The sequence below is a fragment of the Schistocerca piceifrons genome, unplaced genomic scaffold (assembly GCF_021461385.2).
Source record: "Schistocerca piceifrons isolate TAMUIC-IGC-003096 unplaced genomic scaffold, iqSchPice1.1 HiC_scaffold_2445, whole genome shotgun sequence".
NCBI lineage: Eukaryota > Metazoa > Arthropoda > Insecta > Orthoptera > Acrididae > Schistocerca > Schistocerca piceifrons.
Window position 1 is genome coordinate 762742 of NW_025728388.1, and position 144179 is coordinate 906920.

Genomic DNA, 144179 nt, shown 5'->3' on the forward strand with positions numbered 1-144179 from the left:
GCAAACCTGAAGTGAAGCATCCGAATCTATAACTAGTATCACAGGAATGATTCAAAACATAGTCAGTAAAAAGAGTCAGTCTTCTTGTACTTAAGTCGGCATTGTGCCTTTTGTATTTAATTCCGATGCAATTGCTGTGTTTCATCGTGAATAAGAAGGTCAGAGGGATACAGTAAACCTGAAGTGAAGCATTCGAATCCATAACTAGTGTCCCAGGAATGGTTCAAAACGTCGTCAGTAAAAAGAGTCAGTCTTCTTGTACTTAAGTCGGCGTTGTCCCTTTTTCATTTAATTCCGATGCAATTTCTGTGTTTCATCGTCACTAAGAAGGTCAGAGGGATATAGTAAACCTGAAGTGAAGCATCGGAATCTATAACTAGTGACACAGGAATGGTTCTAATCATAGTCAGTATGAAGAGTCAGTCTTTTTGTACTTAAGTCGGCATTGTGCCTTTTGTGTTTAATTCCGATGCAATTTCTGTGTTTCATCGTCAATAAGAAGGTCCAAGAGATACAGTAACCCTGAAGTGAAACATCGGAATCTATCACTAGTGACACCAGAATGGTTCAAAACATAGACAGTAAGATGAGTCAGTCTTCTTGTACTTAAGTCGGCATTGTGCTTTTTGTATTAAATTCCGATGCAATTTCTGTGCTTCATCGTCAATAAGAAGATCAAAGGGATACAGTAAACCTGAAGTGAAGCATCGGAATCTATAACTAGTGTCACAGGAATGGTTCAAAACATAGACAGTAGGAAGAGTCAGTCTTATTGTACTTAAGTCGGCATTGTGCCTTTTGTATTTAATACCGATGCAATATCTGTGTTTCATCGTCAATTAGAAGGTCCAAGGGATACAGTAAACCTGAAGTGAAGCATCGGAATCTATAACTAGTGTCACAGGAATGGTTCAAAACATAGACAGTAAGATGAGTCAGTCATCTTGTACTTAAGTCGGCATTGTGCCTTTTCTATTTAATTCCGATTCAATATCTGTGTTTCATCGTCAATAAGAAGGTCCAAGGGATACAGTAAACCTGAAGTGAAGCATCGGAATCTATAACTAGTGTCACAGGAATGGTTCAATGCATAGACATTAAGAAGAGTCAGTTTTCTTGTACTTAAGTCGGCTTTGTGCCTTTTGTATTTAATTCCGATGCATTTTCTGTGTTTCTTCGTCAATAAGAAGGTCCAAGGGATACAGTAAACCTGAAGTGAAGCATCGGAATTATAAACTGGTCTCAGAGGAAAGGATCAAAACATAGACAGTAAGATGTCTCAGTAGTTTTGTATTAAGGTCTTCATTGTGACTTACGTATTTAATTCCGATGCAATTTCTGTGTTTCCTCGTCAATAAGAAGGTCCAAGGGAAACAGTAAACCTGAAGTGAAGGATCGGAATCTAAAAGTCGTCGCACAGGAAAGGTTCAAAACATAGACAGTAAGAAGTGTCGCCTGATTGTACTTATGTCGGCATTGTGCCTTTTGTGTTTGATTCCGGTGCAGTCTCTGTGTTTCATCGTGAATACGCAGGTCCAAGGGGTACAGTAAACCTGAGGTGAAGTATCGGAATCTAAAATTGGTCTCACAGGAAGGATTCAAAACATAGACTGTAAGAAGAGTCAGTCTTCTTGTACTTCAGTCGGCATTGTGCATTTTGTAATTAATTCCGATGCAATTTTGTGTTTCTTCGTCAATAAGAAGGTCAGAGGGATACAGTAAACCTGAAGTGAAGCATCGGAATCAATAACTAGTGTCACAGGAATGGTTCAAACCATAGACAGTAAGATGAGTCAGTCTTCTTGTACTTAAGTCGGCATTGTGCCTTTTGTATTTAATTCGGATGCAATTTTGTGTTTCTTCGTCAATAAGAAGGTCAGAGGGATACAGTAAACCTGAAGTGAAGCATCGGAATCTATAACTAGTGTCACAGGAATGGTTCTAATCATAGTCAGTAAGAAGAGTCATCCTTTTTGTACTTAAGTCGGCATTGTCCCTTTTGTGTTTAATTCCGATGCAATTTCTGTGTTTCTGCGTCAATAAGAAGGTCCAAGAGATACAGTAAACCTGAAGCGAAGCATCGGAATATATAACTAGTGTCACAGGAATGGTTCAAAACATAGCCAGTAAGAAGAGTCAGCCTTCTCGTTCTTAAGTAGGCATTGTGGCGTTTCTATTTAATTCCGTTGAAATTCGTGTGTTTCATCGTCAATAAGAAGGTCAGAGGGATACAGTAAACCTGAAGGTAAGTATCGGGATCTATAACTAGAGTCACGGGAATGGTTCAAACATAGTCAGTAAGAAGAGTCAGTCTTCTTGTACTTAAGTCGGCATTGTGCCTTTTGTGTTTGATTCCGATGCAATTTCTGTGTTTCTTCGTGAATAAGAAGGTCCAAGAGATACAGTAAACCTGAAGTGAAGCATCGGAATATATAACTAGTGTCACAGGAATGGGTCAAAACATAGACAGTAGGAAGAGTCAGTCTTTTTGTACTTAAGTCGGCATTGTGCCTTTTGTATTTAATTCCGATGTAATTTCTGTGTTTCATCGTCAATAAGAAGGTCCAAGGGATACAGTAAACCTGAAGTGAAGCATCGGAATCTATAACTAGTGTCACAGGAATGGTTCAAAACATAGACAGTAAGAAGAGTCAGTCTACTTGTACTTAAGTCGGCATTGTGCCTTTTGTATTTAATTCCTATGCAATATCTGTGTTTCATCGTGAATAAGAAGGTCAGAGGGATACAGTAAACCTGAAGTGAAGCATCCGAATCCATAACTAGTGTCACAGGAATGGTTCAAAACGTAGTCAGTAAAAAGAGTCAGTCTTCTTGTACTTAAGTCGGCTTTGTGCCTTTTTCATTTAATTCCGATGCAATTTCTGTGTTTCATCGTCAATAAGAAAGTCAGAGGGATACAGTAAACCTGAAGTGAAGCATCGGAATCAATGGCTAGTGTCACAGGAATGGTTCAAAACATAGACAGTAAGATGAGTCAGTCTTCTTGTACTTAAGTCGGCATTGTGCCTTTTTTATTTAATTCCGATGCAATTTCTGTGTTTCGTCGTCAATAAGAAGATCAAAGGGATACAGTAAACCTGAAGTGAAGCATCCGAATCTATAACTAGTGTCACAGGAATGGTTCAAAACATAGGCAGTAGGAAGAGTCAGTCTTCTTGTACTTAAGTCGGCATTGTGCCTTTTGTATTTAATACCGATGCAATATCTGTGTTTCATCGTCAATAAGAAGGTCCAAGGGATACAGTAAACCTGAAGTGAAGCATCGGAATCTATAACTAGTGTCACAGGTATGGTTCAAAACATAGACAGTAAGAAGAGTCAGTCTACTTGTACTTAAGTCGGCATTGTGCCTTTTGTATTTAATTCCGATGCAATTTCTGTGTTTCATCGTCAATAAGAAGGTCCAAGGGATACAGTAAACCTGAAGTGAAGCATCGGAATTATGAACTGGTCTCACAGGAATGGATCAAACCATAGACAGTATGAAGAGTCAGTCTTCTTGTATTTAGGTCTTCATTGAGACTTATGTCTTTAATTCCGATGCAATTTCTGTGTTTCATCGTCAACAAGAAGGTCCAAGGGAAACAGTAAACCTGAAGTGAAGCATCGGAATCTAAAAGTCGTCTCACAGGAAAGGTTCAAAACACAGACAGTAAGAAGTGTCAGCCTTATTGTACTTAAGTCGGCATTGTGCCTTTTGTGTTTGATTCCGATGCAATCTCTGTGTTTCATCGTGATTACGAAGGTCGAAAGGGTACAGTAAACCCGAGGTGAAGTATCGGAATCTAAAACTGGTCTCACAGGAGAGATTCAAAACATAGACGGTAAGAAGAGTCAGTCTTCTTTTACTTAAGTTGGCATTGTGCCTTTTGTATTTAATTCCGAAGCAATTTTGTGTTTCATCGTCAATAAGAAGGTCAGAGGGATACAGTAAACCTGAAGTGAAGCATCGGAATCTATAACTAGTGTCACAGGATTGGTTCTAATCATAGTCAGTAATAAGTGTCAGTCTTTTTGTACTTAAGTCGACATTGTGCCTTTTGTGTTTAATTCCGATGCAATTTCTGTGTTTCTTCGTCAATAAGAAGGTCCAAGAGATACAGTAAACCTGAAGTGAAGCATCGGAATATATAACTAGTGTCACAGGAATGGTTCACAGCATTGACAGTAAGAAAAGTCAGTCGTCTTCTACTTAAGTCGGCATTGTGCCTTTTCTATTTAATTCCGATGCAATTTCTGTGTTTCATCGAGAATAAGAAGGTCAGAGGGATACAGAAAACCTGAAGGAAAGCATCCGAATCTATAACCAGTATCACAGGAATGATTCAAAACATAGTCAGTAAAAAGAGTCAGTCTTCTTGTACTTAAGTCGGCATTGTGCCTTTTCTATTTAATTCCGACGCAATTTCTGTGTTTCATCGTGAATAAGAAGGTCAGAGGGATACAGTAAACCTGAAGTGAAGCATCCGTATCCATAACTAGTGTCACAGGAATGGTTCAAAACGTAGTCAGTAAAAAGAGTCAGTCCTCTTGTACTTAAGTCGGCGTTGTGCCTTTTTCATTTAATTCCGTTGCAATATCTGTGTTTCATCGTCAATAAGAAGTTCCATGAGATACAGTAAACCTGAAGTGAAGCATCGGAATCAATAACTAGTGTCACAGGAATGGTTCAAAACATAGACAGTAAGATGAGTCAGTCTTCTTGTACTTAAGTCGGCATTGTGCCTCTTGTACTAATTCCGATGCAATTTCTGTGTTTCATCGTCAATAAGAAGGTCCAAGGGATGCAATAAACCTGAAGTGAAGCATCGGAAACTATAACTAGTGTCACAGGAATGGTTCAAAGCATAGACAGTAAGAAAAGTCAGTCGTCTTGTACTTAAGTCGGCATTGTGAATTTTCTATTTAATTCCGATGCAATTTCTGTGTTTCATCGAGAATATAAGGTCAGAGGGATACAGTAAACCTGAAGTGAAGCATCCGAATCTATTACTAGTGTCACAGGAATGATTCAAAACATAGTTAGTAAAAATAGTCAGTCTTCTTGTACTTAAGTCGCCATTGTGCATTTTGTATTTAATTCCGATGCAATTTCTGTGTTTCATCGTGAATAAGAAGGTCAGAGGGATAGAGTAAACCTAAAGTGAAGTGTCCGAATCTATAATAGTGTCACAGGAATGGTTCAAAACGTAGTCAGTAAAAAGAGTCAGTCTTCTTGTACTTAAGTCGGCATTGTGCCTTTTTCATTTAATTCCGATGCAATTTCTGTGTTTCATCGTCAATAGGAAGGTCAGAGGGATACAGTAAACCTGAAGTGAAGCATCGGAATCTATAACTAGTGTCACAGGAATGGTATTAATCATAGTCAGTAGTAAGAGTCAGTCTTTTTGTACTTAAGTCGGCATTGTGCCTTTTCTATTTAATTCCGATGCAATTACTGTGTTTCATCGAGAATAAGAAGGTCAGAGGGATACAGTAAACCTGATGTGAAGCATCCGAATCTATAACTAGTGTCACAGGAATGATTCAAAACATAGTCAGTAAAAAGAGTCAGTCTTCTTGTACTTAAGTCGGCATTGTGCCTTTTGTATTTAATACCGATGCAATATCTGTGTTTCATCGTCAATAAGAAGGTCCAAGGGATACAGTAAACCTGAAGTGAAGCATCGGAATCTATTACTAGTGTCACAGGAATGGTTCAAAACATAGACAGTAAGAAGAGTCAGTCTACTTGTACTTAAGTCGGCATTGTGCCTTTTGTATTTAATTCCGATGCAATATCTGTGTTTCATCGTCAATAAGAAGGTCCAAGGGATACAGTAAACCTGAAGTGAAGCATCGGAATCTATTACTAGTGTCACAGGAATGGTTCAAAACACAGACAGTAAGAAGTGTCAGCCTTATTGTACTTAAGTCGGCATTGTGCCTTTTGTGTTTTATTCCGATGCAATCTCTGTGTTTCATCGTGATTACGAAGGTCCAAAGGGTACAGTAAACCCGAGGTGAAGTATCGGAATCTAAAACTGGTCTCACAGGAGAGATTCAAAACATAGACGGTAAGAAGAGTCAGTCTCCTTTTACTTAAGTCGGCATTGTGCCTTTTGTATTTAATTCCGAAGCAATTTTGTGTTTCATCGTCAATAAGAAGGTCAGAGGGATACAGTAAACCTGAAGTGAAGCATCGGAATCTATAACTAGTGTCACAGGATTGGTTCTAATCATAGTCAGTAAGAAGTGTCAGTCTTTTTGTACTTAAGTCGGCATTGTGCCTTTTGTGTCTAATTCCGATGCAATTTCTGTGTTTCTTCGTCAATAAGAAGGTCCAAGAGATACAGTAAACCTGAAGTGAAGCATCGGAATATATAACTAGTGTCACAGGAATGGTTCAGAGCATAGACAGTAAGAAAAGTCAGTCGTCTTCTACTTAAGTCGGCATTGTGCCTTTTCTATTTAATTCCGATGCAATTTCTGTGTTTCATCGAGAATAAGAAGGTCAGAGGGATAGAGTAAACCTGAAGTGAAGCATCGGAATCTATAACTAGTGTCACAGGAATGGTTCTAATCATAGTCAGTAAGAAGAGTCAGTCTTTTTGTACTTAAGTCGGCATTGTGCCTTTTGTGTTTAATTCCGATGCAATTTCTGTGTTTCATCGACAATAAGAAGGTCCAAGAGATACAGTAAACCTGAAGTGAAGCATCGGAATCTATAACTAGTGTCACAGGAATGGTTCAAAACATAGACAGTAAGATGAGTCAGTCTTCTTGTACTTAAGTCGGCATTGTGCCTTTTGTGTTTAATTCCGATGCAATTTCTGTGTTTCATCGTCAATAAGAGGAGCAGAGGGATACAGTAAATCTGAAGTGAAGCATCGGAATCTATAACTAGTGTCAGAGGAATGGTTCTAATCATAGTCAGTAAGCAGAGTCAGTCTTTTTGTACTTAAGTCGGCATTGTGCCTTTTGTGTTTAATTCCGATGCAATTTCTGTGTTTCTTCGTCAATAAGAAGGTCCAAGAGATACAGTAAACCTGAAGTAAAGCATCGGAATATATAACTAGTGTCGTAGGAATGGTTCAAAACATAGCCAGTAAGAAGAGTCAGCAATCTTGTTCGTAAGTAGGCATTGTGGCGTTTCCATTTATTTCCGTTGCAACTCTTGTGTTTCATCGTCAATAAGAAGGTCCGAGGGATACAGTAAACCTGAAGTGAAGCATCGGGATCTATAACTAGAGTCACGGGAATGGTTCAAACATAGTCAGTAAGAAGAGTCAGTGTTCTTGTACTTAAGTCGGCATTGTGCCTTTTGTGTTTAATTCCGATGCAATTTCTGTGTTTCTTCGTCAATAAGAAGGTCCAAGAGATACAGTAAACCTGAAGTGAAGCATCGGATTATATAACTAGTGTCTCGGGAATGCTTCAAAACATAGCCAGTAAGAAGAGTCAGTCATCTTGTACTTAAGTAGGCATTGTGGCGTTTCTATTTAATTCCGTTGCAATTTCTGTGTTTAATCGTCAATAAGAAGGTCCAAGGGATACAGTAAACCTGAAGTGAAGCATCGGAATCTATAACTAGTGTCACAGGAATGGTTTAAAGCATAGACCGTAAGAAAAGTCAGTCCTCTTGCACTTAAGCCGGGATTGTGCCTTTTCTATTTAATTCCGATGCAATTACTGTGTTTCATCGAGAATAAGAAGGTCAGAGGGATACAGTAAACCTGAAGTGAAGCATCCGAATCCATAACTAGTGTCACAGGAATGGTTCAAAACGTAGTCAGTAAAAAGAGTCAGTCTTCTTGTACTTAAGACGGCGTTGTGCCTTTTTCATTTAATTCCGATGCAATTTCTGTGTTTCATCGTCAATAAGAAGGTCAGAGGGATACAGTAAAATTGAAGTGAAGCATCGGAATCTATAACTAGTGTCACAGGAATGGTTCTAATCATAGTCAGTAAGAAGAGTCAGTCTTTTTGTACTTAAGTCGGCATTGTGACTTTTGTGTTTCATTCCGATGCAATTTCTGTGTTTCATCGTCAATAAGAAGGTCCAAGATATACAGAAAACCTGAAGTGAAGCATCGGAATCAATAACTGGTGTCACAGGAATGGTTCAAAGCATAGACAGTAAGAAAAGTCAGTCGTCTTGTACTTAAGTCGGCATTGTGCCTTTTCTATTTAATTCCGATGCAATTTCTGTGTTTCTTCAAGAATAAGAAGGTCAGAGGGATACAGTAAACCTGAAGTGAAGCATCCGAATCTATAAGTAGTGTCACAGGAATGATTCAAAACATAGTCAGTAAAAAGAGTCAGTCTTCTTGTACTTATGTCGGCATTGTGCCTTTTGTGTTTAATTCCGATGCAATTTCTGTGTTTCTTCGTCAATAAGAAGGTCCAAGAGATACAGTAAACCTGAAGTGAAGCATCGGAATGTATAACTAGTGTCACAGGAATGGTTCAAAACATAGCCAGTAAGAAGAGTCAGTCATCTTGTACTTAAGTAGGCATTGTGGCGTTTCTATTTAATTCCGTTGCAATTTCTGTGTTTCATCGTCAATATGAAGGTCGGAGGGATATAGTAATCCTGAAGTGAAGCATCGGGATCTATACCTAGAGTCACGGGAATGGTTCAAACATAGTCAGTAAGAAGAGTCAGTCATCTTGTACTTAAGTAGGCATTGTGGCGTTTCTATTTAATTCCGTTGCAATTTCTGTGTTTCTTCGTCAATAAGAAGGTCCAAGAGATACAGTAAACCTGAAGTGAAGCATCGGAATCTATAACTAGTGTCACAGGAATGGTTCAAAACATAGACAGTAAGATGAGTCAGTCTTCTTGTACTTAAGTCGGCATTGTGCCTTTTGTATTTAATTCCGATGCAATGTCTGTATTTCATCGTGAATAAGAAGGTCAGAGGGATACAGTAAACCTGAAGTGAAGCATCCGAATCTATTACTAGTGTCACAGGAATGATTCAAAACATAGTCAGTAAAAAGAGTCAGTCTTCTTGTACTTAAGTCGGCATTGTGCATTTTGTATTTAATTCCGATGCAATTTCTGTGTTTCATCGTGAATAAGAAGGTCAGAGGGATACAGTAAACCTGAAGTGAAGTGTCCGAATCTATAATAGTGTCACAGGAATGGTTCAAAACGTAGTCAGTAAAAAGAGTCAGTCTTCTTGTACTTAAGTCGGCATTGTGCCTTTTTCATTTAATTCCGATGCAATATCTGTGTTTCATCGTCAATAAGATGGTCAGAGGGATACAGTAAACTTGAAGTGAAGCATCGGAATCTATAACTAGTGTCACAGGAATGGTTCTAATCATATGCAGTAAGAAGAGTCAGTCTTTTTGTACTTAAGTCGGCATTGTGCCTTTTGTGTTTAATTCCGATGCAATTTCTGTGTTTCATCGACAATAAGAAGGTCCAAGAGATACAGTAAACCTGAAGTGAAGCATCGGAATCTATAACTAGTGTCACAGGAATGGTTCAAAACATAGACAGTAAGATGAGTCAGTCTTCTTGTACTTAAGTCGGCATTGTGCCTTTTGTATTTAATTCCGATGCAATTTCTGTGTTTCATCGTCAATAAGAGGAGCAGAGGGATACAGTAAACCTGAAGTGAAGCATCGGAATCTATAACTAGTGTCAGAGGAATGGTTCTAATCATAGTCAGTAAGAAGAGTCAGTCTTTTTGTACTTAAGTCGGCATTGTGCCTTTTGTTTTAATTTCCGATGCAATTTCTGTGTTTCTTCGTCAATAAGAAGGTCCAAGAGATACAGTAAACCTGAAGTGAAGCATCGGAATCTATAACTAGTGTCACAGGAATGGTTCAAAGCATAGACCGTAAGAAAAGTCAGTCGTCTTGTACTTAAGTCGGCATTGTGCCTTTTCTATTTAATTCCGATGCAATTACTGTGTTTCATCGAGAATAAGAAGGTCAGAGGGATACAGTAAACCTGAAGTGAAGCATCCTAATCTATAACTAGTGTCACAGGAATGATTCAAAACATTGTCAGTAAAAAGAGTCAGTCTTCTTGTACTTAAGTCGGCATTGTGCCTTTTGTATTTAATTCCGATGCAATTTCTGTATTTCATTGTGAATAAGAAGGTCAGAGGGATACAGTAAACCTGAAGTGAAGCATCCGAATCCATAACTAGTGTCAGAGGAATGGTTCAAAACGTAGTCAGTAAAAAGAGTCAGTCTCCTTGTACTTAAGATGGCGTTGTGCCTTTTTCATTTAATTCCGATGCAATTTTGTGTTTCATCGTCAATAAGAAGTTCAGAGGGTACAGTAAACCTGAAGTGAAACATCGGAATCTATAACTAGTGTCACAGGAATGGTTCTAATCATAGTCAGTAAGAAGAGTCAGTCTTTTTGTACTTAAGTCGGCATTGTGCCTTTTGTGTTTAATTCCGATGCAATTTCTGTGTTTCATCGTCAATAAGAAGGTCCAAGAGATACAGTTAACCTGAAGTGAAGCATCCGAATCCATAACTAGTGTCACAGGAATGGTTCAAAACGTAGTCAGTAAAAAGAGTCAGTCTTCTTGTACTTAAGACGGCGTTGTGCCTTTTTCATTTTTTCCGATGCAATTTCTGTGTTTCATCGTCAATAAGAAGTTCTGAGGGATACAGTAAACCTGAAGTGAAGCATCGGAATCTATAACTAGTGTCACAGAAATGGTTCTAATCATAGTCAGTAAGAAGAGTCAGTCTTTTTGTACTTAAGTCGGCATTGTGCCTTTTGTGTTTAATTCCGATGCATTTTCTGTGTTTCATCGTCAATAAGAAGGTCCAAGAGATACAGTAAACCTGAAGTGAAGCATCGGAATAAATCACTGGTGTCACAGGATTGGTTCAAAACATAGACAGTAAGATGAGTCTGTCTTCTTGTACTTAAGTCGGCATTGTGCCTTTTGTATTTAATTCCGATCCAATTTCTGTGTTTCATCGTCAATAAGAAGATGAAAGGGATATGAAAACCTGAAGTGAGGCATCGGGATCTATAACTAGAGTCACGGGAATGGTTCAAACATAGTCAGTAAGAAGAGTCAGTCTTCTTGTACATAAGTCGGCATTGTGCCTTTTGTACTAATTCCGATGCGATTTCTGTGTTTCATCGTCAATAAGAAGGTCCAAGGGATGCAGTAAACCTGAAGTGAAGCATCGGAATCTATAACTAGTGTTACAGGAATGGTTCAAAGCATAGACAGTAAGAAAAGTCAGTCGTCTTGTACTTAAGTCGGCATTGTGCCTTTTCTATTTAATTCCGATGGAATTTCTGTGTTTAATCGAGAATACGAATGTCAGAGGGATACAGTAAACCTGAAGTGAAGCATCCGAATCTATAAGTAGTGTCACAGGAATGATTCAAAACATAGTCAGTAAAAAGAGTCAGTCCTGTTGTACTTAAGTCGGCATTGTGCCTTTTGTGTTTAATTCCGATGCAATTTCTGTGTTTCTTCGTCAATAAGAAGGTCCAAGAGATACAGTAAATCTGAAGTGAAGCATCGGAATATATAACTAGTGTCACAGGAATGGTTCAAAACATAGCCAGTAAGAAGAGTCAGTCATCTTGTACTTAAGTAGGCATTGTGGCGTTTCTATTTAATTCCGTTGCAATTTCTGTGTTTAATCGTCAATATGAAGGTCGGAGGGATACAGTAAACCTGAAGTGAAGCATCGGAATCTATAACTAGTGTCACAGGAATGGTTCTAATCATAGTCAGTAAGAAGAGTCAGTCTTTTTGTACTTAAGTCGGCATTGTGCCTTTTGTGTTTTATTCCGATGCAATTTCTGTGTTTCATCGTCAATAAGAAGGTCCAAGAGATACAGTAAACCTGAAGTGAAGCATCCGAATCTATAACTAGTGTCACAGGAATGATTCAAAACATAGTCAGTAAAAAGAGTCAGTCTTCTTGTACTTAAGTCGGCATTGTGCCTTTTGTATTTAATTCCGATGCAATTTCAGTATTTCATCGTGAATAAGAAGGTCAGAGGGATACAGTTAACCTGAAGTGAAGCATCCGAATCCATAACTAGTGTCACAGGAATGGTTCAAAACGTAGTCAGCAAAAAGAGTCAGTCTTCTTGTACTTAAGACGGCGTTGTGCCTTTTTCATTTAATTCCGATGCAATTTCTGTGTTTCATCGTCAATAAGAAGTTCAGAGGGATACAGTAAACCTGAAGTGAAGCATCGGAGTATATAACTAGTGTCACAGGAATGGTTCTAATCATAGTCAGTAAGAAGAGTCAGTCTTTTTGTACTTAAGTCGGCATTGTGCCTTTTGTGTTTAATTCCGATGCAATTTCTGTGTTGCATCGCCAATAAGAAGGTCCAAGGGATGCAGTAAACCTGAAGTGAAGCATCGGAATCTATAACTAGTGTCACAGGAATGGTTCAAAGCATAGACTGTAAGAAAAATCAGTCGTCTTGCACTTTAGTCGGCATTGTGCCTTTTCTATTTAATTCCGATGCAATTTCTGTGTTTCATCAAGAATAAGAAGGTCAGAGGGATACAGTAAACCTGAAGTGAAGCATCCGAATCTATAAGTAGTGTCACAGGAATGATTCAAATCATAGTCAGTAAAAAGAGTCAGTCTTCTTGTACTTAAGTCGGCATTGTGCCTTTTGTGTTTAATTCCGATGCAATTTCTGTGTTTCTTCGTCAATAAGAAGGTCCAAGAGATACAGTAAACCTGAAGTCAAGCATCGGATTCTATAACTAGTGTCACAGGAATATTTCAAAACATAGCCAGTAAGAAGAGTCAGTCTTCTTGAACTTAAGTAGGCATTGTGGCGTTTGTATTTAATTCCGATGCAATTTTTGTGTTTCATCGTCAATAAGAAAGTCAGTGGGATACAGTAAACCTGAAGTGAAGCATCGGGATCTATAACCAGAGTCACGGGAATGGTTCAAACATAGTCAGAAAGAATAGTCAGTCTTCTTGTACTTATGTCGTCATTGTGCCTTTTGTATTTAATTCCGATGCAATTTCTGTGTTTCATCGTCAATACGAAGGTCCAAGGGATACAGTAACCCTGAAGTGAAGCATCGGAATCTATAACTAGAGTCACAGGAATGGTTCAGAACATAGACAGTAAGAAAAGTCAGTCTTCTTGTACTTAAGTCGGCATTTTGTCATTTGTATTTAATTCCAATGCAATTTCTGTGTTTCATCGTCAATAAGAAGGTCCAAGGGATACAGTAAACCTGAAGTGAAGCATTGGAAACTATAACTAGTGTCTCAGGAATGGTTCAAAACATGGACAGTAAGAAGAGTCAGTCTTCTTGTACTTAAGTCGGCATTGTGCCTTTTGTATTTAATTCCGATGCAATTTCTGTGTTTCATCGTCAATAAGAAGGTCCAAGAGATACAGTAAACCTGAAGTGAAACATCGGAATCTATCACTAGTGACACCGGAATGGTTCAAAACACAGACAGTAAGATGAGTCAGTGTTCTTGTACTTAAGTCGGCATTGTGCCTTTTGTATTAAATTCCGATGCAATTTCTGTGTTTCATCGTCAATGAGAAGATCAGAGGGATACAGTAAACCTGAAGTAAAGCATCGGAATCTAGAACTAGTGTCACAGGAATGGTTCGAAACATAGACAGTAGTAAGAGTCAGTCTTCTTGTACTTATGTCGGCATTGTGCCTTTTGTATTTAATTCCGATGCAATTTCTGTATTTCATCGTCAATAAGAAGGTCCAAGGGAAACAGTAAACCTGAAGTGAAGCATCGGAATCTAAAAGTCGAACAGGAAAGGTTCAAAACATAGACTGTAAGAAATGTCAGCCTTATTGTACTTAAGTCGGCATTGTGAATTTTGTGTTTGATTCCAGTGCAGTCTATGTGTTTCATCGTGAATACGAAGGTGCAAGGGGTACAGTAAACCTGAGGTGAAGTATCGGAATCTAAAATTGGTCTCACAAGAAGGATTCAAAACATAGACAGTAAGAAGAGTCAGTCTTCTTGTACTTAAGTCGGCATTGGGCATTTTGTAATTAATTCCGATGCCATTTTGTGTTTCATGGTCAATAAGAAGGTCAGAGGGATACAGTAAACCTGAAGTGAAGCATCGGAATCTATAACTAGTGTCACAGGAATGGTTCTAATCATAGTCAGTAAGAAGAGTCAGTCTTTTTGTACTTAAGTCGGCATTGTGCCTTTTGTGTTTAATTCCGATGCAATTTCTGTGTTTCTTCGTCAATAAGAAGGTCCAAGAGATACAGTAAACCTGAAGTGAAGCATCGGAATATATAACTAGTGTCACAGGAATGGTTCAAAACATAGCCAGTAAGAAGAGTCAGTCATCTTGTACTTAAGTAGGCATTGTGGCGTTTCTATGTAATTACGTTGCAATTTCTGTGTTTCATCGTCAATAAGAAGGTCAGAGGGATACAGTAAACCTGAAGTGAAGCATCGGGATCTATAACTAGAGTCACGGGAATGATTCAAACATAGTCAGTAAGAAGAGTCAGTCTTCTTATATTTAAGTCGGCATTGTGCCTTTTGTACTAATTCCGATGCAATATCTGTGTTTCATCGTCAATAAGAAGGTCCAAGGGAAACAGTAAACCTGAAGTGAAGCATCGGAATCTATAACTAGTGTCACAGGAATGGTTCAAAGCATAGACAGTAAGAAAAGTCAGTCGTCTTGAACTTAAGTCGGCATTGTGCCTTTTCTATTTAATTCCGATGCAATTTCTGTGTTTCATCGAGAATAAGAAGGTCAGAGGGATACAGCAAACCTGAAGTGAAGCATCCGAATCTATAACTAGTATCACAGGAATGATTCAAAACATAGTCAGTAAAAAGAGTCAGTCTTCTTGTACTTAAATCGGCATTGTGCCTTTTGTATTTAATTCCGATGCAATTGCTGTGTTTCATTTTGAATAAGAAGGTCAGAGGGATACAGTAAACCTGAAGTGAAGCATCCGAATCCATAACTAGTGTCACAGGAATGGTTCAAAACGTAGTCAGTAAAAAGAGTCAGTCTTCTTGTACTTAAGTCGGCGTTGTGCCTTTTTCATTTAATTCCGATGCAATTTCTGTGTTTCATCGTCACTAAGAACGTCAGAGGGATATAGTAAACCTGAAGTGAAGCATCGGAATCTATAACTAGTGTCACAGGAATGTTTCAAATCATAGCCAGTAAGAAGAGTCAGTCTTCTTGTACTTAAGTCGGCATTGTGCCTTTTGTATTTAATTCCGATGCAATTGCTGTGTTTCATTGTGAATAAGAAGGTCAGAGGGATACAGTAAACCTGAAGTGAAGCATCCGAATTTATAACTAGTGTCACAGGAATGGTTCAAAACGTAGTCAGTAAAAAGAGTCAGTCTTTTTGTACTTAAGTCGGCATTGTGCCTTTTGTGTTTAATTCCGATGCAATTTCTGTGTTTCATCGTCAATAAGAAGGTCCAAGAGATACAGTAAACCTGAAGTCAAGCATCGGAATCTATAACTAGTGTCACAGGAATGTTTCAAAACATAGCCAGTAATTAGAGTCAGTCTTCTTGAACTTAAGTAGGCATTGTGGCGTTTGTATTTAATTCCGATGCAATTTTTGTGTTTCATCGTCAATATGAAAGTCAGTGGGATACAGTAAACCTGAAGTGAAGCATCGGGATCTATAACCAGAGTCACGGGAATGGTTCAAACATAGTCAGTAAGAATAGTCAGTCTTCTTGTACTTATGTCGGCATTGTGACTTTTGTATTTAATTCCGATGGAATTTCTGTGTTTCATCGTCTATACGACGGTCCAAGGGATACAGTAAACCTGAAGTGAAGCATCGGAATCTATAACTAGAGTCACAGGAATGGTTCAGAACATAGACAGTAAGAAAAGTCAGTCGTCTTGTACTTAAGTCGGCATTGTGCCTTTTCTATTTAATTCGGATGCAATTTCTGTGTTTCATCGTCAATAAGAAGGTCAGAGGGATACAGTAAACCTGAAGTGAAGCATCCGAATCTGTAACTAGTGTCACAGGAATGGTTCAAACATAGTCAGTAAAAAGAGTCAGTCTTCTTGTACTTAAGTCGGCGTTGTGCTTTTTTATTAAATTCCGATGAAATTTCTGTGTTTCATCGTCAATAAGAAGGTCAAGGGAGACAGTATACCTGAAGTGAAGCATCGGAATCTATAACTAGTGACACCGGAATGGTTCAAAACATAGACAGTAAGATGAGTCAGTCTTCTTGTACTTAAGTCGGCATTGTGCCTTTTGCATTATATTCCGATGCAATTTCTGTGTTTCATCGTCAATGAGAAGATCAGAGGGATACAGTAAACCTGAAGTAAAGCATCGGAAACTAGAACTAGTGTCACAGGAATGGTTCAAAACATAGACAGTAGGAAGAGTCAGTCTTCTTCTACTTAAGTCGGCATTGTGCGTTTTGTATTTAATTACGATGCAATTTCTGTGTTTCATCGTCAATAAGAAGGTCAGAGGGGTACAGTAAACCTGAAGTGAAGCATCGGAATCTATAACTAGTGTCACAGGAATGGTTCAAAATATAGACAGTAAGAAGTGTCAGCTTCTTGTACTTAAGTCGGCATTGTGCCTTTTGTATTAAATTCCGATGCAATTTCTGTGATTCATCGTCAATAAGAAGGCCCAAGGGATACAGGAAACCTGAAGTGAAGCATCGCACTCTATAACTAGTGTCACAGAAATGGTTCACAACATAGACAGTAGAAGAGTCAGTCATCTTGTACTTAAGTCGGCATTGTGCCTTTTGTATTTAATTCCGATGCAATTTCTGTGTTTCATCGTCAATACGAAGGTCCAAGGGAAACAGTAAACCTGAAGTGAAGCATCGGAATCTATAACTAGTGTCACAGGAATGGTTCAAAACATAGTCAGCAACAAGAGTCAGTCTTCTTGTCCTTAAGTCGGCATTGTGCCTTTTGTATTTAATTCCGATGCAATTTCTGTGTTTCATCGGCAATAAGGTCAGAGGGATGCAGTAAACCTGAAGTGAAGCATCGGAATCTATAACTAGTGTCACAGGAATAGTTCTAATCATAGTCAGTAAGAAGAGTCAGTCTTTTTGTACTTAAGTCGGCATTGTGCCTTTTGTGTTTAATTCCGATGCAATTTCTGTGTTTCTTCGTCAATAAGAAGGTCCAAGAGATACAGTAAACCTGAAGTGAAGCATCGGAATATATAACTAATGTCACAGGAATGGTTCAAAACATAGCCAGTAAGAAGAGTCAGTCATCTTGTACTTAAGTAGGCATTGTGGCGTTTCTATTTCATTACGTTGCAATTTCTGTGTTTAATCGTCAATAAGAAGGTCAGAGGGATACAGTAAACCTGAAGTGAAGCATCGGGATCTATAACTAGAGTCACGGGAATGGTTCAAACATAGTCAGTAAGAAGAGTCAGTCTTCTTGTATTTAAGTCGGCATTGTGCCTTTTGTACTAATTCCGATGCAATATCTGTGTTTCATCGTCAATAATAAGGTCCAAGGGAAACAGTAAACCTGAAGTGAAGCATCGGAATCTATAACTAGTGTCACAGGAATGGTTCAAAGCATAGACAGTAAGAAAAGTCAGTCGTCTTGTACTTAAGTCGGCATTGTGCCTTTTCTATTTAATTCCGATGCAATTTCTGTGTTTCATCGAGAATAAGAAGGTCAGAGGGATACAGCAAACCTGAAGTGAAGCATCCGAATCTATAACTAGTATCACAGGAATGATTCAAAACATAGTCAGTAAAAAGAGTCAGTCTTCTTGTACTTAAGTCGGCATTGTGCCTTTTGTATTTAATTCCGATGCAATTGCTGTGTTTCATCGTGAATAAGAAGGTCAGAGGGATACAGTAAACCTGAAGTGAAGCATCCGAATGCATAACTAGTGTCACAGGAATGGTTCAAAACGTAGTCAGTAAAAAGAGTCAGTCTTCTTGTACTTAAGTCGGCGTTGTGCCTTTTTCATTTAATTCCGATGCAATTTCTGTGTTTCATCGTCACTAAGAAGGCCAGAGGGATATAGTAAACCTGAAGTGAAGCATCGGAATCTATAACTAGTGTCACAGGAATGTTTCAAAACATAGCCAGTAAGAAGAGTCAGTCTTCTTGTACTTAAGTCGGCATTGTGCCTTTTGTATTTAATTCCGATGCAATTGCTGTGTTTCATCGTGAATAAGAAGGTCAGAGGGATACAGTAAACCTGAAGTGAAGCATCCGAATCCATAACTAGTGTCACAGGAATGGTTCAAAACGTAGTCAGTAAAAAGAGTCAATCTTTTTGTACTTAAGTCGGCATTGTGCCTTTTGAGTTTAATTCCGATGCAATTTCTGTGTTTCATCGTCAATAAGAAGGTCCAAGAGATACAGTAAACCTGAAGTCAAGCATCGGAATCTATAACTAGTATCACAGGAATGTTTCAAAACATAGCCAGTAAGAAGAGTCAGTCTTCTTGAACTTAAGTAGGCATTGTGGCGTTTGTATTTAATTCCGATGCAATTTCTGTGTTTCATCGTCAATAAGAATGTCCAAGGGATCCAGTAAACCTGAAGTGAAGAATCGAAAACTATAACTAGTGTCACAGGAGTGGTTCAAAACATAGACAGTAACAAGATTCAGTCTTCTTGTACTTTAGTCTGCATTGTGACATTTGTATTTAAATCCGATGGGATTTCTGTGTTTCATCGTCAATAAGAATGTCCAAGGGATCCAGTAAACCTGAAGTGAAGAATCGAAAACTATAACTAGTGTCACAGGAGTGGTTCAAAACATAGACAGTAACAAGAGTCAGTCTTCTTGTACTTAAGTCGGCATTGTGCCTTTTGTATTTAATTCCGATGCAATTGCTGTGTTTCATCGTGAATAAGAAGGTCAGAGGGATACAGTAAACCTGAAGTGAAGCATCCGAATCCATAACTAGTGTCACAGGAATGGTTCAAAACGTAGTCAGTAAAAAGAGTCAATCTTTTTGTACTTAAGTCGGCATTGTGCCTTTTGAGTTTAATTCCGATGCAATTTTTGTGTTTCATCGTCAATAAGAAAGTCAGTGGGATACAGTAAACCTGAAGTGAAGCATCGGGATCTATAACCAGAGTCACGGGAATGGTTCAAACATAGTCAGTAAGAATAGTCAGTCTTCTTGTACTTATGTCGGCATTGTGCCTTTTGTATTTAATTCCGATGCAATTTCTGTGTTTCATCGTCAATACGAAGGTCCAAGGGATACAGTAAACCTGAAGTGAAGCATCGGAATCTATAACTAGAGTCACAGGAATGGTTCAGAACATAGACAGTAAGAAAAGTCAGTCTTCTTGTACTTAAGTCGGCATTGTGCCTTTTGTATTTAATTCCAATGCAATTTCTGTGTTTCATCGTCAATAAGAAGGTCCAAGGGATACAGTAAACCTGAAGTGAAGCATTGGAAACTATAACTAGTGTCTCAGGAATGGTTCAAAACATGGACAGTAAGAAGAGTCAGTCTTCTTGTACTTAAGTCGGCATTGTGCCTTTTGTATTTAATTCCGATGCAATTTCTGTGTTTCATCGTCAATAAGAATGTCCAAGGGATCCAGTAAACCTGAAGTGAAGAATCGAAAACTATAACTAGTGTCACAGGAGTGGTTCAAAACATAGACAGTAACAAGATTCAGTCTTCTTGTACTTTAGTCTGCATTGTGACATTTGTATTTAAATCCGATGGGATTTCTGTGTTTCATCGTCAATAAGAAGGTCCAAGGGACACAGTAAACCTGAAGTGAAGCATCGGAATCTATAACTAGTGTCACAGGAATGGTTCAAAACATAGACAGTAAGAAGAAACAGTCTTCTTGTACTTAAGTCGGCATTGTGCCTTTTGTATTTAATTCTGATGCAATTTCTGTGTTTCATCGTCAATAAGAAGGTCCAAGGGGTACAGTAAACCTGAGGTGAAGCATCGGAATCTATAACTAGTGTCACAGGAATGGTTCAGAACATAGACAGTAAAAAAAGTCAGTCGTCTTGTACTTAAGTCGGCATTGTGCCTTTTCTATTTAATTCGGATGCAATTTCTGTGTTTCATCGTGAATAAGGTCAGAGGGATACAGTAAACCTGAGTGAGCATCCGAACCTATAACTAGTGTCACAGGAATGGTTCAAAACATAGTCAGTAAAAAGATATAGTCTTCTTGTACTTAAGTCGGCATTGTGCCTTTTTTATTTAATTCCGATGCAATTTCTGTGTTTCATCGTCAATAAGAAGGTCAGAGGGATACAGTAACCCTGAAGTGAAGCATCGGAATCTATAACTAGTGTCACAGGAATGGTTCTAATCATAGTCAGTATGAAGAGTCAGTCTTTTTGTACTTAAGTCGGCATTGTGCCTTTTGTGTTTAATTCCGATGCAATTTCTGTGTTTCATCGTCAATAAGAAGGTCCAAGAGATACAGTAAACCTGAAGTGAAACATCGGAATCTATCACTAGTGACACCGGAATGGTTCAAAACATAGACAGTAAGATGAGTCAGTCTTTTTGTACTTAAGTCGTCATTGTGCCTTTTGTGTTTAATTCCGATGCAATTTCTGTGTTGCATCGCCAATAAGAAGGTCCAAGGGATGCAGTAAACCTGAAGTGAAGCATCGGAATCTATAACTAGTGTCACAGGAATGGTTCAAAATATAGACAGTAAGAAGTGTCAGCTTCTTGTACTTAAGTCGGCATTGTGCCTTTTTTATTTAATTCCGATGCAATTTCTGTGATTCATCGTCAATAAGAAGGCCCAAGGGATACAGGAAACCTGAAGTGAAGCATCGCACTCTATAACTAGTGTCACAGAAATGGTTCACAACATAGACAGTAGAAGAGTCAGTCATCTTGTACTTAAGTCGGCATTGTGCCTTTTGTATTTAATTCCGATGCAATTTCTGTGTTTCATCGTCAATAAGAAGGTCCAAGGGAAACAGTAAACCTGAAGTGAAGCATCGGAATCTATAACTAGTGTCACAGTAATGGTTCAAAACATAGTCAGCAACAAGAGTCAGTCTTCTTGTCCTTAAGTCGGCATTGTGCCTTTTGTATTTAATTCCGATGCAATTTCTGTGTTTCATCGGCAATAAGGTCAGAGGGATACAGTAAACCTGAAGTGAAGCATCGGAATCTATAACTAGTGTCACAGGAATGGTTCTAATCATAGTCAGTAAGAAGAGTCAGTCTTTTTGTACTTAAGTCGGCATTGTGCCTTTTGTGTTTAATTCCGATGCAATTTCTGTGTTTCTTCGTCAATAAGAAGGTCCAAGAGATACAGTAAACCTGAAGTGAAGCATCGGAATATAGAACTAGTGTCACAGGAATGGTTCAAAACATAGCCAGTAAGAAGAGTCAGTCATCTTGTACTTAAGTAGGCATTGTGGCGTTTCTATTTAATTCCGTTGCAATTTCTGAGTTTCATCGTCAATAAGAAGGTCAGAGGGATACAGTAAACCTGAAGTGAAGCATCGGGATCTATAACTAGAGTCACGTAAATGGTTCAAACATAGTCAGTTAGAAGAGTCAGTCTTCTTGTATTTAAGTCGGCATTGTGCCTTTTGTACTAATTCCAATGCAATATCTGTGTTTCATCGTCAATAAGAAGGTCCAAGGGAAACAGTAAACCTGAAGTGAAGCATCGGAATCTATAACTAGTGTCACAGGAATGGTTCAAAGCATAGACAGTAAGAAAAGTCAGTCGTCTTGTACTTAAGTCGGCATTGTGCCTTTTCTATTTAATTCCGATGCAATTTCTGTGTTTCATCGAGAATAAGAAGGTCAGAGGGATACAGCAACCCTGAAGCGAAGCATCCGAATCTATAACTAGTATCACAGGAATGATTCAAAACATAGTCAGTAAAAAGAGTCAGTCTTCTTGTACTTAAGTCGGCATTGTGCCTTTTGTATTTAATTCCGATGCAATTGCTGTGTTTCATCGTGAATAAGAAGGTCAGAGGGATACAGTAAACCTGAAGTGAAGCATCCGAATCCATAACTAGTGTCACAGGAATGGTTCAAAATGTAGTCAGTAAAAAGAGTCAGTCTTCTTGTACTTAAGTCGGCGTTGTGCCTTTTTCATTTAATTCCGATGCAATTTCTGTGTTTCATCGTCACTAAGAAGGTCAGAGGGATATAGTAAACCTGAAGTGAAGCATCGGAATCTATAACTAGTGTCACAGGAATGTTTCAAAACGTAGCCAGTAAGAAGAGTCAGTCTTCTTGTACTTAAGTCGGCATTGTGCCTTTTGTATTTAATTCCGATGCAATTTTTGTGTTTCATCGTCAATAAGAAAGTCAGTGGGATACAGTAAACCTGAAGTGAAGCATCGGGATCTATAACCAGAGTCACGGGAATGGTTCAAACATAGTCAGTAAGAATAGTCAGTCTTCTTGTACTTATGTCGGCATTGTGCCTTTTGTATTTAATTCCGATGCAATTTCTGTGTTTCATCGTCAATACGAAGGTCCAAGGGATACAGTAAACCTGAAGTGAAGCATCGGAATCTATAACTAGAGTCACAGGAATGGTTCAGAACATAGACAGTAAGAAAAGTCAGTCTTCTTGTACTTAAGTCGGCATTGTGCCTTTTGTATTTAATTCCAATGCAATTTCTGTGTTTCATCGTCAATAAGAAGGTCCAAGGGATACAGTAAACCTGAAGTGAAGCATTGGAAACTATAACTAGTGTCTCAGGAATGGTTCAAAACATGGACAGTAAGAAGAGTCAGTCTTCTTGAACTTAAGTCGGCATTGTGCCTTTTGTATTTAATTCAGATGCAATTTCTGTGTTTCATCGTCAATAAGAATGTCCAAGGGATCCAGTAAACCCGAAGTGAAGAATCGAAAACTATAACTAGTGTCACAGGAGTGGTTCAAAACATAGACAGTAACAAGATTCAGTCTTCTTGTACTTAAGTCTGCATTGTGACATTTGTATTTAAATCCGATGGGATTTCTGTGTTTCATCGTCAATAAGAAGGTCCAAGGGACACAGTAAACCTGAAGTGAAGCATCGGAATCTATAACTAGTGTCACAGGAATGGTTCAAAACATAGACAGTAAGAAGAAACAGTCTTCTTGTACTTAAGTCGGCATTGTGCCTTTTGTATTTAATTCCGATGCAATTTCTGTGTTTCATCGTCAATAAGAAGGTCCAAGGGGCACAGTAAACCTGAGGTGAAGCATCGGAATCTATAACTAGTGTCACAGGAATGGTTCAGAACATAGACAGTAAAAAAAGTCAGTCGTCTTGTACTTAAGTCGGCATTGTGCCTTTTCTATTTAATTCGGATGCAATTTCTGTGTTTCATCGTGAATAAGGTCAGAGGGATACAGTAAACCTGAGTGAGCATCTGAACCTATAACTAGTGTCACAGGAATGGTTCAAAACATAGTCAGTAAAAAGATATAGTCTTCTTGTACTTAAGTCGGCATTGTGCCTTTTTTATTTAATTCCGATGCAATTTCTGTGTTTCATCGTCAATAAGAATGTCCAAGGGATCCAGTAAACCTGAAGTGAAGAATCGAAAACTATAACTAGTGTCACAGGAATGGTTCAAAGCATAGACCGTAAGAAAAGTCAGTCGTCCTGTACTTAAGTCGGCATTGTGCCTTTTCTATTTAATTCCGATGCAATTTCTGTGTTTCATCGAGAATAAGAAGGTCAGAGGGATACAGTAAACCTGAAGTGAAGCATCCGAATCTATAACTAGTGTGACAGGAATCATTAAAAACATAGTCAGTAAAAAGAGTCAGTCTTCTTGTACTTAAGTCGGCATTGTGCCTTTTGTATTTAATTCCGATGCAATTTCTTTATTTCATCGTGAATAAGAAGGTCAGAGGGATACAGTAAACCTGAAGTGAAGCATCCGAATCCATGACTAGTGTCACAGGAATGGTTCAAAACGTAGTCAGTAAAAAGAGTCAGTCTTCTTGTACTTAAGACGGCGTTGTGCCTTTTTCATATAATTCCGATGCAATTTCTGTGTTTCATCGTCAATAAGAAGGTCAGAGGGATACAGTAAACCTGAAGTGAAGCATCGGAGTCTATAACTAGTGTCATAGGAATGGTTCTAATCATAGTCAGTAAGAAGAGTCAGTCTTTTTGTACTTAAGTCGGCATTGTGCTTTTTGTGTTTAATTCCGATGCAATTTCTGTGTTTCATCGTCAATAAGAAGATCAAAGGGATACAGTAAACCTGAAGTGAGGCATCGGGATCTATAACTAGAGTCACGTGAATGGTTCAAACATAGTCAGTAAGAAGAGTCAGTCTTCTTGTACTTAAGTCGGCATTGCGCCTTTTGTACTAATTCCGATGCAATTTCTGTGTTTCATCGTCAAAACGAAGGTCCAAGGGATGCAGTAAACCCGAAGAGAAGCATCGGAATCTATAACTAGTGTCACAGGAATGGTTGAAAGCATAGACAGTAAGAAAAGTCAGTCGTCTTGTACTTAAGTCGGCATTGTGCCTTTTCTATTTAATTCCGATGCAATTTCTGTGTTTCATCGAGAATAAGAAGGTCAGAGGGATACAGTAAACCTGAAGTGAAGCATCCGAATCTATAAGTAGTGTCACAGGAATGATTCAAATCATAGTCAGTAAAAAGAGTCAGTCTTCTTGTACTTAAGTCGGCATTGTGCATTTTGTATTTAATTCCGATGCAATTTCTGTGTTTCATCGTGAATAAGAAGTTCAGAGGGATACAGTAAACCTGAAGTGAAGCGTCCGAATCTGTAATAGTGTCACAGGAATGGTTCAAAACGTAGTCAGTAAAAAGAGTCAGTCTTCTTGTACTGAAGTCGGCATTGTGCATTTTTCATTTAATTCCGATGCAATTTCTGTGTTTCATCGTCAATAAGAAGGTCAGAGGGATACAGTAAACCTGAAGTGAAGCATCGGAATCTATAACTAGTGTCACAGGAATGGTTCTAATCATAGTCAGTAAGAAGAGTCAGTCTTTTTGTACTTAAGTCGGCATTGTGAATTTTGTGTTTAATTCTGATGCAATTTCTGTGTTTCATCGTCAATAAGAAGGTCCAAGAGATACTGTAAACCTGAAGTGAAGCATCGGAATCTATAACTAGTGTCACAGGAATGGTTCAAAACATAGACAGTAGAAAGAGTCAGTCTTCTTGTACTTAAGTCGGCATTGTGCCTTTTGTATTTAATTCCGATGCAATATCTGCGTTTTATCGTCAATGAGAAGGTCCAAAAGATACAGTAAACCTGAAGTGAAGCATCGGAATCTATAACTAGTGTCACAGGATTGGTTTAAAACATAGACAGTAAGAAGAGTCAGTCTTCTTGTACTTAAGTCGGCATTGTGCCTTTTGTATTTAATTCTGATGCAATTTCTGTGTTTCATCGTCAATAAGAAGGTCCAAGGGATACAGTAAACCTGAAGTGAAACATCGGAATTATGAACTGGTCTCACAGAAATGGATCAAAACATAGACAGTAAGATGAGTCAGTCTTCTTGTATTTAGGTCTTCATTGAGACTTATGTATTTAATTCCGATGCAATTTCTGTGTTTCATCGTCAATTAGAAGGTCCAAAGGAAACAGTAAACCTGAAGTGAAGCATCGGAATCTAAAAGTCGTCTCACAGGAAAGGTTCAAAACATAGACAGTAAGAAGTGTCAGCCTTATTGTACTTACGTCGGCATTGTGCCTTTTGTGTTTGATTCCGATGCAATCTCTGTGTTCCATCGTGAATACGAAGGTCCAAGGGGTACAGTAAACCTGAGGTGAAGTATCGGAATCTAAAACTGGTCTCACAGGAGAGATTCAAAACATAGACAGTAAGAAGAGTCAGTCTTCTTTTACTTAAGTCGGCATTGTGCCTTTTGTATTTAATTCCGATGCAATTTTGTGTTTCATCGTCAATAAGAAGGTCAGAGGGATACAGTAAACCTTAAGTGAAGCATCGGAATCTATAACTAGTGTCACAGGAATGGTTCTAATCATAGTCAGTAAGAAGAGTCAGTCTTTTTGTACTTAAGTCGCCATTGTGCCTTTTGTGTTTAATTCCGATGCAATTTCTGTGTTTCTTCGTCAATAAGAAGGTCCAAGAGATACAGTAAACCTGAAGTGAAGCATCGGAATATATAACTAGTGTCGTAGGAATGGTTCAAATCATAGCCAATAAGAAGTGTCAGCCATCTTGTTCTTAAGCAGGCATTGTGGCGTTTCTATTTAATTCCGTTGCAACTCGTGTGTTTCATCGTCAGTAAGAAGGTCAGAGGGATAGAGTAAACCTGAAGTGAAGCATCGGGATCTATAACTAGAGTCACGGGAATGGTTCCAACATAGTCAGTAGGAAGAGTCAGTCTTCTTGTACTTAAGTCGGCATTGTGCCTTTTGTGTTTAATTCCGATGCAATTTTTGTGGTTCTTCGTCAATAAGAAGGTCCAAGAGATACAGTAAACCTGAAGTGAAGCATCGGGATCTATAACTAGAATCACGGGAATGGTTCAAACATAGTCAGTAAGAAGAGTCAGTCTTCTTGTATTTAAGTCGGCATTGTGCCTTTTGTATTTAATTCCAATGCAATTTCTGTGTTTCATCGTCAATACGAAGGTCCAAGGGATACAGTAAACCTGAAGTGAAGCATCGGAATCTATAACTAGAGTCACAGGAATGGTTCAGAACATAGACAGTAAGAAAAGTCAGTCTTCTTGTACTTAAGTCAGCATTGTGCCTTTTGTATTTAATTCCAATGCAATTTCTGTGTTTCATCGTCAATAAGAAGGTCCAAGGGATACAGTAAACCTGAAGTGAAGCATTGGAAACTATAACTAGTGTCTCAGGAATGGTTCAAAACATGGACAGTAAGAAGAGTCAGTCTTCTTGTACTTAAGACGGCATTGTGCCTTTTGTATTTAATTCCGATGCAATTTCTGTGTTTCATCGTCAATAAGAATGTCCAAGGGATCCAGTAAACCTGAAGTGAAGAATCGAAAACTATAACTAGTGTCACAGGAGTGGTTCAAAATATAGACAGTAGGAAGAGTCTGTCTTCTTGTACTTATGTCGGCATTGTGCCTTTTGTATTTAATTCGGATGCAATTTCTGTGTTTCATCGTGAATAAGGTCAGAGGGATACAGTAAACCTGAGTGAGCATCCGAACCTATAACTAGTGTCACAGGAATGGTTCAAAACATAGTCAGTAAAAAGATATAGTCTTCTTGTACTTAAGTCGGCATTGTGCCTTTTTTATTTTATTCCGATGCAATTTCTGTGTTTCATCGTCAATAAGAAGATCAGAGGGATACAGTAAACCTGAAGTGAAGCATCGGAATCTATAACTAGTGTCACAGGAATGGTTCTAATCATAGTCAGTATGAAGAGTCAGTCTTTTTGTACTTAAGTCGGCATTGTGCCTTTTGTGTTTAATTCCGATGCAATTTCTGTGTTTCATCGTCAATGAGAGGGTCCAAGAGATACAGTAAACCTGAAGTGAAACATCGGAATCTATCACTAGTGACACCGGAATGGTTCAAAACACAGACAGTAAGATGAGTCAGTCTTCTTGTACTTAAGTCGGCATTGTGCCTTTTGTATTAAATTCCGATGCAATTTCTGTGTTTCATCGTCAATGAGAAGATCAGAGGGATACAGTAAACCTGAAGAAAAGCATCGGAATCTAGAACTAGTGTCACAGGAATGGTTCGAAACATAGACAGTAGGAAGAGTCAGTCTTCTTGTACTTATGTCGGCATTGTGCCTTTTGTATTTAATTCCGATGCAATTTCTATGTTTCATCGTCAATAAGAAGGTCCAAGGGAAACAGTAAACCTGAAGTGAAGCATCGGAATCTAAAAGTCGTCGAACAGGAAAGGTTCAAAACATAGACTGTAAGAAGTGTCAGCCTTATTGTACTTAAGTCGGCATTGTGAATTTTGTGTTTGATTCCAGTGCAGTCTATGTGTTTCATCGTGAATACGAAGGTGCAAGGGGTACAGTAAACCTGAGGTGAAGTATCGGAATCTAAAATTGGTCTCACAAGAAGGATTCAAAACATAGACAGTAAGAAGAGTCAGTCTTCTTGTACTTAAGTCGGCATTGGGCATTTTGTAATTAATTCCGATGCCATTTTGTGTTTCATGGTCAATAAGAAGGTCAGAGGGATACAGTAAACCTGAAGTGAAGCATCGGAATCTATAACTAGTGTCACAGGAATGGTTCTAATCATTGTCAGTAAGAAGAGTCAGTCTTTTTGTACTTAAGTCGGCATTGTGCCTTTTGTGTTTAATTCCGATGCAATTTCTGTGTTTCTTCGTCAATAAGAAGGTCCAAGAGATACAGTAAACCTGAAGTGAAGCATCGGAATATATAACTAGTGTCACAGGAATGGTTCAAAACATAGCCAGTAAGAAGAGTCAGTCATCTTGTACTTAAGTAGGCATTGTGGCGTTTCTATGTAATTCCGTTGCAATTTCTGTGTTTCATCGTCAATAAGAAGGTCAGAGGGATACAGTAAACCTGAAGTGAAGCATCGGGATCTATAACTAGAGTCACGGGAATGATTCAAACATAGTCAGTAAGAAGAGTCAGTCTTCTTGTATTTAAGTCGGCATTGTGCCTTTTGTACTAATTCCGATGCAATATCTGTGTTTCATCGTCAATAAGAAGGTCCAAGGGATACAGTAAACCTGAAGTGAAGCATCGGAATCTATAACTAGAGTCACAGGAATGGTTCAGAACATAGACAGTAAGAAAAGTCAGTCGTCTTGTACTTAAATCGGCATTGTGCCTTTTCTATTTAATTCGGATGCAATTTCTGTGTTTCATCGTCAATAAGAAGGTCAGAGGGATACAATAAACCTGAAGTGAAGCATCCGAATCTGTAACTAGTGTCACAGGAATGGTTCAAACATAGTCAGTAAAAAGAGTCAGTCTTCTTGTACTTAAGTCGGCGTTGTGCTTTTTTATTAAATTCCGATGAAATTTCTGTGTTTCATCGTCAATAAGAAGGTCAAGGGGGACAGTATACCTGAAGTGAAGCATCGGAATCTATAACTAGTGACACCGGAATGGTTCAAAACATAGACAGTAAGATGAGTCAGTCTTCTTGTACTTAAGTCGGCATTGTGCCTTTTGCATTATATTCCGATGCAATTTCTGTGTTTCATCGTCAATGAGAAGATCAGAGGGATACAGTAAACCTGAAGTAAAGCATCGGAAACTAGAACTAGTGTCACAGGAATGGTTCAAAACATAGACAGTAGGAAGAGTCAGTCTTCTTGTACTTAAGTCGGCATTGTGCGTTTTGTAATTAATTACGATGCAATTTCTGTGTTTCATCGTCAATAAGAAAGTCAGAGGGGTACAGTAAACCTGAAGTGAAGCATCGGAATCTATAACTAGTGTCACAGGAATGGTTCAAAATATAGACAGTAAGAAGTGTCAGCTTCTTGTACTTAAGTCGGCATTGTGCCTTTTGTATTTAATTCCGATGCAATTTCTGTGATTCATCGTCAATAAGAAGGCCCAAGGGATGCAGGAAACCTGAAGTGAAGCATCGCACTCTATAACTAGTGTCACAGAAATGGTTCACAACATAGACAGTAGAAGAGTCAGTCATCTTGTACTTAAGTCGGCATTGTGCCTTTTGTATTTAATTCCGATGCAATTTCTGTGTTTCATCGTCAATAAGAAGGTCCAAGGGAAACAGTAAACCTGAAGTGAAGCATCGGAATCTATAACTAGTGTCACAGGAATGGTTCAAAACATAGTCAGCAACAAGAGTCAGTCTTTTTGTCCTTAAGTCGGCATTGTGCCTTTTGTATTTAATTCCGATGCAATTTCTGTGTTTCATCGGCAATAAGGTCAGAGGGATGCAGTAAACCTGAAGTGAAGCATCGGAATCTATAACTAGTGTCACAGGAATGGTTCTAATCATAGTCAGTAAGAAGAGTCAGTCTTTTTGTACTTAAGTCGGCATTGTGCCTTTTGTGTTTAATTCCGATGCAATTTCTGTGTTTCTTCGTCAATAAGAAGGTCCAAGAGATACAGTAAACCTGAAGTGAAGCATCGGAATATATAACTAGTGTCACAGGAATGGTTCAAAACATAGCCAGTAAGAAGAGTCAGTCATCTTGTACTTAAGTAGGCATTGTGGCGTTTCTATTTAATTCCGTTGCAATTTCTGTGTTTCATCGTCAATAAGAAGGTCAGAGGGATACAGTAAACCTAAAGTGAAGCATCGGGATCTATAACTAGAGTCACGGGAATGGTTCAAACATAGTCAGTAAGAAGAGTCAGTCTTCTTGTATTTAAGTCGGCATTGTGCCTTTTGTACTAATTCCGATGCAATATCTGTGTTTCATCGTCAATAAGAAGGTCCAAGGGAAACAGTAAACCTGAAGTGAAGCATCGGAATCTATAACTAGTGTCACAGGAATGGTTCAAAGCATAGACAGTAAGAAAAGTCAGTCGTCTTGTACTTAAGTCGGCATTGTGCCTTTTCTATTTAATTCCGATGCAATTTCTGTGTTTCATCGAGAATAAGAAGGTCAGAGGGATACAGCAAACCTGAAGTGAAGCATCCGAATCTATAACTAGTATCACAGGAATGATTCAAAACATAGTCAGTAAAAAGAGTCAGTCTTCTTGTACTTAAGTCGGCATTGTGCCTTTTGTATTTAATTCCGATGCAATTGCTGTGTTTCATCGTGAATAAGAAGGTCAGAGGGATACAGTAAACCTGAAGTGAAGCATCCGAATGCATAACTAGTGTCACAGGAATGGTTCAAAACGTAGTCAGTAAAAAGAGTCAGTCTTCTTGTACTTAAGTCGGCGTTGTGCCTTTTTCATTTAATTCTGATGCAATTTCTGTGTTTCATCGTCACTAAGAAGGTCAGAGGGATATAGTAAACCTGAAGTGAAGCATCGGAATCTATAACTAGTGTCACAGGAATGTTTCAAAACAAGCCAGTAAGAAGAGTCAGTCTTCTTGTACTTAAGTCGGCATTGTGCCTTTTGTATTTAATTCCGATGCAATTGCTGTGTTTCATCGTGAATAAGAAGGTCAGAGGGATACAGTAAACCTGAAGTGAAGCATCCGAATCCATAACTAGTGTCACAGGAATGGTTCAAAACGTAGTCAGTAAAAAGAGTCAATCTTTTTGTACTTAAGTCGGCATTGTGCCTTTTGAGTTTAATTCCGATGCAATTTCTGTGTTTCATCGTCAATAAGAAGGTCCAAGAGATACAGTAAACCTGAAGTCAAGCATCGGAATCTATAACTAGTATCACAGGAATGTTTCAAAACATAGCCAGTAAGAAGAGTCAGTCTTCTTGAACTTAAGTAGGCATTGTGGCGTTTGTATTTAATTCCGATGCAATTTTTGTGTTTCATCGTCAATAAGAAAGTCAGTGGGATACAGTAAACCTGAAGTGAAGCATCGGGATCTATAACCAGAGTCACGGGAATGGTTCAAACATAGTCAGTAAGAATAGTCAGTCTTCTTGTACTTATGTCGGCATTGTGCCTTTTGTATTTAATTCCGATGCAATTTCTGTGTTTCATCGTCAATACGAAGGTCCAAGGGATACAGTAAACCTGAAGTGAAGCATCGGAATCTATAACTAGAGTCACAGGAATGGTTCAGAACATAGACAGTAAGAAAAGTCAGTCTTCTTGTACTTAAGTCGGCATTGTGCCTTTTGTATTTAATTCCAATGCAATTTCTGTGTTTCATCGTCAATAAGAAGGTCCAAGGGATACAGTAAACCTGAAGTGAAGCATTGGAAACTATAACTAGTGTCTCAGGAATGGTTCAAAACATGGACAGTAAGAAGAGTCAGTCTTCTTGTACTTAAGTCGGCATTGTGCCTTTTGTATTTAATTCCGATGCAATTTCTGTGTTTCATCGTCAATAAGAATGTCCAAGGGATCCAGTAAACCTGAAGTGAAGAATCGAAAACTATAACTAGTGTCACAGGAGTGGTTCAAAACATAGACAGTAGGAAGAGTCTGTCTTCTTGTACTTATGTCGGCATTGTGCCTTTTGTATTTAATTCGGATGCAATTTCTGTGTTTCATCGTGAATAAGGTCAGAGGGATACAGTAAACCTGAGTGAGCATCCGAACCTATAACTAGTGTCACAGGAATGGTTCAAAACATAGTCAGTAAAAAGATATAGTCTTCTTGTACTTAAGTCGGCATTGTGCCTTTTTTATTTTATTCCGATGCAATTTCTGTGTTTCATCGTCAATAAGAAGATCAGAGGGATACAGTAAACCTGAAGTGAAGCATCGGAATCTATAACTAGTGTCACAGGAATGGTTCTAATCATAGTCAGTATGAAGAGTCAGTCTTTTTGTACTTAAGTCGGCATTGTGCCTTTTGTGTTTAATTCCGATGCAATTTCTGTGTTTCATCGTCAATGAGAGGGTCCAAGAGATACAGTAAACCTGAAGTGAAACATCGGAATCTATCACTAGTGACACCGGAATGGTTCAAAACACAGACAGTAAGATGAGTCAGTCTTCTTGTACTTAAGTCGGCATTGTGCCTTTTGTATTAAATTCCGATGCAATTTCTGTGTTTCATCGTCAATGAGAAGATCAGAGGGATACAGTAAACCTGAAGAAAAGCATCGGAATCTAGAACTAGTGTCACAGGAATGGTTCGAAACATAGACAGTAGGAAGAGTCAGTCTTCTTGTACTTATGTCGGCATTGTGCCTTTTGTATTTAATTCCGATGCAATTTCTATGTTTCATCGTCAATAAGAAGGTCCAAGGGAAACAGTAAACCTGAAGTGAAGCATCGGAATCTAAAAGTCGTCGAACAGGAAAGGTTCAAAACATAGACTGTAAGAAGTGTCAGCCTTATTGTACTTAAGTCGGCATTGTGAATTTTGTGTTTGATTCCAGTGCAGTCTATGTGTTTCATCGTGAATACGAAGGTGCAAGGGGTACAGTAAACCTGAGGTGAAGTATCGGAATCTAAAATTGGTCTCACAAGAAGGATTCAAAACATAGACAGTAAGAAGAGTCAGTCTTCTTGTACTTAAGTCGGCATTGGGCATTTTGTAATTAATTCCGATGCCATTTTGTGTTTCATGGTCAATAAGAAGGTCAGAGGGATACAGTAAACCTGAAGTGAAGCATCGGAATCTATAACTAGTGTCACAGGAATGGTTCTAATCATAGTCAGTAAGAAGAGTCAGTCTTTTTGTACTTAAGTCGGCATTGTGCCTTTTGTGTTTAATTCCGATGCAATTTCTGTGTTTCTTCGTCAATAAGAAGGTCCAAGAGATACAGTAAACCTGAAGTGAAGCATCGGAATATATAACTAGTGTCACAGGAATGGTTCAAAACATAGCCAGTAAGAAGAGTCAGTCATCTTGTACTTAAGTAGGCATTGTGGCGTTTCTATGTAATTCCGTTGCAATTTCTGTGTTTCATCGTCAATAAGAAGGTCAGAGGGATACAGTAAACCTGAAGTGAAGCATCGGGATCTATAACTAGAGTCACGGGAATGATTCAAACATAGTCAGTAAGAAGAGTCAGTCTTCTTGTATTTAAGTCGGCATTGTGCCTTTTGGTCTAATTCCGATGCAATATCTGTGTTTCATCGTCAATAAGAAGGTCCAAGGGAAACAGTAAACCTGAAGTGAAGCATCGGAATCTATAACTAGTGTCACAGGAATGGTTCAAAGCATAGACAGTAAGAAAAGTCAGTCGTCTTGTACTTAAGTCGGCATTGTGCCTTTTCTATTTATTTCCGATGCAATTTCTGTGTTTCATCGAGAATAAGAAGGTCAGAGGGATACAGCAAACCTGAAGTGAAGCATCCGAATCTATAACTAGTATCACAGGAATGATTCAAAACATAGTCAGTAAAAAGAGTCAGTCTTCTTGTACTTAAATCGGCATTGTGCCTTTTGTATTTAATTCCGATGCAATTGCTGTGTTTCATTTTGAATAAGAAGGTCAGAGGGATACAGTAAACCTGAAGTGAAGCATCCGAATCCATAACTAGTGTCACAGGAATGGTTCAAATCGTAGTCAGTAAAAAGAGTCAGTCTTCTTGTACTTAAGTCGGCGTTGTGCCTTTTTCATTTAATTCCGATGCAATTTCTGTGTTTCATCGTCACTAAGAAGGTCAGAGGGATATAGTAAACCTGAAGTGAAGCATCGGAATCTGTAACTAGTGTCACAGGAATGTTTCAAATCATAGCCAGTAAGAAGAGTCAGTCTTCTTGTACTTAAGTCGGCATTGTGCCTTTTGTATTTAATTCCGATGCAATTGCTGTGTTTCATCGTGAATAAGAAGGTCAGAGGGATACAGTAAACCTGAAGTGAAGCATCCGAATCCATAACTAGTGTCACAGGAATGGTTCAAAACGTAGTCAGTAAAAAGAGTCAGTCTTTTTGTACTTAAGTCGGCATTGTGCCTTTTGTGTTTAATTCCGATGCAATTTCTGTGTTTCATCGTCAATAAGAAGGTCCAAGATATACAGTAAACCTGAAGTCAAGCATCGGAATCTATAACTAGTGTCACAGGAATGTTTCAAAACATAGCCAGTAAGAAGAGTCAGTCTTCTTGAACTTAAGTAGGCATTGTGGCGTTTGTATTTAATTCCGATGCAATTTTTGTGTTTCATCGTCAATATGAAAGTCAGTGGGATGCAGTAAACCTGAAGTGAAGCATCGGGATCTATAACCAGAGTCACGGGAATGGTTCAAACATAGTCAGTAAGAATAGTCAGTCTTCTTGTACTTATGTCGGCATTGTGCCTTTTGTATTTAATTCCGATGCAATTTCTGTGTTTCATCGTCTATACGAAGGTCCAAGGGATACAGTAAACCTGAAGTGAAGCATCGGAATCTATAACTAGAGTCACAGGAATGGTTCAGAACATAGACAGTAAGAAAAGTCAGTCGTCTTGTACTTAAATCGGCATTGTGCCTTTTCTATTTAATTCGGATGCAATTTCTGTGTTTCATCGTCAATAAGAAGGTCAGAGGGATACAATAAACCTGAAGTGAAGCATCCGAATCTGTAACTAGTGTCACAGGAATGGTTCAAACATAGTCAGTAAAAAGAGTCAGTCTTCTTGTACTTAAGTCGGCGTTGTGCTTTTTTATTAAATTCCGATGAAATTTCTGTGTTTCATCGTCAATAAGAAGGTCAAGGGGGACAGTATACCTGAAGTGAAGCATCGGAATCTATAACTAGTGACACCGGAATGGTTCAAAACATAGACAGTAAGATGAGTCAGTCTTCTTGTACTTAAGTCGGCATTGTGCCTTTTGCATTATATTCCGATGCAATTTCTGTGTTTCATCGTCAATGAGAAGATCAGAGGGATACAGTAAACCTGAAGTAAAGCATCGGAAACTAGAACTAGTGTCACAGGAATGGTTCAAAACATAGACAGTAGGAAGAGTCAGTCTTCTTGTACTTAAGTCGGCATTGTGCGTTTTGTAATTAATTACGATGCAATTTCTGTGTTTCATCGTCAATAAGAAAGTCAGAGGGGTACAGTAAACCTGAAGTGAAGCATCGGAATCTATAACTAGTGTCACAGGAATGGTTCAAAATATAGACAGTAAGAAGTGTCAGCTTCTTGTACTTAAGTCGGCATTGTGCCTTTTGTATTTAATTCCGATGCAATTTCTGTGATTCATCGTCAATAAGAAGGCCCAAGGGATGCAGGAAACCTGAAGTGAAGCATCGCACTCTATAACTAGTGTCACAGAAATGGTTCACAACATAGACAGTAGAAGAGTCAGTCATCTTGTACTTAAGTCGGCATTGTGCCTTTTGTATTTAATTCCGATGCAATTTCTGTGTTTCATCGTCAATAAGAAGGTCCAAGGGAAACAGTAAACCTGAAGTGAAGCATCGGAATCTATAACTAGTGTCACAGGAATGGTTCAAAACATAGTCAGCAACAAGAGTCAGTCTTTTTGTCCTTAAGTCGGCATTGTGCCTTTTGTATTTAATTCCGATGCAATTTCTGTGTTTCATCGGCAATAAGGTCAGAGGGATGCAGTAAACCTGAAGTGAAGCATCGGAATCTATAACTAGTGTCACAGGAATGGTTCTAATCATAGTCAGTAAGAAGAGTCAGTCTTTTTGTACTTAAGTCGGCATTGTGCCTTTTGTGTTTAATTCCGATGCAATTTCTGTGTTTCTTCGTCAATAAGAAGGTCCAAGAGATACAGTAAACCTGAAGTGAAGCATCGGAATATATAACTAGTGTCACAGGAATGGTTCAAAACATAGCCAGTAAGAAGAGTCAGTCATCTTGTACTTAAGTAGGCATTGTGGCGTTTCTATTTAATTCCGTTGCAATTTCTGTGTTTCATCGTCAATAAGAAGGTCAGAGGGATACAGTAAACCTAAAGTGAAGCATCGGGATCTATAACTAGAGTCACGGGAATGGTTCAAACATAGTCAGTAAGAAGAGTCAGTCTTCTTGTATTTAAGTCGGCATTGTGCCTTTTGTACTAATTCCGATGCAATATCTGTGTTTCATCGTCAATAAGAAGGTCCAAGGGAAACAGTAAACCTGAAGTGAAGCATCGGAATCTATAACTAGTGTCACAGGAATGGTTCAAAGCATAGACAGTAAGAAAAGTCAGTCGTCTTGTACTTAAGTCGGCATTGTGCCTTTTCTATTTAATTCCGATGCAATTTCTGTGTTTCATCGAGAATAAGAAGGTCAGAGGGATACAGCAAACCTGAAGTGAAGCATCCGAATCTATAACTAGTATCACAGGAATGATTCAAAACATAGTCAGTAAAAAGAGTCAGTCTTCTTGTACTTAAGTCGGCATTGTGCCTTTTGTATTTAATTCCGATGCAATTGCTGTGTTTCATCGTGAATAAGAAGGTCAGAGGGATACAGTAAACCTGAAGTGAAGCATCCGAATGCATAACTAGTGTCACAGGAATGGTTCAAAACGTAGTCAGTAAAAAGAGTCAGTCTTCTTGTACTTAAGTCGGCGTTGTGCCTTTTTCATTTAATTCCGATGCAATTTCTGTGTTTCATCGTCACTAAGAAGGTCAGAGGGATATAGTAAACCTGAAGTGAAGCATCGGAATCTATAACTAGTGTCACAGGAATGTTTCAAAACAAGCCAGTAAGAAGAGTCAGTCTTCTTGTACTTAAGTCGGCATTGTGCCTTTTGTATTTAATTCCGATGCAATTGCTGTGTTTCATCGTGAATAAGAAGGTCAGAGGGATACAGTAAACCTGAAGTGAAGCATCCGAATCCATAACTAGTGTCACAGGAATGGTTCAAAACGTAGTCAGTAAAAAGAGTCAATCTTTTTGTACTTAAGTCGGCATTGTGCCTTTTGTATTTAAATCCGATGCAATTGCTGTGTTTCATCGAGAATAAGAAGGTCAGAGGGATACAGCAAACCTGAAGTGAAGCATCCGAATCTATAACTAGTATCACAGGAATGATTCAAAACATAGTCAGTAAAAAGAGTCAGTCTTCTTGTACTTAAGTCGGCATTGTGCCTTTTGTATTTAATTCCGATGCAATTGCTGTGTTTCATCGTCAATAAGAAGGTCCAAGAGATACAGTAAACCTGAAGTCAAGCATCGGAATCTATAACTAGTATCACAGGAATGTTTCAAAACATAGCCAGTAAGAAGAGTCAGTCTTCTTGAACTTAAGTAGGCATTGTGGCGTTTGTATTTAATTCCGATGCAATTTTTGTGTTTCATCGTCAATAAGAAAGTCAGTGGGATACAGTAAACCTGAAGTGAAGCATCGGGATCTATAACCAGAGTCACGGGAATGGTTCAAACATAGTCAGTAAGAATAGTCAGTCTTCTTGTACTTATGTCGGCATTGTGCCTTTTGTATTTAATTCCGATGCAATTTCTGTGTTTCATCGTCAATACGAAGGTCCAAGGGATACAGTAAACCTGAAGTGAAGCATCGGAATCTATAACTAGAGTCACAGGAATGGTTCAGAACATAGACAGTAAGAAAAGTCAGTCTTCTTGTACTTAAGTCGGCATTGTGCCTTTTGTATTTAATTCCAATGCAATTTCTGTGTTTCATCGTCAATAAGAAGGTCCAAGGGATACAGTAAACCTGAAGTGAAGCATTGGAAACTATAACTAGTGTCTCAGGAATGGTTCAAAACATGGACAGTAAGAAGAGTCAGTCTTCTTGTACTTAAGTCGGCATTGTGCCTTTTGTATTTAATTCCGATGCAATTTCTGTGTTTCATCGTCAATAAGAATGTCCAAGGGATCCAGTAAACCTGAAGTGAAGAATCGAAAACTATAACTAGTGTCACAGGAGTGGTTCAAAACATAGACAGTAACAAGATTCAGTCCTCTTGTACTTAAGTCTGCATTGTGACATTTGTATTTAAATCCGATGGGATTTCTGTGTTTCATCGTCAATAAGAAGGTCCAAGGGACACAGTAAACCTGAAGTGAAGCATCGGAATCTATAACTAGTGTCACAGGAATGGTTCAAAACATAGACAGTAAGAAGAAACAGTCTTCTTGTACTTAAGTCGGCATTGTGCCTTTTGTATTTAATTCCGATGCAATTTCTGTGTTTCATCGTCAATAAGAAGGTCCAAGGGGTACAGTAAACCTGAGGTGAAGCATCGGAATCTATAACTAGTGTCACAGGAATGGTTCAGAACATAGACAGTAAAAAAAGTCAGTCGTCTTGTACTTAAGTCGGCATTGTGCCTTTTCTATTTAATTCGGATGCAATTTCTGTGTTTCATCGTGAATAAGGTCAGAGGGATACAGTAAACCTGAGTGAGCATCTGAACCTATAACTAGTGTCACAGGAATGGTTCAAAACATAGTCAGTAAAAAGATATAGTCTTCTTGTACTTAAGTCGGCATTGTGCCTTTTTTATTTAATTCCGATGCAATTTCTGTGTTTCATCGTCAATAAGAAGATCAGAAGGATACAGTAAACCTGAAGTGAAGCATCGGAATCTATAACTAGTGTCACAGGAATGGTTCTAATCATAGTCAGTATGAAGAGTCGGTCTTTTTGTACTTAAGTCGGCATTGTGCCTTTTGTGTTTAATTCCGATGCAATTTCTGTGTTTCATCGTCAATAAGAAGGTCCAAGAGATACAGTCAACCTGAAGTGAAACATCGGAATCTATCACTAGTGACACCGGAATGGTTCAAAACATGGACAGTAAGAAGAGTCAGTCTTCTTGTACTTAAGTCGGCATTGAGCCTTTTGTATTTAATTCCGATGCAATTTCTGTGTTTCATCGTCAATAAGAATGTCCAAGGGATCCAGTAAACCTGAAGTGAAGAATCGAAAACTATAACTAGTGTCACAGGAATGGTTCAAAGCATAGACCGTAAGAAAAGTCAGTCGTCCTGTACTTAAGTCAGCATTGTGCCTTTTCTATTTAATTCCGATGCAATTTCTGTGTTTCATCGAGAATAAGAAGGTCAGAGGGATACAGTAAACCTGAAGTGAAGCATCCGAATCTATAACTAGTGTGACAGGAATCATTCAAAACATAGTCAGTAAAAAGAGTCAGTCTTCTTGTACTTAAGTCGGCATTGTGCCTTTTGTATTTAATTCCGATGCAATTTCTTTATTTCATCGTGAATAAGAAGGTCAGAGGGATACAGTAAACCTGAAGTGAAGCATCCGAATCCATAACTAGTGTCACAGGAATGGTTAAAAACGTAGTCAGTAAAAAGAGTCAGTCTTCTTGTACTTAAGACGGCGTTGTGCCTTTTTCATATAATTCCGATGCAATTTCTGTGTTTCATCGTCAATAAGAAGGTCAGAGGGATACAGTAAACCTGAAGTGAAGCATCGGAGTCTATAACTAGTGTCATAGGAATGGTTCTAATCATAGTCAGTAAGAAGAGTCAGTCTTTTTGTACTTAAGTCGGCATTGTGCTTTTTGTGTTTAATTCCGATGCAATTTCTGTGTTTCATCGTCAATAAGAAGATCAAAGGGATACAGTAAACCTGAAGTGAGGCATCGGGATCTATAACTAGAGTCACGTGAATGGTTCAAACATAGTCAGTAAGAAGAGTCAGTCTTCTTGTACTTAAGTCGGCATTGCGCCTTTTGTACTAATTCCGATGCAATTTCTGTGTTTCATCGTCAAAACGAAGGTCCAAGGGATGCAGTAAACCCGAAGTGAAGCATCGGAATCTATAACTAGTGTCACAGGAATGGTTGAAAGCATAGACAGTAAGAAAAGTCAGTCGTCTTGTACTTAAGTCGGCATTGTGCCTTTTCTATTTAATCCCGATGCAATTTCTGTGTTTCATCGAGAATAAGAAGGTCAGAGGGATACAGTAAACCTGAAGTGAAGCATCCGAATCTATAAGTAGTGTCACAGGAATGATTCAAATCATAGTCAGTAAAAAGAGTCAGTCTTCTTGTACTTAAGTCGGCATTGTGCATTTTGTATTTAATTCCGATGCAATTTCTGTGTTTCATCGTGAATAAGAAGTTCAGAGCGATACAGTAAACCTGAAGTGAAGCGTCCGAATCTGTAATAGTGTCACAGGAATGGTTCAAAACGTAGTCAGTAAAAAGAGTCAGTCTTCTTGTACTGAAGTCGGCATTGTGCATTTTTCATTTAATTCCGATGCAATTTCTGTGTTTCATCGTCAATAAGAAGGTCAGAGGGATACAGTAAACCTGAAGTGAAGCATCGGAATCTATAACTAGTGTCACAGGAATGGTTCAAAACATAGACAGTAGGAAGAGTCAGTCTTCTTGTACTTAAGTCGGCATTGTGCCTTTAGTATTTAATTCCGATGCAATATCTGCGTTTTATCGTCAATGAGAAGGTCCAAGGGATACAGTAAACCTGAAGTGAAGCATCGGAATCTATAACTAGTGTCACAGGATTGGTTTAAAACATAGACAGTAAGAAGAGTCAGTCTTCTTGTACTTAAGTCGGCATTGTGCCTTTTGTATTTAATTCTGATGCAATTTCTGTGTTTCTTCGTCAATAAGAAGGTCCAAAGGAAACAGTAAACCTGAAGTGAAGCATCGGAATCTAAAAGTCGTCTCACAGGAAAGGTTCAAAACATAGACAGTAAGAAGTGTCAGCCTTATTGTACTTAAGTCGGCATTGTGCCTTTTGTGATTGATTCCGATGCAATCTCTGTGTTCCATCGTGAATACGAAGGTCCAAGGGGTACAGTAAACCTGAGGTGAAGTATCGGAATCTAAAACTGGTCTCACAGGAGAGATTCAAAACATAGACAGTAAGAAGAGTCAGTCTTCTTTTACTTAAGTCGGCATTGTGCCTTTTGTATTTAATTCCGATGCAATTTTGTGTTTCATCGTCAATGAGAAGGTCAGAGGGATACAGTAAACCTGACGTGAAGCATCGGAATCTATAACAAGTGTCACAGGAATGGTTCTAATCATAGTCAGTAAGAAGAGTCAGTCTTTTTGTACTTAAGTCGGCATTGTGCCTTTTGTGTTTAATTCCGATACAATATCTGTGTTTCATCGTCAATAAGAAGGTCCAAGAGATACAGTAAACCTGAAGTGAAGCATCGGAATCAATAACTGGTGTCACAGGAATGGTTCAAAACATAGACAGTAAGATGAGTCAGTCTTCTTGTACTTAAGTCGGCATTGTGCCTTTTGTATTTAATTCCGATGCCATTTCTGTGTTTCATCGTCAATAAGAAGATCAAAGGGATACAGTAAACCTGAAGTGAGGCACCGGAATCTATAACTAGTATCACAGGAATGGTTCAAAACATAGACAGTAGGAAGAGTCAGTCTTCTTGTACTTAAGTCGGCATTGTGCCTTTTGTATTTAATGCCGATGCAATATCTGTGTTTCATCGTCAATAAGAAGGTCCAAGGGATACAGTAAACCTGAAGTGAAGCATCGGAATCTATTTCTAGTGTCACAGGAATGGTTCAAAACATAGACAGTAAGAAGAGCTAGTGTTCTTGTACTTAAGTCGGCATTGTGCCTTTTGTATTTAATTCCGATGCAATTTCTGTGTTTCATCGTCAATAAGAAGGTCCAAGGGATACAGTAAACCTGAAGTGAAGCACCGGAATTATGAACTGGTCTCACAGGAATGGATCAAAACATAGACAGTAAGATGAGTCAGTCTTCTTGTATTTTGGTCTTCATTGTGACTTATGTATTTAATTCCGATGCAATTTCTGTGTTTCATCGTCAATAAGAAGGTCCAAGGGAAACAGTAAACCTCAAGTGAAGCATCGGAATCTAAAAGTCGTCTCACAGGAAAGGTTCAAAACATAGACAGTAAGAAGTGTCAGCCTTATTGTACTTAAGTCGGCATTGTGCCTTTTGTGTTTGATTCCGATGCAATCTCTGTGTTTCATCCTGAATACGAAGGTCCAAGGGGTACAGTAAACCTGAGGTGAAGTATCGGAATCTAAAACTGGTCTCACAGGAGAGATTCAAAACATACACTGTAAGAAGAGTCAGTCTTCTTTTACTTAAGTCGGCATTGTGCCTTTTGTATTTAATTCCGATGCAATTTTGTGTTTCATCGTCAATAAGAAGGTCAGAGGGATACAGTAAACCTGAAGTGAAGCATCGGAATCTATAACTAGTGTCACAGGAATGGTTCTAATCATAGTCAGTAAGAAGAGTCAGTCTTTTTGTACTTAAGCCGGCATTGTGCCTTTTGTGTTTAATTCCGATGCAATTTCTGTGTTTCTTCGTCAATAAGAAGGTCCAAGAGATACAGTAAACCTGAAGTGAAGTATCGGAATATATAACTAGTGTCACTGGAATGGTTCAAAACATAGCCAGTAAGAAGAGTCAGCCATCTTGTTCTTAAGTAGGCATTGTGGCGTTTCTATTTAATTCCGTTGCAATTCGTGTGTTTCATCGTCAATAAGAAGGTCAGAGGGCTACAGTAAACATGAAGTGAAGCATCGCTATCTATAACTAGAGTCACGGGAATGGTTCCAACATAGTCAGTAAGAAGAGTCAGTCTTCTTGTACTTAAGTCGGCATTGTGCCTTTTGTACTAATTCCGATTCAATTTCTGTGTTTCATCGTCAATAAGAAGGTCCAAGGGATGCAGTAAACCTGAAGTGAAGCATCGGAATCTATAACTAGTGTCACAGGAATGGTTCAAAGCATAGACTGTAAGAAAAGTCAGTCGTCTTGTACTTAAGTCGGCATTGTGCCTTTTCTATTTAATTCCGATGCAATTTCTGTGTTTCATCGAGAATAAGAAGGTCAGAGGGATACAGTAAACCTGAAGTGAAGCATCCGAATCTATTACTAGTGTCACAGGAATGATTCAAAACATAGTCAGTAAAAAGAGTCAGTCTTCTTGTACTTAAGACGGCATTGTGCATTTTGTATTTAATTCCGATGCAATTTCTGTGTTTCATCGTGAATAAGAAGGTCAGAGGGAAACAGTAAACCTGAAGTGAAGCATCCGAATCTATAACTAGTGTCACAGGAATGGTTCAAAACGTAGTCAGTAAAAAGAGTCAGTCTTCTTGTACTTAAGTCGGCATTGTGCCTTTTTCATTTAATTCCGATGCAATTTCTGTGTTTCATCGTCAATAAGAAGGTCAGAGGGATACAGTAAACCTGAAGTGAAGCATCGGAATCTATAACTAGTGTCACAGGAATGGTTCTAATCATAGTCAGTAAGAAGAGTCAGTCTTTTTGAACTTAAGTCGGCATTGTGCCTTTTGTGTTTAATTCCGATGCAATTTCTATATTTTTCGTCAATAAGAAGGTCCAAGAGATACAGTAAACCTGAAGTGAAGCATCGGAATATATAACTAGTGTCGTAGGAATGGTTCAAATCATAGCCAGTAAGAAGAGTCAGCCATCTTTTTCTTAAGTAGGCATTGTGGCGTTTCTATTTAATTCCGTTGCAACTCGTGTGTTTCATCGTCAATAAGAAGGTCAGAGGGATACAGTAAACCTGAAGTGAAGCATCGGGATCTATAACTAGAGTCACGGGAATGGTTCAAACATAGTCAGTAGGAAGGGTCAGTCTTCTTGTACTTAAGTCGGCATTGTGCGTTTTGTGTTTAATTCCGATGCAATTTCTGTGGTTCTTCGTCAATAAGAAGGTCCAAGAGATATAGTAAACCTGAAGTGAAGCATCGGAATATATAACTAGTGTCATAGGAATGGTTCAAAACATAGCCAGTAAGAAGAGTCAGTCATCTTGTACTTACGTCGGCATTGTGCCTTTTGTATTTAATTCCGATGCAATTTCTGTATTTCATCGTTAATAAGAAGGTCAGAGGGATACAGTAATCCTGAAGTAAAGCATCCGAATCCATAACTAGTGTCACAGGAATGATTTAAAACATAGTCAGTAAAAAGAGTCAGTCTTCTTGTACTTAAGTCGGCATTGTGCCTTTTGTATTTAATTCCGATGCAATTTCTGTATTTCATCGTTAATAAGAAGGTCAGAGGGATACAGTAATCCTGAAGTGAAGCATCCGAATCCATAACTAGTATCACAGGAATGGTTCAAAACGTAGTCAGTAAAAAGAGTCAGTCTTCTTGTACTTAAGACGGCGTTGTGCCTTTTTCATTTAATTCCGATGCAATTTCTGTGTTACATCGTCAACAAGAAGGTCAGAGGGATACAGTAAACCTGAAGTGAAGCATCGGAATCTATAACTAGTGTCACAGGAATGGTTCTAATCATAGTCAGTAAGAAGAGTCAGCCTTTTTGTACTTAAATCGGCATTGTGCCTTTGGTGTTTAATTCCGATGCAATTTTTGTGTTTCATCGTCAATAAGAAGGTCCAAGAGATACAGTAAACCTGAAGTGAAGCATCGGAATCAATAACTGGTGTCACAAGAATGGTTCAAAACATAGACAGTAAGATGAGTCAGTCTTCTTGTACTTAAGTCGGCATTGTGCCTTTTGTATTTAATGCCGATGCAATATCTGTGTTTCATCGTCAATAAGAAGGTCCAAGGGATACAGTAAACTTGAAGTGAAGCATCGGAATCTATTTCTAGTGTCACAGGAATGGTTCAAAACATAGACAGTAAGAAGAGCCAGTGTTCTTGTACTTAAGTCGGCATTGTGCCTTTTGTATTTAATTCCGATGCAATTTCTGTGTTTCATCGTCAATAAGAAGGTCCAAGGGATACAGTAAACCTGAAGTGAAGCACCGGAATTATGAACTGGTCTCACAGGAATGGATCAAAACATAGACAGTAAGATGAGTCAGTCTTCTTGTAATTCGGTCTTCATTGAGACTTATGTATTTAATTCCGATGCAATTTCTGTGTTTCATCGTCAATAAGAAGGTCCAAGGGAAACAGTAAACCTCAAGTGAAGCATCGGAATCTAAAAGTCGTCTCACAGGAAAGGTTCAAAACATAGACAGTAAGAAGTGTCAGCCTTATTGTACTTAAGTCGGCATTGTGCCTTTTGTGTTTGATTCCGATGCAATCTCTGTGTTTCATCGTGAATACGAAGGTCCAAGGGGTACAGTAAACCTGAGGTGAAGTATCGGAATCTAAAACTGGTCTCACAGGAGAGATTCAAAACATAGACTGTAAGAAGAGTCAGTCTTCTTTTACTTAAGTCGGCATTGTGCCTTTTGTATTTAATTCCGATGCAATTTTGTGTTTCATCGTCAATAAGAAGGTCAGAGGGATACAGTAAACCTGAAGTGAAGCATCGGAAACTATAACTTGTGTCACAGGAATTGTTCTAATCATAGTCAGTAAGAAGAGTCAGTCTTGTTGTACTTAAGCCTGCATTGTGCCTTTTGTGTTTAATTCCGATGCAATTTCTGTGTTTCTTCGTCAATAAGAAGGTCCAAGAGATACAGTAAACCTGAAGTGAAGCATCGGAATATATAACTAGTGTCACTGGAATGGTTCAAAACATAGCCAGTAAGAAGAGTCAGCCATCTTGTTCTTAAGTAGGCATTGTGGCGTTTCTATTTAATTCCGTTGCAATTCGTGTGTTTCATCGTCAATAAGAAGGTCAGAGGGCTACAGTAAACATGAAGTGGAGCATCGCTATCTATAACTAGAGTCACGGGAATGGTTCCAACATAGTCAGTAAGAAGAGTCAGTCTTCTTGTACTTAAGTCGGCATTGTGCCTTTTGTACTAATTCCGATGCAATTTCTGTGTTTCATCGTCAATAAGAAGGTCCAAGGGATGCAGTAAACCTGAAGTAAAGCATCGGAATCTGTAACTAGTGTCACAGGAATGGTTCAAAGCATAGACTGTAAGAAAAGTCAGTCGTCTTGTACTTAAGTCGGTATTGTGCCTTTTCTATTTAATTAAGATGCAATTTCTGTGTTTCATCGAGAATAAGAAGGTCAGAGGGATACAGTAAACCTGAAGTGAAGCATTCGAATCTATTACTAGTGTCACAGGAATGATTCAAAACATAGTCAGTAAAAAGAGTCAGTCTTCTTGTACTTAAGTCGGCATTGTGCATTTTGTATTTAATTCCGATGCAATTTCTGTGTTTCATCGTGAATAAGACGGTCAGAGGGAGACAGTAAACCTGAAGTGAAGCATCCGAATCTATAACTAGTGTCACAGGAATGGTTCAAAACGTAGTCAGTAAAAAGAGTCAGTCTTCTTGTACTTAAGTCGGCATTGTGCCTTTTGTATTTAATTCCGATGGAATTTCTGTGTTTCATCGTCAATAAGAAGGTCAGAGGGATACAGTAAACCTGAAGTGAAGCATCGGATTCTATAACTAGTGTCACAGGAATGGTTCTAATCATAGTCAGTAAGAAGAGTCAGTCTTTTTGAACTTAAGTCGGCATTGTGCCTTTTGTGTTTAATTCCGATGCAATTTCTGTGTTTCATCGTCAATAAGAATGTTCAAGAGATACAGTAAACCTGAAGTGAAGCATCGGAATCTATAACTAGTGTCACAGGAATGGTTCAAAGCATAGACAGTAAGATGAGTCAGTCTTCTTGTACTTAAGTCGGCATTGTGCTTTTGTATTTAATTCCGATGCAATTTCTGTGTTTCATCGACAATAAGAGGATCAGAGGGATACAGTAAACCTGAAGTGAAGCATCGGAATCTATAACTAGTGTCACAGGAATGGTTCAAAGCATAGACAGTAGGAAGAGTCAGTCTTCTTGTACTTAACTCGGCATTGTGCCTTTTGTATTTAATTCCGATGCAATATCTTTGTTTCATCGTCAATGAGAAGGTCCCAGGGATACAATAAACCTGAAGTGAAGCATCGGAATCTATAACTAGTGTGACAAAAATGGTTTAAAACATAGACAGTAAGAAGAGTCAGTCTTCTTGTACTTAAGTCGGCATTGTGCCTTTTGTATTTAATTCCGATGCAATTTCTGGGTTTCATCGTCAATAAGAAGGTCCAAGGGATACAGTAAACCTGAAGTGAAGCATCGGAATTATAAACTGGTCTCACAGGAATGGTTCAAAACATAGACAGTAAGATGAGTCAGTCTTCTTGTATTTTGGTCTTCATTGTGACTTAAGTATTTAATTCCGATGCAGTTTCTGTGTTTCATCGTCAATAGGAAGGTCCAAGGGAAACAGTAAACCGGAAGTGAAGCATCGGAATCTAAAAGTCGTCTCACAGGAAGGGTTCAAAACATAGACAGTAAGAAGTGTCAGCCTTATTGTACTTAAGTCAGCATTGTGCCTTTTGTGTTTGATTCGGATGCAATCTCTGTGTTTCATCGTGAATACGAAGGTCCAAGGGGTGAAGTATCGGAATCTAAAACTGGTCTCACAGGAGAGATTCAAAACATAGACAGTAGGAAGAGTCAGTCTTCTTGTACTTAAGTCGGCATTGTGCCTTTTGTATTTAATTCCGATGCTATTTATGTGTTTCATCGTCAATAAGAAGGTCAGAGGGATACAGTAAACCTAAAGTGAAGCATCGGAATCTATAACTAGTGTCACAGGAATGGTTCTAATCATAGTCAGTAAGGAGAGTCAGTCTCTTTGTACTTAAGACGGCATTGTGCCTTTTGTGTTTAATTCCGATGCAATTTCTGTGTTTCTTCGTCAATATGAAGGTCCAAGAGATACAGTAAACCTGAAGTGAAGCATCGGAATCTATAACTAGTGTCACAGGAATGGTTCAATACATAGCCATTAAGGAGAGTCAATCATCTTGTACTTAAGTAGGCATTGTGGCGTTTCTATTTAATTCCGTTGGAGTATCTGAGTTTCATCGTCAATAAGAAGGTCAGAGGGATACAGTAAACCTGAAGTGAAGCATCGGGATCTATAACTGGAGTCAGGGGAATGGTTCAAACATAGTCAGTAAGAAAAGTCAGCCATCTTGTACTTCAGTCGGCATTGTGCCTTTCGTATTTAATTCCGATGCAATTTCTGTGTTTCATCATCAATAAGAAGGTCCAAGGGATACAGTAAACCTGAAGTAAAGCATCGGAATCTATAACTAGTGTCACAGGAATGGTTCAAAGCATAGACAGTAAGAAAAGCCAGTCGTCTTGTACTTAAGTCGGCATTGTGACTTTTCTATTTAATTCGGATGCAATTTCTGTGTTACATCGTGAATAAGAAGGTCAGAGGGATACATTAAACCTGAAGTGAAGCAGCCGAATCTATAACTGTTGTCACAGGAATGGTTCAAAACATAGTCAGTAAAAAGAATCAGTCTTCTTGTACTTAAGTCGGCATAGTGCTTTTGTATTTAATTCCGATGCAATTTCTGTGTTACATCGTCAATAAGGAGGTCCAAGGGATACAGTTAACCTGAGGTGAGGTATCGGAATCTAAAACTGGTCTCACAGGAGAGATTCAAAACATAGACAGTAAGAAGAGTCAGTCTTCTTGTACTTAAGTCGGCATTGTGCCTTTTGTATTAAATTCCGATGCTATTTATGTGTTTCATCGTCAATAAGAAGGTCCAAGGGATACAATAAACCTGAAGTGAAGCATCGGAATCTATAACTAGGGTCACAGGAATGGTTCAAAGCATAGTCAGTAAGAAAAGCCAGTCGTCTTGTACTTAAGTCGGCATTGTGACTTTTCTATTTAATTCCGATGCAATTTCTGTGTTTCATCAACAATAACATGGTCAGAGGGATACAGTAAACCTGAAGTGAAGCATCGGAATCCGAAACTAGTGTCACAGGAATGGTTCAAAACATAGACAGTAGGAATAGTCAGTCTTCTTGTGTTTAATCGATATTGTGCCTTTTGTATTTAATTCCGATGCAATTTCTGTGTTTCATCGTCAATAAGACGGTCCAAGGTATACAGTAAACCTGAAGTGAAGCATCGCAATCTATAGCTAGTGTCACAGGAATGGTTCAAAACATAGTCAGTAAGAAGAGCCAGTCTTTTTGTCCTTAAGTCGTCATTGTGCCTTTTGTATTTAATTCCGATGCAATTTCTGTGTTTCATCGTCAATAAGAAGGTTCAAGGGATACAGTAAACCTGGAATGATGCATCGGAATCTATAACTAGTGTCACAGGAATGGTTCAAAACATAGACAGTAAGGAGAGTCAGTCTTCTTGTACTTATGTCGTCATTGTGCCTTTTGTATTTAATTCCGATGCAATTTCTGTGTTTCATCGTCAATAAGAAGGTTCAAGGGATACAGTAAACCTGGAGTGATGCATCGGAATCTATAACTAGTGTCACAGGAATGGTTCAAAACCTAGACAGTAAGGAGAGCCAGTCTTCTTGTACTTATGTCGGCATTGTGCTTTTTGTATTTAATTCCGATGTAATTTCTGTGTTTCATCGTCAATAAGAGGATCAGAGGGATACAGTAAACCTGAAGTGAAGCATCGGAATCTGTAACTAGTGTCATAGGATTGGTTCAAAACATAGACAGTAGGAAGAGTCAGTCTTCATGTACTTAACTCGGCATTGTGCCTTTTGTATTTAATTCCGATGCAATATCTGTGTTTCATCGTCAATGAGAAGGTCCAAGGGATACAGTAAACCTGAAGTGAAGCATCGGAATCTATAACTAGTGTGACAGGAATGGTTTAAAACATAGACAGTAAGAAGAGTCAGTCTTCTTGTACTTAAGTCGGCATTGTGCCTTTTGTATTTAATTCCGATGCAATTTCTGGGTTTCATCGTCAATAAGAAGGTCAGAGGGATACAGTAAACCTGAAGTCAAGCATCGGAATCTATAACTAGTGTCACAGGAATGGTTCTAATCATAGTCAGTAAGATGAGTCAGTCTTTTTGAACTTAAGTCGGCATTGTGCCTTTTGTGTTTAATTCCGATGCAATTTCTGTGTTTCATCGTCAATAAGAAGGTTCAAGAGATACAGTAAACCTGAAGTGAAGCATCGGAATCTATAACTAGTGTCACAGGAATGGTTCAAAGCATAGACAGTAAGATGAGTCAGTCTTCTTGTACTTAAGTCGGCATTGTGCCTTTTGTATTTAATTCCGATGCAATTTCTGTGTTTCATCGTCAATAAGAGGATCAGAGGGATACAGTAAACCTGAAGTGAAGCATCGGAATCTATAACTAGTGTCACAGGAATGGTTCAAAACATAGACAGTAGGAAGAGTCAGTCTTCTTGTACTTAACTCGGCATTGTGCCTTTTGAATTTAATTCCGATGCAATATCTGTGTTTCATCGTCAATGAGAAGGTCCAAGGGATACAGTAAACCTGAAGTGAAGCATCGGAATCTATAACTAGTGTCACAGGAATGGTTTAAAACATAGACAGTAAGAAGAGTTAGTCTTCTTGTACTTAAGTCGGCATTGTGCTTTTTGTATTTAATTCCGATGCAATTTCTGGGTTTCATCGTCAATAAGAAGGTCCAAGGGATACAGTAAACCTGAAGTGAAGCATCGGAATTATAAACTAGTCTCACAGGAATGGTTCAAAACATAGACAGTAAGATGAGTCAGTCTTCTTGTATTTTGGTCTTCATTGTGACTTATGTATTTAATTCCGATGCAGTTTCTGTGTTTCATCGTCAATAAGAAGGTCCAAGGGAAACAGTAAACCGGAAGTGAAGCATCGGAATCTAAAAGTCATCTCACAGGAAGGGTTCAAAACATAGACAGTAAGAAGTGTCAGCCTTATTGTACTTAAGTCGGCATTGTGCCTTTTGTGTTTGATTCGGATGCAATCTCTGTGTTTCATCGTGAATACGAAGGTCCAAGGGGTACAGTTAACCTGAGGTGAAGTATCGGAATCTAAAACTGGTCTCACAGGAGAGATTCAAAACATAGACAGCAGGAAGAGTCAGTCTTCTTGTACTTAAGTCGGCATTGTGCCTTTTGTATTTAATTCCGATGCTATTTATGTGTGTCATCGTCAATAAGAATGTCAGAGGGATACAGTAAACCTGAAGTGAAGCATCGGAATCTATAACTAGTGTCACAGGAATGGTTCTAATCATAGTCAGTAAGGAGAGTCAGTCTCTTTGTACTTAAGACGGCATTGTGCCTTTTGTGTTTAATTCCGATGCAATTTCTGTGTTTCTTCGTCAATAAGAAGGTCCAAGAGATACAGTAAACCTGAAGTGAAGCATCGGAATCTATAACTAGTGTCACAGGAATGGTTCAATACATAGCCATTAAGGAGAGTCAATCATCTTGTACTTAAGTAGGCATTGTGGCGTTTCTATTTAATTCCGTTGGAGTATCTGAGTTTCATCGTCATTAAGAAGGACAGAGGGATACAGTAAACCTGAAGTGAAGCATCGGGATCTATAACTAGAGTCAGGGGAATGGTTCAAACATAGTCAGTAAGAAGAGTCAGTCTTCTTGTACTTAAGTCGGCATTGTGCCTTTCGTATTTAATTCCGATGCAATTTCTGTGTTTCATCATCAATAAGAAGGTCCAAGGGATACAGTAAACCTGAAGTGAAGCATCGGAATCTATAACTAGTGTCACAGGAATGGTTCAAAGCATAGACAGTAAGAAAAGCCAGTCGTCTTGTACCTAAGTCGGCATTGTGACTTTTCTATTTAATTCCGATGCAATTTCTGAGTTACATCGTGAATAAGAAGGTCACAGGGATACATTAAACCTGAAGTGAAGCATCCGAATCTATAACTGTTGTCACAGGAAAGGTTCAAAACATAGTCAGTAAAAAGAATCAGTCTTCTTGTACTTAAGTCGGCATTGTGCTTTTGTATTTAATTCCGATGCAATTTCTGTGTTTCATCGTCAATAAGACGGTCCAAGGGATACAGTAAACCTGAAGTGAAGCATCGGAATTATAAACTGGTCTCACAGGAATGGTTCAAAACATAGACAGTAAGATGGGTCAGTCTTCTTGTATTTTGGTCTTCATTGTGACTTATGTATTTAATTCCGATGCAGTTTCTGTGTTTCGTCGTCAATAAGAAGGTCCAAGGGAAACAGTAAACCTGAAGTGAAGCATCGGAATCCAAAAGTCGTCTCACAGGAAGGGTTCAAAACATAGACAGTAAGAAGTGTCAGCCTTATTGTAGTTAAGTCGGCATTGTGCCTTTTGTGTTTGATTCGGATGCAATCTCTGTGTTTCATCGTGAATACGAAGGTCCAAGGGGTACAGTTAACCTGAGGTGAAGTATCGGAATCTAAAACTGGTCTCACAGGAGAGATTCAAAACATAGACAGTAAGAAGAGTCAGTCTTCTTGTACTTAAGTCGGCATTGTGCCTTTTGTATTACATTCCGATGCTATTTATGTGTTTCATCGTCAATAAGAAGGTCAGAGGGATACAGTAAACCTGAAGTGAAGCATCGGAATCTATAACTAGTGTCACAGGAATGGTTCTAATCATAGTCAGTAAGGAGAGTCAGTCTCTTTGTACTTAAGACGGCATTGTTCCTTTTGTGTTTAATTCCGATGCAATTTCTGTGTTTCTTCGTCAATAAGAAGGTCCAAGAGATACAGTAAACCTGAAGTGAAGCATCGGAATCTATAACTAGTGTCACAGGAATGGTTCAATACATAGCCATTAAGGAGAGTCAATCATCTTGTACTTAAGTAGGCATTGTGGCGTTTCTATTTAATTCCGTTGGAGTATCTGAGTTTCATCGTCAATACGAAGGTCAGAGGGATACAGTTAACCTGAAGTGAAGCATCGGGATCTATAACTAGAGTCAAGGGAATGGTTCAAACATAGTCAGTAAGAAGAGTCAGTCTTCTTGTACTTAAGTCGGCATTGTGCCTTTCGTATTTAATTCCGATGCAATATCTGTGTTTCATCGTCAATAAGAAGGTCCAAGGGATACAGTAAACCTGAAGTGAAGCATCGGAATCTATAACTAGGGTCACAGGAATGGTTCAAAGCATAGACAGTAAGAAAAGCCAGTCGTCTTGTACTTAAGTCGGCATTGTGACTTTTCTATTTAATTCCGATGCAATTTCTGTGTTACATCGTGAATAAGAAGGTCAGAGGGATACAGTAAACCTGAAGTGAAGCATCCGAATCTATAACTCTTGTCACAGGAATGGTTCAAAACATAGTCAGTAAAAAGAATCAGTCTTCTTGTACTTAAGTCGGCATTGTGCCTTTTGTATTTAATTCCGATGCAATTTCTGTGTTTCATCGTCAATAAGGAGGTCCAAGGGATACAGTAAACCTGAAGTGACGCATCGGAATCTATAACTAGTGTCACAGGAATGGTTCAAAACATAGTCAGTAAGAACAGTCAGTCTTCTTACCCTTAAGTCGGCATTGTGCCTTTTTTATTTAATTCCGATGCAATATCTGTGTTTCATCGTCAATAAGAAGGTCCAAGGGATACAGTAAACCTGGAGTGTAGCATCGGAATCTATAACAAGTGTCACAGGAATGGTTCAAAACATAGATAGTAGGAAGAGTCAGTCTTCTTGTACTGAAGTCGGCATTGTGCCTTTTGTATTTAAATCCGATGCAATTTCTGTGTTTCATCAACAATAACATGGTCAGAGGGATACAGTAAACCTGAAGTGAAGCATCGGAATCCACAACTAGTGTCACAGGAATGGTTCAAAACATAGACAGTAGGAATAGTCAGTCTTCTTGTGTTTAATCGATATTGTGCCTTTTGTATTTAATTCCGATGCAATTTCTGTGTTTCATCGTCAATAAGAAGGTCCAAGGTATACAGTAAACCTGAAGTGAAGCATCGCAATCTATAGCTAGTGTCACAGGAATGGTTCAAAACATAGTCAGTAAGAAGAGCCAGTCTTTTTGTCCTTAAGTCGTCATTGTGCCTTTTGTATTTAATTCCGATGCAATTTCTGTGTTTCATCGTCAATAAGAAGGTTCAAGGGATACAGTAAACCTGGAGTGATGCATCGGAATCTATAACTAGTGTCACAGGAATGGTTCAAAACATAGACAGTAAGGAGAGTCAGTCTTCTTGTACTTATGTCGTCATTGTGCCTTTTGTATTTAATTCCGATGCAATTTCTGTGTTTCATCGTCAATAAGAAGGTTCAAGGGATACAGTAAACCTGGAGTGATGCATCGGAATCTATAACTAGTGTCACAGGAATGGTTCAAAGCATAGAAAGTAAGGAGAGTCAGTCTTCTTGTACTTATGTCGGCATTGTGCCTTTTGTATTTAATTCCGATGTAATTTCAGTGTTTCATCGTCAATAAGAGGATCAGAGGGATACAGTAAACCTGAAGTGAAGCATCGGAATCTATAACTAGTGTCACAGGAATGGTTCTAATCATAGTCAGTAAGAAGAGTCAGTCTTTTTGTACTTAAGTCGGCATTGTGCCTTTTCTATTTAATTCCGATGCAATATCTGTGTTTCATCGTCAATGAGAAGGTCCAAGGGATACAGTAAACCTGAAGTGAAGCATCGGAATCTATAACTAGTGTCACAGGAATGGTTTAAAACATAGACAGTAAGAAGAGTCAGTCTTCTTGTACTTAAGTCGGCATTGTGTCTTTTGTATTAAATTCCGATGCAATTTCTGGGTTTCATCGTCAATAAGAAGGTCAGAGGGATACAGTAAACCTGAAGTGAAGCATCGGAATCTATAACTAGTGTCACAGGAATGGTTCAAAACATAGACAGTAGGAAGAGTCAGTCTTCTTGTACTTAACTCGGCATTGTGCCTTTTGTATTTAATTCCAATGCAATTTCTGGGTTTCATCGTCAATAAGAAGGTCCAAGGGATACAGTAAACCTGAAGTGAAGCATCAGAATTATAAACTGGTCTCACAGGAATGGTTCAAAACATAGACAGTAAGATGAGTCAGTCTTCTTGTATTTTGGTCTTCATTGTGACTTATGTATTTAATTCCGATGCAGTTTCTGTGTTTCATCGTCAATAAGAAGGTCCAAGGGAAACAGTAAACCGGAAGTGAAGCATCGGAATCTAAAAGTCGTCTCACAGGAAGGGTTCGAAACATAGACAGTAAGAAGTGTCAGCCTTATTGTACTTAAGTCGGCATTGTGCCTTTTGTGTTTGAATCGGATGCAATCTCTGTGTTTCATCGTGAATACGAAGGTCCAAGGGGTACAGTTAACCTGAGGTGAAGTATCGGAATCTAAAACTGGTCTCACAGGAGAGATTCAAATCATAGACAGTAGGAAGAGTCAGTCTTCTTGTACTTAAGTCGCATTGTGCCTTTTGTATTTAATTCCGATGCTATTTATGTGTTTCATCGTCAATAAGAAGGTCAGAGGGATACAGTAGACCTGAAGTGAAGCATCGGAATCTATAACTAGTGTCACAGGAATGGTTCTAATCATAGTCAGTAAGGAGAGTCAGTCTCTTTGTACTTAAGACGGCATTGTGCCTTTTGTGTTTAATTCCGATGCAATTTCTGTGTTTCTTCGTCAATAAGAAGGTCCAAGAGATACAGTAAACCTGAAGTGAAGCATCGGAATCTATAACTAGTGTCACAGGAATGGTTCAATACATAGCCATTAAGGAGAGCCAATCATCTTGTACTTAAGTAGGCATTGTGGCGTTTCTATTTAATTCCGTTGGAGTATCTGAGTTTCGTCGTCAATAAGAAGGTCAGAGGGATACAGTAAACCTGAAGTGAAGCATCGGGATCTATAACTAGAGTCAGGGGAATGGTTCAAACATAGTCAGTAAGAAGAGTCAGTCTTCTTGTACTTAAGTCGGCATTGTGCTTTTGTATTTAATTCCGATGCAATTTCTGTGTTTCATCGTCAATAAGGAGGTCCAAGGGATACAGTAAACCCGAAGTGAAGCATCGGAATCTATAACTAGTGTCACAGGAATGGTTCAAAACATAGTCAGTAAGAACAGTCAGTCTTCTTACCCTTAAGTCGGCATTGTGCCTTTTTTATTTAATTCCGATGCAATTTCTGTGTTTCATCGTCAATAAGACGGTCCAAGGGATACAGTAAACCTGCAGTGTAGCATCGGAATCTATAACAAGTGTCACAGGAATGGTTCAAAACATAGATAGTAGGAAGTGTCAGTCTTCTTGTACTGAAGTCGGCATTGTGCCTTTTGTATTTAATTTCGATGCAATTTCTGTGTTTCATTGTCAATAAGAAGGTCAAAGGGATCCATTAAACCTGGAGTGAAGCATCGGAATCTATAATTAGGGTCACAGGATTGGTTCAAAACATAGTAAGTAAGAAGAGACAGTCTTGTTGTACTTAAGTCATCACTGTGCATTTTCTATTTAATTCTGATCCTATTTCTGTGTTTCATCGTCAATAAGAAGGTCCAAGGGATACAGTAAACCTGGAGTGAAGCATCGGAATCTATAACTAGTGTCACAGGAATGGTTCAAAGCATTGACAGTAAGAAGAGTCAGACTTCTTTTACTTTAGTCGGCATTGTGCCTTTTGTAATTAATTCCGATGCAATTTCTGTGTTTCAACGTCAATAAGAAGGTCAGAGGGATACAGTAAACCTGAAGTGAAGCATCGGAATCTATAACTAGTGTCACAGGAATGGTTCAAAGCATAGACAGAAGGAAGAGTCAGTCTTCTTGTACTTAACTCGGCATTGTGCCTTTTGTATTTAATTCCGTTGCAATATCTGTGTTTCATCGTCAATGAGAAGGTCCAAGGGATACAGTAAACCTGAAGTGAAGCATCGGAATCTATAACTAGTGTCACAGGAATGGTTTAAAACATAGACAGTAAGAAGAGTCAGTCTTCTTGTACTTAAGTCGGCATTGTGCCTTTTGTATTTAATTCCGATGCAATTTCTGTGTTTCATCGTCAATAAGACGGTCCAAGGGATACAGTAAACCTGAAGTGAAGCATCGGAATTATAAACTGGTCTCACAGGAATGGTTCAAAACATAGACAGTAAGATGGGTCAGTCTTCTTGTATTTTGGTCTTCATTGTGACTTATGTATTTAATTCCGATGCAGTTTCTGTGTTTCGTCGTCAATAAGAAGGTCCAAGGGAAACAGTAAACTTGAAGTGAAGCATCGGAATCCAAAAGTCGTCTCACAGGAAGGGTTCAAAACATAGACAGTAAGAAGTGTCAGCCTTATTGTACTTAAGTCGGCATTGTGCCTTTTGTGTTTGATTCGGATGCAATCTCTGTGTTTCATCGTGAATACGAAGGTCCAAGGGGTACAGTTAACCTGAGGTGAGGTATCGGAATGTAAAACTGGTCTCACAGGAGAGATTCAAAACATAGACAGTAAGAAGAGTCAGTCTTCTTGTACTTAAGTCGGCATTGTGCCTTTTGTATTAAATTCCGATGCTATTTATGTGTTTCATCGTCAATAAGAAGGTCAGAGGGATACAGTAAACCTGAAGTGAAGCATCGGAATCTATAACTAGTGTCACAGGAATGGTTCTAATCATAGTCAGTAAGGAGAGTCAGTCTCTTTGTACTTAAGACGGCATTGTGCCTTTTGTGTTTAATTCCGATGCAATTTCTGTGTTTCTTCGTCAATAAGAAGGTCCAAGGGATACATTAAACCTGAAGTGAAGCATCGGAATCTATAACTAGTGTCACAGGAATGGTTCAATACATAGCCATTAAGGAGAGTCAATCATCTTGTACTTAAGTAGGCATTGTGGCGTTTCTATTTAATTCCGTTGGAGTATCTGAGTTTCATCGTCAATACGAAGGTCAGAGGGATACAGTAAACCTGAAGTGAAGCATCGGGATCTATAACTAGAGTCAAGGGAATGGTTCAAACATAGTCAGTAAGAAGAGTCAGTCTTCTTGTACTTAAGTCGGCATTGTGCCTTTCGTATTTAATTCCGATGCAATATCTGTGTTTCATCGTCAATAAGAAGGTCCAAGGGATACAGTAAACCTGAAGTGAAGCATCGGAATCTATAACTAGGGTCACAGGAATGGTTCAAAGCATAGACAGTAAGAAAAGCCAGTCGTCTTGTACTTAAGTCGGCATTGTGACTTTTCTATTTAATTCCGATGCAATTTCTGTGTTACATCGTGAATAAGAAGGTCAGAGGGATACAGTAAACCTGATGTGAAGCATCCGAATCTATAACTCTTGTCACAGGAATGGTTCAAAACATAGTCAGTAAAAAGAAACAGTCTTCTTGTACTTAAGTCGGCATTGTGCCTTTTGTATTTAATTCCGATGCAATTTCTGTGTTTCATCGTCAATAAGGAGGTCCAAGGGATACAGTAAACCTGAAGTGAAGCATCGGAATCTATAACTAGTGTCACAGGAATGGTTCAAAACATAGTCAGTAAGAACAGTCAGTCTTCTTACCCTTAAGTCGGCATTGTGCCTTTTTTATTTAATTCCGATGCTATATCTGTGTTTCATCGTCAATAAGAAGGTCCAAGGGATACAGTAAACCTGGAGTGTAGCATCGGAATCTATAACAAGTATCACAGGAATGGTTCAAAACATAGATAGTAGGAAGAGTCAGTCTTCTTGTACTGAAGTCGGCATTGTGTCTTTTGTATTTAATTCCGATGCAATTTCTGTGTTTCATCAACAATAACATGGTCAGAGGGATACAGTAAACCTGAAGTGAAGCATCGGAATCCAAAACTAGTGTCACAGGAATGGTTCAAAACATAGACAGTAGGAATAGTCAGTCTTCTTGTGTTTAATCGATATTGTGCCTTTTGTATTTAAGTCCGAAGCAATTTCTGTGTTTCATCGTCAATAAGAAGGTCCAAGGTATACAGTAAACCTGAAGTGAAGCATCGCAATCTATAGCTAGTGTCACAGGAATGGTTCAAAACATAGTCAGTAAGAAGAGCCAGTCTTTTTGTCCTTAAGTCGTCATTGTGCCTTTTGTATTTAATTCCGATGCAATTTCTGTGTTTCATCGTCAATAAGAAGGTTCAAGGGATACAGTAAACCTGGAGTGATGCATCGGAATCTATAACTAGTGTCACAGGAATGGTTCAAAACATAGACAGTAAGGAGAGTCAGTCTTCTTGTACTTATGTCGGCATTGTGCCTTTTGTATTTAATTCCGATGTAATTTCTGTGTTTCATCGTCAATAAGAGGATCAGAGGGATACAGTAAACCTGAAGTGAAGCATCGGAATCTATAACTAGTGTCACAGGAATGGTTCAAAACATAGACAGTAGGAAGAGTCAGTCTTCTTGTACTTAACGCGGCATTGTGCCTTTTGCATTTAATTCCAATGCAATACCTGTGTTTCATCGTCACTGAGAAGGTCCAAGGGATACAGTAAACCTAAAGTGAAGCATCGGAATCTATAACTAGTGTCACAGGAATGGTTTAAAACATAGACAGTAAGAAGAGTCAGTCTTCTTGTACTTAAGTCGGCATTGTGCCTTTTGTATTTAATTCCGATGCAATTTGTGGGTTTCATCGTCAATAAGAAGGTCCAAGGGATACGGTAAACCTGAACTGAAGCATCGGAATTATAAACTGGTCTCACAGGAATGGTTCAAAACATAGACAGTAAGATGAGTCAGTCTTCTTGTATTTTGGTCTTCTTTGTGACTTATGTATTTAATTCGGATGCAGTTTCTGTGTTTCATCGTCAATAAGAAGGTCCAAGGGAAACAGTAAACCTGAAGTGAAGCATCGGAATCTAAAAGTCGTCTCACAGGAAGGGTTCAAAACATAGACAGTAAGAAGTGTCAGCCTTATTGTACTTAAGTCGGCATTGTGCCTTTTGTGTTTGATTCGGATGCAATCTCTGTGTTTCATCGTGAATACGAAGGTCCAAGGGGTACAGTTAACCTGAGGTGAAGTATCGGAATCTAAAACTGGTCTCACAGGAGAGATTCAAAACATAGACAGTAAGAAGAGTCAGTCTTCTTGTACTTAAGTCGGCATTGTGCCTTTTGTATTTAATTCCGATGCTATTTATGTGTTTCATCGTCAATAAGAAGGTCAGAGGGATACAGTAAACCTGAAGTGAAGCATCGGAATCTATAAATAGTGTCAAAGGAAAGGTTCCAATCATAGTCAGTAATTAGAGTCAGTCTCTTTGTACTTAAGACGGCATTGTGCCTTTTGTGTTTAATTCCGATGCAATTTCTGTGTTTCTTCGTCAATAAGAAGGTCCAAGAGATACAGTAAACCTGAAGTGAAGAATCGGAATCTATAACTAGTGTCACAGGATTGGTTCAATACATAGCCATTAAGGAGAGTCAATCATCTTGTACTTAAGTGGGCATTGTGGCATTTCTATTTAATTCCGTTGGAGTATCTGAGTTTCATCGTCAATAAGAAGGTCAGAGGGATACAGTAAACCTGAAGTGAAGCATCGGGATCTATAACTAGAGTCAGGGGAATGGTTCAAACATAGTCAGTAAGAAGAGTCAGTCTTCTTGTACTTAAGTCGGCATTGTGCCTTTCGTATTTAATTCCGATGCAATTTCTGTGTTTCAGCGTGAGTAAGAAGGTCCAAGGGATACAGTAAACCTGCAGTGAAGCATCGGAATCTATAACTAGTGTCACAGGAATGGTTCAAAACATAGATAGTAGGAAGAGTCAGTCTTCTTGTACTGAAGTCGGCATTGTGCATTTTGTATTTAATTTCGATGCAATTTCTGTGTTTCATCGTCAATAAGAAGGTCCAAGGGATACAGTAAACCTGAAGTGAAGCATCGGTCTCTATAACTAGAGTCACAGGAATGGTTCAAAACATAGTCAGTAAAAAGAAACAGTCTTCTTGTACTTAAGTCGGCATTGTGCCTTTTGTATTTAATTCCGATGCAATTTCTGTGTTTCATCGTCAATAAGGAGGTCCAAGGGATACAGTAAACCTGAAGTGAAGCATCGGAATCTATAACTAGTGTCACAGGAATGGTTCAAAACATAGTCAGTAAGAACAGTCAGTCTTCTTACCCTTAAGTCGGCATTGTGCCTTTTTTATTTAATTCCGATGCTATATCTGTGTTTCATCGTCAATAAGAAGGTCCAAGGGATACAGTAAACCTGGAGTGTAGCATCGGAATCTATAACAAGTATCACAGGAATGGTTCAAAACATAGATAGTAGGAAGAGTCAGTCTTCTTGTACTGAAGTCGGCATTGTGTCTTTTGTATTTAATTCCGATGCAATTTCTGTGTTTCATCAACAATAACATGGTCAGAGGGATACAGTAAACCTGAAGTGAAGCATCGGAATCCAAAACTAGTGTCACAGGAATGGTTCAAAACATAGACAGTAGGAATAGTCAGTCTTCTTGTGTTTAATCGATATTGTGCCTTTTGTATTTAAGTCCGAAGCAATTTCTGTGTTTCATCGTCAATAAGAAGGTCCAAGGTATACAGTAAACCTGAAGTGAAGCATCGCAATCTATAGCTAGTGTCACAGGAATGGTTCAAAACTTAGTCAGTAAGAAGAGCCAGTCCTTTTGTCCTTAAGTCGTCATTGTGCCTTTTGTATTTAATACCGATGCAATTTCTGTGTTTGATCGTCAATAAGAAGGTTCAAGGGATACAGTAAACCTGGAGTGATGCATCGGAATCTATAACTAGTGTCACAGGAATGGTTCAAAACATAGACAGTAAGGAGAGTCAGTCTTCTTGTACTTATGTCGTCATTGTGCCTTTTGTATTTAATTCCGATGCAATTTCTGTGTTTCATCGTCAATAAGAAGGGTCAAGGGATACAGTAAACCTGGAGTGATGCATCGGAATCTATAACTAGTGTCACAGGAATGGTTCAAAACTTAGACAGTAAGGAGAGTCAGTCTTCTTGTACTTATGTCGGCATTGTGCCTTTTGTATTTAATTCCGATGTAATTTCTGTGTTTCATCGTCAATAAGAGGATCAGAGGGATACAGTAAACCTGAAGTGAAGCATCGGAATCTATAACTAGTGTCACAGGAATGGTTCAAAACATAGACAGTAGGAAGAGTCAGTCTTCTAGTACTTAACGCGGCATTGTGCCTTTTGCATTTAATTCCAATGCAATACCTGTGTTTCATCGTCACTGAGAAGGTCCAAGGGATACAGTAAACCTAAAGTGAAGCATCGGAATCTATAACTAGTGTCACAGGAATGGTTTAAAACATAGACAGTAAGAAGAGTCAGTCTTCTTGTACTTAAGTCGGCATTGTGCCTTTTGTATTTAATTCCGATGCAATTTGTGGGTTTCATCGTCAATAAGAAGGTCCAAGGGATACGGTAAACCTGAAGTGAAGCATCGGAATTATAAACTGGTCTCACAGGAATGGTTCAAAACATAGACAGTAAGATGAGTCAGTCTTCTTGTATTTTGGTCTTCTTTGTGACTTATGTATTTAATTCGGATGCAGTTTCTGTGTTTCATCGTCAATAAGAAGGTCCAAGGGAAACAGTAAACCTGAAGTGAAGCATCGGAATCTAAAAGTCGTCTCACAGGAAGGGTTCAAAACATAGACAGTAAGAAGTGTCAGCCTTATTGTACTTAAGTCGGCATTGTGCCTTTTGTGTTTGATTCGGATGCAATCTCTGTGTTTCATCGTGAATACGAAGGTCCAAGGGGTACAGTTAACCTGAGGTGAAGTATCGGAATCTAAAACTGGTCTCACAGCAGAGATTCAAAACATAGACAGTAAGAAGAGTCAGTCTTCTTGTACTTAAGTCGGCATTGTGCCTTTTGTATTTAATTCCGATGCTATTTATGTGTTTCATCGTCAATAAGAAGGTCAGAGGGATACAGTAAACCTGAAGTGAAGCATCGGAATCTATAAATAGTGTCACAGGAAAGGTTCCAATCATAGTCAGTAATTAGAGTCAGTCTCTTTGTACTTAAGACGGCATTGTGCCTTTTGTGTTTAATTCCGATGCAATTTCTGTGTTTCTTCGTCAATAAGAAGGTCCAAGAGATACAGTAAACCTGAAGTGAAGAATCGGAATCTATAACTAGTGTCACAGGATTGGTTCAATACATAGCCATTAAGGAGAGTCAATCATCTTGTACTTAAGTGGGCATTGTGGCATTTCTATTTAATTCCGTTGGAGTATCTGAGTTTCATCGTCAATAAGAAGGTCAGAGGGATACAGTAAACCTGAAGTGAAGCATCGGGATCTATAACTAGAGTCAGGGGAATGGTTCAAACATAGTCAGTAAGAAGAGTCAGTCTTCTTGTACTTAAGTCGGCATTGTGCCTTTCGTATTTAATTCCGATGCAATTTCTGTGTTTCATCGTGAGTAAGAAGGTCCAAGGGATACAGTAAACCTGAAGTGAAGCATCGGAATCTATAACTAGTGTCACAGGAATGGTTTAAAACATAGATAGTAGGAAGAGTCAGTCTTCTTGTACTGAAGTCGGCATTGTGCATTTTGTATTTAATTTCGATGCAATTTCTGTGTTTCATCGTCAATAAGAAGGTCCAAGGGATACAGTAAACCTGGAGTGAAGCATCGGAATCTATAACTAGTGTCACAGCAATGGTTCAAAGCATTGACAGTAAGAAGAGTCAGACTTCTTTTACTTTAGTCGGCATTGTGCCTTTTGTAATTAATTCCGATGCTATTTCTGTGTTTCAACGTCAAAAAGAAGGTCAGAGGGATACAGTAAACCTGAAGTGAAGCATCGGAATCTATAACTAGTGTCACAGGAATGGTTCAAAGCATTGACAGTAGGAAGAGTCAGTCTTCTTGTACATAACTCGGCATTGTGCCCATTGTATTTAATTCCGATGCAATATCTGTATTTCATCGTCAATGAGAAGGTCCAATGGATACAGTAAACCTGAAGTGAAGCATCGGAATCTATAACTAGTGTCACAGGAATGGTTTAAAACATAGACAGTAAGAAGAGTCAGTCTTCTTGTACTTAAGTCGGCATTGTGCCTTTTGTATTTAATTCCGATGCAATTTCTGTGTTTCATCGTCAATAAGACGGTCCAAGGGATAAAGTAAACCTGAAGTGAAGCATCGGAATCTATAACTAGGGTCACAGGAATGGTTCAAAGCATAGACAGTGGGAAAAGCCAGTCGTCTTGTACTAAAGTCGGCATTGTGACTTTTCTATTTAATTCCGATGCAATTTCTGTGTTACATCGTGAATAAGAAAGTCAGAGGGATACAGTAAACCTGAAGTGAAGCATCCGAATCTATAACTCTTGTCGCAGGAATGGCTCAAAACATAGTCAGTAAAAAGAATCAGTCTTCTTGTACTTAAGTGGGCATTGTGCCTTTTGTATTGAACTCCGATGCAATTTCTGTGTTTCATCGTCAATAAGAAGGACCAAGGGATACAGTAAACCTGGAGTGTAGCATCGGAATCTATAACAAGTGTCACAGGAATGGTTCAAAACATAGATAGTAGGAAGAGTGAGTCTTCTTGTACTGAAGTCGGCATTGTGCCTTTTGTATTTAATTCCGATGCAATTTCTGTGTTTCATCAACAATAACATGGTCAGAGGGATACAGTAAACCTGAAGTGAAGCATCGGAATCCAAAACTAGTGTCACAGGAATGGTTCAAAACATAGACAGTAGGAATAGTCAGTCTTCTTGTGGTTAAGTCGATATTGTGCCTTTTGTATTTAATTCCGATGCAATTTCTGTGTTTCATCGTCAATAAGAAGGTCCAAGGTATACAGTAAACCTGAAGTGAAGCATCCCAATCTATAGCTAGTGTCACAGGAATGGTTCAAAGCATAGTCAGTAAGAAGAGCCAGTCTTTTTGTCCTTAAGTCGTCATTGTGCCTTTTGTATTTAATTCCGATGCAATTTCTGTGTTTCATCGTCAATAAGAAGGTTCAAGGGAAACAGTAAACCTGGAGTGATGCATCGGAATCTATAACTAGTGTCACAGGAATGGTTCAAAACATAGACAGTAAGGAGAGTCAGTCTTCTTGTACTTATGTCGTCATTGTGCCTTTTGTATTTAATTCCGATGCAATTTCTGTGTTTCATCGTCAATAAGAAGGTTCAAGGGATACAGTAAACCTGGAGTGATGCATCGGAATCTATAACTAGTGTCACAGGAATGGTTCAAAACATAGACAGTAAGGAGAGTCAGTCTTCTTGTACTTATGTCAGCATTGTGCCTTTTGTATTTAATTCCGATGTAATTTCTGTGTTTCATCGTCAATAAGAAGGTCAGAGGGATACAGTAAACCTGAAGTGAAGCATCGGAATTTATACCTAGTATCACAGGAATGGTTCAAAGCATAGACGGTAAGAGGAGTTAGTCTTCTTTTACTTATGTCGGCATTGTGCCTTTTCTATTTAACTCCGATGCAATTTATGCGTTTCATCGTCAATAAGAAGGTCCAAGGGATACAGTAAACCTGAAGTGAAGCATCGGAATCTATAACTAGTGTCACAGGAATGGTTTAAAACATAGACAGTAAGAAGAGTCAGTCTTCTTGTACTTAAGTCGGCATTGTGTCTTTTGTATTTAATTCCGATGCAATTTCTGGGTTTCATCGTCAATAAGAAGGTCAGAGGGATACAGTAAACCTGAAGTGAAGCATCGGAATCTATAACTAGTGTCACAGGAATGGTTCAAAACATAGACAGTAGGAAGAGTCAGTCTTCTTGTACTTAACTCGGCATTGTGCCTTTTGTATTTAATTCCAATGCAATTTCTGGGTTTCATCGTCAATAAGAAGGTCCAAGGGATACAGTAAACCTGAAGTGAAGCATCAGAATTATAAACTGGTCTCACAGGAATGGTTCAATACATAGACAGTAAGATGAGTCAGTCTTCTTGTATTTTGGTCTTCATTGTGACTTATGTATTTAATTCCGATGCAGTTTCTGTGTTTCGTCGTCAATAAGAAGGTCCAAGGGAAACAGTAAACTTGAAGTGAAGGATCGGAATCCAAAAGTCGTCTCACAGGAAGGGTTCAAAACATAGACAGTAAGAAGTGTCAGCCTTATTGTACTTAAGTCGGCATTGTGCCTTTTGTGTTTGATTCGGATGCAATCTCTGTGTTTCATCGTGAATACGAAGGTCCAAGGGGTACAGTTAACCTGAGGTGAGGTATCGGAATCTAAAACTGGTCTCACAGGAGAGATTCAAAACATAGACAGTAAGAAGAGTCAGTCTTCTTGTACTTAAGTCGGCATTGTGCCTTTTGTATTAAATTCCGATGCTATTTATGTGTTTCATCGTCAATAAGAAGGTCAGAGGGATACAGTAAACCTGAAGTGAAGCATCGGAATCTATAACTAGTGTCACAGGAATGGTTCTAATCATAGTCAGTAAGGAGAGTCAGTCTCTTTGTACTTAAGACGGCATTGTGCCTTTTGTGTTTAATTCCGATGCAATTTCTGTGTTTCTTCGTCAATAAGAAGGTCCAAGGGATACATTAAACCTGAAGTGAAGCATCGGAATCTATAACTAGTGTCACAGGAATGGTTCAATACATAGCCATTAAGGAGAGTCAATCATCTTGTACTTAAGTAGGCATTGTGGCGTTTCTATTTAATTCCGTTGGAGTATCTGAGTTTCATCGTCAATACGAAGGTCAGAGGGATACAGTAAACCTGAAGTGAAGCATCGGGATCTATAACTAGAGTCAAGGGAATGGTTCAAACATAGTCAGTAAGAAGAGTCAGTCTTCTTGTACTTAAGTCGGCATTGTGCCTTTCGTATTTAATTCCGATGCAATATCTGTGTTTCATCGTCAATAAGAAGGTCCAAGGGATACAGTAAACCTGAAGTGAAGCATCGGAATCTATAACTAGGGTCACAGGAATGGTTCAAAGCATAGACAGTAAGAAAAGCCAGTCGTCTTGTACTTAAGTCGGCATTGTGACTTTTCTATTTAATTCCGATGCAATTTCTGTGTTACATCGTGAATAAGAAGGTCAGAGGGATACAGTAAACCTGATGTGAAGCATCCGAATCTATAACTCTTGTCACAGGAATGGTTCAAAACATAGTCAGTAAAAAGAAACAGTCTTCTTGTACTTAAGTCGGCATTGTGCCTTTTGTATTTAATTCCGATGCAATTTCTGTGTTTCATCGTCAATAAGGAGGTCCAAGGGATACAGTAAACCTGAAGTGAAGCATCGGAATCTATAACTAGTGTCACAGGAATGGTTCAAAACATAGTCAGTAAGAACAGTCAGTCTTCTTACCCTTAAGTCGGCATTGTGCCTTTTTTATTTAATTCCGATGCTATATCTGTGTTTCATCGTCAATAAGAAGGTCCAAGGGATACAGTAAACCTGGAGTGTAGCATCGGAATCTATAACAAGTATCACAGGAATGGTTCAAAACATAGATAGTAGGAAGAGTCAGTCTTCTTGTACTGAAGTCGGCATTGTGTCTTTTGTATTTAATTCCGATGCAATTTCTGTGTTTCATCAACAATAACATGGTCAGAGGGATACAGTAAACCTGAAGTGAAGCATCGGAATCCAAAACTAGTGTCACAGGAATGGTTCAAAACATAGACAGTAGGAATAGTCAGTCTTCTTGTGTTTAATCGATATTGTGCCTTTTGTATTTAAGTCCGAAGCAATTTCTGTGTTTCATCGTCAATAAGAAGGTCCAAGGTATACAGTAAACCTGAAGTGAAGCATCGCAATCTATAGCTAGTGTCACAGGAATGGTTCAAAACATAGTCAGTAAGAAGAGCCAGTCTTTTTGTCCTTAAGTCGTCATTGTGCCTTTTGTATTTAATTCCGATGCAATTTCTGTGTTTCATCGTCAATAAGAAGGTTCAAGGGATACAGTAAACCTGGAGTGATGCATCGGAATCTATAACTAGTGTCACAGGAATGGTTCAAAACATAGACAGTAAGGAGAGTCAGTCTTCTTGTACTTATGTAGTCATTGTGCCTTTTGTATTTAATTCCGATGCAATTTCTGTGTTTCATCGTCAATAAGAAGGGTCAAGGGATACAGTAAACCTGGAGTGATGCATCGGAATCTATAACTAGTGTCACAGGAATGGTTCAAAACATAGACAGTAAGGAGAGTCAGTCTTCTTGTACTTATGTCGGCATTGTGCCTTTTGTATTTAATTCCGATGTAATTTCTGTGTTTCATCGTCAATAAGAGGATCAGAGGGATACAGTAAACCTGAAGTGAAGCATCGGAATCTATAACTAGTGTCACAGGAATGGTTCAAAACATAGACAGTAGGAAGAGTCAGTCTTCTTGTACTTAACGCGGCATTGTGCCTTTTGCATTTAATTCCAATGCAATACCTGTGTTTCATCGTCACTGAGAAGGTCCAAGGGATACAGTAAACCTAAAGTGAAGCATCGGAATCTATAACTAGTGTCACAGGAATGGTTTAAAACATAGACAGTAAGAAGAGTCAGTCTTCTTGTACTTAAGTCGGCATTGTGCCTTTTGTATTTAATTCCGATGCAATTTGTGGGTTTCATCGTCAATAAGAAGGTCCAAGGGATACGGTAAACCTGAACTGAAGCATCGGAATTATAAACTGGTCTCACAGGAATGGTTCAAAACATAGACAGTAAGATGAGTCAGTCTTCTTGTATTTTGGTCTTCTTTGTGACTTATGTATTTAATTCGGATGCAGTTTCTGTGTTTCATCGTCAATAAGAAGGTCCAAGGGAAACAGTAAACCTGAAGTGAAGCATCGGAAACTAAAAGCCGTCTCACAGGAAGGGTTCAAAACATAGACAGTAAGAAGTGTCAGCCTTATTGTACTTAAGTCGGCATTGTGCCTTTTGTGTTTGATTCGGATGCAATCTCTGTGTTTCATCGTGAATACGAAGGTCCAAGGGGTACAGTTAACCTGAGGTGAAGTATCGGAATCTAAAACTGGTCTCACAGGAGAGATTCAAAACATAGACAGTAAGAAGAGTCAGTCTTCTTGTCCTTAAGTCGGCATTGTGCCTTTTGTATTTAATTCCGATGCTATTTATGTGTTTCATCGTCAATAAGAAGGTCAGAGGGATACAGTAAACCTGAAGTGAAGCATCGGAATCTATAAATAGTGTCACAGGAAAGGTTCCAATCATAGTCAGTAATTAGAGTCAGTCTCTTTGTACTTAAGACGGCATTGTGCCTTTTGTGTTTAATTCCGATGCAATTTCTGTGTTTCTTCGTCAATAAGAAGGTCCAAGAGATACAGTAAACCTGAAGTGAAGAATCGGAATCTATAACTAGTGTCACAGGATTGGTTCAATACATAGCCATTAAGGAGAGTCAATCATCTTGTACTTAAGTGGGCATTGTGGCATTTCTATTTAATTCCGTTGGAGTATCTGAGTTTCATCGTCAATAAGAAGGTCAGAGGGATACAGTAAACCTGAAGTGAAGCATCGGGATCTATAACTAGAGTCAGGGGAATGGTTCAAACATAGTCAGTAAGAAGAGTCAGTCTTCTTGTACTTAAGTCGGCATTGTGCCTTTCGTATTTAATTCCGATGCAATTTCTGTGTTTCATCGTGAGTAAGAAGGTCCAAGGGATACAGTAAACCTGAAGTGAAGCATCGGAATCTATAACTAGTGTCACAGGAATGGTTCAAAACATAGATAGTAGGAAGAGTCAGTCTTCTTGTACTGAAGTCGGCATTGTGCATTTTGTATTTAATTTCGATGCAATTTCTGTGTTTCATCGTCAATAAGAAGGTCCAAGGGATACAGTAAACCTGAAGTGAAGCATCGGTCTCTATAACTAGAGTCACAGGAATGGTTCAAAACATAGTCAGTAAAAAGAAACAGTCTTCTTGTACTTAAGTCGGCATTGTGCCTTTTGTATTTAATTCCGATGCAATTTCTGTGTTTCATTGTCAATAAGGAGGTCCAAGGGATACAGTAAACCTGAAGTGAAGCATCGGAATCTATAACTAGTGTCACAGGAATGGTTCAAAACATAGTCAGTAAGAACAGTCAGTCTTCTTACCCTTAAGTCGGCATTGTGCCTTTTTTATTTAATTCCGATGCTATATCTGTGTTTCATCGTCAATAAGAAGGTCCAAGGGATACAGTAAACCTGGAGTGTAGCATCGGAATCTATAACAAGTATCACAGGAATGGTTCAAAACATAGATAGTAGGAAGAGTCAGTCTTCTTGTACTGAAGTCGGCATTGTGTCTTTTGTATTTAATTCCGATGCAATTTCTGTGTTTCATCAACAATAACATGGTCAGAGGGATACAGTAAACCTGAAGTGAAGCATCGGAATCCAAAACTAGTGTCACAGGAATGGTTCAAAACATAGACAGTAGGAATAGTCAGTCTTCTTGTGTTTAATCGATATTGTGCCTTTTGTATTTAAGTCCGAAGCAATTTCTGTGTTTCATCGTCAATAAGAAGGTCCAAGGTATACAGTAAACCTGAAGTGAAGCATCGCAATCTATAGCTAGTGTCACAGGAATGGTTCAAAACATAGTCAGTAAGAAGAGCCAGTCCTTTTGTCCTTAAGTCGTCATTGTGCCTTTTGTATTTAATACCGATGCAATTTCTGTGTTTGATCGTCAATAAGAAGGTTCAAGGGATACAGTAAACCTGGAGTGATGCATCGGAATCTATAACTAGTGTCACAGGAATGGTTCAAAACATAGACAGTAAGGAGAGTCAGTCTTCTTGTACTTATGTCGTCATTGTGCCTTTTGTATTTAATTCCGATGCAATTTCTGTGTTTCATCGTCAATAAGAAGGGTCAAGGGATACAGTAAACCTGGAGTGATGCATCGGAATCTATAACTAGTGTCACAGGAATGGTTCAAAGCTTAGACAGTAAGGAGAGTCAGTCTTCTTGTACTTATGTCGGCATTGTGCCTTTTGTATTTAATTCCGATGTAATTTCTGTGTTTCATCGTCAATAAGAGGATCAGAGGGATACAGTAAACCTGAAGTGAAGCATCGGAATCTATAACTAGTGTCACAGGAATGGTTCAAAACATAGACAGTAGGAAGAGTCAGTCTTCTTGTACTTAACGCGGCATTGTGCCTTTTGCATTTAATTCCAATGCAATACCTGTGTTTCATCGTCACTGAGAAGGTCCAAGGGATACAGTAAACCTAAAGTGAAGCATCGGAATCTATAACTAGTGTCACAGGAATGGTTTAAAACATAGACAGTAAGAAGAGTCAGTCTTCTTGTACTTAAGTCGGCATTGTGCCTTTTGTATTTAATTCCGATGCAATTTGTGGGTTTCATCGTCAATAAGAAGGTCCAAGGGATACGGTAAACCTGAAGTGAAGCATCGGAATTATAAACTGGTCTCACAGGAATGGTTCAAAACATAGACAGTAAGATGAGTCAGTCTTCTTGTATTTTGGTCTTCTTTGTGACTTATGTATTTAATTCGGATGCAGTTTCTGTGTTTCATCGTCAATAAGAAGGTCCAAGGGAAACAGTAAACCTGAAGTGAAGCATCGGAATCTAAAAGTCGTCTCACAGGAAGGGTTCAAAACATAGACAGTAAGAAGTGTCAGCCTTATTGTACTTAAGTCGGCATTGTGCCTTTTGTGTTTGATTCGGATGCAATCTCTGTGTTTCATCGTGAATACGAAGGTCCAAGGGGTACAGTTAACCTGAGGTGAAGTATCGGAATCTAAAACTGGTCTCACAGCAGAGATTCAAAACATAGACAGTAAAAAGAGTCAGTCTTCTTGTACTTAAGTCTTCATTGTGCCTTTTGTATTTAATTCCGATGCTATTTATGTGTTTCATCGTCAATAAGAAGGTCAGAGGGATACAGTAAACCTGAAGTGAAGCATCGGAATCTATAAATAGTGTCACAGGAAAGGTTCCAATCATAGTCAGTAATTAGAGTCATTCTCTTTGTACTTAAGACGGCATTGTGCCTTTTGTGTTTAATTCCGATGCAATTTCTGTGTTTCTTCGTCAATAAGAAGGTCCAAGAGATACAGTAAACCTGAAGTGAAGAATCGGAATCTATAACTAGTGTCACAGGATTGGTTCAATACATAGCCATTAAGGAGAGTCAATCATCTTGTACTTAAGTGGGCATTGTGGCATTTCTATTTAATTCCGTTGGAGTATCTGAGTTTCATCGTCAATAAGAAGGTCAGAGGGATACAGTAAACCTGAAGTGAAGCATCGGGATCTATAACTAGAGTCAGGGGAATGGTTCAAACATAGTCAGTAAGACGAGTCAGTCTTCTTGTACTTAAGTCGGCATTGTGCCTTTCGTATTTAATTCCGATGCAATTTCTGTGTTTCATCGTGAGTAAGAAGGTCCAAGGGATACAGTAAACCTGAAGTGAAGCATCGGAATCTATAACTAGTGTCACAGGAATGGTTTAAAACATAGATAGTAGGAAGAGTCAGTCTTCTTGTACTGAAGTCGGCATTGTGCATTTTGTATTTAATTTCGATGCAATTTCTGTGTTTCATCGTCAATAAGAAGGTCCAAGGGATACAGTAAACCTGGAGTGAAGCATCGGAATCTATAACTAGTGTCACAGCAATGGTTCAAAGCATTGACAGTAAGAAGAGTCAGACTTCTTTTACTTTAGTCGGCATTGTGCCTTTTGTAATTAATTCCGATGCTATTTCTGTGTTTCAACGTCAAAAAGAAGGTCAGAGGGATACAGTAAACCTGAAGTGAAGCATCGGAATCTATAACTAGTGTCACAGGAATGGTTCAAAGCATTGACAGTAGGAAGAGTCAGTCTTCTTGTACATAACTCGGCATTGTGCCCATTGTATTTAATTCCGATGCAATATCTGTATTTCATCGTCAATGAGAAGGTCCAATGGATACAGTAAACCTGAAGTGAAGCATCGGAATCTATAACTAGTGTCACAGGAATGGTTTAAAACATAGACAGTAAGAAGAATCAGTCTTCTTGTACTTAAGTCGGCATTGTGCCTTTTGTATTTAATTCCGATGCAATTTCTGTGTTTCATCGTCAATAAGACGGTCCAAGGGATAAAGTAAACCTGAAGTGAAGCATCGGAATCTATAACTAGGGTCACAGGAATGGTTCAAAGCATAGACAGTGGGAAAAGCCAGTCGTCTTGTACTAAAGTCGGCATTGTGACTTTTCTATTTAATTCCGATGCAATTTCTGTGTTACATCGTGAATAAGAAGGTCAGAGGGATACAGTAAACCTGAAGTGAAGCATCCGAATCTATAACTCTTGTCGCAGGAATGGCTCAAAACATAGTCAGTAAAAAGAATCAGTCTTCTTGTACTTAAGTGGGCATTGTGCCTTTTGTATTGAACTCCGATGCAATTTCTGTGTTTCATCGTCAATAAGAAGGACCAAGGGATACAGTAAACCTGGAGTGTAGCATCGGAATCTATAACAAGTGTCACAGGAATGGTTCAAAACATAGATAGTAGGAAGAGTGAGTCTTCTTGTACTGAAGTCGGCATTGTGCCTTTTGTATTTAATTCCGATGCAATTTCTGTGTTTCATCAACAATAACATGGTCAGAGGGATACAGTAAACCTGAAGTGAAGCATCGGAATCCAAAACTAGTGTCACAGGAATGGTTCAAAACATAGACAGTAGGAATAGTCAGTCTTCTTGTGGTTAAGTCGATATTGTGCCTTTTGTATTTAATTCCGATGCAATTTCTGTGTTTCATCGTCAATAAGAAGGTCCAAGGTATACAGTAAACCTGAAGTGAAGCATCCCAATCTATAGCTAGTGTCACAGGAATGGTTCAAAACATAGTCAGTAAGAAGAGCCAGTCTTTTTGTCCTTAAGTCGTCATTGTGCCTTTTGTATTTAATTCCGATGCAATTTCTGTGTTTCATCGTCAATAAGAAGGTTCAAGGGATACAGTAAACCTGGAGTGATGCATCGGAATCTATAACTAGTGTCACAGGAATGGTTCAAAACATAGACAGTAAGGAGAGTCAGTCTTCTTGTACTTATGTCGTCATTGTGCCTTTTGTATTTAATTCCGATGCAATTTCTGTGTTTCATCGTCAATAAGAAGGTTCAAGGGATACAGTAAACCTGGAGTGATGCATCGGAATCTATAACTAGTGTCACAGGAATGGTTCAAAACATAGACAGTAAGGAGAGTCAGTCTTCTTGTACTTATGTCGGCATTGTGCCTTTTGTATTTAATTCCGATGTAATTTCTGTGTTTCATCGTCAATAAGAAGGTCAGAGGGATACAGTAAACCTGAAGTGAAGCATCGGAATTTATACCTAGTATCACAGGAATGGTTCAAAGCATAGACAGTAAGAGGAGTTAGTCTTCTTTTACTTATGTCGGCATTGTGCCTTTTCTATTTAACTCCGATGCAATTTATGCGTTTCATCGTCAATAAGAAGGTCCAAGGGATACAGTAAACCTGAAGTGAAGCATCGGAATTATGAACTGGTCTCACAGGAATGGATCAAATCATAGACAGTAAGATGAGTCAATCTTCTTGTATTTGAGTCGGCATTGTGCCTTTTGTATATAATTCCGTTGCAATTGCTGTGTTTCATCGTCAATAAGAAGGTCCGAGGGATACAGTAAACCTGGAGTGAGGCATCAGAATCTATAACTAGTGTCACAGGAATGGTTTTAAACATAGACAGTAATAAGAGTCAGTCTTCTTGTACTTAAGTCGGCATTGTGCCTTTTGTGTTAAACTCCGATGCAATTTCTGTGTTTCATCGTGAATAAGAAGGTCGATGAGATACAGTAGACCTGAATTGAGGCATCGGAATCTATAACTAGTGTCACAGGAATGGTTCAAAACATAAACAGTAAGAAGAGTCAGTCTTCTTGTACTTAAGTGTGTATTGTGCCTTTTGTATTTAATTCCGATGCAATTTCTGTGTTTCATCGTAAATAAGAAGGTCAGAGGGGTACCGTAAACCTGAAGTGAAGCATCGGAATCTATAACTAGAGTCACAGGAATGGTTCAAAACATGGACAGTAAGAAGAGTCAGTCTTCTTGAACTAAAGTCGGCATTGTGCCTTTTGTATTTAATTCCGATGCAATTTCTGTGTTTCATCGTCAATAAGAAGGTCTAAGGGATACAGTAAACCTAAAGTGAAGCTTCGGAATCTATAACTAGTGTCACAGGAATGGTTCAATGCATAGACAGTAAGATGAGTCAGCCTTCTTGTACTTAAGTCGGTATTGTGCCTTTTGTATTTAAATCTGATGCAATTTATGTGTCTCATCGTCAATAAGAAGGTCCGGGGGATACAGTAAACCTGAAGTGAAGCATCGGAATTATAAACTGGTCTCACAGGAATGGTTCAAAACATAGACAGTAAGAAGAGTCAGTCTTCTTCTACTTAAGCCGGCATTGCGCCTTTTGTATTTAATTCCGTTGCAATTTCTGTGTTTCATCGTCAATAAGAATTTCCGAGGGATACAGTAAACCTGGAGTGAGGCATCGGAATCTATAACTAGAGTCACAGGAATGGTTTCAAACATAGACTGTAAGAAGAGCCAGTCTTCTTGTACTTAAGTCGGCATTGTGCATTTTGTATTTAGTTCCGATGCAATTTTGTGTTTCATCGTCAATAAGAAGGTCAGAGGGATACAGTAAACCTGAAGTGACGCATCGGAATCTATAACTAGTGTCACAGGAATGGTTCTAATCATAGTCAGTAAGAAAAGTCAGTCGGCGTGTACTTTAGCCGGCATTGTGCCTTTTGTATTTAATTCCGATGCAATTTCTGTGTTTCATCGCGAATAAGGTCAGAGGGATACAGTAAACCTGAAGTGAAGCATCCGAATCCATAACTAGTGTCACAGGAATGATTCAAAACGTAGTCAGTAAAAAGAGTCAGTCTTCTTGTACTGAAGTCGGCGTTGTGCCTTTTTCATTTAATTCCGATGCAATTTTTGTGTTTCATCGTCAATAAGAAGGTCAGAGGGGTACAGTAAACCTGAAGTGAAGCATCGGAATCTATAACTAGTGTCACAGGAATGGTTCTAATCATAGTCAGTAAGAAGAGTCAGTCTTTTTGTACTTAAGTCGGCATTGTGCATTTTGTGTTTAATTTCGTTGCAATTTCTGTGCTTCTTCGTCAATAAGAACGTCCAAGGGATACAGTAAACCTGAAGTGAAGCATCGGAATTATAAACTGGTCTCACAGGAAAGGATCAAAACATAGACAGTAAGATGAGTTAGTCGTCTTGTATTTAGTTGTTCATTGTGACTTATGTATTTATTTCCGATGCAATTTCTGTGTTTCTTCGTCAATAAGGAGGTCCAAGGGAAACAGTAAACCTGAAGTGAAGCATCGGAATCTATAACTAGTGTCACAGGAAAGGTTCAAAACATAGTCAGTAAGAACAGTCAGTCTTCTTGCCCTTAAGTCGGCATTGTGCCTTTTTTATTTAATTCCGATGCAATTTCTCTGTTTCATCGTCAATAAGAAGGTCCAAGGGATACAGTAAACCTGGAGTGTAGCATCGGAATCTATAACTAGTGTCACAGGAATGGTTCAAACATAGATAGTAGGAACAGTCAGACTTCTTGTACTGAAGTCGGCATTGTGCCTTTTGTATTTAATTCCGATGCAATTTCTGTGTTTCATCAACAACAACAAGGTCAGAGGGATACAGTAAACCTGAAGTGAAGCATCGGAATCCAAAACTAGTGTCACAGGAATGGTTCAAAACATAGACAGTAGGAATAGTCAGTCTTCTTGTACTTAAGTCGATATTGTGCCTTTTGTATTTAATCCCGATGCTATTTCTGTGTTTCATCGTCAATAAGAAGGTCAGAGGGATACAGTAAACCTGAAGTGAAGCATCGGAATCTATAGCTAGTGTCACAGGAATGGTTCAAAACATAGTCAGTAGGAAGAGTCAGTCTCTTTGTCCTTAAGTCGGCATTGTGCCTTTTGTATTTAATTCCGATGCAATTTCTGTGTTTCATCGTCAATAATAAGGTTCAAGGGATACAGTAAACCTGGGGTGATGCATCGGAATCTATAACTAGTGTCACAGGAATGGTTCAAAGCACAGACAGTAAGGAGAGTCAGTCTTCTTGTACTAATGTCGGCATTGTGCCTTTTGTATTTAATTCCGATGTAATTTCTGTGTTTCATCGTCAATAAGAAAATCAGAGGGATACAGTAAACCTGAAGTGAAGGATCGGAATCTATAACTAGTATCACAGGAAAGGTTCAAAACATAGACAGTAAGAGGAGTCAGTCTTCTTTTACTTATGTCGGCATTGTGCCTTTTGTATTTCACTCCGATGCAATTTCTGTGTTTCATCGTGAATAAGAAGGTCGATGGGATACAGTAGACCTGAATTGAAGCATCGGAATCTATAACTAGTGTCACTGGAATGGTTCAAAACATAGTCACTAAGAAGAGTCAGTCTTCTTGTATTTAAGTCGGCATTGTGCCTTTTGTATTTAATTACGATGCAATTTCTGTGTTTCATCGTCAATAAGAAGGTCCAAGGGATACAGTAAACCTGAAGTGAAGCATCGGAATCCATAACTAGTGTCACAGGAATGGTTTTAAACATAGAAAGTAAAAAGAGTCAGTCTTCTTGTACTAATGTCGGCATTATGCCTTTTGTATTTCACTCCGATGCAATTTCTGTGTTTCATCGTGAATAAGAAGGTCGATGGGATACAGTAGACCTGAATTGAAGCATCGGAATCTATAACTAGTGACACCGGAATGGTTCAAATCATAGACAGTAGGATGAGTAAATCTTCTTGTACTTAAGTCGGCATTGTGCCCTTTGTATTAAATTCCGATGCAATTTCTGTGTTTCATCGTCAATGAGAAGATCAGAGGGATACAGAAAACCTGAAGTAAAGCATCGGAATCTAGAACTAGTGTCACAGGAATGGTTCAAAACATAGACAGTAGGAAGAGTCAGTCTTCTTGTACTTAAGTCGGCATTGTGCCTTTTGTGTTTAATTCCGATGCAATTTCTGTGTTTCATCGTCAATAAGAAGGTCCAAGAGATACAGTAAACCTGAAGTGAAGCATCGCAATTATAAACTGGTCTCACAGGAATGGATCAAAACATAGACAGTAAGATGAGTCAGTCGTCTTGTATTTTGGTCTTCATTGTGACTTATGTATTTAATTCCGATGCAATCTCTGTGTTTCATCGTCAATAAGTAGGTCCAAGGGAAACAGTAAACCTGAAGTGAAGCATCAGAATCTAAAAGTCGTCGCACAGGAAAGGTTCAAAACATAGACAGTAAGAAGTGTCAGCCTTATTGTACTTAAGTCGGCATTGTGCCTTTTGTGTTTGATTCCGGTGCACTCTCTGTGTTTCATCGTGAATACGAAGGTCCAAGGGGTACAGTAAACCTGAGGTGAAGTATCGGAATCTAAAATTGGTCTCACAGGAAGGATTCAAAACATAGACAGTAAGAAGAGTCAGTCTTCTTGTACTTAAGTCGGCATTGTGCATTTTGTATTTAATTCCGATGCAATTTTGTGTTTCATCGTCAATAGGAAGATCAGAGGGATACAGTAAACCTGAAGTAAAGCATCGGGATCTAGAACTAGTGTCACAGGAATGGTTCAAAACATAGACAGTAGGAAGAGTCAGTCTTCTTGTACTTAAGTCGGCATTGTGCCTTTTGTATTTAATTACGATGCAATTTCTGTGCTTCATTGTCAATACGAAGGTCCAAGGGATACAGTAAACCTGAAGTGAAGCATCGGAATCTATAACTAGTGTCACAGGAATGGTTCAAAACATAGGCATTAAGAAGAGTCAGTTTTCTTGTACTTAAGTCGGCATTGTGCGTTTTGTATTTAATTCCGTTGCAATTTCTGTGCTTCTTCGTCAATAAGAAGGTCCAAGGGATACAGTAAACTTGAAGTGAAGCATCGGAATTATAAACTGGTCTCACAGGAAAGGATCAAAACATAGACAGTAAGATGAGTCAGTCGTCTTGTATTTAGGTCTTCATTGTGACTTATGTATTTAATTCCGATGCAATTTCTGTGTTTCATCGTTAATAAGAAGGTCCAAGGGAAACAGTAAACCAGAAGTGAAGCATCGGAATCTAAAAGTCGTCGCACAGGAAAGGTTCAAATCATAGACAGTAAGAAGTGTCAGCCTTATTGTACTTAAGTCGGCATTGTGCCTTTTGTGTTTGATTCCGGTGCAGTCTCTGTGTTTCATCGTGAATACGAAGGTCCAAGGGGTACAGTAAACCTGAGGTGAAGTATCGTAATCTAAAATTGGTCTCACAGGAAGGATTCAAGACATAGACAGTAAGAAGAGTCAGTCTTCTTGTACTTAAGTCGGCATTGTGCATTTTGTATTTAATTCCGATGCAATTTTGTGTCTCATCGTCAATAAGAAGGTCAGAGGGATACAGTAAACCTGAAGTGAAGCATCGGAATCTATAACTAGTGTCACAGGAATGGTTCTAATCATACTCAGTAAGAAGAGTCAGTCTTTTTGTACTTAAGTCGGCATTGTGCCTTTTGTGTTTAATTCCGATGCAGTTTCTGTGTTTCTTCGTCAATAAGAAGGTCCAAGAGATACAGTAACCCTGAGTTGAAACATCGGAATATATAACTAGTGTCACAGGAATGGTTCAAAACATAGTCACTAAAAAGAGTCAGTCTTCTTGTATTTAAGTCGGCATTGTGCATTTTGTATTTCACTCCGCTGCATTTTCTGTGTTTCATCGTGAATAAGATGGTCGATGGGATACAATAGACCTGAATTGAAGCATCGGAATCTATAACTAGTGTCACAGGAATGGTTCAAAACATAAAGAGTAAGAAGAGTCAGTCTTCTTGTACTTGAGTCGGTATTGTGCCTTTTGTATTTAATTCCGATGCAAATTCTGTGTTTCATCGTAAATAAGAAGTACTGAGGGGTACCGTAAACCGGAAGTGAAGCATCGAAATCTATAACTAGAGTCACAGGAATGGTTCAAATCATGGACAGTAAGAAGAGTCAGTCTTCTTGAACTAAAGTCGGCATTGTGCCTTTTGCATTTAATTCCGACGCAATTTCTGTATTTCGTCGTCAATAAGAATGTCTAAGGGATACAGTAAACCTAAAGTGAAGCATCGGAATCTATAACTAGTGTCACAGGAATGGTTCAAAACATAGACAGTAAGAAGAGTCAGCCTTCTTGTACTGAAGTCGGTATTGTGCTTTTATATTTAATTCTGATGCAATTTCTGTGTTTCATCGTCAATAAGAAGGTCAGAGGGATACAGTAAACCTGAAGTGTAGCATCGGAATCTAGAACTAGTGTCACAGGAATGGTTCAAACATAGACAGTAAGAAGAGTCAGTCTTCCTGTACTTAAGTCGGCATAGTGCCTTTTTGATTTAATTACGAAGCAATTTATGTGTTTCATCGTCTATAAGCAGGTCCAAGGGATACAGTAAACCTGAAGTGAAGCATCAGAATCTATAACTAGTGTCACAGGAATGGTTCAAAACATAGTCAGTAAGAAGAGTCAGTCTTCTTGTACTTAAGTCGGCATTGTGCCTTTTGTATTTAATTCCGTTGTAATTTCTGTGTTTCATCATCAATAAGAGTTTCCGAGGAATACAGTAAACCTGGAGTGAGGCATCAGAATCTATAACTAGTGTCACAGGAATGGTTCAAAACATAGACAGTAAGAAGTGTCAGCCTTATTGTACTTAAGTCGGCATTGTGCCTTTTGTGTTTGATTCCGGTGCAGTTTCTGTGTTTCATCGTGAATACGAAGGTCCAAGGGGTACAGTAAACCTGAGGTGAAGTATCGGAATCTAAAATTGGTCTCACAGGAAGGATTCAGAACATAGACAGTAAGAAGAGTCGGCATTGTGCATTTTGTATTTAATTCCGATGCAATTTTGTGTTTCATCATCAATAAGAAGGAACAGAAGGATACAGTAAACCTGAAGTGAAGCATCGGAATCTATAACTAGTGTCACAGGAATGGTTCTAATCATAGTCAGTAAGAAGAGTCAGTCTTTTGGTACTTAAGTCGGCATTGTGCCTTTTGTGTTTACTTCCGATGCAGTTTCTGTGTTTCTTCGTCAATAAGAAGGTCCAAGAGATACAGTAAACCTGAGTTGAAACATCGGAATATATAACTAGTGTCACAGGAATGGTTCAAAACATAGTCACTAAGAAGAGTCAGTCTTCTTGTATTTAAGTCGGCATTGTGCCTTTTGTATTTAATTCCGTTGCAATTTCTGTGTTTCATCGTCAATAAGAAGGTCCGAGGGATACAGTAAACCTGGAGTGAGGCATCAGAATCTATAACTAGTGTCACAGGAATGGTTTTAAACATAGACAGTAAAAAGAGTCAGTCTTCTTGTACTTAAGTCGGCATTGTGCCTTTTGTATTTCACTCCGCTGCAATTTCTGTGTTTCATCGTGAATAAGAAGGTCGATGGGATACAGTAGACCTGAATTGAAGCATCGGAAACTATAACTAGTGTCACAGGAATGGTTCAAAACATAAACAGTAAGAAGAGTCAGTCTTCTTGTACGTAAGTCGGTATTGTGCCTTTTGTATTTAATTCCGATGCAATTTCTGTGTTTCATCGTAAATAAGAAGGTCTGAGGGGTACCGTAAACCTGAAGTGAAGCATCGGAATCTATAACTAGAGTCACAGGAATGGTTCAAAACATGGACAGTAAGAAGAGTCAGTCTTCTTGAACTAAAGTCGGCATTGTGCCTTTTGTATTTAATTCCGACGCAATTTCTGTGTTTCATCGTCAATAAGAAGGTCTAAGGGATACAGTAAACCTAAAGTGAAGCATCGGAATCTATAACTAGTGTCACAGGAATGGTTCAAAACATAGACTGTAAGAGGAGTCAGCCTTCTTGTACTTAAGTCGGTATTGTGCCTTTTGTATTTAATTCTGATGCAATTTCTGTGTTTCATCGTCAATAAGAAGGTCAGAGGGATACAGTAAACCTGAAGTGTAGCATCGGAATCTAGAACTAGTGTCACAGGAATGGTTCAAACATAGACAGTAAGAAGAGTCAGTCTTCCTGTACTTAAGTCGCCATAGTGCCGTTTCTATTTAATTCCGAAGCAATTTCTGTGTTTCATCGTCAATAAAAAGGTCCAAGGGATACAGTAAACCTGAAGTGAAGCATCAGAATCTATAACTAGTGTCACAGGAATGGTTCAAGACATAGTCAGTAAGAAGAGTCAGTCTTCTTGTACTTAATTCGGCATTGCGCCTTTTGTATTTCATTCCGATGCAATTTCTGTGTTTCATCGTCAATAATAAGTTCCAAGAGATACAGTAAACCTGAAGTGAAGCATCGGAATCTATAACTAGTGACACCGGAATGGTTCAAATCATAGACAGTAGGAAGAGTCAGTCTTCTTGTACTTAAGTCGGCATTGTGACTTTTGTATTAAATTCCGATGCAATTTCTGTGTTTCATCGTCAATGAGAAGATCAGAGGGATACAGTAAACCTGAAGTAAAGCAACGGAATCTAGAACTAGTGTCACAGGAATGGTTAAAAGCATAGACAGTAGGAAGAGTCAGTCTTCTTGTACTTAAGTCGGCATTGTGCCTTTTGTATTTAATTACGATGCAATTTCTGTGTTTCATCGTCAATAAGAAGGTCCAAGGGATACAGTAAACCTGAAGTGGAGCATCGGAATCTATAACTAGTGTCACAGGAATGGTTCAAAACATAGACATTAAGAAGAGTCCGTTTTCTTGTACTTAAGTCGGCATTGTGCATTTTGTATTAAATTCCGGTGCAATTTCTGTGCTTCTTCGTCAATAAGAAGGTTCAAGGGAAACAGGAAACCTGAAGTGAAGCATCGGAATCTAAAAGTCGTCGCACAGGAAAGGTTCAAAACATAGACAGTAAGAAGTGTCAGCCTTATTGTACTTAAGTCGGCATTGTGCCTTTTGTGTTTGATTCCGGTGCAGTCTCTGTGTCTCATCGTGAATACGAAGGTCCAAGGGGTACAGTAAACCTGAGGTGAAGTATCGGAATCAATAATTGGTCTCACAGGAAGGATTCAAAACATAGACATTAAGAAGAGTCAGTCTTCTTGTACTTAAGTCGGCATTGTGCATTTTGTATTTAATTCCGATGCAATTTTGTGTTTTATCGTCAATAAGAAGGTCAGAGAGATACAGTAAACCTGAAGTGAAGCATCGGAATCTATAACTAGTGTCACAGGAATGGTTCTAATCATAGTCAGTAAGAAGAGTCAGTCTTTTTGTTCTTAAGTCGGCATTGTGCCTTTTGTGTTTAATTCCGATGCAATTTCTGTGTTTCATCGTCAATAAGAAGGTCCAAGAGATACAGTAAACCAGAAGTGAAGCATCGGAATCTATAACTAGTGACACCGGAATGGTTCAAAACATAGACAGTAAGATGAGTCAGTCTTCTTGTACTTAAGTCGGCATTGTGCCTTTTGTATTAAATTCCGAAGCAATTTCTGTGTTTCATCGTCAATAGGAAGATCAGAGGGATACAGTAAACCTGAAGTATAGCATCGGAATCTAGAACTAGTGTCACACTAATGGTTCAAAACATAGACAGTAGGAAGAGTCAGTCTTCTTGTACTTAAGCCGGCATTGTGCCTTTTGTATTTAATTACGATGCAATATCTGTGCTTCATCGTCAATAAGAATGTCCAAGGAATATAGTAAACCTGAAGTGAAGCATCGGAATCTATAACTAGTGTCACAGGAATGGTTCAAAACATAGGCATTAAGAAGAGTCAGTTTTCTTGCACTTAAGTCGGCATTGTGCCTTTTGTGTTTAATTCCGATGCAGTTTTTGTGTTTCTTCGTCAATAAGAAGGTCCAAGAGATACAGTAAACCTGAGTTGAAACATCGGAATATATAACTAGTGTCACAGGAATGGTTCAAAGCATAGTCACTAAGAAGAGTCAGTCTTCTTGTATTTAAGTCGGCATTGTGCCTTTTGTATTTAATTCCGTTGCAATTTCTGTGTTTCATCGTCAATAAGAAGGTCCGAGGGATACAGTAAACCTGGAGTGAGGCATCAGAATCTATAACTAGTGTCACAGGAATGGTTTTAAACATAGACAGTAAAAAGAGTCAGTCTTCTTGTACTTAAGTCGGCATTGTGCCTTTTGTATTTCACTCCGCTGCAATTTCTGTGTTTCATCGTGAATAAGAAGGTCGATGGGATACAGTAGACCTGAATTGAAGCATCGGAAACTATAACTAGTGTCACAGGAATGGTTCAAAACATAAACAGTAAGAAGAGTCAGTCTTCTTGTACGTAAGTCGGTATTGTGCCTTTTGTATTTAATTCCGATGCAATTTCTGTGTTTCATCGTAAATAAGAAGGTCTGAGGGGTACCGTAAACCTGAAGTGAAGCATCGGAATCTATAACTAGAGTCACAGGAATGGTTCAAAACATGGACAGTAAGAAGAGTCAGTCTTCTTGAACTAAAGTCGGCATTGTGCCTTTTGTATTTAATTCCGACGCAATTTCTGTGTTTCATCGTCAATAAGAAGGTCTAAGGGATACAGTAAACCTAAAGTGAAGCATCGGAATCTATAACTAGTGTCACAGGAATGGTTCAAAACATAGACTGTAAGAGGAGTCAGCCTTCTTGTACTTAAGTCGGTATTGTGCCTTTTGTATTTAATTCTGATGCAATTTCTGTGTTTCATCGTCAATAAGAAGGTCAGAGGGATACAGTAAACCTGAAGTGTAGCATCGGAATCTAGAACTAGTGTCACAGGAATGGTTCAATCATAGACAGTAAGAAGAGTCAGTCTTCCTGTACTTAAGTCGCCATAGTGCCGTTTCTATTTAATTCCGAAGCAATTTCTGTGTTTCATCGTCAATAAAAAGGTCCAAGGGATACAGTAAACCTGAAGTGAAGCATCAGAATCTATAACTAGTGTCACAGGAATGGTTCAAGACATAGTCAGTAAGAAGAGTCAGTCTTCTTGTACTTAATTCGGCATTGCGCCTTTTGTATTTCATTCCGATGCAATTTCTGTGTTTCATCGTCAATAATAAGTTCCAAGAGATACAGTAAACCTGAAGTGAAGCATCGGAATCTATAACTAGTGACACCGGAATGGTTCAAATCATAGACAGTTAGATTAGTCAGTCCTCTAGTACTTAAGTCGGCATTGTGCCTTTTGTATTAAATTCCGATGCAATTTCTGTGTTTCATCGTCAATGAGAAGATCAGAGGGATACAGTAAACCTGAAGTAAAGCAACGGAATCTAGAACTAGTGTCACAGGAATGGTTAAAAGCATAGACAGTAGGAAGAGTCAGTCTTCTTGTACTTAAGTCGGCATTGTGCCTTTTGTATTTAATTACGATGCAATTTCTGTGTTTCATCGTCAATAAGAAGGTCCAAGGGATACAGTAAACCTGAAGTGGAGCATCGGAATCTATAACTAGTGTCACAGGAATGGTTCAAAACATAGACATTAAGAAGAGTCCGTTTTCTTGTACTTAAGTCGGCATTGTGCATTTTGTATTAAATTCCGGTGCAATTTCTGTGCTTCTTCGTCAATAAGAAGGTTCAAGGGAAACAGGAAACCTGAAGTGAAGCATCGGAATCTAAAAGTCGTCGCACAGGAAAGGTTCAAAACATAGACAGTAAGAAGTGTCAGCCTTATTGTACTTAAGTCGGCATTGTGCCTTTTGTGTTTGATTCCCGTGCAGTCTCTGTGTTTCATCGAGAATACGAAGGTCCAAGGGGTACAGTAAACCGGAGGTGAAGTATCGGAATCTAAAATTGGTCTCACAGGAAGGATTCAAAACATAGACAGTAAGAAGAGTCAGTCTTCTTGTGCTTAAGTCGGCATTGTGCATTTTGTCTTTAATTCCGATGCAATTTTGTGTTTCATCGTCAATAAGAAGGTCAGAAGGATACAGTAAACCTGAAGTGAAGCATCGGAATCTATAACTAGTGCCACAGGAATGGTTCTAATCATAGTCAGCAAGAAGAGTCAGTCTTTTTGTACTTAAGTCGGCATTGTGCCTTTTGTGTTTAATTCCGATGCAATTTCTGTGTTTCATCGTCAATAAGAAGGTCCAAGAGTACAGTAAACCTGAAGTGAAGCATCGGAATCTATAACTAGTGACACCGGAATGGTTCAAAACATAGACAGTAAGATGAGTCAGTCTTCTTGTACTTAAGTCGGCATTGTGCCTTTTGTATTAAATTGCGATGCAATTTCTGTGTTTCATCGTCAATAGGAAGATCAGAGGGATACAGTAAACCTGAAGTAAAGCATCGGGATCTAGAACTAGTCTCACAGGAATGGTTCAAAACATAGACAGTAGGAAGAATCAGTCTTCTTGTACTTAAGTCGGCATTATGCGTTTTGTATTTAATTACGATGCAATTTCTGTGCTTCATCGTCAATACGAAGGTCCAAGGGAAACAGTAAACCTGAAGTGAAGCATCGGAATCTATAACTAGTGTCACAGGAATGGTTCAAAACATAGGCATTAAGAAGAGTCAGTTTTCTTGTACTTAAATCGGCATTGTGCCTTTTGTATTTAATTCCGTTGCAATTTCTGTGCTTCTTCGTCAATAAGAAGGTCCAAGGGATACAGTAAACCTGAAGTGAAGCATCGGAATTATAAACTGGTCTCACAGGAAAGGATCAAAACATAGACAGTAAAATGAGTCAGTCGTCTTGTATTTAGGTCTTCATTGGGACTTATGTATTTAATTCCGATGCAATTTCTGTGTTTCATCGTCAATAAGAAGGTCCAAGGGAAACAGTAAACCAGAAGTGAAGCATCGGAATCTAAAAGTCGTCGCACAGGAAAGGTTCAAAACATAGACAGTAAGAAGTGTCAGCCTTAATGTACTTAAGTCGGCATTGTGCCTTTTGTGTTTGATTCCGGTGCAGTCTCTGTGTTTCATCGTGAATACGAAGGTCCAAGGAGTACAGTAAACCTGAGGTGAAGTATCGGAATCTAAAATTGGTCTCACAGGAAGGATTCAAGTCATAGACAGTAAGAAGAGTCAGTCTTCTTGTACTTAAGTCGGCATTGTGCATTTTGTATTTAATTCCGATGCAATATTGTGTCTCATCGTCAACAAGAAGGTCAGAGGGATACAGTAAACCTGAAGTGAAGCATCGGAATCTATAACTAGTGTCACAGGAATGGTTCTAATCATACTCAGTAAGAAGAGTCAGTCTTTTTGTACTTAAGTCGGCATTGTGCCTTTTGTGTTTACTTCCGATGCAGTTTCTGTTTTTCTTCGTCAATAAGAAGGTCCAAGAGATACAGTAAACCTGAGTTGAAACATCGGAATATATAACTAGTGTCACAGGAATGGTTCAAAACATTGTCACTAAGAAGAGTCAGTCTTCCTGTATTTAAGTCGGCATTGTGCCTTTTTTATTTAATTCCGTTGCAATTTCTGTGTTTCATCGTCAATAAGAAGGTCCGAGGGATACAGTAAACCTGGAGTGAGGCATCAGAATCTATAACTAGTGTCACAGGAATGGTTTTAAACATAGACAGTAAAAAGAGTCAGTCTTCTTGTACTTAAGTCGGCATTGTGCCTTTTGTATTTCACTCCGCTGCAATTTCTGTGTTTCATCGTGAATAAGAAGGTCGATGGGATACAGTAGACCTGAATTGAAGCATCGGAATCTATAACTAGTGTCACAGGATTGGTTCAAAACATAAACAGTAAGAAGAGTCAGTCTGCTTGTACTTAAGTCGGTATTGTGCCTTTTGTATTTAATTCCGATGCAATATCTGTGTTTCATCGTAAATAAGAAGGTCTGAGGGGTACCGTAAACCTGAAGTGAAGCATCGGAATCTATAACTAGAGTCACAGGAATGGTTCAAAACATGGACAGTAAGAAGAGTCAGTGTTCTTGAACTAAAGTCGGCATTGTGCCTTTTGTATTTAATTCCGACGCAATTTCTGTGGATCCTCGTCAATAAGAAGGTCTAAGGGATACAGTAAACCTAAAGTGAAGCATAGGAATCTATAACTAGTGTCACAGGAATGGTTCAAAACATAGACAGTAAAAAGAGTCAGCCTCCTTGTACTTAAGTCGGTATTGTGCCATTTGTATTTAATTCTGATGCAATTTCTGTGTTTCATCGTCAATAAGAAGGTCAGAGTGATACAGTAAACCTGAAGTGTAGCATCGGAATCTAGAACTAGTGTCACAGGACTGGTTCAAACATAGACAGTAAGAAGAGTCAGTCTTCCTGTACTTAAGTCGGCATAGTGCCTTTTCTATTTAATTCCGAAGCAATTTATGTGTTTCATCGTCAATAAGAAGGTCCAAGGGATTCAGTAAACCTGAAGTGAAGCATCAGAATCTATAACTAGTGTCACAGGAATGGTTCAAAACATAGTCAGTAAGAAGAGTCAGTCTTCTTGTACTTAAGTCGGCATTGTGCCTTTTGTATTTAATTCCGTTGTAATTTCTGTGTTTCATCGTCAATAAGAATTTCCGAGGGATACAGTAAACCTGGAGTGAGGCATCAGAATCTATAACTAGTGTCACAGGAATGGTATTAAACATAGACAGTAAGAAGGGTCAGTCTTCTTGTACTTAAGTCCGCATTGCGCCTTTTGTATTTCATTCCGATGCAATTTCTGTGTTTCATCGTCAATAAGAAGGTCCAAGGGATACAGTAAACCTGAAGTGAAGCATCGGAATCTATAACTAGTGTCACAGGAATGGTTCAAAACGTAGACATTAAGAAGAGTCCGTTTTCTTGTACTTAAGTCGGCATTGTGCCTTTTGTATTTAATTCCGGTGCAATTTCTGTGTTTCATCGTCAATAAGGTCCAAGAGATACAGTAAACCTGAAGTGAAGCATCGGAATCTATAACTAGTGACACCGGAATGGTTCAAATCATAGACAGTAAGATGAGTCAGTCCTCTTGTACTTAAGTCGGTATTGTGCCTTTTGTATTAAATTCCGATGCAATTTCTGTGTTTCATCGTCAATGAGAAGATCAGAGGGATACAGTAAACCTGAAGTAAAGCATCGGAATCTAGAACTAGTGTCACAGGAATGGTTAAAAGCATAGACAGTAGGAAGAGTCAGTCTTCTTGTACTTAAGTCGGCATTGTGCCTTTTGTATTTAATTACGATGCAATTTCTGTGTTTCATCGTCAATAAGAAGGTCCAAGGGATACAGTAAACCTGAAGTGAAGCATCGGAATCTATAACTAGTGTCACAGGAATGGTTCAAAACATAGACATTAAGAAGAGTCCGTTTTCTTGTACTTAAGTCGGCATTGTGCCTTTTGTATTTAATTCCGGTGCAATTTCTGTGCTTCTTCGTCAATAAGAAGGTCCAAAGGCTACAGTAAACCTGAAGTGAAGCATCGCAATTATAAACTGGTCTCACAGGAATGGATCAAAACATAGACATTAAGATGAGTCAGTCGTCTTGTATTTAGGTCTTCATTCTGACTTCTGTATTTAATTCCGATGCAATTTCTGTGTTTCATCGTCAATAAGAAGGTCCAAGGGAAACAGTAAACCTGAAGTGAAGCATCGGAATCTTAAAGTCGTCGCACAGGAAAGGTTCAAAACATAGACAGTAAGAAGTGTCAGCCTTATTGTACTTAAGTCGGCATTGTGCCTTTTGTGTTTGATTCCGGTGCAGTCTCTGTGTTTCATCGTGAATACGAAGGTCCAAGGAGTACAGTAAACCTGAGGTGAAGTATCGGAATCAAAAATTGGTCTCACAGGAAGGATTCAAAACATAGACAGTAAGAAGAGTCAGTCTTCTTGTACTTAAGTCGCCATTGTGCCTTTTGTACTTCATTCCGATGCAATTTCTGTGTTTCATCGTGAATAAGAAGGTCGATGGGATACAGTAGACCTGAATTGAAGCATCGGAATCTATAACTAGTGTCACAGGAATGGTTTAAAGCATAGACAGTAAGAAGAGTCAGTCTTCTTGTACTTAAGTCGGCATTATGCCTTTTGTATTAAATTCCGATGCAATTTCTGTGTTTCATCGTAAATAAGAAGGTCAGAGGGGTACCGTAAACCTGAAGTGAAGCATCGGAATATATAACTAGAGTCACAGGAATGGTTCAAAACATAGACAGTAAGAAGGGTCAGTCTTCTTGAACTAAAGTCGGCATTGTTCCTTTTGTATTTAATTCCGATGCAATTTCTGTGTTTCTTCGTCAATAAGTAGGTCCAAGGGATACAGTAAAGATGGAGTGAAGCATCGGATTCTATAACTAGTGTCACAAGAATGGTTCAAAACATAGTCAGTAAGAAGAGGCAGTCTTCTTGTAGTTGTGTCGACATTTTGCCTTTTGTATTTAATTCCGATGCAATTTCTGTGTTTCATCGTCAATAAAAAGTTCAGAGGGATGCAGTAAACCTGAAGTGAAGCACCGGAATCTATAACTAGTGTCACAGGAATGGTTCAAAACATAGACTGTAAGAAGAGTCAGTCTTCTTGTACTTTAGTCGGCATTGTGCCTTTTGTATTTAATTCCGATGCTATTTCTGTGTTTCATCGTCAATAAGTAGGTCCAAGAGATACAGTAAACCTATAGTGAAGCATCGGAATCTATAACTAGTGTCACTGGAATGGTTCAAATCATAAACAGTAAGAAGAGTCAGTCGTCTTGCAATTAAGTCGGCATTGTTCCTTTTCTATTTAATTCCGATGCAATATCTGTGTTTCATCGTCAATAAGAAGGTCCAAGGAATACAGTAAACCTGAAGTGAAGCATCGGAATCGTTAAGTAGTGTCACAGGAATGGTTCAAACATAGTCAGTAAGAAGCGTCAGTCTTCTTGTACTTAAGTCGGCATTGTGCCTTTTTTATTTAATTCCGATGCAATGTCTGCGTTTCATCGTCAATAGAAGGTCCAACGGATACAGTAAACCTGGAGTGAAGCATCGGAATCTATAACTAGTGTCACAGGAATGGTACAAAACATAGACAGTAAGAAGAGTCAGTCGTTTTGTACTTAATTCTGCATTGTGCCTTTTGTATTTAATTCCGATGCAATTTCTGTGTTTAATCGTCAATACGAAGGTCCAAGGGATACAGTAAACCTGAAGTGACGCATCGGAAATTATAACTAGTGTCACAGGAATGGTTAAAAACATAGTCAGTAAGAAGAGTCAGTCTTCTTGCACTTCAGTCATCATTGTGCAATTTCTAATTAATTCTGATGCAATTTCTGTGATTCATCGTCAATAAGAAGGTCAGAGGGATACAGTAAACCTGGAGTGAAGCATCGGAATCTGTAACTAGGGTGACAGGAATGGTTCAAATCATAGACAGTAAGAAGAGTTAGACTTCTCTTACTTAAGTCAGCATTGTGCCTTTTGTATTTAATTCCGATGCAATTTCTGTGTTTCATCGTCAATAAGAAGGTTAAGGGATACAGTAAACCTGGAGTGATGAATCGGAGTCTATAACTAGTGTCACAGGAATGGTTCAAAAATAGACAGTAAGAAGAGTCAGTCTCCTTGTACTTAATTCGGCATTGTGCCTTTTCTATTTAATTCCGATGCAATTTCTGTGTTTCATCGTCACTAAGAAGGTCAGAGGGATGCAGTAATCCTGAAGTTAAGCATCGGAATCTATAACTAGTGTCACAGGAATGGTTCAAAGCATAGTCAGTAAGAAGAGTTAGTCTTCTTGTAGTTTAGTCGGCATTGTGCCTTTCGTATTTAATTCCCATGCAATTTCTGTGTTTCACCGGCAATAAGAAGCTCAGAGGGATACAGTAAACCTGAAGTGAAGCATCGTAATCTTCAACTAGTGTCACAGGAATGGTTCAAATCATAGACAGTAAGAAGAGTCAGTCTTCTTGTACTTAAGTCGGCATTGTGCCTTTTCTAATTAATTCCGATGCAATTTCTGTGTTTCATCGTCAATAAGATGGTCAGAGGGATACAGTAAACCTGAAGTGAAGCATCGGAATCTATAACTAGAGTCACAGGAATGGTTCAAAACATAGACAGTAAGAAGAGTCAGTCTTCTTGAACTAAAGTCGGCATTGTGCCTTTTGTATTTAATTCCGATGCAATTTCTGTGTTTCTTCGTCAATAAGAAGGTCCAAGGGATACAGTAAACCTGGAGTGAAGCATCGGAATCTATAACTGGTGTCACAAGAATGGTTCAAAACATAGTCAGTAAGAAGAGGCAGTCTTCTTGTAGTTAAGTCGGCATTGTGCCCTTTGTATTTAATTCCGATGCAATTTCAGTGTTTCATCGTCAATAAAATGTTCAGAGGGATACAGTAAACCTGAAGTGAAGCACCGTAATCTATAACTAGTGTCACAGGAATTGTTCAAAACATAGACTGTAAGAAGCGTCAGTCTTCTTGTACTTACTCGTTATTGTGCCTTTTCTATTTCATTCTGATGCAATTCCTGTGTTTCATCGTCAATAAGAAGGTCCAAGGGAAACAGTATACCTGGAGTGATGCACCGGAATCTATTACTAGTGTCACAGTAATGGTTCAAAACATAGACTGTAAGAAGAGTCAGTCTTCTTGTACTCTAGTCGGCATTGTGCCTTTTGTATTTAATTCCGATGCAATTTCTGCGTTTCATCGTCAATAAGAAGATCCAACGGATACAGTAAACCTGGAGTGATGCATCGGAGTCTATAACTAGTGTCACAGGAATGGTTCAAAAATAGACAGTAAGAAGAGTCAGTCTCCTTGTACTTAATTCGGCATTGTGCATTTTCTATTTAATTCCGATGCAATTTCTATGATTTCATCGTCACTAAGAAGGTCAGAGTGATACAGTAATTCTGAAGTGAAGCATCTGAATCTATAACTAGTGTCACAGGAATGGTTCAAAACATAGACAGTTGGAAGAGTCAGTCTTCTTGTATTTATGTCGGCATTGTGCCTTTTGTATTTAATTCCGATGTAATTTCTGTGATTCATCGGCAATAAGAAGGTCAGAGGGATACAGTAAACCTGAAGTGAAGCATCGTAATCTTCAACTAGTGTCACAGGAATGGTTCAAATCATAGACAGTAAGAAGAGTCAGTCTTCTGGTACTTAAGTCGGCATTGTGCCTTGTCTAACTAATTCCGATGCAGTTTCTGTGTTTCATCGTCAATAAGAAGGTCAGAGGGATACAGTAAATCTGAAGTGGAGCATCGGAATCTACAACTACTGTCACAGGAATGGTTCAAAACATAGTCAGTAAGAAGAGTCGGTCTTCTTGTACTTAAGTTGGCATTGTGCCTTTCGTATTTAATTCCACTGCAATTTCTGTGTTTCACCGGCAATAAGAAGGTCAGAGGGATACAGTAAACCTGAAGTGAAGCATCGGAATCTATAACTAGTGTCACAGGAATGGTTCAATATACAGACAGTAAGAAGAGTCAGTCTTCTTGTACTTAAGTCGCCATTGTGCCTTTTGTATTTAATTCCGATGCAATTTCTGTGTTTCATCGTCAATACGAAGGCCCAAGGGATACAGTAAACCTGAAGTTAAGCATCGCACTCTATAACTAGTGTCACAGAAATGGTTCAAAACATAGACAGTAGAAGAGTCAGTCTTCTTGTACTTAAGTCGGCATTGTGCCTTTTGTATTTAATTCCGATGCAATTTCTGTGTTTCATCGGCAATAAGGTCAGAGGGATACAGTAAACCTGAAGTGAAGCATCGGAATCTATAACTAGTGTCACAGGAATGGTTCAAAGCATAGATAGTAAGAAGAGTCAGTCTTCTTGTACTTAAGTCGACATTGTGCCTTTTCTATTTAATTCCTATGCAATCTCTGTGTCTCATAATCAATAAGAAGGTCCAAGGGATACAGTAAAACTGGAGTGAAGCATCGGAATCAATAACTAGTTTCACAGGAATGGTTCATAGCATAGAGAGTAAGAAGAGTCAGTCTTCTAGTACTTAAGTCGGCATTGTGCCTTTTGTACCTAATTCCGATGCAATTTCTGTGTTTAATCGTCAATAAGAAGGTCCAAGGGATACAGTAAACCTGAAGTGACGCATCGGAAATTATAACTAGTGTCACAGGAATGGTTCATAACATAGAGAGTAAGAAGAGTCGGTCTTCTAGTACTGAAGTCGGCATTGTGCCTTTTGTATTTAATTCTGATGCAATTTCTGTGATTCATCGTCAATAAGAAGGTCAGAGGGATACAGTAAACCTGGAGTGAAGCATCGGAATCTATAACTAGGGTCACAGGAATGGTTCAAATCATAGACAGTAAGAAGAGTCAGACTTCTCTTACTTAAGTCAGCATTGTGCCTTTTGTATTTAATTCCGATGCAATTTCTGAGTTTCATCGTCAATAAGAAGGTCCAAGGGATACAGTAAACCTTAAGTGGAGCATCGGAATCTACAACTAGTGTCACAGGAATGGTTAAAAACATAGACAGTTTTAAGAGTCAGTCTTCTTATACTTATGTCGGCATTGAGCCTTTTGTATTTAATTCCGATGCAATTTCTGTGTTTCACCGGCAATAAGAAGGTCAGAGGGATACAGTTAACCTGAAGTGAAGCATCGTAATCTTCAACTAGTGTCACAGGAATGGTTCAAATCATAGACAGTAAGAAGAGTCAGTCTTCTTGTACTTAAGTCGGCATTGTGCCTTTTCTAATTAATTCCGATGCAATTTCTGTGTTTCATCGTCAATAAGAAGGTCAGAGGGGTACCGTATACCTGAAGTGAAGCATCGGAATCTATAACTAGTGTCACAGGAATGGTTCAATATACAGACAGCAAGAAGAGTCAGTCTTCTTGTACTTAAGTCGGCATTGTGCCTTTTGTATTTAAGTCCGATGCAATTTCTGTGATTCATCGTCAATAAGAAGGCCCAAGGGATACAGTAAACCTGAAGTCAAGCATCGCACTCTATAACTAGTGTCACAGAAATGGTTCAAAACATAGACAGAAGAAGAGTCAGTCTTCTTGTACTTTAGTCGGCATTGTGCCTTTTGTATTTAATCCCGATGCAATTTCTGTGTTTCATCAACAACAAGAAGGTCAGAGGGATACAGTAAACCTGAAGTGAAGCTTCGGAATCCAAAACTAGTGTCACAGGAATGGTTCTAATCATAGTCAGTAAGGAGAGTCAGTCTCTTTGTACTTAAGACGGCATTGTGCCTTTTGTGTTTAATTCCGATGCAATTTCTGTGTTTCTTCGTCGATAAGAAGGTCCAAAAAATACAGTAAACCTGAAGTGAAGCATCGGAATCTATAACTAGTGTCACAGGAATAATTCAATACATAGCCATTAAGGAGAGTCAATCATCTTGTACTTAAGTAGGCATTGTGGCGTTTCTATTTAATTCCGTTGGAGTATCTGAGTTTCATCGTCAATACGAAGGTCAGAGGGATACAGTAAACCTGAAGTGAAGCATCGGGATCTATAACTAGAGTCAAGGGAATGGTTCAAACATAGTCAGTAAGAAGAGTCAGTCTTCTTGTACTTAAGTCGGCATTGTGCCTTTCGTATTTAATTCCGATGCAATATCTGTGTTTCATCGTCAATAAGAAGGTCCAAGGGATACAGTAAACCTGAAGTGAAGCATCGGAATCTATAACTAGGGTCACAGGAATGGTTCACAGCATAGACAGTAAGAAAAGCCAGTCGTCTTGTACTTAAGTCGGCATTGTGACTTTTCTATTTAATTCCGATGCAATTTCTGTGTTACATCGTGAATAAGAAGGTCAGAGGGATACAGTAAACCTAAAGTGAAGCATCCGAATCTATAACTCTTGTCACACGAATGGTTCAAAACATAGTCAGTAAAAAGAATCAGTCTTCTTGTACTTAAGTCGGCATTGTGCCTTTTGTATTTAATTCCGATGCAATTTCTGTGTTTCATCGTCAATAAGGAGGTCCAAGGGATACAGTAAACCTGAAGTGAAGCATCGGAATCTATAACTAGTGTCACAGGAATGGTTCAAAACATAGTCAGTAAGAACAGTCAGTCTACTTACCCTTAAGTCGGCATTGTGCCTTTTTTATTTAATTCCGATGCAATTTCTGTGTTTCATCGTCAATAAGACGGTCCAAGGGATACAGTAAACATGGAGTGTAGCATCGGAATCTATAACAAGTGTCACAGGAATGGTTCAAAACATAGATTGTAGGAAGAGTCAGTCTTCTTGTACTGAAGTCGGCATTGTGCCTTTTGTATTTAATTTCGATGCAATTTCTGTATTTCATTGTCAATAAGAAGGTCAAAGGGATACATTAAACATGGAGTGAAGCATCGGAATCTGTAATTAGTGTCACAGGATTGGTTCAAAACATAGTAAGTAAGAAGAGACAGTCTTGTTGTACTTAAGTCATCACTGTGCATTTTCTATTTAATTCTGATCCTATTTCTGTGTTTCATCGTCAATAAGAAGGTCCAAGGGATACAGCAAACCTGGAGTGAAGCATCGGAATCCATAACTAGTGTCACAGGAATGGTTCAAAGCATTGACAGTAAGAAGAGTCAGACTTCTTTTACTTTAGTCGGCATTGTGGCTTTTGTAATTAATTCCGATGCAATTTCTGTGTTTCAACGTCAATAAGAAGGTCAGAGGGATACAGTAAACCTGAAGTGAAGCATCGGAATCAACAACTAGTGTCACAGGAATGGTTTAAAGCATAGACAGTAGGAAGAGTCAGTCTTCTTGTACTTAACTCGGCATTGTGACTTTTGTATTTAATTCCGATGCAATATCTGTGTTTCATCGTCAATGAGAAGGTCCAAGGGATACAGTAAACCTGAAGTGAAGCATCGGAATCTATAACTAGTGTCACAGGAATGGTTTAAAGCATAGACAGTAAGAAGAGTCAGTCTTCTTGTACTTAAGTCGGCATTGTGCCTTTTGTATTTAATTCCGATGCAATTTCTGTGTTTCATCGTCAATAAGACGGTCCAAGGGATACAGTAAACCTGAAGTGAAGCATCGGAATTATAAACTGGTCTCACAGGAATGGTTCAAAACATACACAGTAAGATGGGTCAGTCTTCTTGTATTTTGGTCTTCATTGTGACTTATGTATTTAATTCCGATGCAGTTTCTGTGTTTCGTCGTCAATAAGAAGGTCCAAGGAAAACAGTAAACCTGAAGTGAAGCATCGGAATCCAAAAGTCGTCTCACAGGAAGGGTTCAAAACATAGACAGTAAGAAGTGTCAGCCTTATTGTACTTAAGTCGGCATTGTGCCTTTTGTGTTTGATTCGGATGCAATCTCTGTGTTTCATCGTGAATACGAAGGTCCAAGGGGTACAGTTAACCTGAGGTGAAGTATCGGAATCTAAAACTGGTCTCACAGGAGAGATTCAACACATAGACAGTAAGAAGAGTCAGTCTTCTTGTACTTAAGTCGGCATTGTGCCTTTTGTATTAAATTCCGATGCTATTTCTGTGTTTCATCGTCAATAAGAAGGTCAGAGGGATACAGTAAACCTGAAGTGAAGCATCGGAATCTATAACTAGTGTCACAGGAATGGTTCTAATCATAGTCAGTAAGGAGAGTCAGTCTCTTTGTACTTAAGACGGCATTGTGCCTTTTGTGTTTAATTCCGATGCTATTTCTGTGTTTCTTCGTCAATAAGAAGGTCCAAAAAATACAGTAAACCTGAAGTGAAGCATCGGAATCTATAACTAGTGTCACAGGAATGGTTCAATACATAGCCATTAAGGAGAGTCAATCATCTTGTACTTAAGTAGGCATTGTGGCGTTTCTATTTAATTCCGTTGGAGTATCTGAGTTTCATCGTCAATACGAAGGTCAGAGGGATACAGTAAACCTGAAGTGAAGCATCGGGATCTATAACTAGAGTCAAGGGAATGGTGCAAACATAGTCAGTAAGAAGAGTCAGTCTTCTTGTACTTTAGTCGGCATTGTGCCTTTCGTATTTAATTCCGATGCAATATCTGTGTATCATCGTCAATAAGAAGGTCCAAGGGATACAGTAAACCTGAAGTGAAGCATCGGAATCTATAACTAGGGTCACAGGAATGGTTCAAAGCATAGACAGTAAGAAAAGCCAGTCGTCTTGTACTTAAGTCGGCATTGTGACTTTTCTATTTAATTCCGATGCAATTTCTGTGTTACATCGTGAATAAGAAGGTCAGAGTGATACAGTAAACCTGAAGTGAAGCATCCGAATCTATAACTCTTGTCACACGAATGGTTCAAAACATAGTCAGTAAAAAGAATCAGTCTTCTTGTACTTAAGTCGGCATTGTGCCTTTTGTATTTAATTCCGATGCAATTTCTGTGTTTCATCGTCAATAAGGAGGTCCAAGGGATACAGTAAACCTGGAGTGTAGCATCGGAATCTATAACAAGTGTCACAGGAATGGTTCAAAACATAGATAGTAGGAAGAGTCAGTCTTCTTGTACTGAAGTCGGCATTGTGCCTTTTGTATTTAATTCCGATGCAATTTCTGAGTTTCATGAACAATAACATGGTCAGAGGGATACAGTAAACCTGAAGTGAAGCATCGGAATCCAAAACTAGTGTCACAGGTATGGTTCAAAACATAGACAGTAGGAATAGTCAGTCTTCTTGTGTTTATTCGATTTTGTGCCTTTTGTATTTAATTCCGATGCAATTTCTGTGTTTCATCGTCAATAAGAAGGTCCAAGGTATACAGTAAATCTGAAGTGAAGCATCGCAGTCTATAGCTAGTGTCACAGGAATGGTTCAAAACATAGTCAGAAAGAAGAGCCAGTCTTTTTGTCCCTAAGTCGTCATTGTGCCTTTTGTATTTAATTCCGATGCAATTTCTGTGTTTCATCGTCAATTAGAAGGTTCAAGGGATACAGTAAACCTGGAGTGATGCATCGGAATCTATAACTAGTGTCACAGGAATGGTTCAAAGCATAGACAGTAAGGAGAGTCAGTCATCTTGTACTTATGTCGTCATTGTGCCTTTTGTATTTAATTCCGATGCAATTTCTGTGTTTCATCGTCAATAAGAAGGTTCAAGGGATACAGTAAACCTGGAGTGATGCATCGGAATCTGTAACTAGTGTCACAGGAATGGTTCAAAACATAGACAGTAAGGAGAGTCAGTCTTCTTGTACTTATGTCGGCATTGTGCGTTTTGTATTTAATTCCGATGTAATTTCTGTGTTTCATCGTCAATAAGAGGATCAAGAGGATCAGAGGGATACAGTAAACCCGAAGTGAAGCATCGGAATCTATAACTAGTGTCACAGGAATGGTTCAAAACATAGACAGTAGGAAGAGTCAGTCTTCTTGTATTTAACTCGGCATTGTGCCTTTTGTATTTAATTCCGATGCAATATCTGTGTTTCATCGTCAATGAGAAGGTCCAAGGGATACAGTAAACCTGAAGTGAAGCATCGGAATCTATAACTAGTGTCACAGGAATGGTTTAAAACATAGACAGTAAGAAGAGTCAGTCTTCTTGTACTTAAGTCGGCATTGTGCCTTTTGTATTTAATTCCGATGCAATTTCTGGATTTCATCGTCAATAACAAGGTCCAAGGGATACGGTAAACCAGAAGTGAAGCATCGGAATTATAAACTGGTCTCACAGGAATGGTTCAAAGCATAGACAGTAAGATGAGTCAGTCTTCTTGTATTTTGGTCTTCATTGTGACTTATCTATTTAATTCCGATGCAGTATCTGTGTTTCATCGTCAATAAGAAGGTCCAAGGGAAACAGTAAACCTGAAGTGATGCATCGGAATCTAAAAGTTGTCTCACAGGAAGGGTTCAAAACATAGACAGTAAGAGGTGTCAGCCTTATTGTACTTAAGTCGGCATTGTGCCTTTTGTGTTTGATTCGGATGCAATCTCTGTGTTTCATCGTGAATACGAAGGTCCAAGGGGTACAGTTAACCTGAGGTGAAGTATCGGAATCTAAAACTGGTCTCACAGGAGAGATTCAAAACATAGACAGTAAGAAGAGTCAGTCATCTTGTACTTAAGTCGGCATTGTGCCTTTTGTATTTAATTCCGATGCTATTTATGTGTTTCATCGTCAATAAGAAGGTCAGAGGGATACAGTAAACCTGAAGTGAAGCATCGGAATCTATAACTAGTGTCACAGGAATGTTCAAAACATAGACAGTAGGAAGAGTCAGTCTTCTTGTACTTAACTCGGCATTGTGCCTTTTGTGTTTAATTCCGATGCAATTTCTGTGTTTCTTCGTCAATAAGAAGGTCCAAGAGATAGAGTAAACCTGAAGTGAAGCATCGGAATCTATAACTAGTGTCACAGGAATGGTTCAATACATAGCCATTAAGGAGAGTCAATCATCTTGTACTTAAGTAGGCATTAAGGCGTTTCTATTTAATTCCGTTGAAGTATCTGAGTTTCATCGTCAATAAGAAGGTCAGAGGGATACAGTAAACCTGAAGTGAAGCATCGGGATCTATAACTAGAGTCAGGGGAATGGTTCAAACATAGTCAGTAAGAAGAGTCAGTCTGCTTGTACTTAGGTCGGCATTGTGCCTTTCGTATTTAATTCCGATGCAATTTCTGTGTTTCATCGTCAATAAGAAGGTCCAAGGGATACATTAAACCTGAAGTGAAGCATCGGAATCTATAACTAGTGTCACAGGAATGGTTCAAAGCATAGACAGTAAGAAAAGCCAGTCGTCTTGTACTTAAGTCGGCATTGTGACTTTTCTATTTAATTCCGATGCAATTTCTGTGTTACATCGTGAATAAGAAGGTCAGAGGGATACATTAAACCTGAAGTGAAGCATCCGAATCTATAACTGTTATCACAGGAATGGTTCAAAACATAGTCAGTAAAAAGAATCAGTCTTCTTGTACTTAAGTCGGCATTGTGCTTTTGTATTTAATTCCGATGCAATTTCTGTGTTTCATCGTCAATAAGGAGGTCCAAGGGATACAGTAAACCTGAAGTGAAGCATCGGAATCTATAACTTGTGTCACAGGAATGGTTCAAACCATAGTCAGTAAGAACAGTCAGTCTTCTTACCCTTAAGTCGGCATTGTGCCTTTTTTTATTTAATTCCGATGCAATTTCTGTGTTTCATCGCCAATAAGACGGTCCAAGGGATACAGTAAACCTGAAGTGTAGCATCGGAATCTATAACAAGTGTTACAGGAATGGTTCAAAACATAGATAGTAGGAAGAGTCAGTCTTCTTGTACTGAAGCCGGCATTGTGCCTTTTGTATTTATTTCGATGCAATTTCTGTGTTTCATTGTCAATAAGAAGGTCAAAGGGATACATTAAACCTGGAGTGAAGCATCGGAATCTATAATTAGTGTCACAGGATTGGTTCAAAACATAGTAAGTAAGAAGAGACAGTCTTGTTGTACTTAAGTCATCACTGTGCATTTTCTATTTAATTCTGATCCTATTTCTGTGTTTCATCGTCAATAAGAAGGTCCAAGGGATACAGTAAACCTGGAGTGAAGCATCGGAATCTATAACTAGTGTCACAGGAATGGTTCAAAGCATTGACAGTAAGAAGAGTCAGACTTCTTTTACTTTAGTCGGCATTGTGCCTTTTGTAATTAATTCCGATGCAATTTCTGTGTTTCAACGTCAAAAAGAAGGTCAGGGGGATACAGTAAACCTGAAGTGAAGCATCGGAATCTATAACTAGTGTCACAGGAATGGTTCAAAGCATAGACAGTAGGAAGAGTCAGTCTTCTTGTACTTAACTCGGCATTGTGCCTATTGTATTTAATTCCGATGCAATATCTGTATTTCATCGTCAATGAGAAGGTCCAAGGGATACAGTAAACCTGAAGTGAAGCATCGGAATCTATAACTAGTGTCACAGGAATGGTTTAAAACATTGACAGTAAGAAGAGTCAGTCTTCTTGTACTTAAGTCGGCATTGTGCCTTTTGTATTTAATTCCGATGCAATTTCTGTGTTTCATCGTCAATAAGACGGTCCAAGGGATACAGTAAACCTGAAGTGAAGCATCGGAATCTATAACTAGGGTCACAGGAATGGTTCAAAGCATAGACAGTAAGAAAAGCCAGTCGTCTTGTACTAAAGTCGGCATTGTGACTTTTCTATTTAATTCCGATGCAATTTCTGTGTTACATCGTAAATAAAAAGGTCAGAGGGATACAGTAAACCTGAAGTGAAGCATCCGAATCTATAACTCTTGTCACAGGAATGGCTGAAAACATAGTCAGTAAAAAGAATCAGTCTTCTTGTACTTAAGTCGTATTTGTGCCTTTTGTATTTAATTCCGATGCAATTCCTGTGTTTCATCGTCAATAAGGAGGTCCAAGGGATACAGTAAACCTGAAGTGAAGCATCGGAATTTATAACTAGTGTCACAGGAATGGTTCAAAACATAGTCAGTAAGAACAGTCAGTCTTCTTACACTTAAGTCGGCATTGTGCCTTTTTTATTTAATTCCGATGCAATTTCAGAGTTTCATCGTCAATAAGAAGGTCCAAGGGATACAGTAAACCTGGAGTGTAGCATCGGAATCTATAACAAGTGTCGCAGGAATGGTTCAAAACATAGATAGTAGGAAGAGTGAGTCTTCTTGTACTGAAGTCGGCATTGTTCCTTTTGTATTTAATTCCGATGCAATTTCTGTGTTTCATCAACAATAACATGGTCAGAGGGATACAGTAAACCTGAAGTGAAGCATCGGAATCCAAAACTAGTGTCACAGGAATGGTTCAAAACATAGACAGTAGGAATAGTCAGTCTTCTTGTGTTTAAGTCGATATTGTGCCTTTTGTATTTAATTCCGATGCAATTTCTGTGTTTCATCGTCAATAAGAAGGTCCAAGGTATACAGTAAACCTGAAGTGAAGCATCGCAATCTATAGCTAGTGTCACAGGAATGGTTAAAAACATAGTCAGTAAGAAGAGCCAGTCTTTTTGTCCTTAAGTCGTCATTGTGCCTTTTGTATTTAATTCCGATGCACTTTCTGTGTTTCATCGTCAATAAGAAGGTTCAAGGGATACTGTAAACCTGAAGTGAAGCATCGGAATCTATAACTAGTATCACAGGAATGGTTCAAAGCATAGAGAGTAAGAGGAGTCAGTCTTCTTTTACTTATGTCGGCATTGTGCCTTTCCTATTTAACTCCGATGCAATTTATGTGTTTCATCGTTAATAAGAAGGTCCAAGGGATACAGTAAACCTGAAGTGAAGCATCGGAACTATGAACTGGTCTCACAGGAATGGATCAAATCATAGACAGTAAGATGAGTCAATCTTCTTGTATTTAAGTCGGCATTGTGCCTTTTGTATTTAATTCCGTTGCAATTGCTGTGTGTCATTGTCAATAAGAAGGTCCGAGGGATACAGTAAAACTGGAGTGAGGCATCAGAATCTAAAACTAGTGTCACAGGAATGGTTTTAAACATAGACAGTAATAAGAGTCAGTCTTCTTGTACTTAAGTCGGCATTGTGCCTTTTGTATTTCACTCCGATGCAATTTCTGTGTTTCATCGTGAATAAGAAGGTCGATGAGATACAGTAGACCTGATTTGAAGCATCGGAATCTATAACTAGTGTCACAGGAATGGTTCAAAACATAAACAGTAAGAAGAGTCAGTCTTCTTGTACTTAAGTGGGTATTGTGCCTTTTGTATTTAATTCCGATGCAATTTCTGTGTTTCATCGTAAATAAGAAGGTCAGAGGGGTACCGTAAACCTGAAGTGAAGCATCGGAATCTATAACTAGAGTCACAGGAATGGTTCAAAACATGGACAGTAAGAAGAGTCAGTCTTCTTGAACTAAAGTCGGCATTGTGCCTTTTGTATTTAATTCCGATGCAATTTCTGTGTTTCATCGTCAATAAGAGGGTCTAGGGGATACAGTAAACCTAAAGTGAAGCATCGGAATCTGTAACTAGTGTCACAGGAATTGTTCAATGCATAGACAGTAAGATGAGTCAGCCTTCTTGTACTTAAGTCGGTATTGTGCCTTTTGTATTTAAATCTGATGCAATTTATGTGTCTCATCGTCAATAGGAAGGTCCAGGGGATACAGTAAACCTGAAGTGAAGCATCGGAATTATAAACTGGTCTCACAGGAATGGTTCAAAACATAGACAGTAAGAAGAGTCAGTCTTCTTGTACTTAAGCCGGCATTGTGCCTTTTGTATTTAATTCCGTTGCAATTTCTGTGTTTCATCGTCAATAAAAATTTCCGAGGGATACAGTAAACCTGGAGTGAGGCATCAGAATCTATAACTAGAGTCACAGGAATGGTTTCAAACATAGACTGTAAGAAGAGTCAGTCTTCTTGTACTTAAGTCGGCATTGTGCATTTTGTATTTATTTCCGATGCAATTTTGTGTTTCATCGTCCATAAGAAGGTCAGAGGGATACAGTAAACCTGAAGTGACGCATCGGAATCTATAACTAGTGGCACAGGAATGGTTCTAATCATAGTCACTAAGAAAAGTCAGTCGTCTTGTACTTTAGCCGGCATTGTGCCTTTTGTATTTAATTCCGATGCAATTTCTGTGTTTCATCGCGAATAAGAAGGTCAGAGGGATACAGTAAACCTGAAGTGAAGCATCCGAATCCATAACTAGTGTCACAGGAATGGTTCAAAACGTAGTCAGTAAAAAGAGTCAGTCTTCTTGTACTGAAGTCGGCGTTGTGCCTTTTTCATTTAATTCCGATGCAATTTCTGTGTTTCATCGTCAATAAGAAGGTCCAAGGGATACAGTAAACCTGAAGTGAGGCATCGGAATCTATAACTAGTGTCACAGGAATGGTTCAAAGCATAGACAGTAAGAATAGCCAGTCGCCTTGTACTTAAGTCGGCATTGTGACTTTTCTATTAAATTCCGATGCAATTTCTGTGTTACATCGTGAATAAGAAGGTCAGAGGGATACAGTAAACCTGAAGTGAAGCATCCGAATCTATAACTGTGGTCACAGGAATGGTTCAAAGCATAGTCAGTAAAAAGAATCAGTCTTCTTGTACTTAAGTCGGCATTGTGCCTTTTGTATTTAATTCCGATGCAATTTCTGTGTTTCATCGTCAATAAGGAGGTCCAAGGGAAACAGTAAACCTGAAGTGAAGCATCGGAATCTATAACTAGTGTCACAGTAAAGGTTCAAAACATAGTCAGTAAGAACAGTCAGTCTTCTTGCCCTTAAGTCGGCATTGTGCCTTTTTTATTTAATTCCGATGCAATTTCTCTGTTTCATCGTCAATAAGAAGGTCCAAGGGATACAGTAAAACTGGAGTGTAGCATCGGAATCTATAACTAGTGTCACAGGAATGGTTCAAAACATAGACAGTAGGAATAGTCAGTCTTCTTGTACTTAAGTCGATATTGTGCCTTTTGTATTTAATCCAGATGCTATTTCTGTGTTTCATCGTCAATAAGAAGGTCAGAGGGATACAGTAAACCTGAAGTGAAGCATCGGAATCTATAGCTAGTGTCACAGGAATGGTTCAAAACATAGCCAGTAAGAAGAGTCAGTCTCTTTGTCCTTAAGTCGGCATTGTGCCTTTTGTATTTAATTCCGATGCAATTTCTGTGTTTCATCGTCAATAAGAAGGTTCAAGGGATACAGTAAACCTGGGGTGATGCATCGGAATCTATAACTAGTGTCACAGGAATGGTTCAAAGCATAGACAGTAAGGAGAGTCAGTCTTCTTGTACTAATGTCGGCATTGTGCCTTTTTTATTTAATTCCGATGCAATTTCTCTGTTTCATCGTCAATAAGAAGGTCCAAGGGATACAGTAAACCTGGAGAGTAGCATCGGAATCTATAACTAGTGTCACAGGAATGGTTCAAAACATAGACAGTAGGAATAGTCAGTCTTCTTGTACTTAAGTCGATATTGTGCCTTTTGTATTTAATCCAGATGCTATTTCTGTGTTTCATCGTCAATAAGAAGGTCAGAGGGATACAGTAAACCTGAAGTGAAGCATCGGAATCTATAGCTAGTGTCACAGGAATGGTTCAAAACATAGCCAGTAAGAAGAGTCAGTCTCTTTGTCCTTAAGTCGGCATTGTGCCTTTTGTATTTAATTCCGATGCAATTTCTGTGTTTCATCGTCAATAAGAAGGTTCAAGGGATACAGTAAACCTGGGGTGATGCATCGGAATCTATAACTAGTGTCACAGGAATGGTTCAAAGCATAGACAGTAAGGAGAGTCAGTCTTCTTGTACTAATGTCGGCATTGTGCCTTTTGTATTTAACTCCAATGCAATTTCTGTGTTTCATCGTGAATAAGAAGGTCGATGGGATACAGTAGACCTGAATTGAAGCATCGGAATCTATAACTAGTGTCACAGGAATGGTTCAAAACATATACAGTAGGAAGAGTCAGTCTTCTTGTACCTAAGTCGGCATTGTGCCTTTTGTATTTAATTACGATGCAATATCTGTGTTTCATCGTCAATAAGAAGGTCCAAGGGATACAGTAAACCTGAAGTGAAGCATCGGAATCCATAACTAGTGTCACAGGAATGGTTTTAAACATAGACAGTAAAAAGAGTCAGTCTTCTAGTACTTATGTCGGCATTATGCCTTTTGTATATCACTCCGATGCAATTTCTGTGTTTCATCGTGAATAAGAAGGTCGATGGGATACAGTAGACCTGAACTGAAGCATCGGAATCTATAACTAGTGACACCGGAATGGTTCAAATCATAGACAGTAAGATGAGTCAGTCTTCTTGTACTTAAGTCGGCATTGTGCCTTTTGTATTAAATTCCGATGCAATTTCTGTGTTTCATCGTCGATGAGAAGATCAGAGGGATACAGAAAACCTGAAGTAAAGCATCGGAATCTAGAACTAGTGTCACAGGAATGGTTCAAAACATAGACAGTAGGAAGAGTCAGTCTTCTTGTACTTAAGTCGGCATTGTGCCTTTTGTGTTTAATTCCGATGCAATTTCTGTGTTTCATCGTCAATAAGAAGGTCCAAGAGATACAGTAAACCTGAAGTGAAGCATCGCAATTATAAACTGGTCTCACAGGAATGGATCAAAACATAGACAGTAAGATGAGTCAGTCGTCTTCTATTTTGGTCTTCATTGTGACTTATGTATTTAATTCCGATGCAATTTCTGTGTTTCATCGTCAATAAGTAGGTCCAAGGGAAACAGTAAACCTGAAGTGAAGCATCAGAATCTAAAAGTCGTCGCACAGGAAAGGTTCAAAACATAGACAGTAAGAAGTGTCAGCCTTATTGTACTTAAGTCGGTATTGTGAATTTTGTGTTTGATTCCGGTGCAGTCTCTGTGTTTCATCGTGAATACGAAGGTCCAAGGGGTACAGTAAACCTGAGGTGAAGTATCGGAATCTAAAATTGGTCTCACAGGAAGGATTCAAAACATAGACAGTAAGAAGAGTCAGTCTTCTTGTACTTAAGTCGGCATTGTGCATTTTGTATTTAATTCCGATGCAATTTTGTTTTTCATCGTCAATAAGAAGGTCAGAGGGATACAGTAAACCTGAAGTGAAGCATCGGAATCTATAACTAGTGTCACAGGAATGGTTCTAATCATAGTTAGTATGAAGGGTCAGTCTTTTTGTACTTAAGTCGGCATTGTGCCTTTTGTGTTTAATTCCGATGCAATTTCTGTGTTTCATCGTCAATAAGAAGGTCCAAGAGATACAGTAAACCTGAAGTGAAGCATCGGAATCTATAACTAGTGACACCGGAATGGTTCAAAACATAGACAGTAAGATGAGTCAGTCTTCTTGTACTTAAGTCGGCATTGTGCCTTTTGTATTAAATTGCGATGCAATTTCTGTGTTTCATCGTCAATAGGAAGATCAGAGGGATACAGTAAACTTGAAGAAAAGCATCGGGATCTAGAACTAGTGTCACAGGAATGGTTCAAAACATAGACAGTAGGAAGAGTCAGTCTTCTTGTACTTAAGTCGGCATTGTGCCTTTTGTATTTAATTCAGTTGCAATTTCTGTGCTTCTTCGTCAATAAGAAGGCCCAAGGGATACAGTAAACTTGATGTGAAGCATCGGAATTATAAACTGGTCTCACAGGAAAGGATCAAAACATAGACAGTAAGATGAGTCAGTCGTCTTGTATTTAGGTCTTCATTGTGACTTATGTATTTAATTCCGATGCAATTTCTGTATTTCATCGTCAATAAGAAGGTCTAAGGGATACAGTAAACCTAAAGTGAAGCATCGGAATCTATTACTAGTGTCACAGGAATGGTTCAAAACATAGACAGTAAGAAGAGTCAGCCTTCTTGTACTGAAGTCGGTATTGTGCCTCTTGTATTTAATTCTGATGCAATTTCTGTGTTTCATCGTTAATAAGAAGGTCAGAGGGATACAGTAAACCTGAAGTGTAGCATCGGAATCTAGAACTAGTGTCACAGGAATGGTACAAACATAGACAGTGAGAAGAGTCAGTCTTCCTGTACTTAAGTCGGCACAGTGCCTTTTCTATTTAATTCCGAAGCAATTTACGTGTTTCATCGTCTATAAGCAGGTCCAAGGGATACAGTAAACCTGAAGTGAAGCATCAGAATCTATAACTAGTGTCACAGGAATGGTTCAAAACATAGTCAGTAAGCAGAGTCAGTCTTCTTGTACTTAAGTCGGCATTGTGCCTTTTGTATTTAATTCCGTTGAAATTTCTGTATTTCATCGTCAATAAGAATTTCAGAGGAATACAGTAAACCTGGAGTGAGGCATCAGAATCTATAACTAGTGTCACAGGAATGGTTCAAAACATAGACAGTAAGAAGTGTCAGCCTTATTGTACTTAAGTCGGCATTGTGCCTTTTGTGTTTGATTCCGGTGCAGTCTCTGTGTTTCATCGTGAATACGAAGGTCCAAGGGGTACAGTAAACCTGAGGTGAAGTATCGGAATCCAAAATTGGTCTCACAGGAAGGATTCAAAACATAGACAGTAAGAAGAGTCAGTCTTCTTGTACTTAAGTCGGCATTGTGCATTTTGTATTTAATTCCGATGCAATTTTGTGTTTCATCGTCAATAAGAAGGAACAGAAGGATACATTAAACCTGAAGTGAAGCATCGGAATCTATAACTAGTGTCACAGGAATGGTTCTAATCATAGTCAGTAAGAAGAGTCAGTCTTTTTGTACTTAAGTCGGCATTGTGCCTTTTGTGTTTAATTCCGATGCAATTTCTGTGTTTCATCGTCAATAAGAAGGTCCAAGAGATACAGTAAACCTGAAGTGAAGCATCGGAATATATAACTAGTGACACCGGAATGGTTCAAAACATAGACAGTAGGATGAGTCAGTCTTCTTGTACTTAAGTCGGCATTGTGCCTTTTGTATTAAATTGCGATGCAATTTCTGTGTTTCATCGTCAATAGGAAGATCAGATGGATACAGTAAACCTGAAGTAAAGCATCGGGATCTAGAACTAGTCTCACAGGAATGGTTCAAAACATAGACAGTAGGAAGAGTCAGTCTTCTTGTACTTAAGTCGGCATTGTGCCTTTTGTATTTAATTACGATGTAATATCTGTGCTTCATCGTCAATACGAAGGTCCAAGGGATACAGTAAACCTGAAGTGAAGCATCGGAATCTGTAACTAGTGTCACAGGAATGGTTCAAAACATAGGCATTAAGAAGAGTCAGTTTTCTTGTACTTAAGTCGGCATTGTGCCTTTTGTATTTAATTCCGTTGCAATTTCTGTGCTTCTTCGTCAATAAGAAGGTCCAAGGGATACAGTAAACCTGAAGTGAAGCATCGGAATTATAAACTGGTCTCACAGGAAAGGATGAAAGCATAGACAGTAAGATGAGTCAGTCGTCTTGTATTTAGGTCTTCATTGTGACTTATGTATTTAATTCCGATGCAATTTTGTGTCTCATCGTCAATAAGAAGGTCAGAGGGATACAGTAAACCTGAAGTGAAGCATCGGAATCTATAACTAGTGTCACAGGAATGGTTCTAATCATACTCAGTAAGAAGAGTCAGTCTTTTTGTACTTAAGTCGGCATTGTGCCTTTTGTGTTTACTTCCGATGCAGTTTCTGTGTTTCTTCGTCAATAAGAAGGTCCAAGCGATACAGTAAACCTGAGTTGAAACATCGGAATATATAACTAGTGTCACAGGAATGGTTCAAAACATAGTCACTAAGAAGAGTCAGTCTTCTTGTATTTAAGTCGGCATTGTGCCTTTTGTATTTCACTCCGCTGCAATTTCTGTGTTTCATCGTGAATAAGAAGGTCGATGGGATACAGTAGACCTGAATTGAAGCATCGGAATCTATAACTAGTGTCACAGGAATGGTTCAAAACATAAACAGTAAGAAGAGTCAGTCTTCTTGTACTTAAGTCGGTATTGTGCCTTTTGTATTTAATTCCGATGCAATTTCTGTGTTTCATCGTAAATAAGAACATCTGAGGGGTACCGTAAACCTGAAGTGAAGCATCGGAATCTATAACTAGAGTCACAGGAATGGTTCAAAACATGGACAGTAAGAAGAGTCAGTCTTCTTGAACTAAAGTCGGCATTGTGCCTTTTGTATTTAATTCCGACGCAATTTCTGTGTTTCATCGTCAATAAGAAGGTCTAAGGGATACAGTAAACCTAAAGTGAAGCATCGGAATCTATAACTAGTGTCACAGGAATGGTTCAAAGCATAGACAGTAAGAAGAGTCAGCCTTCTTGTACTTAAGTCGGTATTGTGCCTTTTGTATTTAATTCTGATGCAATTTCTGTGTTTCATCGTCAATAAGAAGGTCAGAGGGATACAGTAAACCTGAAGTGTAGCATCGGAATCTAGAACTAGTGTCACAGGAATGGATCAAACATAGACAGTAAGAAGAGTCAGTCTTCCTGTACTTAATTCGGCATAGTGCCGTTTCTATTTAATTCCGAAGCAATTTCTGTGTTTCATCGTCAATAAGAAGGTCCAAGGGATACAGTAAACCTGAAGTGAAGCATCAGAATCTATAACTAGTGTCACAGGAACGGTTCAAAACATAGTCAGTAAGAAGAGTCAGTCTTCTTGTACTTAAGTCGGCATTGTGCCTTTTGTATTTAATTCCGTTGTAATTTCTGTGTTTCATCGTCAATAAGAATTTCCGAGGGATACAGTAAACCTGGAGTGAGGCATCAGAATCTATAACTAGTGTCACAGGAATGGTATTAAACATAGACAGTAAGAAGAGACAGTCTTCTTGTACTTAAGTCGGCATTGCGCCTTTTGTATTCCATTCCGATGCAATGTCTGTGTTTCATCGTCAATAAGAAGGTCCAAGAGATACAGTAAACCTGAAGTGAAGCATCGGAATCTATAACTAGTGACACCGGAATGGTTCAAATCATAGACAGTAAGATGAGTCAGTCCCCTTGTACTTAAGTCGGCATTGTGCCTTTTGTATTAAATTCCGATGCAATTTCTGTGTTTCATCGTCAATGAGAAGATCAGAGGGATACAGTAAACCTGAAGTAAAGCATCGGAATCTAGAACTAGTGTCACAGGAATGGTTAAAAGCATAGACAGTAGGATGAGTCAGTCTTCTTGTACTCAAGTCGGCATTGTAGCTTTTGTATTTAATTACGATGCAATTTCTGTGTTTCATCGTCAATAAGAAAGTCCAAGGGATACAGTAAACCTGAAGTGAAGCATCGGAATCTATAACTAGTGTCACAGGAATGGTTCAAAACAGAGACATTAAGAAGAGTCCGTTGTCTTGTACTTAAGTCGGCATTGTGCCTTTTGTATTTAATTCCGGTGCAATTTCTGTGCTTCTTCGTCAATAAGAAGGTCCAAAGGATACAGTAAACCTGAAGTGAATCATCGCAATTATAAACTGGTCTCACAGGAATGGATCAAAACACAGACAGTAAGATGAGTCAGTCGTCTTGTATTTAGGTCTTTATTGTGGCTTCTGTATTTAATTCCGATGCAATTTCTGTGTTTCATCGTCAATAAGAAGGTCCAAGGGAAACAGTAAACCTGAAGTGAAGCATCGGAATCTAAAAGTCGTCGCACAGGAAAGGTTCAAAACATAGACAGTAAGAAGTGTCAGCCTTACTGTACTTAAGTCGGCATTGTGCCTTTTGTGTTTGATTCCGGTGCAGTCTCTGTGTTTCATCGTGAATACGAAGGTCCAAGGGGTACAGTAAACCTGAGGTGAAGTATCGGAATCAAAAATTGGTCTCACAGGAAGGATTCAAAACATAGACAGTAAGAAGAGTCAGTCTTCTTGTACTTAAGTCGGCATTGTGCATTTTGTATTTAATTCCGATGCAATTTTGTGTTTCATCGTCAATAAGAAGGTCAGAGAGATACAGTAAACCTGAAGTGAAGCATCGGAATCTATAACTAGTGTCACAGGAATGGTTCTAATCATAGTCAGTAAGAAGAGTCAGTCTTCTTGTATTTAAGTCGGCATTGTGCCTTTTGTATTTAATTCCGTTGCAATTTCTGTGGTTCATCGTCAATAAGAAGGCCCGAGGGATACAGTAAACCTGGAGTGAGGCATCAGAATCTATAACTAGTATCACAGGAATGGTTTTAAACATAGACAGTAAAAAGAGTCAGTCTTCTTGTACTTATGTCGGCATTGTGCCTTTTGTATTTCACTCCGCTGCATTTTCTGTGTTTCATCGTGAATAAGAAGGTCGATGGGATACAGTAGACCTGAATTGAAGCATCGGAATCTATAACTAGTGTCACAGGAATGGTTCAAAACATAAACAGTAAGAAGAGTCAGTCTTCTTGTACTTGAGTCGGTATTGTGCCTTTTCTATTTAATTCCGATGCAATTTCTGTGTTTCATCGTAAATAAGAAGGTCTGAGGGGTACCGTAAACCTGAAGTGAAGCATCGGAATCTATAACTAGAGTCACAGGAATGGTTCAAAACATGGACAGTAAGAAGAGTCGGTCTTCTTGAACTAAAGTCGGCATTATGCCTTTTGTATTTAATTCCGACGCAATTTCTGTGTTTCATCGTCAATAAGAAGGTCTAAGGGATACAGAAAACCTAAAGTGAAGCATCGGAATCTATAACTAGTGTCACAGGAATGGTTCAATTCATAGACAGTAAGAAGAGTCAGCCTTCTTGTACTTAAGTCGGTATTGTGCCTTTTGTATTTAATTCTGATGCAATTTCTGTGTTTCATCGTCAATAAGAAGGTCAGAGGGATACAGTAAACCTGAAGTGTAGCATCGGAATCTAGAACTAGTGTCACAGGAATGGTTCAAACATAGACAGTAAGAAGAGTCAGTCTTCCTGTACTTAAGTCGGCATAGTGCCTTTTCTATTTAATTCCGAAGCAATTTATGTGTTTCATCGTCTATAAGCAGGTCCAAGGGATACAGTAAACCTGAAGTGAAGCATCAGAATCTATAACTAGTGTCACAGGAATGGTTCAAAACATAGTCAGTAAGAAGAGTCAGTCTTCTTGTACTTAAGTCGGCATTGTGCCTTTTGTATTTAATTCCGTTGTAATTTCTGTGTTTCATTGTCAATAAGAATTTCCGAGGAATACAGTAAACCTGGAGTGAGGCATCAGAATCTATAACTAGTGTCACAGGAATGGTTCAAAACATAGACAGTAAGAAGTGTCAGCCTTATTGTACTTAAGTCGGCATTGTGCCTTTTGTGTTTGATTCCGGTGCAGTCTCTGTGTTTCATGGTGAATACGAAGGTCCAAGGGGTACAGTAAACCTGAGGTGAAGTATCGGAATTTAAATTTGGTCTCACAGGAAGGATTCAAAACATAGTCAGTAAGAAGAGTCAGTCTTCTTGTACTTAAGTCGGCATTGTGCATTTTGTATTTAATTCCGATGCAATTTTGTGTTTCATCGTCAATAAGAGGGTCAGAAGGATACAGTAAACCTGAAGTGAAGCATCGAAATCTATAACTAGTGTCACAGGAATGGTTCTAATCATAGTCAGTAAGAAGAGTCAGTCTTTTTGTACTTAAGTCGGCATTGTGCCTTTTGTGTTTAATTCCGATGCAATTTCTGTGTTTCATCGTCAATAAGAAGGTCCAAGAGATACAGTAAACCTGAAGTGAAGCATCGGATTCTATAACTAGTGACACCGGAATGGTTCAAAACATAGACAGTAAGATGAGTCAGTCTTCTTGTACTTAAGTCGGCATTGTGCCTTTTGTATTAAATTGCGATGCAATTTCTGTGTTTCATCGTCAATAGGAAGATCAGAGGGATACAGTAAACCTGAAGTAAAGCATCGGGATCTAGAACTACTCTCACAGGAATGGTTTAAAGCATAGACAGTAGGAAGAATCAGACTTCTTGTACTTAAGTCGGCATTGTGCCTTTTGTATTTAATTACGATGCAATATCTGTGCTTCGTCGTCAATACGAAGGTCCAAGGGATACAGTAAACCTGAAGTGAAGCATCGGAATCTATAACTAGTGTCACAGGAATGGTTCGAAACATAGGCATTAAGAAGAGTCAGTTTTCTTGTACTTAAGTCGGCATTGTGCTTTTTGTATTTAATTCCGTTGCAATTTCTGTGCTTCTTCGTCAATAAGAAGGTCCAAGGGATACAGTAGACCTGAAGTGAAGCATCGGAATTATAAACTGGTCTCACAGGAAAGGATCAAAACATAGACAGTAAGATGAGTCAGTCGTCTTGTATTTAGGTCTTCATTGTGACTTATGTATTTAATTCCGATGCAATTTCTGTGTTTCATCGTCAATAAGAAGGTCCAAGGGAAACAGTAAACCAGATGTGAAGCATCGGAATCTAAAAGTCGTCGCACAGGAAAGGTTCAAAACATAGACAGTAAGAAGTGTCAGCCTTATTGTACTTAAGTCGGCATTGTGCCTTTTGTGTTTGATTCCGGTGCAGTCTCTGTGTTTCATCGTGAATACGAAGGTCCAAGGGGTACAGTAAACCTGAGGTGAAGTATCGGAATCTAAAATTGGACTCACAGGAAAGATGCAAGTCATAGACAGTAAGAAGAGTCAGTCTTCTTGTACTTAAGTCGGCATTGTGCATTTTGTATTTAATTCCGATGCAATTTTGTGTCTCATCGTCAATAAGAAGGTCAGAGGGATACAGTAAACCTGAAGTGAAGCATCGGAATCTATAACTAGTGTCACAGGAATGGTTCAAAACATAGACAGTAGGAAGAGTCAGTCTTCTTGTACTTAAGCCGGCATTGTGCCTTTTGTATTTAATTACGATGCAATTTCTGTGCTTCATCGTCAATAAGAATGTCCAAGGGATACAGTAAACCTGAAGTGAAGCATCGGAACCTATAACTAGTGTCACAGGAATGGTTCAAAACATAGGCATTAAGAAGAGTCAGTTTTCTTGCACTTAAGTCGGCATTGTGTCTTTTGTGTTTAATTCCGTTGCAGTTTCTGTGTTTCTTCGTCAATAAGAAGGTCCAAGAGATACAGTAAACCTGAGTTGAAACATCGGAATATATAACTAGTGTCACAGGAATGGTTCAAAGCATATTCACTATGAAGAGTCAGTCTTCTTGTATCTAAGTCGGCATTGTGCCTTTTGTATTTAATTCCGTTGCAATTTCTGTGTTTCATCGTCAATAAGAAGGCCCGAGGGATACAGTAAACCTGGAGTGAGGCATCAGAATCTATAACTAGTATCACAGGAATGGTTTTAAACATAGACAGTAAAAAGAGTCAGTCTTCTTGTACTTAAGTCGGCATTGTGCCTTTTGTATTTCACTCCGCTGCATTTTCTGTGTTTCATCGTGAATAAGAAGGTCGATGGGATACAGTAGACCTGAATTGAAGCATCGGAATCTATAACTAGTGTCACAGGAATGGTTCAAAACATAAACAGTAAGAAGAGTCAGTCTTCTTGTACTTGAGTCGGTATTGTGCCTTTTCTATTTAATTCCGATGCAATTTCTGTGTTTCATCGTAAATAAGAAGGTCTGAGGGGTACCGTAAACCTGAAGTGAAGCATCGGAATCTATAACTAGAGTCACAGGAATGGTTCAAAGCATGGACAGTAAGAAGAGTCGGTCTTCTTGAACTAAAGTCGGCATTGTGCCTTTTGTATTTAATTCCGACGCAATTTCTGTGTTTCATCGTCAATAAGAAGGTCTAAGGGATACAGAAAACCTAAAGTGAAGCATCGGAATCTATAACTAGTGTCACAGGAATGGTTCAATTCATAGACAGTAAGAAGAGTCAGCCTTCTTGTACTTAAGTCGGTATTGTGCCTTTTGTATTTAATTCTGATGCAATTTCTGTGTTTCATCGTCAATAAGAAGGCCAGAGTGATACAGTAAACCTGAAGTGTAGCATCGGAATCTACAACTAGTGTCACAGGACTGGTTCAAACATAGACAGTAAGAAGAGTCAGTCTTCCTGTACTTAAGTCGGCATAGTGCCTTTTCTATTTAATTCCGAAGCAATTTATGTGTTTCATCGTCTATAAGCAGGTCCAAGGGATACAGTAAACCTGAAGTGAAGCATCAGAATCTATAACTAGTGTCACAGGAATGGTTCAAAACATAGTCAGTAAGAAGAGTCAGTCTTCTTGTACTTAAGTCGGCATTGTGCCTTTTGTATTTAATTCCGTTGTAATTTCTGTGTTTCATTGACAATAAGAATTTCCGAGGAATACAGTAAACCTGGAGTGAGGCATCAGAATCTATAACTAGTGTCACAGGAATGGTTCAAAACATAGACAGTAAGAAGTGTCAGCCTTATTGTACTTAAGTCGGCATTGTGCCTTTTGTGTTTGATTCCGGTGCAGTCTCTGTGTTTCATGGTGAATACGAAGGTCCAAGGGGTACAGTAAACCTGAGGTGAAGTATCGGAATTTAAATTTGGTCTCACAGGAAGGATTCAAAACATAGTCAGTAAGAAGAGTCAGTCTTCTTGTACTTAAGTCGGCATTGTGCATTTTGTATTTAATTCCGATGCAATTTTGTGTTTCATCGTCAATAAGAGGGTCAGAAGGATACAGTAAACCTGAAGTGAAGCATCGAAATCTATAACTAGTGTCACAGGAATGGTTCTAATCATAGTCAGTAAGAAGAGTCAGTCTTTTTGTACTTAAGTCGGCATTGTGCCTTTTGTGTTTAATTCCGATGCAATTTCTGTGTTTCATCGTCAATAAGAATGTCCAAGAGATACAGTAAACCTGAAGTGAAGCATCGGATTCTATAACTAGTGACACCGGAATGGTTCAAAACATAGACAGTAAGATGAGTCAGTCTTCTTGTACTTAAGTCGGCATTGTGCCTTTTGTATTAAATTGCGATGCAATTTCTGTGTTTCATCGTCAATAGGAAGATCAGAGGGATACAGTAAACCTGAAGTAAAGCATCGGGATCTAGAACTACTCTCACAGGAATGGTTTAAAACATAGACAGTAGGAAGAATCAGACTTCTTGTACTTAAGTCGGCATTGTGCCTTTTGTATTTAATTACGATGCAATATCTGTGCTTCGTCGTCAATACGAAGGTCCAAGGGATACAGTAAACCTGAAGTGAAGCATCGGAATCTATAACTAGTGTCACAGGAATGGTTCAAAACACAGGCATTAAGAAGAGTCAGTTTTCTTGTACTTAAGTCGGCATTGTGCCTTTTGTATTTAATTCCGTTGCAATTTCTGTGCTTCTTCGTCAATAAGAAGATCCAAGGGATACAGTAGACCTGAAGTGAAGCATCGGAATTATAAACTGGTCTCACAGGAAAGGATCAAAACATAGACAGTAAGATGAGTCAGTCGTCTTGTATTTAGGTCTTCATTGTGACTTATGTATTTAATTCCGATGCAATTTCTGTGTTTCATCGTCAATAAGAAGGTCCAAGGGAAACAGTAAACCAGATGTGAAGCATCGGAATCTAAAAGTCGTCGCACAGGAAAGGTTCAAAACATAGACAGTAAGAAGTGTCAGCCTTATTGTACTTAAGTCGGCATTGTGCCTTTTGTGTTTGATTCCGGTGCAGTCTCTGTGTTTCATCGTGAATACGAAGGTCCAAGGGGTACAGTAAACCTGAGGTGAAGTATCGGAATCTAAAATTGGACTCACAGGAAGGATGCAAGTCATAGACAGTAAGAAGAGTCAGTCTTCTTGTACTTAAGTCGGCATTGTGCATTTTGTATTTAATTCCGATGCAATTTTGTGTCTCATCGTCAATAAGAAGGTCAGAGGGATACAGCAAACCTGAAGTGAAGCATCGGAATCTATAACTAGTGTCACAGGAATGGTTCAAAACATAGGCATTAAGAAGAGTCAGTTTTCTTGCACTTAAGTCGGCATTGTGTCTTTTGTGTTTAATTCCGATGCAGTTTCTGTGTTTCGTCGTCAATAAGAAGGTCCAAGAGATACAGTAAACCTGAGTTGAAACATCGGAATACATAACTAGTGTCACAGGAATGGTTCAAAGCATAGTCACTAAGAAGAGTCAGTCTTCTTGTATTTAAGTCGGCATTGTGCCTTTTGTATTTAATTCCGTTGCAATTTCTGTGTTTCATCGTCAATAAGAAGGTCCGAGAGATACAGTAAACCTGGAGTGAGGCATCAGAATCTATAACTAGTGTCACAGGAATGGTTTTAAACATAGACAGTAAAAAGAGTCAGTCTTCTTGTACTTAAGTCGGCATTGTGCCTTTTGTATTTCACTCCGCTGCATTTTCTATATTTCATCGTGAATAAGAAGGTCGATGGGATACAGTAGACCTGAATTGAAGCATCGGAATCTATAACTAGTGTCACAGGAATGGTTCAAAACATAAACAGTAAGAAGAGTCAGTCTTCTTGTACTTGAGTCGGTATTGTGCCTTTTGTATTTAATTCCGATGCAATTTCTGTGTTTCATCGTAAATAAGAAGGTCTGAGGGGTACCGTAAACCTGAAGTGAAGCATCGGAATCTATAACTAGAGTCACAGGAATGGTTCAAAACATGGACAGTAAGAAGAGTCAGTCTTCTTGAACTAAAGTCGGCATTGTGCCTTTTGTATTTAATTCCGACGCAATTTCTGTGTTTCATCGTCAATAAGAAGGTCTAAGGGATACAGAAAACCTAAAGTGAAGCATCGGAATCTATAACTAGTGTCACAGGAATGGTTCAAAACATAGACAGTAAGAAGAGTCAGCCTTCTTGTACTTAAGTCGGTATTGTGCCTTTTGTATTTAATTCTGATGCAATTTCTGTGTTTCATCGTCAATGAGAAGGTCAGAGGGATACAGTAAACCAGAAGTGTAGCATCGGAATCTAGAACTAGTGTCACAGGAATGGTTCAAACATAGACAGTAAGAAGAGTCAGTCTTCCTGTACTTAAGTCGGCATAGTGCCTTTTCTATTTAATTCCGAAGCAATTTATGTGTTTCATCGTCTATAAGCAGGTCCAAGGGATACAGTAAACCTGAAGTGAAGCATCAGAATCTATAACTAGTGTCACAGGAATGGTTCAAAACATAGTCAGTAAGAAGAGTCAGTCTTCTTGTACTTAAGTCGGCATTGTGCCTTTTGTATTTAATTCCGTTGTAATTTCTGTGTTTCATTGTCAATAAGAATTTCCGAGGAATACAGTAAACCTGGAGTGATGCATCAGAATCTATAACTAGTGTCACAGGAATGGTTCAAAACATAGACAGTAAGAAGTGTCAGCCTTATTGTACTTAAGTCGGCATTGTGCCTTTTGTGTTTGATTCCGGTGCAGTCTCTGTGTTTCATGGTGAATACGAAGGTCCAAGGGGTACAGTAAACCTGAGGTGAAGTATCGGAATCTAAATTTGGTCTCACAGGAAGGATTCAAAACATAGTCAGTAAGAAGAGTCAGTCTTCTTGTACTTAAGTCGGCATTGTGCATTTTGTATTTAATTCCGATGCAATTTTGTGTTTCATCGTCAATAAGAGGGTCAGAAGGATAGAGTAAACCTGAAGTGAAGCATCGGAATCTATAACTAGTGTCACAGGAATGGTTCTAATCATAGTCTGTAAGAAGAGTCAGTCTTTTTGTACTTAAGTCGGCATTGTGCCTTTTGTGTTTAATTCCGATGCAATTTCTGTGTTTCATCGTCAATAAGAAGGTCCAAGAGATACAGTAAACCTGAAGTGAAGCATCGGATTCTATAACTAGTGACACCGGAATGGTTCAAAACATAGACAGTAAGATGAGTCAGTCTTCTTGTACTTAAGTCGGCATTGTGCCTTTTGTATTAAATTGCGATGCAATTTCTGTGTTTCATCGTCAATAGGAAGATCAGAGGGATACAGTAAACCTGAAGTAATGCATCGGGATCTAGAACTACTCTCACAGGAATGGTTTCAAACATAGACAGTAGGAAGAATCAGTCTTCTTGTACTTAAGTCGGCATTGTGCCTTTTGTATTTAATTACGATGCAATATCTGTGCTTCGTCGTCAATACGAAGGTCCAAGGGATACAGTAAACCTGAAGTGAAGCATCGGAATCTATAACTAGTGTCACAGGAATGGTTCAAAACATAGGCATTGAGAAGAGTCAGTTTTCTTGTACTTAAGTCGGCATTGTGCCTTTTGTATTTAATTCCGTTGCAATTTCTGTGCTTCTTCGTCAATAAGAAGGTCCAAGGGATACAGTAAACCTGAAGTGAAGCTTCGGAATTATAAACTGGTCTCACAGGAAAGGATCAAAACATAGACAGTAAGATGAGTCAGTCGTCTTGTATTTAGGTTTTCATTGTGACTTATGTATTTAATTCCGATGCAATTTCTGTCTTTCATCGTCAATAAGAAGGTCCAAGGGAAACAGTAAACCAGAAGTGAAGCATCGGAATCTAAAAGTCGTCGCACAGGAAAGGTTCAAAACATAGACAGTAAGAAGTGTCAGCCTTATTGTACTTAAGTCGGCATTGTGCCTTTTGTGTTTGATTCCGGTGCAGTCTCTGTGTTTCATCGTGAATACGAAGGTCCAAGGGGTACAGTAAACCTGAGGTGAAGTATCGGAATCTAAAATTGGTCTCACAGGAAGGATGCAAGTCATAGACAGTAAGAAGAGTCAGTCTTCTTGTACTTAAGTCGGCATTGTGCCTTTTGTGTTTATTTCCGATGCAATTTTGTGTCTCATCGTCAATAAGAAGGTCAGAGGGATACAGTAAACCTGAAGTGAAGCATCGGAATCCATAACTAGTGTCACAGGAATGGTTCTAATCATACTCAGTACGAAGAGTCAGTCTTTTTGTACTTAAGTCGGCATTGTGCCTTTTGTGTTTACTTCCGATGCAGTTTCTGTGTTTCTTCGTCAATAAGAAGGTCCAAGAGATACAGTAAACCTGAGTTGAAATATCGGAATATATAACTAGTGTCACAGGAATGGTTCAAAACATAGCCACTAAGAAGAGTCAGTCATCTTGTATTTAAGTCGGCATTGTGCCTTTTGTATTTAATTCCGTTGCAATTTCTGTGTTTCATCGTCAATAAGAAGGTCCGAGGGATACAGTAAACCTGGAGTGAGGCATCAGAATCTATAACTAGTGTCACAGGAATGGTTATAAACATAGACAGTAAAAAGAGTCAATCTTCTTGTACTTAAGTCGGCATTGTGCCTTTTGTATTTCACTCCGCTGCAATTTCTGTGTTTCATCGTGAATAAGAAGGTCGATGGGATACAGTAGACCTGCATTGAAACATCGGAATCTATAACTAGTGTCACAGGAATGGTTCAAAACATAAATAGTAAGAAGAGTCAGTCTTCTTGTACTTAAGTCGGTATTGTGCATTTTGTATTTAATTCCGATGCAATTTCTGTGTTTCATCGTAAATAAGAAGGTCTGAGTGGTACCGTAAACCTGAAGTGAAGCATCGGAATCTATAACTAGAGTCACAGGAATGGTTCAAAACATGGACAGTAAGAAGAGTCAGTCATCTTGAACTAAAGTCGGCATTGTGCCTTTTGTATTTAATTCCGACGCAATTTCTGTGTTTCATCGTCAATAAGAAGGTCTAAGGGATACAGTAAACCTAAAGTGAAGCATCGGAATCTATAACTAATGTCACAGGAATGGTTCAAAACATAGACAGTAAGAAGAGTCAGCCTTCATGTACTTAAGTCGGTATTGTGCCTTTTGTATTTAATTCTGATGCAATTTCTGTGTTTCATCGTCAATAAGAAGGCCAGAGTGATACAGTAAACCTGAAGTGTAGCATCGGAATCTACAACTAGTGTCACAGGACTGGTTCAAACATAGACAGTAAGAAGAGTCAGTCTTCCTGTACTTAAGTCGGCATAGTGCCTTTTCTATTTAATTCCGAAGCAATTTATGTGCTTCATCGACAAAAAGAAGGTCCAAGGGATACAGTAAACCTGAAGTGAAGCATCAGAATCTATAACTAGTGTCACAGGAATGGTTCAAAACATAGTCAGTAAGAAGAGTCAGTCTTCTTGTACTTAAGTCGGCATTGTGCCTTTTGTATTTAATTCCGTTGTAATTTCTGTGTTTCATCGTCAATAAGAATTTCCGAGGGATACAGTAAACCTGGAGTGAGGCATCAGAATCTATAACTAGTGTCACAGGAATGGTATTAAACATAGACAGTAAGAAGGGTCAGTCTTCTTGTACTTAAGTCCGCATTGCGCCTTTTGTATTTCATTCCGATGCAATTTCTGTGTTTCATCGTCAATAAGAAGGTCCAAGAGATACAGTAAACCTGAAGTGAAGCATCGGAATCTATAACTAGTGACACCGGAATGGTTCAAATCATAGACAGTAAGATGAGTCAGTCCTCTTGTACTTAAGTCGGCATTGTGCCTTTTGTATTAAATTCCGATGCAATTTCTGTGTTTCATCGTCAATGAGAAGATCAGAGGGATACAGTAAACCTGAAGTAAAGCATCGGAATCTAGAACTAGTGTCACAGGAATGGTTAAAAGCATAGACAGTAGGAAGAGTCAGTCTTCTTGTACTTAAGTCGGCATTGTGCCTTTTGTATTTAATTACGATGCAATTTCTGTGTTTCATCGTCAATAAGAAGGTCCAAGGGATACAGTAAACCTGAAGTGAAGCATCGGAATCTATAACTAGTGTCACAGGAATGGTTCAAAACGTAGACATTAAGAAGAGTCCGTTTTCTTGTACTTAAGTCGGCATTGTGCCTTTTGTATTTAATTCCGGTGCAATTTCTGTGCTTCTTCGTCAATAAGAAGGTCCAAAGGCTACAGTAAACCTGAAGTGAAGCATCGCAATTATAAACTGGTCTCACAGGAATGGATCAAAACATAGACAGTAAGATGAGTCAGTCGTCTTGTATTTAGGTCTTCATTCTGACTTCTGTATTTAATTCCGATGCAATTTCTGTGTTTCATCGTCAATAAGAAGGTCCAAGGGAAACAGTAAACCTGAAGTGAAGCATCGGAATCTAAAAGTCGTCGCACAGGAAAGGTTCAAAACATAGACAGTAAGAAGTGTCAGCCTTATTGTACTTAAGTCGGCATTGTGCCTTTTGTGTTTGATTCCGGTGCAGTATCTGTGTTTCATCGTGAATACGAAGGTCCAAGGGGTACAGTAAACCTGAGGTGAAGTATCGGAGTCAAAAATTGGTCTCACAGGAAGGATTCAAAACATAGACAGTAAGAAGAGTCAGTCTTCTTGTACTTAAGTCGGCATTGTGCATTTTGTATTTAATTCCGATGCAATTTTGTGTTTCATCGTCAATAAGAAGGTCAGAGAGATACATTTAACCTGAAGTCAAGCATCGGAATCTATAATTAGTGTCACAGGAATGGTTCTAATCATAGTCAGTATGAAGAGTCAGTCTTTTTGTACTTAAGTCGGCATTGTGCCTTTTGTGTTTATTTCCGATGCAATTTCTGTGTTTCATCGTCAATAAGAAGGTCCAAGAGATACAGTAAACCTGAAGTGAAGCATCGGAATCTATCACTAGTGACACCGGAATGGTTCAAAACTTAGACAGTAAGATGAGTCAGTCTTCTTCTACTTAAGTCGGCATTGTGCCTTTTGTATTAAATTCCGAAGCAATTTCTGAGTTTCATCGTCAATAGGAAGATCAGAGGGATACAGTAAACCTGAAGTAAAGCATCGGAATCTAGAACTAGTGTCACAGGAATGGTTCAAAACAAAGACAGTAGGAAGAGTCAGTCTTCTTGTACTTAAGCCGGCATTGTGCCTTTTGTATTTAATTACGATGCAATTTCTGTGCTACATCGTCAATAAGAAGGTCCAAGGGATACAGTAAACCTGAAGTGAAGCATCGGAATCTATAACTAGTGTCACAGGAATGGTTCAAAACATAGGCATTAAGAAGAGTCAGTTTTCTTGCACTTAAGTCGGCATTGTGCCTTTCGTATTTAATTCCGTTGCAAATTCTGTGCTTCTTTGTCAATAAGAAGGACCAAGGGATACAGTAAACCTGAAGTGAAGCATCGGAATTATAAACTGGTCTCACAGGAAAGGATCAAATCATAGACAGTAAGATGAGTCAGTCGTCTTGTATTCAGGTCTTCATTGAGACTTATGTATTTAAATCCGATGCAATTTCTGTGTTTCATCGACAATAAGAAGGTGCAAGGGAAACAGCAAACCTGAAGTGAAGCATCGGAATCTAAAAGTCGTCGCACAGGAAAGGTTCAAAACATAGACAGTAAGAAGTCTCAGCCTTATTGTACTTAAGTCGGCATTGTGCCTTTTGTGTTTGATTCCGGTGCAGTCTCTGTGTTTCATCGTGAATACGAAGGTCCAAGGGGTACAGTAAACCTGAGGTGAAGTATCGGAATCTAAAATTGGTCTCACAGGAAGGATTCAAGACATAGACAGTAAGAAGAGTCAGTCTTCTTGTACTTAAGACGGCATTGTGCATTTTGTATTTAATTCCGATGCAATTTTGTGTCTCATCGTCAATAAGAAGGTCAGAGGGATACAGTAAACCTGAAGTGAAGCATCGGAATCTATAACAAGTGTCACAGGAATGGATCTAATCATACTCAGTAAGAAGAGTCAGTCTTTTTGTACTTAAGTCGGCATTGTGCATTTTGTATTTAAATCCGATGCAATTTTGTGTCTCATCGTCAATAAGAAGGTCAGAGGGATACAGTAAACCTGAAGTGAAGCATCGGAATCTATAACTAGTGTCACAGGAATGGATCTAATCATACTCAGTAAGAAGAGTCAGTCTTTTTGTACTTAAGTCGGCATTGTGACTTTTGTATTTCACTCCAAAGCAATTTATGTGTTTCATCGTGCATAAGAAGGTCGATGGGTTACAGTAGACCTGAAGTGAAGCATCGGAAACTATAACTAGTGTCACAGGAATGGTTCAAAACATAAACAGTAAGAAGAGTCAGTCTTCTTGTACTTATGTCGGTATTGTGCCTTTTGTATTTATTTCCGATGCAATTTCTGTGTTTCATCGTAAATAAGAAGGTCGGAGGGGTACCGTAAACCTGAAGTGAAGCATCGGAATCTATAACTAGAGTCACAGGAATGGTTCAAAACATGGTCAGTAAGAAGAGTCAGTCTTCTTGAACTAAAGTCGGCATTGTGCCTTGTGTATTTAATTCCGATGCAATTTCTGTGTTTCATCGTCAATAAGAAGGTCAAAGGGATACAGTAAACCTAAAGTGAAGCATCGGAATCTATAACTAGTGTCACAGGAATGGTTCAAAACATAGACAGTAACAAGAGTCAGCCTTCTTGTACTTAAGTCGGTATTGTACCTTTTGTATTTAATTCTGATGCAATTTCTGTGTTTCATCGTCAATAAGAAGGTCAGAGGGATACAGTAAACCTGAAGTGTGGCATCGTAATCTAGAACTAGTGTCACAGGAATGGTTCAAAACATAGACAGTAAGAAGAGTCAGTCTTCCTGTACTTAAGTCGGCATTGTGCCTTTTGTATTTAATTCCGTTGCAATTTCTGTGTTTCATCGTCAATAAGAATTTCCGAGGGATACAGTAAACCTGGAGTGAGGCATCAGAATCTATAACTAGTGTCACAGGAATGGTATTAAACATAGACAGTAAGAAGAGTCAGTCTTCTTGTACTTAAGTCGGCATTGTGCCTTTTGTACTTCATTCCGATGCAATTTCTGTGTTTCATCGTCAATAAGAAGGTCCAAGAGATACAGTAAACCTGAAGTGAAGCATCGGAATCTATAACTAGTGACACCGGAATGGTTCAAATCATAGAGAGTAAGATGAGTCAGTCTTCTTGTACTTAAGTCGGCATTGTGCCTTTTGTATTAAATTCCGATGCAATTTCTGTGTTTCATCGTCAATGAGAAGATCAGAGGGATACAGTAAACCTGAAGTAAAGCATCGGAATCTAGAACTAGTGTCACAGGAATGGTTTAATACATAGACAGTAGGAAGAGTCAGTCTTCTTGTACTTAAGTCCGCATTGTGCCTTTTGTTTTTAATTACGATGCAATTTCTGTGTGTCATCGTCAATACGAAGGTCCAAGGGATACCGTAAACCTGAAGTGAAGCATCGGAATCTATCACTAGGGTCACAGGAATGGTTCAAAACATAGACATTAAGAAGAGTCCGTTTTCTTTTACTTAAGTCGGCATTGAGCCTTTTGTATTTAATTCCGTTGCAATTTCTTTGCTTCTTCGTCAATAAGAAGGTCCAAGGGATACAGTAAACCTGAAGTGAAGCATCGCAATTATAAACTGGTCTCACAGGAATGGATCAAAACATAGACAGTAAGATGAGTCAGTTGTCTTGTATTTAGGTCATCATTGTGACTTATGTATTTAATTCCGATGCAATTTCTGTGTTTCATCGTCAATAAGAAGGTCCATGGGAAACAGTAAACCTGAAGTGAAGCATCGGAATCTAAAAGTCGTCGCACAGGAAAGGTTCAAAACATAGACAGTAAGAAGTGTCAGCCTTATTATACTTAAGTCGGCGTTGTGCCTTTTGTGTTTGATTCCGGTGCAGTCTCTGTGTTTCATCGTGAATACTAAGGTCCAAGGGGTACAGTAAACCTGAGGTGAAATATCGGAATCTGAAATTGGTCTCACAGGAAGGATTCAAAACATAGACAGTAAGAAGAGTCAGTCTTCTTGTACTTAAGTCGGCATTGTGCTTTTTGTATTTACTTCCGATGCAATTTTGTGTTTCATCGTCAATGAGAAGGTCAGAGGGATACAGTAAACCTGAAGTGAAGCATCGGAATCTATAACTAGTGTCACAGGAATGGTTCTAATCATAGTCAGTAAGAAGAGTCAGTCTTTTTGTACTTAAGTCGGCATTGTGCATTTTGTGTTTAATTCCGATGCAATTTCTGTGTTTTTATCGTCAATAAGAAGGTCCAAGAGATACAGTAAACCTGAAGTGAAGCATCGGAATGCATAACTAGTGACACCGGAATGGTTCAAAACATAGACAATAAGATGAGTCAGTCTTCTTGTACTTAAGTCGGCATTGTGCCTTTTGTATTAAATTCCGATGCAATTTCTGTGTTTCATCGTCAATAGGAAGATCAGAGGGATACAGTAAACCTGAAGTAAAGCATCGGAATCTAGAACTAGTGTCGCAGGAATGGTTCAAAACATAGACAGTAGGAAGAGTCAGTCTTCTTGTACTTAAGTCGGCATTGTGCCTTTTGTATTTAATTTCGATGCAATTTCTGTGCTTCATCGTCAATAAGAAGGGCCAAGGGACACAGTAAACCTGAAGTGAAGAATCGGAATCTATAACTAGTGTCACAGGTGTGGTTCAAAACATAGGCATTAAGAAGAGTCAGTTTTCTTGTACTTATGTCGACATTGTGCCTTTTGTATTTAATTCCGTTGCAATTTCTGTCCTTCTTCGTCAATAAGAAGGTCCAAGGGATACAGTAAACCTGAAGTGAAGCATCGGAATTATAAACTGGTCTCACAGGAATGGATCAAAACATAGACAGTAAGATGAGTCAGACGTCTTGTATTTAGGTCTTCATTGTGACTTATGTATTTAATTCCGATGCAATTTCTGTGTTTCATCGTCAATAAGAAGGTCCAAGGGAAACAGTAAACCTGAAGTGAAGCATCGGAATCTAAAAGTCGTCGCACAGGAAAGGTTCAAAACATAGGCAGTAAGAAGTTTCAGCCTTATTGTACTTAAGTCGGCATTGTGCCTTTTGTGTTTGATTCCGGTGCAGTCTCTGTGTTTCATCGTGAATACGAAGGTCCAAGGGGTACAGTAAACCTGAGGTGAAGTATCGGAATCTAAAATTGGTCTCACAGGAAGGATGCAAGTCATAGACAGTAAGAAGAGTCAGTCTTCTTGTACTTAAGTCGGCATTGTGCATTTTGTATTAAATTCCGATGTAATTTTGTGTCTCATCGTCAATAAGAAGGTCAGAGGGATACAGTAAACCTGAAGTGAAGCATCGGAATCTATATCTAGTGGTACAGGAATGGTTCTAATCATACTCAGTAAGAAGAGTCAGTCTTTTTGTACTTAAGTCGGCATTGTGCCTTTTGTGTTTAATTCCGATGCAATTTCTGTGTTTCTTCGTCAATAAGAAGGTCCAAGAGATACAGTAAACCTGAGTTGAAACTTCGGAATATATAAGTAGTGTCACAGGAATGGTTCAAAACATAGCCAGTAAGAAGAGTCAGTCATCTTGTACTTAAGTAGGCATTGTTGCGTTTCTATTTAATTCCGTTGCAATTCCTGTGTTTCATCGTCAATAAGAAGGTCAGAGGGAGACAGTAAACCTGAAGTGAAGCATCGGGATCTATAACTAGAGTCACGGGAATGGTTCAAACATAGTCACAAAGAAGAGTCAGTCTTCTTATATTTAAGTCGGCATTGTGCCTTTTGTACTAATTCCGATGGAATTTCTGTGTTTCATCGTCAATAAGAAGGTCAGAGGGATACAGTAAACCTGAAGTGAAGCATCGGAAACTATAACTAGTGTCACAGGAACGGTTCAAAGCATAGACAGTAAGAAAAGTCAGTCGTCTTGTACTTAAGTCGGCATTGTGCCTTTTCCATTTAATTCCGATGCAATTTCTGTGTTTCATCCAGAATAAGAAGGTCAGAGGGATACAGTAAACCTGAAGTGAAGCATCCGAATCTATAACTAGTGTCACAGGAATGATTCACACCATAGTCATTAAAAAGAGTCAGACTTCTTGTACGTAAGTCGGCATTGTGCCTTTAGTATTTAATTCCGATGCAATTTCTATGTTTCATCGTGAATAAGAAGGTCAGAGGGATACAGTAAACCTGAAGTGAAGCATCCGAATCCATAACTAGTGTCACAGGAATGGTTCAAAACGTAGTCAGTAAAAAGAGTCAGTCTTCTTGTACTTAAGTCGGCGTTGTGCCTTTTTCATTTAATTCCGATGCAATTTCTGTGTTCCATCGTCAATAAGAAGGTCAGAGGGATACAGTAAACCTGAAGTGAAACATCGGAATCAATAACTAGTGTCACAGGAATGGTTCAAAGCATAGACAGTAAGATGAGTCAGTCTTCTTGTACTTAAGTCGGCATTGTGCCTTTTGTATTTAATTCCGATGCAATTTCTGTATTTCATCGTCAATAAGAAGATCAAAGGGATACAGTAAACCTGAAGTGAAGCATCGGAATCTATAACTTGTGTCACAGGAATGGTTCAAAACATAGACAGTAGGAAGAGTCAGTCTTCTTGTACTTAAGTCGGCATTGTGCCTTTTGTATTTAATCCCGATGCAATATCTGTGGTTCATCGTCAATAAGAAGGTCCAAGGGATACAGTAAACCTGAAGTGAAGCATCAGAATCTATAACTAGTGTCACAGGAATGGTTCAAAACATAGACAGTAAGAAGAGTCAGTCTTCTTGTACTTAAGTCCGCATTGTGCCTTTTGTATTTAATTCCGATGCAATTTCTGTGTTTCATCGTCAATAAGAAGGTCCAAGGGATACAGTAAACCTGAAGTGAAGCACCGGAATTATGAACTGGTCTCACAGGAATGGATCAAAACATAGACAGTAAGATGAGTCAGTCTTCTTGTATTTAGGTCTTCATTGAGACTTATGTATTTAATTCCGATGCAATTTCTGTGTTTCATCGTCAATAAGAAGGTCCAAGGGATACAGTAAACCTGAAGTGAAGGATCGGAATCTATAACTAGTGTCACAGGATTGGTTCAAAACATAGACAGTAAGAAGAGTCAGTCTTCTTGTACTTAAGTCGGCATTGTGCCTTTGTATTTAATTCCGATGCAATTTCTGTGTTTCATCGTGAATACGAAGGTCCAAGGGATACAGTAAACCTGAAGTGAAGCATCGGAATTATGAACTGGTCTCACAGGAATGGATCAAAACATAGACAGTAAGATGAGTCAGTCTTCTTGTACTTAAGTCGGCATTGTGCCTTTTGTATTTAATTCCGATGCAAATTCTGTGTTTCATCGTCAATAAGAGGATCAGAGGGATAGAGTAAACCTGAAGTGAAGCAGCGGAATCTGTAACTAGTGTCACAGGAATGGTTCAAAACATAGACAGTGGAAAGAGTCAGTCTTCTTGTACTTAAGTCGGCATTGTGCCTTTTGTATTTAATTCCGATGCAATATCTGAGTTTCATCGTCAATGAGAAGGTCCAAGGGATACAATAAACCTGAAGTGAAGCATCGGAATCTATAACTAGTGTCACAGGAATGGTTTAAAACATAGACAGTAAGAAGAGACAGTCTTCTTGTACTTAAGTCGGCATTGTGCCTTTAGTATTTAATTCCGATGCAATTTCTGTGTTTCATCGTCAATAACAGGGTCCAAGGGATACAGTAAACCTGAAGTGAAGCATCGGAATTATAAACTGGTCTCACAGGAATGGTTCAAAACATAGACAGTAAGATGAGTGAGTCTTCTTGTATTTTGGTCTTCATTGTGACTTACGTATTTAATTCCGATGCAATTTCTGTGTTTCATCGTCAATAAAAAGCTCCAAGGGAAACAGTAAACCTGAAGTGAAGCATCGGAATCTAAAAGTCGTCTCACAGGATAGGTTCCAAACATACACAAGAAGAAGTGTCAGCCTTGTTGTACTTAAGTCGGCATTGTGCTTTTTGTGTTTGATTCCGATGCAATCTCTGTGTTTCATCGTGAACACGAAGGTCCAAGGGGTACAGTAAACTCCTGAGGTGAAGTATCGGAATCTAAAACTGGTCTCCCAGAGAGATTCAAAACACAGACAGTAAGAAGAGTCAGTCTTCTTGTACTTACGTCGGCGTTGTGCCTTTTGTATTTAATTCCGATGCAATTTATGTGTTTCATCGTCAATAAGAGGGTCCAAGGGATACAGTAAACCTGAAGTGAAGCATCGGAATCTATAACTAGTGTCACAGGAATGGTTCAAAGCATAGACAGTAAGAAAAGTCAGTCGTCTTGTACTTAAATCGGCATTGTGCCTTTTCTATTTAATTCCGATGCAATTTCTGTGTTACATCGTGAATAAGAAGGTCAGAGGGATACAGTAAATCTGAAGTGAAGCATCCGAATCTATATCTGTTGTCACAGGAATGGTTCAAAACATAGTCAGTAAAAAGAATCAGTCTTCTTGTACTTAAGTCGGCATTGTGCCTTTTGTATTCAATTCCGATGCAATTTCTGTGTTTCATCGTCAATAAGGAGGTCCAAGGGATACAGTAAACCTATAGTCAAGCATCGGAATCTATAACTAGTGTCACAAGAATGGTTCAAAACATAGTCAGTAAGAACACTCAGTCTTCTTGCCGTTAAGTCGGCATTGTGCCCTTTGTATTTAATTCCGAAGCAATTTCTGTGTTTCATCGTCAATAAGAAGGTCCAAGGGATACAGTAAACCTGGAGTGTAGCATCGGAATCTATAACTAGTGTCACAGGAATGGTTCAAAACATAGATAGTAATAAGAGTCAGTCATCATGTACTGATGTCGGCATTGTGCCTTTTGTATTTAAATCCGATGCAATTTCTGTGTTTCATCAACAAAAACAAGGTCAGAGGCATACTGTAAACCTGAAGTGAAGCATCGGAATCCAAAACTAGTGTCACAGGAATGGTTCAAAACATAAACAGTAGGAATAGTCTGTCTTCTTGTACGTAAGACGATATTGTGCCTTTTGTATTTAATTCCGATGCAATTTCTGTGTTTCATCGTCAATAAGAAGGTCCAAGGTATACAGTAAACCTGAAGTGAAGCATCGCAATCTGTAACTTGTGTCACAGGAATAATTCAAATCATAGTCAGTAAGAAGAGTCAGTCGTCTTGTACTTAAGTCGGCATTGTGCCTTTTCTATTTAATTCCGATGCTATTTCTGTGTTTCATCGTCAATAAGAAGGTCAGAGGGATACAGTAAACCTGAAGTGAAGCATCGGAATCTATAGTACGTGTCACAGGAATGGTTCAAATCATAGTCAGTAAGAAGGTTCAGTCTTTTTGTCCTTAAGTCGGCATTGTGCCTTTAGTATTTAATTCCGATGCCATTTCTGTGTTTCATTGTCAATAAGAAGGGTCAAGGGATACAGTAAACCTGGAGTGAAGCATCGGAATCTATATCTGGTGTCACAGGAATGGTTCAAAACATAGACACTAAGGAGAGTCAGTCTTCTTGTACTTATGTCGGCATTGTGCCTTTTGTATTTAATTCTGATGCAATTTATGTGTTTCATCGTCAATAAGAAGGTCCAAGGGATACAGTAAACCTGAAGTGAAGCATCAGAATCTATAACTAGTGTCACAGGAATGGTTCAAAACATTGTCAGTAAGAAGAGTCAGTCTTCTTGTACTTAAGTCGGCATTGTGCCTTTTGTATTTAATTCCGTTGCAATTTCTGTGTTTCATCGTCAATAAGAATTTCGGGGGGATACAGTAAAACTGGAGTGAGGCATCAGAATCTATAACTAGTGTCACAGGAATGGTTTTAAACATAGACAGTAAGAAGAGTCAGTCTTCTTGTACTTAAGTCGCCATTGTGCCTTTTGTACTTCATTCCGATGCAATTTCTGTGTTTCATCGTGAATAAGAAGGTCGATGGGATACAGTAGACCTGAATTGAGGCATCGGAATCTATAACTAGTGTCACAGGAATGGTTCAAAGCATAGACAGTAAGAAGAGTCAGTCTTCTTGTACTTAAGTCGGCATTGTGCCTTTTGTATTAAATTCCGATGCAATTTCTGTGTTTCATCGTAAATAAGAAGGTCAGAGGGGTACCGTAAACCTGAAGTGAAGCATCGGAATATATAACTAGAGTCACAGGAATGGTTCAAAACATAGACAGTAAGAAGAGTCAGTCTTCTTGAACTAAAGTCGGCATTGTGCCTTTCGTATTTAATTCCGATGCAATTTCTGTGTTTCTTCGTCAATAAGAAGGTCCAAGGGATACAGTAAACATGGAGTGAAGCACCGGATTCTATAACTAGTGTCACAAGAATGGTTCAAAACATAGTCAGTAAGAAGAGGCAGTCTTCTTGTAGTTAAGTCGACATTGTGCCTTTTGTATTTAATTCCGATGCAATTTCTGTGTTTCATCGTCAATAAAAACTTCAGAGGGATGCAGTAAACCTGAAGTGAAGCACCGGAATCTATAACTTGTGTCACAGGAATGGTTAAAAACATAGACTGTAAGAAGAGTCAGTCTTCTTGTACTTTAGTCGGCATTGTGCCTTTTGTATTTAATTCCGATGCAATTTCTGTGTTTCATCGTCAATAAGTAGGTGCAAGGGATACAGTAAACCTATAGTGAAGCATCGGAATCTATAACTAGTGTCACTGGAATGGTTCAAAACATAAACAGTAAGAAGAGTCAGTCGTCTTGCAATTAAGTCGGCATTGTTCCTTTTCTATTTAATTCCGATGCAATATCCGTGTTTCATCGTCAATAAGAAGGTCCAAGGAATACAGGAAACCTGAAGTGAAGCATCGGAATCATTAAGAAGTGTCACAGGAATGGTTCAAAACATAGTCAGTAAGAAGCGTCAGTCTTCTTGTACTTAAGTCGGCATTGTGCCTTTTGTATTTAATTCCGATGCAATTTCTGCGTTTCATCGTCTATAGAAGGTCCAACGGATACAGTAAACCTGAAGTGAAGCATCGGAATCTATAACTAGTGTCACAGGAATGGTACAAATCATAGACAGTAAGAAGAGTCAGTCGTCTTGTACTTAATTCTGCATTGTGCCTTTTGTATTAATTCCGATGCAATTTCTGTGTTTAATCGTCAATAAGAAGGTCCAAGGGATACAGTAAACCTGAAGTGACGCATCGGAAATTATAACTAGTGTCACGGGAATGGTTCAAAACATAGTCAGTAAGAAGAGTCAGTCTTCTTGCACTTCAGTCATCATTGTGCAATTTCTAATTAATTCTGATGCAATTTCTGTGATTCATCGTCAATAAGAAGGTCAGAGGGATACAGTAAACCTGGAGTGAAGCATCGGAATCTATAACTAGGGTCACAGGAATTGTTCAACTCATAGACAGTAGGAAGAGTCAGACTTCTCTTACTTAAGTCAACATTGTGCCTTTTGTATTTAATTCCGATGCAATTTCTGTGTTTCATCGTCAATAAGATGGCTAAGGGATACAGTAAACCTGGAGTGATGCATCGGAGTCTATAACTAGTGTCACAGGAATGGTTCAAAAATAGACAGTAAGAAGAGTCAGTCTCCTTGCACTTAATTCGGCATTGTGCCTTTTCTATTTAATTCCCATGCAATTTATGTGTTTCATCGTAACTAAGAAGGTCAGAGGGATGCAGTAATCCTGAAGTTAAGCATCGGAATCTATAACTAGTGTCACAGGAATGGTTCAAAGCATAGTCAGTAAGAAGAGTTAGTTTTCTTGTAGTTTAGTCGGCATTGTGTCTTTCGTATTGAATTCCGATGCAATTTCTGTGTTTCATCGGCAATAAGATGGTCAGAGGGATACAGTAAACCTGAAGTGAAGCATCGGAATCTATAACAAGAGTCACAGGAATGGTTCAAAACATAGACAGTAAGAAGAGTCAGTCTTCTTGAACTAAAGTCGGCATTGTGCCTTTTGTATTTAATTCCGATGCAATTTCTGTGTTTCTTCGTCAATAAGAAGGTCCAAGGGATACAGTAAACCTGGAGTGAAGCATCGGAATCTATAACTAGTGTCACAAGTATGGTTCAAAACATAGTCAGTAAGAAGAGGCAGTCTTCTTGTAGTTAAGTCGGCATTGTGCCTTATGTATTTAATTCCGATGCAATTTCAGTGTTTCATCGTCAATAAAATGTTCAGAGGGATACAGTAATCCTGAAGTGAAGCACCGTAATCTATAACTAGTGTCACAGGAATGGTTCAAAACATAGACTGTAAGAAGAGTCAGTCTTCTTGTACTTTAGTCGGCATTGTGCCTTTTGTATTTAATTCCGATGCAATTTCTGTGTTTCATCGTCAATAAGTAGGTCAAAGGGATACAGTAAACCTGTAGTGAAGCATCGGAATCTATAACTAGTGTCACTGGAATGGTTCAAAACATAAACAGTAAGAAGAGTCAGTCTTCTTGTACTTACTCGGCATTGTGCCTTTTCTATTTCATTCTGATGCAATTCCTGTGTTTCATCGTCAACAAGAAGGTCCAAGGGAAACAGTATACCTGGAGTGAAGCACCGGAATCTATTACTAGTGTCACAGTAATGGTTCAAAATATAGACTGTAAGAAGAGTCAGTCTTCTTGTACTGTAGTCTGCATTTTGCCTTTTGTATTTAATTCCGATGCAATTTCTGCGTTTCATCGTCAATAAGAAGATCCAACGGATACAGTAAACCTGGAGTGAAGCATCGGAATCTATAACTAGTGTCACAGGAATGGTTCAAAGCATAGTCAGTAAGAAGAGTCAGTCTTCTTGTACTTAAGTCATCATTGTGCATTTTCTATTTAATTCTGATGCAATTTCTGAGCTTCATCGTCAATAAGAAGGTCAGAGGGATACAGTAAACCTGGAGTGAAGCATCGGAAACTATAACTAGGGTCACAGGAATGGTTCAAATCATAGACAGTAAGAAGACTCAGACTTCTCTTACTTAAGTCAGCATTGTGCCTTTTGTATTTAATTCCGATGCAATTTCTTTGTTTCATTGTCAATAAGAAGGTCCAAGGGATACAGTAAACCTGGAGTGATGCATCGGAGTCTATAACTAGTGTCACAGGAATGGTTCAAAAATAGACAGTAAGAAGAGTTGGTCTCCTTGTACTTAATTCGGCATTGTGCATTTTCTATTCAATTCCGATGCAATTTCTATGTTTGATCGTCACTAAGAAGGTCAGAGTGATACAGTAATCCTGAAGTTAAGCATCGGAGTCTGGAATGGTTCAAAGCATAGTCAGTAAGAAGAGTCAGTCTTCTTGTAGTTAAGTCGGCATTGTGCCTTTCGTATTTAATTCCGATGCAATTTCTGTGTTTCACCGGCAATAAGAAGGTCAGAGGGATACAGTAAACCTGAAGTGAAGCATCGTAATTTTCAACTAGTGTCACATTAATGGTTCAAATCATAGACAGTAAGAAGAGTTAGTCTTCTTGTACTTAAGTCGGCATTGTGCCTTTTCTAATTAATTCCGATGCAATTTCTGTGTTTCATCGTCAATAAGAAGGTCAGAGGTGTACCGTAAACCTGAAGTGAAGCATCTGAATCTGTAACTAGTGTCACAGGAATGGTTCAAAACATAGACTGTTGGAAGAGTCAGTCTTCTCGTACTTATGTCGGCATTGTGCCTTTTGTATTTAATTCCGATGTAATTTCTGTGATTCATCGGCAATAAGAAGGTCAGAGGGATACAGTAAACCTGAAGTGAAGCATCGTAATCTTCAACTAGTGTCACAGGAATGGTTCAAATATAGACAGTAAGAAGAGTCAGTCTTCTTGTACTTAAGTCGGCATTGTGCCTTGTCTAATTAATTCCGATGCAATTTCTGTGTTTCATCGTCAATAAGAAGGTCAGAGGGATACAGTAAATCTGAAGTGGAGCATCGGAATCTACAACTACTGTCACAGGAATGGTTCAAAACATAGTCAGTAAGAAGAGTCAGTCTTCTTGTACTTAAGTTGGCATTGTGCCTTTCGTATTTAATTCCGATGCAATTTCTGTGTTTCACCGGCAATAAGAAGGTCAGAGGGATACAGTAAACCTGAAGTGAAGCATCGGAATCTATAACTAGTGTCACAGGAATTGTTCAATATACAGACAGTATGAAGAGTCAGTCTTCTTGTACTTAAGTCGGCATTGTGCCTTTTGTATTTAATTCCGATGCAATTTCTGTGATTCATCGTCAATAAGAAGGCCCAAGGGATACAGTAAACCTGAGGTGAAGCATCGCACTCTATAACTAGAGTCACAGAAATGGTTCAAAACATAGCCAGTAGAAGAGTCAGTGTTCTTGTACTTAAGTCGGCATTGTGCCTTTTGTATTTAATTCCGATGCAATTTCTGTGTTTCATCGGCAAAAGGTCAGAGGGATACAGTAAACCTGAAGTGAAGCATCGGAATCTATAACTAGTGTCACAGGAATGGTTCAAAGCATAGATAGTAAGAAGAGTCAGTCTTCTTGTACTTAAGTCGACATTGTGCCTTTTCTATTTAATTCCTATGCAATTTCTGTGTCTCATCGTCAATAAGAAGGTCCAAGGGATACAGTAAACCTGGAGTGAAGCATCGGAATCAATAACTAGTGTCACAGGAATGGTTCATAACATAGGGAGTAAGAAGAGTCAGTCTTCTAGTACTTAAGTCGGCATTGTGCCTTTTGTACTTAATTCCGATGCAATTTCTGTGTTTAATCGTCAATAAGAAGGTCCAAGGGATACAGTAATCCTGAAGTGACGCATCGGAAATTATAACAAGTGTCACAGGAATGGTTCATAACATAGAGAGTAAGAAGAGTCAGTCTTCTAGTACTTAAGACGGCATTTTGCCTTTTGTATTTAATTCTGATGCAATTTCTGTGATTCATCGTCAATAAGAAGGTCAGAGGGATACAGTAAACCTGGACTGAAGCATCGGAATCTATAACTAGGGTCACCGGAATGGTTCAAATCATAGACAGTATGAAGAGTCAGACTTCTCTTACTTAAGTCAGCATTGTGCCTTTTGTATTTAATTCCGATGCAATTTCTGTGTTTCATCGTCAATAAGAAGGTCAGAGGGGTACCGTATACCTGAAGTGAAGCATCTGAATCTATAACTAGTGTCACAGGAATGGTTCAAAACATAGACAGTTGGAAGAGTCAGTCTTCTTGTACTTATGTCGGCATTGTGCCTTTTGTATTTAATGCCGATGTAATTTCTGTGTTTCATCGTCAATAAGAGGGTCCAAGGGATACAGTAAACCTGAAGTGAAGCATCGTAATCTTCAACTAGTGTCACAGGAATGGATCAAATCATAGACAGTAAGAAGAGTCAGTCTTCTTGTACTTAAGTCGGCATTGTGCCTTGTCTAATTAATTCCGATGCAATTTCTGTGTTTCATCGTCAATAAGAAGGTCAGAGGGATACAGTAAATCTGAAGTGGAGCATTGGAATCTACAACTACTGTCACAGGAATGGTTCAAAACATAGTCAGTAAGAAGTGTCAGTCTTCTTGTACTTAAGTTGGCATTGTGCCCGTCGTATTTAATTCCGATGCAATTACTGTGTTTCGCCGGCAATAAGAAGGTCCAGAGGGATACAGTAAACCTGAAGTGAAGCATCGGAATCTATAACTAGTGTCACAGGAATGGTTCATAACATAGAGAGTAAGAAGAGTCAGTCTTCTAGTACTTAAGTCGGCATTGTGCCTTTTGTATTTAATTCCGATGCAATTTCTGTGTTTAATCGTCAATAATAAGGTCCAAGGGATACAGTAAACCTGAAGTGACGGATCGGAAATTATAACTAGTGTCACAGGAATGGTTCAAAACATAGTCAGTAAGAAGAGTCAGTCTTCGTGTACTTAAGTCATCATTGTGCATTTTCTATTTAATTCTGATGCAATTTCTGTGATTCATCGTCAATAAGAAGGTCAGAGGGATACAGTAAACCTGGAGTGAAGCATCGGAATCTATAACTAGGGTCACCGGAATGGTTCAAATCATAGACAGTAAGAAGAGTCAGACTTCTCTTACTTAAGTCAGCATTGTGTCTTTTGTATTTAATTCCGATGCAATTTCTGTGTTTCATCGTCAATAAGAATGTCCAAGGGATACAGTAAACCTGGCGTGATGCATCGGAGTCTATAACTAGTGTCACAGGAATGGTTCAAAAATAGACAGTAAGAAGAGTCAGTCTCCTTGTACTTCATTCGGCATTGTGCCTTTTCTATTTAATTCCGATGAAATTTCTGTGTTTCATCGTCAATAAGAAGGTCAGAGGGATACAGTAAACCTGAAGTGGCGCATCGTAATCTTCAACTAGTGTCACAGGAATGGTTCAAATCATTGACAGTAAGAAGAGTCAGTCTTCTTGTACTTAAGTCGGCATTGTGCCTTTTCTAATTAATTCCTATGCAATTTCTGTGTTTCATCGTCAATAAGAAGGTCAGAGGGATACAGTAAACCTGAAGTGGAGCATGGGAATCTACAACTAGTGTCACAGGAATGGTTCAAACATAGAGAGTTGGAAGAGTCAGTCTTCTTGTATTCATGTCGGCATTGTGTCTTTCGTATTTAATTCCGATGCAATTTCCGTGTTTCACCGGCAATGAGAAGGTCAGAGGGATACAGCAAACCTGAAGTGAAGCATCGGAATCTATAACTAGAGTCACAGGAATGGTTCAAAACATAGACAGTAAGAAGAGTCAGCCTTCTTTAACTAAACTCGGCATTGTGCCTTTTGTATTTAATTCCGGTGCAATTTCTGTGTTTCTTCGCCAATAAGAAGGTCCTAGGCATACATTAAACCTTGAGTGAAGCATCGGAATCTATAACCAGTGTCACAAGAGTGGTTCAAAACATAGTCAGTAAGAAGAGGCAGTCTTCTTGTAGTTAAGTCAAGCATTGTGCCTTTTGTATTTAATTCCGATGCAATTTCTGTGTTTCATCGTCAATAAAAAGTTCAGAGGGATACAGTAAACCTGAAGTGAAGCACCGGAATCTATTACTAGTGTCACAGGAATGGTTCAAAACACAGACTGTAAGAAGAGTCAGTCTTCTTGTACTTTAGTCGGCATTGTGCCTTTTGTATTTAATTCCGATGCAATATCTGTGTTTCATCGTCAATAAGAAGGTCCAAGGGATACAGTAAACCTAAAGTGAAGCATCGGAAATTATAACTAGTGTCACAGGAATGGTTCAAAACATAGTCAGTAAGAAGAGTCAGTCTTCTTGCAATTAAGTCGGCATTGTTCCTATTCTATTTAATTCCAATGCAATATCTGTGTTTCATCGTCAATAAGAAGGTCCAAGGGATACAGTGAACCTAAAGTGAAGCATTGGAATCATTAAGTTGTGTCACAGGAATGGTTCAAAACATAGACAGTAAGAAGAGTTAGTCGTCTTGTACTAAATACTGCATTGTGCCTTTTGTATTTAATTCCGATGCAATTTCTGTGCTTCATCGTCAATAAGAAGGTCCAAGGGATACAGTAAACCTGAAGTGAAGCATCGGAAATTATAACTAGTGTCACAGGAATGGTTCAAAACATAGTCATTAAGAAGAGTCAGTCTTCTTGTACTTAAGTCATCATTGTGCATTTTCTATTTAATTCTGATGCAATTTCTGTGCTTCATCGTCAATACGAAGGACAGAGGCATACAGTAAACCTGGAGTGAAGCATTGGAATCTATAACTAGGGTCACAGGAATGGTTCAAATCATAGACAGTAAGAAGAGTCAGACTTCTCTTACTTAAGTCAACATTGTGCCTTTTGTATTTGATTCCGATGCAATTTCTGTGTTTCATCGTCAATAAGAAGGTCCCAGGGATACAGTAAACCTGGAGTGATGCATGGGAGTCTATAACTAGTGTCACAGGAATGGTTCAAAAATAGACAGTAAGAAGAGTCAGTCTCCTTGTACTTAATTCGGCATTGTGCCTTTTCTATTTAATTCCGATGCAATTTCTATGTTTCATCGTCACTAAGAAGATCAGAGGGATACAGTAATCCTGATGTTAAGCATCGGAATCTATAACTAGTGTCACAGGAATGATTTAAAGCATAGTCAGTAAGAAGAGTCAGTCTTCTTGTAGTTAAGTCGGCATTGTGCCTTTCGTATTTAATTCCGATGCAATTTCTGTGTTTCACCGGCAATAAGAATGTCAGAGGGATACAGTAAACCTGAAGTGAAGCATCGTAATCTTCAACTAGTGTCACAGGAATGGTTCAAATCATAGACAGTAAGAAGAGTCAGTCTTCTTGTACTTAAGTCGGCATTGTGCCTTTGTATTTAATTCCGATGCAATTTCTGTGTTTAATCGTCAATAAGAAGGTCCAAGGGATACAGTAAACCTGAAGTGACGCATCGGAAATTATAACTAGTGTCACAGGAATGGTTCAAAACATAGTCAGTAAGAAGAGTCAGTCTTCTTGTACTTAAGTCATCATTGTGCATTTTCTATTTAATTCTGATGCAATATCTGTGATTCATCGTCAATAAGAAGGTCAGAGGGATACAGTAAACCTGGAGTGAAGCATCGGAATCTATAACTAGGGTCAAAGGAATGGTTCAAATCATAGACAGTAAGAAGAGTCAGACTTCTCTTACTTAAGTCAGCTTTGTGCCTTTTGTATTTAATTCCGATGCAATTTCTGTGTTTCATCGTCAATAAGAAGGTCCAAGGGATACAGTAAACTTGAAGTGGAGCATCGGAATCTACAACTAGTGTCACAGGAATGGTTCAAAACATAGACAGTTGGAAGAGTCAGTCTTCTTGTACTTATGTCGGCATTGTGCCTTTTGTATTTAATTCCGAAGCAAATTCTGTGTTTCACCGGCAATAAGAAGGTCAGAGGGATACAGCAAACCTGAAGTGAAGCATCGTAATCTTCAACTAGTGTCACAGGAATGGTTCAAATCATAGACAGTAAGAAGAGTCAGTCTTCTTGTACTTAAGTCGGCATTGTGCCTTGTCTAATTAATTCAGATGCAATTTCTGTGTTTCATCGTCAATAAGAAGGTCAGAGGGATACAGTAAGTCTGAAGTGGAGCATCGGAATCTACAACTACTGTCACAGGAATGGTTCAAAACATAGTCAGTAAGAAGAGTCAGTCTTCTTGTACTTAAGTTGACATTGTGCCTTTCGTATTTAATTCCGATGCAATTTCTGTGTTTCACCGGCTATAAGAAGGTCAGAGGGATACAGTAAACCTGAAGTGAAGCATCGGAATCTATAACTAGTGTCACAGGAATGGTTCAATATACAGACAGTAAGAAGAGTCAGTCTTCTTGTACTTAAGTCGGCATTGTGCCTTTTGTATTTAATTCCGATGCAATTTCTGTGATTCATCGTCAATAAGAAGGCCCAAGGGATACAGTAAACCTGAAGTGAAGCATCGCACTCTATAACTAGTGTCACAGAAATGGTTCAAAACGTAGACAGTAGAAGAGTCAGTCTTCTTGTACTTAAGTCGGCATTGTGCCTTTTGTATTTAATTCCGATGGAATTTCTGTGTTTCATCGGCAATAAGGTCAGAGGGATACAGTAAACCTGAAGTGAAGCATCGGAATCTATAACTAGTGTCACAGGAATGGTTCAAAATATAGATAGTAGGAAGAGTCAGTCTTCTTGTACTTAAGTCGGCATTGTGCCTTTTGTATTTAATCCCGATGCAATTTCTGTGTTTCATCAACAATAAGAAGGTCAGAGGGATACAGTAAACCTGAAGTGAAGCATCGAAATCCAAAACTAGTGTCACAGGAATGGTTCAAAGCATAGACAGTAGGAAGAGTAAGTCTTCTTGTACTTAAATCGACATTGTGCCTTTTCTATTTAATTCCTATGCAATTTCTGTGTCTCATCGTCAATAAGAAGGTCCAAGGGATACAGAAAACCTGGAGTGAAGCATCGGAATCTATAACTAGTGTCACAGGAATGGTTCATAACATAGAGAGTAAGAAAAGTCAGTCTTCTAGTACTTAAGTCGGCATTGTGCCTTTTGTATTTAATTCCGATGCAATTTCTGTGTTTAATTGGCAATAAGAAGGTCCAAGGGATACAGTAAACCTCAAGTGACGCATCGGAAATTATAACTAGTGTCACAGGAATGGTTCAAAACATAGTCAGTAAGAAGAGTCAGTCTTCTTGTACCTAAGTCGTCATTGTGCATTTTCTATTTAATTACGATGCAATTTCTGTGATTCATCGTCAATAAGAAGGTCAGAGGGATACAGTAAACATGGAGTGAAGCATCGGAATCCATAACTAGGGTCACAGGAATGGTTCAAATCATAGACAGTAAGAAGAGTCAGACTTCTCTTACTTAAGTCAGCATTGTGCCTTTTGTATTTAATTCCGATGCAATTTCTGTGTTTCATCGTCAATAAGAAGGTCCAAGGGAAACAGTAAACCTGGAGTGAAGCACCGGAATCTATAACTAGTGTCACAGTAATGGTTCAAAACATAGACTGTAAGAAGAGTCAGTCTTCTTGTACTGTAGTCGTCATTGTGCCTTTTGTATTCAATTCCGATGCAATTTCTGTGTTTCATCGTCAATAAGAAGGTCCAAGGTATACAGTAAACCTGAAGTGAAGCATCGCAATCTATAACTAGTGTCACAGGAATAGTTCAAAACATAGTCAGTAAGAAGAGTCAGTCTTCTTGTACTTAAGTCGACATTGTGCCTTTTCTATTTAATTCCTATGCAATTTCTGTGTCTCATCGTCAATAAGAAGGTCCAAGGGATACAGTAATTCTGTAGTGAAGCATCGGAATCTCTGACTAGTGTCACTTAAATGGTTCCTAACATAAACAGTAAGAAGAGACAGTCTTCTTGCAATTAAGTCGGCATTGTTCCTTTTCTATTTAATTCCAATGCAATATCTGTGTTTCATCGTCAATAAGAAGGTCCAAGGGATACAGTAAACCTGAAGTGAAGCATCGGAATCATTAAGTAGTGTCACAGGAATGGTTCAAAACATAGTCAGTAAGAAGCGTCAGTCTTCTTGTACTTACTCGGCATTGTGCCTTTTCTATTTCATTCTGATGCAATTCCTGTGTTTCATCGTCAATAAGAAGGTCCAAGGGAATCAGTAAACCTGGAGTGAAGCACCGGAATCTATATCTACTGTCACAGTAATGGTTCAAAACATAGACTGTAAGAAGAGTCAGTCTTCTTGTACTGTGGTCGGCATTGTGCCTTTTGTATTTAATTCCGATGC